Source organism: Odontesthes bonariensis, chromosome 21 (assembly GCF_027942865.1).
Source record: "Odontesthes bonariensis isolate fOdoBon6 chromosome 21, fOdoBon6.hap1, whole genome shotgun sequence".
NCBI classification, from domain to species: domain Eukaryota; kingdom Metazoa; phylum Chordata; class Actinopteri; order Atheriniformes; family Atherinopsidae; genus Odontesthes; species Odontesthes bonariensis.
The window spans coordinates 22,512,824-22,653,413 of NC_134526.1; the positions used below are offsets into that span (position 1 = coordinate 22,512,824).

The following is a 140,590-nucleotide window of genomic DNA, read 5'->3' on the forward strand; positions in this document are numbered from 1 at the left end:
ACATTCCTGATCCAGGTCTGGATATACAGAACATAATCACCTGAGTGACATTTCTCCAGTTATTCATTCCTCTCCTGCATTTTTTTCCCCCTCTCTTCTTTCCACTGCTTTTTCTCAGTGCTTGCAGCTGGGCTAACGGGTTTTTTTTTTGGAGCACTGCAGGAATTCTACAGAGCGGAAGTCTGGACCCTGGAGACAATGGCCAGAAGTTGAACCCAGTTGTGGTCGGTGATGGTTCCAAGACTGAACTGTACAGCCATGCTTGTCAAATCCCACTTTTGCACGAACCGAATCCCTGAAATCACACTCTCCCTGCTTTTAGCTGCTTCGCGAGTGCACAGGTTTGGTGTGCTGTTCATCTGGGGGTCACCGAGCCATCTTTCACAGGCCATCGCTGTCATGATAGATGTGATGTCATAGAGCACTTGTTGCCAGAGATCACATGAAGGAGGGATCGGCAAAAAAAAAAAAAGAAGGAAGGAGGCTCAAGTCATTCTCAAAGACTTGCAAAGAGAGAAACAGAGGGCTGCTGACTCTGAAGCTTCTCCTCCTCCTCAGCGGATCGAAGCGGCAGAAGAGACGTGAACGAGGTGAGAGTTATTCCCATCAAGCTCTCAGTCATCAGCGACAGCTTGCAGAGCTGCGGGTGCATGAGCGCTGAACGGCGGTGAGGCGATGAGGGCTTTGCAATATTTACTTGTCAACTCACTGGGAAGCCCACAGTCTGCAAGAGGCTCCAGTCTACTTGTTTCTTTGCTAAAGTGTGATCTTATAAAAATGCTGTTTTGGCAGCCCACAGCACGTGTGCAACTTTTTTACACAAGCTCCCAGTTCAAATTGGGGTTTTCACCAGAAAAAGAAAGAGAAAAAAAACTTATGTAATGTGCTTTGACAGTGAATGAACCGTGCACTGAATTCTGGTTCAGTCTGTTTGTCTTAACACAAGCTGCATGTTCCCACTGAAAGATGATATCATAGAAAAGCCCAGCAGGGCCAGCGCAGCTGAGAAGGGGCAGCTGGAAACACATCTTTCCTTTGACCTAAAATGATTTTCTAACTTGAGCCCAAAACCTAAACATCACCGGACTCCTTCAACCTAAACTTTGAAGATTTTGCATTATGGGGACATGCTTTTTGTCCGCAAAGAAGGAGGAGTTCTCATGTGGTGGCTGCACAGTGGAGGAGCCAGAGAATGTTTATAGGTGCGGCTCGGCAATTATCCTCACCGGGGTGGGGCAGGAACCAAAGTGTAATTACTGTTATTTTCTACACACTGGTCTTGGATTTATAGTTAATTAGAAGTTTAATGAAAATCTAATGAAAATTGATTTGAATTAAATGTAAAAGAAATACTTTATTGATCCCAAAGGGAAAACAGGATGCTTCAGTACTTTTTCGCCCTTTTTTAAAATCAGAATCAATTAGAAGCAGTTTGTACTGGGCTGAAGAAGCCTCTGACTGAGTGCACCATTGTTTCGTCACTGTGTTGTGTGGAAGGTGCGGCCCGTTATGTTCAGCAGCAGGGGGCTCCAGAGCAGCTCCCAGCACAGAGCCTGCCTTCTTTATCAGTTTGTCCACTTTTGTCCCTTTTTTGGTTGTTTGTTATTACACATGCAGGCATGACCACCTTATTTAAAACTCATTTGATCCAATGAGATCATGAGCAGTTTCAAATGTTAAGTTTTCTGAGTTGCTGATAAAAGCCCTGAGACTTTTCAACTTAAGATCCATAAAACAACTATAGATATTCATTATTCAGCTCAGTGTTATTTATTACCTTGAGTTTTTTTTATCTCTTTTGTGAATTTTAGATCGTTTTGCTTCCTGGTATATGTGTGAGTGTGTGTGCATTGATTTTTTTATTCATCTCTGTTGTATCTCGAATGTTGCCTCAATTCAGTATACTTTTCATTTAATTCTATTTATGTTTTTGTCCATTCCAAGCCGATTAATTGCAATACAATCATAATCAAATCCCAGAAATTAAACTCCCAGTTTGGTGCAATTCATACAAAGCCAATGCCCATTCGACTTTTAGAAGCTCTGGGAACCACAAGTGAACCTGCAGTCTGAGAGCAAAGTGCTCTGTTTGGAAAATATTGCCCGGTGAGATCTTTGAGATATGACGGAGCTTGGTCATACTTTGCTTATTGTTTTTAATGCTTCCTTTTAATTTGCCCTACAACTGACAAATCCAAAAGACTAATTCCTAGATTCTAGATGCAGCTCTTTAAATACTCTGAAGGACTTCAATGTTGGCTGTGTGTGGAACCCCTGAAATTAGCAACATTGTGTCCTCCAACGTGACTGATCCAAATCACTTTCTAGCGAGTGCGCATACCTTTGATGACACAGATTGTGATCTGTCTTCTGAATGTTGATGTCTTTACAGTCATTTTGCATCTCTGTGTAGTCATTTAATCCACTTTACAACAAGGAATGCAGCTTTCTCCAAACCACCAACTCAGCTGCGTCCCCAATATGTCTGTATGCATAGATGGAGTAAACATTAGAAGCATCTCATGTGATGCATTCGAACGCCATCACTGGCGTTCCATCAAATTCTACCGCTCTCGGACGGAGTGTTAAACCTCACAGGAAGGTCAGATATACAGTATGTATAAACAAAGGCCTGGGACAGAAACAGCTGTCGGTATGAATCCAGCTGTGATGTGTAAACACCGCATTACGCCCTTAAAATGGTAAACGGACTGCATTTATATGGCGCTTTTACACGACAAGCCACATTCACCCATCCCACATTCACTGGCCAGGGGAGGCCAGAGATCGAACCACCGACCTTTGTGACTGGCAGACCACCCCTCCTCCTCCCGAGCAACGGCCTCACCAATTGCACCAATTACACTACACACAGCCTGGCAGCCAGCCATCATTTTCCCCTTGAAACACTTTGCAGGGTAATTTTTCAAGTAATTTACTCCTTCTCTCCTTGTTGATAAAAGCCACATTATAGTTTTATCACAGTCTTTAAGCACCATTATAACACATTATTTAAACTGTCAGCGAAAACCTCTCGACTTCTGGTTATATTTCCTTCATTTAGACGCAAACTGGTGATACATAAGGTGGCGGGCATGGCTCCCAGTTCGTGGGTTAAATCTCAAGCTTTGTTTTTTCGTAATCAGTCTAACAACTCAGTAAAGGTAGACTAAAAGGCTCCACCAGGAAAAATAAAGATAACAAAGATAAGATATCCAAAAATCATAAAGTGTGCTCTTCCTTTTTCAGGCACAGATATGTTGGGTTTCCTCCTCCTTTTGTCCCTCTCCTCCTTTGTGGCCACGGTGCCCCCTCCCAGTGCTCCCCCTGACCCCTGCAGAAACTGCTGTGATCACCTGGAGCCAGCAGAGGGAAGTGGAGATCAGCCACCGATGAGAGAGTTCAGCCATGTCCCAGAGATCCGCACCTACATCAACATGACCATACTGAAAGGTAATGCAGCAGCAACCGAACAGCGGTACACATTACATTATCTCCAAGCATGGAACGGTACATGATTCATTGTTCGATTGATGGAAAAACGTCGCCCAGTCCCTGGGCCAGCAAAGTAACATCAGCCAATAATAGTTCCACCGCCGTGCCCCACAGTTTCTATGAGAAAAGGTTTTCTTCTGACATGCCTCCCATGCAGTTCAAATGTGGGTCTTTCTGATCGGCACACTTTGACACCAACAGCTGCCAGAGTTCCCTGCAGATAATGTGACCACATTTTGGGGTCCTTGGGCTGAATCCGCTGGGTCGAGCCATCCGGGACAAACCGGCAGCCATTTCAAACATCTTTCTGCTAATAAAAGATCATTTCAAACCCCGGGTTTAAATGAGACTTCCTGTGAACATTCAAATTATTGGCAGCTAATCTGGAACCACTGATGATTGGAAGATTTTGAGGTGTGGGCGTCATCTGATTACCATTTCCATAAGATTTTTTTTTTTAATGACTGTTGCTTCCAGATAAACCTAAAACATGAAGATGACATGTCTTTTGTAGCTTGTCTGTTGTTGAAAATCCTTTTATGAAATGAAAGGTTTTTCTTTCACTTACTTGCACTGTATGTACACTGAAAGTTCTCCATCTGTGATCATATTGTGCATTATTAATGTCACTCAGGGGACAAAGGAGACCGTGGGATCAGAGGGACACCAGGTAAAGCTGGACAGGAAGGCCCCCCAGGTTCCAGGGGGCCCATGGGCTCCAAAGGCAGTAAGGGTCAGGCAGGCCCTCCAGGAGACCCCTGCAAAATCCAGTACTCTGCCTTCTCTGTCGGCCGTCGCAAATCCCTTCACAGCTTGGATGCCTACCAGACGCTGGTATTTGACACGGTCTTTGTCAACCTGGGCGGCCACTTCGACATGTTCGAGGGGAAATTCCTCTGCCACGTCCCGGGGACCTACTTCTTCAACGTCAACATTCACACGTGGAACTTTAAGGAAACGTACCTACACATCATGCAGAACGACACCGAGCGGGCGATCATATACGCCCAGCCCAGCGACCGCTCCATCATGCAGAGCCAGAGCCTGATGCTGCAGCTGGAGCTGAACGATGAGGTGTGGGTCCGCCTGTACAAGAGGGAGAGGGAGACTGCCATTTACAGCGACGATGTCGACGTCTACATCACTTTTAACGGATACATCATCCAACCCAGTGTGGGGGACAACTGAATAAAAGAAAAAGGATTACAATACTCTGTTACCGCTTGATTTTTTGATGGAAATAACAAAAAAATCCAACATCCCTCTAGCATTCACTAACATATTGCTCACATTTCAAAGTGTCATAGATCTGTAATGTTACATTGTGTTACATTGCCCATTTTTGGTAATTTTATTTTAGCTTCAATCATCTCTGAGATGTCCCCATGGGTTCTTATGGGAAATCACAGAATAAACATTACATCTGAAGAACAAATAGGATGACAGTGGAAAAAAATGTGAAATTTTAAACACTCGTATTCAAAACTGAAAACAGGATTGGGAATGGGGAATTCTTTCTCTGTCTTGTTGGTACCAAACTCATGTCTGCTAGTACATATAGAGCTACTTTCAGCAGGAAATAGGAAGATTTGAAACAAGCAGCCTGGGCGCAGGGCAAAGGTAACAAACTCTGCCTGTCAGTAGCTGAAGGCCACAATAAATGTTGTCATTTCACAGGCGTTTGTGGTGGAGGCTCCAGCAGCTTTTAAATCAACTAGTTTCCAGTTTTTGAGCTACGCTACATGCTAAGTCATTGCAAAATGATTCAACGTGATTCATCATCTGCTAAGTTTTAGTGACAAAAGATAAAAGCAGAACGTGGAATATTAGCAGTTAGCGTTTGGCATTTGCAAACAAGCGATTCAAACTTTCTTCTTCTTCAGAGGGCGTCAGAGCTGGAACCTGAAATCCTACACAAAGTTGAATGCTTTGTTTGTGATTCCGGTCCCGTAGTTTTTCACCGTGAGTGTGAATAAAAATGAGGATGAAGACAAACGCAGCCCACATACATTAGGGGTCTGCAAGCATCGAAAACAGTGATCAGAAAAAGCAGAAGCACACCTGAGCACAGTAATAAACACACTATTCAGGTGTGTGTACTGTCGATAAACTGACTATGTAGCTGATTATCCCAGACAGACAAACCAGTTATGTTATTGATACAGATGTTTTTGACATAATACATAATACTACTTTTTAAATCATAGTTGCGAGTCCGGCCACTTATTGTCTGTCACAGCATTTTGTTTGTCGCCAGCCAAGAGACTTTTGGCTGGGTTGCCAGTGAGCGATTACCTCCTGTGACTCAGGAAACAGTCATCTGATAAACACGAACACAGTGACACCTTGAGGATGCAACAAAGAGGAGTGTCACACCAGCAATCCACATCATACGTATGCCACGTTACTGTTTATACATTTAGACATCACAGCTTGCCTTATTTTTCTGCCATAATCATTTTTTTGTTTTGTTTTAAAGGGCTGCTCTGGTGCGTTTTATTTTCCTCTTGCTCTCCAACAGGCTTTCATGTCAATCGTTCCAGCAGGAGAGACTATTCTCCTGCATGTCCTGATGGTTTGCTTTAAGCAATCGGACGCTGAGGCCTACAAACACATTGGTAATGGAAATACTAAGCACAGCATTATCAGGAGACATTTTCGCTTTAATCCTTCTAAGACAACGGATTTGCAGACACTGATTAAAAATATCCCTTCGTTCCCCGCAACCTTTATTTCTATTGTATGAAATGAAAATACTGATGCAGCTGCATGGATATCTGCAGCTTTTAAAACGGACTAACAAACAAAACCAAAATAAACAGTCTGTTTTGCGTTGCATGGGTTTCTGTGATGAGCAGCTGGAACGAGGTCAAAATGTAGGGCATGGATTGTTCCGTCATGCAGGACCGTTGCTGTGGCGACAGGTTGCTGGACAAAAGTGAGCACATCAGCTTTAATCAAGGCCCATTAAGCCTCTGAGACTGAGCAAAAAGCAGCATTTTACTCATGTTTTTTTTTATTATTTTTTATTTTGCCAATAAATAAACTGTTTGACTTACAAACAATCTGAATTCCATCCTCCTGTTACAGCTTGTTTGTTTGCACTTTCACCAAGAAAAAACCCCATAAAACTCTGAGAACGTAATCGCTGACATAGAGAATTTGGACAGTCACATTAAAAAAAACCACAACAAAGAATCGAACATGAATACAAAAAAATAGATATATATATATATGAAAATACGACTTGTCTTACAATACAAACACTGGTGAGGTGGGACTGCTGACTGACTACATCCACACCCGACAGTATATGGCCATATAACGAGACTTGGGGTTAAAAAAAAGGAAACATGGCTCTAGCTTTTTTTACAAGGACACGATGCTCCACAATGATTCAAAACAAAGAAATGGTAAGGCGTTGAGACAACACCTACACAGTGCGCGTCCATCTCCATGACTTGCAGAATAATGTGGCACGGAGCGCACGGCCTGAACCACGCAAAAAAATCCAGAACACGAGCACACTGAGGGAGAAATCCTACAAATCATCTTTCACAACTCATATCAACCTCCCACACAAACAGTTTAAAATTAGGCTAAAGGGCTTCACTCTTTCCTATTGGTCCCAAATAAAGGTCACATCGGATATAAACACGAATATCAAATATACCTTGCTGTCGCTTTGTGTAGCTCTCACCGTGTTGCGATTTGAGTAAAAATGAAGTCCTACAAAAATACTAATATAATTTTTTGCTTTGTAAACTTTTGCAACCAAAGGCACTGTCTCTTCTTCCCAACCGTCCGACCCAACACACCCTCAATGTTGAAACTCCTCCTTGACACCAACGCTGACTGTAGTCTCATTTTGCACCAGCTACTTTTTTTTAAGCTCTTTCTAACATGCTAACATGCACCAAACCAACCTGGGTTCAAGTAATGCTACAAAAATAACGCACCTCGTGAAAATGCTGCCCTTAAAATCGTATCGATAAAGAAAAGGAGGATTCCTTTAAGAGACCGACTGAAAACACAGAGGCACACCTGTACAGTTGGAACCCATGAGAACCATGCTGAAACTCCAGTTTACTGTCTGAAACAAATCCAGTCAATCAGTGATGGAACCGCTGTGCTTTTATATGCTGAGCGCTTCCAAACTGGCAAAAATAAAACAGGCACGTCTAAATAAACTCTGCAATGTTTTTTTTTGTTAAGCAACATGAACATATCCATCACGTCTGGGTATGAAGGTATCGTGGAACCATTGTCCGGTTGCTGGCAGCTGCTATCGGTACATATTCTCAACATAAAAAGAAAAATAGTTCCCTTTCATGCTAACAAACATTGCGCTTAAAACACAGTAAGACAGGTTCGCTGACAACTACTGACAGTGCAACAACATTTAAAACTAATCTAGTAACACCTTGTTTTATCTACACGCCCACAAACACAAAGCGCGGCTCTGTGGCATCGTTTCTTTCCACGATTGTGCTACCATACGACACGTGATCGCTGCATTTAGTCAACGCGACTGTGGGCACAAATGGCAGGCATGGCATGACATCAATGCAGGGGGGCTTACGGCACTCAACACGGGGTGTGGAGACTATTCCGTTTGCACAGGATGAATCTGTACCACTCTGAAAAGTGCAAGACTCCTCATCTCGTTGACTTAAAGAGAAACGATACTGGCTAATGGATTTGCATTATTCGTGTGCTTCCTTACAAGATTGAGTGCACTCTAAGTGTAGCATAGACAGGAGTGGAAAACACGTGTGCACAGCCCAGAACAAAGGCATGTCTAACTGTTGGTAGGGTGTGGCATTACTACATTTGTCTAAAAAAACAAACAAACAAACAAAAAAAACTTTGTCAGAGTGGCTGTTAGCTCTGTGGCAATCACTCATTGAGGATTGAATCTGGCCTGTCGTAACCAAAAAGCCTGAAGTCAGGCTCATAGAGCTTGTAGAGTTCTCTGCGTGCCTCGACAGGTACTGTGCTGAACCAATCCGACTCCCAGCTGCTTGCTGTAAGGTTCCTGTGTGAGGTGGGGAACTCCACCACGTTGTCCACCCGCAGCTGGCGCAGAAGGAGCTCGGCGTCCTCCTCTGCCGTCTCCAGGTGGCCCACAAAGTCGTACTGAATCTGGCACGGGTGACACAGTCGATACACTTGCCGCCAGTGCTCATTAAAGGGCATGTCCTTCTCCGTCTGAGGGTCCAGGAGGTACTGGATGAAGTGAGAGAAAGAGGGATGGATGCCCAGAGCAAACGCCTCATCCACAGTGGCAGGTGGGGTCGGCTGGTTGGCGTAGCGACGCAGCATGACCTGCGCAAAGCGCCGGTAGAAGTCATCGTTGCGCATCTCAAATTTGTTCCTGTAGGCTGAGATGAGGCGCACGAAAGGGTCCCTCACAAAGAGGAACTTGGTGTACTTCTTCAGCTTCACCTGGAAAAATTTAAGTAAAATTGAATCAACTTGTTAATCTGCAGCTAGTTGTTTAAGCCTGTCGATTGTCAACTGAGCGTCTAAAACAGTTGGGTTAAAACAGTTGGGTTAAAACAGTCGAGTTAAAAAAGTGGGGTTAAAACAGTCGAGTTAAAAAAGTGGGGTTAAAACAGTCGAGTTAAAAAAGTGGGGTTAAAAAAGTGGGGTTAAAACAGTTGGGTTAAAACAGTCGAGTTAAAAAAGTGGGGTTAAAACAGTCGAGTTAAAAAAGTGGGGTTAAAAAAGTGGGGTTAAAACAGTTGGGTTAAAACAGTCGAGTTAAAAAAGTGGGGTTAAAAAAGTGGGGTTAAAACAGTTGGGTTAAAACAGTCGAGTTAAAAAAGTGGGGTTAAAAAAGTCGAGTTAAAAAAGTGGGGTTAAAAAAGTGGGGTTAAAACAGTCGAGTTAAAAAAGTGGGGTTAAAACAGTCGAGTTAAAAAAGTGGGGTTAAAAAAGTCGGGTTAAAACAGTCGAGTTAAAAAAGTGGGGTTAAAACAGTCGAGTTAAAAAAGTCGGGTTAAAACAGTCGGGTTAAAAAAGTCGGGTTAAAAGAGTTTTACACGACCCTCCAAAAGCACCAACGTGTGCGGAGATCATGAAGATTTATTGGTAGAAAGGTCTGAGAGTAAATCAGCTGTGTGAGCTCAGGTTGAAAGTGAAGACCGACACATTTCTATAAATTCTATCATCTAGTCAGTGTGTCTGTGTGTTTGTGTGTGTGTGTGTGTGTGCTCAATTCTCCGGCCTAAGCACCACGACACGTGGAAATCAATAACACATTTGACAAATCCATAAGCCTATAATGTTAAATTAGGTGGAATTTCTGAACAGACCTTCATGAGGTGCCTTGCAAACTTGCCATAACGCTTCCAGAACTTGTTGAAGGTGAAGTGCATGCTGCTGTTGTGGACCAGGTCCCAGGGGATAGCCAGAGGGTCTCTCTGGGGAACGCCCTCCTGCAGCATGCTCTCACTGAGAACTATCATGATGCGCTTCCAGTTGCTGCACGCCACCTGAAGTTTAAAGCAGAGCGCCGAGTTACGGCACGGAAACAGATGGAAGCAGGTGGGCGCTGCTGCCACAGAAACTCAAAGTACTGAAAGTATGAAAGCGGCACACGTGTTGAATACCTTGGGGACATAGCAGTAGATAACACCGTGCCTGTCGTCCACAATGAGATGATCCAACTCCTTGTTGGGAATGTCGTCAAATGAACGGTTTTTCCCGGGAAACGCCACGCTGTCATTGGAGCACATCTCCCGAAGGAGCCTCCGTCTCTGCTCCTGGTTGTTCCAGAGGGTAAAGCAAAAAAAAACTAAAAAATTTAATTCATCAGAGTAGGCTTCACTCATTTACTCATGCACAGCAATGTGAGAGAGAGAGTACAAGTTATTTCACTTGTAAAGTTTGACATATCAGGACGACAACAACAAAAAACTCTGTCTTACTTTACCAGCTCCTAAAATCCGGCTAATACAGCCTCAGATGCAGAACAACAAAACATATAAAACTGTGTAATTACAAAAAAATATGAGCCAAGATGTCAGAAACTAAGCACGCCTCACGAATCAACAGCTAGGAGGAACACATTTAGCTGCAACAACTTGAAGTAATTTCTGTTATGACGTCATAAGTCTCTCTCGCTGCTGTGGAGGAATTTTGGCCACAGCCAGAACGTCCACACCTCGGTCTGCTCAACTGTCTTAAATGTTTTCCACTCGTGAACAATCTTCCTCTCTGTAGAATGACGGACTCCAAATAGTTTGGAAATGGGCTCACAACCCCTTCCCAGATTGATGGGCTGCAACGATTGCTTCTCTGAGATCACTGCTGATGTCTTTCCTCCTTGGCATTGTGCCAACACACACCTGAATGCAGCAGACCAGCAAACTGACAAAACTTCTGCTTTTATAGAGGTGCTCACACTGGCTGATGATCAATTAATGAAGTGCATTTGATTAGCAGCAACTATTCATTCTCTTATTTCCCAAGAAAGCAATAAAGGTGTACTTATTTTTTTTCCACACGCTACTTCTGGATTTTGGCTTAGTTTCAGTTAATAAGTCATGAGACGGCGTCATATGTCATGTGTTGTTGTTCATCGGAGGTTGTATTTTGCTCTTTAAGACCTGGTAGGGACCAAGCCATTTCTTTTATTCTGTCCTACAAACCTTACCATGCCTTAAAGTATTTACACAAATGCATGTTACACGATGTCCTGCGGTCCTCAACTGTATGAATATAGACGTTTGGGCTTGAGGTCGCAGGTAAAGCACAAGTGGAACTAACAACACTATATAACCGCTACTCGGAATGATTGTGTTAACCTGTCTCTCGCGGAGCTCCGCTGCCACTGGGGTCAGGTGAATCTTCCACTCCCTCCGCGGTATGTACCGCTCCTCCGCTTTCTCCGACTGGTTGCTGGTGTCAGCCGGAGCGGTGTCAGTGGGCTCCCCGGTTCCTGGCTCGAGGAACTGGTTGACAAAGGCATCGATATCGGACAGGAAGGAGGGGGTCCGGGAGGTGTGAGGCCTCGGCTGGGGGGGAGGATGAGGGATTTTGGGACCCGGCGACACAGGTGTGTGCAAATAGAGGTGAGAGGCACCGACATCGTCCCAGTAGATGATGATCAGAAGAATCATGAAAGCCGAGCCCAGGACTACAAAAATGCGGAACATCCTTGACGTTCCCATAGTGACCGTTGCTTGCTACAGAATCACCATAGCAACAGACTTCCTTATTTTTCAGGGTGTCTCCACAGCATTTCCATGGCAGCAAATTGAAACGGTTACCGGCGTCTTTTCATGTGACTACCAGGACGACAGAGCGGAATTGTGGGTCTCATGTTACAGGGTTACCACGGCAACACAGTCGAGGTCCAGCAGCACCATGTCACCACGGAGGTGGACACACGGCAGAATCTGTGGTGGGATCGGAGTTATCATGATGCTGTTGCAAAGCAGGAAGGCGCAGTACAGGGGAAGAAGCCCTCAGCCCTGCTCCATACCTGCAGCACACACACAGAGGAAACACCTTTATGTTCAGATTCTCTGCTTGGCTCTGAACAGGACAATAAATCATTTTGTATCTTTGCAACAGGATGAAAACCTAAACACCGTCATCTAAAAAAAATAAATATATATATATATATATATATATATATATATATCAAGGCTGCTCTTGGTTTCTTTTTTTTTTCCGTTGGGTTGAAGAACACAGACACACACAGAGGCACACAGACCGAGGCTAAACTAAACACAATCCATGCTATTTCTTTTACTAAAGAGAACTTGAAAACTAGAGCAAGGGGCGAGCGTGACCCTTTATTGGGCTAAATTTATGACAAGGCATGGGCTGAATTTCTCCTTCAGCCCTTGGAGTTGACCTAACTCCCACTCCCGGCAGTAAAATCACGAGTGGTTGTGAAATAGCTCCACGTCAGGGGGCTCAGCACACCAAAAAAGCAATATGTCCTAACCACACCAGCTTTATTTTGAATTATAGCCCTTCTGTAAGACATGTTTAAAGGAGGGCCAGTATTAAATGCTTAACCACCTAATCATGTGTTCTGCACCAAAGACACGCGCTGAAGCCCAAGTGAGGTTTCCAGACAATCAGCCTTGAATGGTAGAGAGTAAATATGACTTTTCACGGGTCTCAGGGTGCGGTCTATCTTCTCCCTCCAGTTTAGTTAGTTCAAAAGTCCCAGGGCGTCACTTTTCCACTCGAACACTCTGCTAAATTTGGAGCCCTCGTGCAACAGTCTTCATCTTATTTCATTTCCAGAAGCTGAGAGGGAACCATTGACACAGAAAGCCCTCTCAGGAGGCAGCAGACTGCACTATTCTGCGTCTCTGCACGCAATGGACCGATCAGCGGCTGTCCTGTTGTGTACACTGCATCAGATTTATCACCGGGGGGGGGGGGGGGCAAAAAGCATTCCCTTAATCTGCCACTGATCAAATGAAAAACAACGCACTAAATTCCAGCTTTGAGATACACTCACTTTTTCTGACGAGCTCCACTTTACAATGTTATAAACTGCTTCTTCCACAGCAATTTGTGGGCTGAAAGCTGCAACTTTGATTCCCATAGCAAAAATGATAGCAATTCAAACTTTACACCCCAAAAAATACCCCCCCAAAACCCCCCCACATATTACACATATGTAATGCTTGTGTATGAGAGTGTAAGAGTGTTTAACATATTTCAAATTGGCTCACAACTGACTAACCACATCATTTTGATGGATTCAGCACATTAATCCATCTTTCATTTCTAAATGATAAATTGCAGTCAAAAAAGAGAACATTTACAATAAAACACATTTGAACCCTTTTTATATTTAACTTTTAGTTGCTGTTTGTTTCTTTTAATGGCATTAAAGAGTACGGCTGGCTGCATTGCTTTTAGCCTTCTTTAATCGAAATCGAGCTTTGGACTAATTACATCGACAAGAGGCTTGGATCCCTCATTAGTTGCGCGCGACACCGAGGGGGAGACACGTTTTTCACATGCAGCGCTTTCAGTCGCGAGTTTCCCTCCCCAGCGGCTGTTCATTATCCCACCTGAATCCTACAGTTTCCTCTTCGCTCGTCAATATTTGCTTTATCAACCACCGCGTCGACGGTGTGAAGGTGCCAAAGCAGCACACAACAGATAGAGCCGCGGAGGCAAGCGCGAGCGCAACTAACGGCTGATAAAACACACCGTCCTGTCCGCAGCAGCCGCCAGCGGATGCCAGACCGGGCACAATGTCTTCCTTTGACGGGGGAGCAGCGCGGCGGGATAAGGAGGGGGGGTGGGGGCAGTTATTCACACCGCCTGTCCGTTCGGTTCATTAAAACATCGCGTGCGGCAGTTTTACGTGGATATGCCGATTAGTTGCGAGGGAATACAACCGAGTTTCCCCTTCACGCTGGGGGTATAGTTTAGTCACGCTGTCAGCATGCCCTGGGTGTCAAACAAGTCTTCAGAATGAAGGGAAAAGGGGGGCATGCTGAAAAAGGATGAAACGTGACGTGACCTTCAAAATTTCTAAAGGAAATTACAATTGAGTAAAAAAATTAAAAGAAAAAGAAAACGGCGGGTGGGGGTGAAAAAAATCATATCCTCACCTCCTTTTTTTTTGCCTTCCACTTCCCAGCGCCGCGTCAGCTGAGCCTGGCTGCGAGATGTGAGCCGCTTTCTTTCGTGGAGATGGACTGGGATCACGTAAATCACCGCGAGACTCTGGAGCTGAGCTTTCTGCAGAGTGAGCTCATAAAGGGGGGAGAGAGAAAAAAAAATCACTTTTCTGGGTCAGCTCCAACAGTACATGTCTCAGTTTAGGGATGATTTATGTAGACAGTCTCAGTCCCTCCCTCCCGCAGGAGCAGCCTGCTGAAAATAACCTTTTCTTGTTTTGTTTTTTTTGTTTTTTTGCCCTACCTGCAAAACCAAATGTCAACATCTCTCAAAGGCGACCAAAGGAATGCTCGTGAAAGAAATGCAGTTGTGGTGCCTGTGATATTTTCTGTTGCCTCAGGCTAATGCGGTTGGGAATCCTGTTATTTGTGATCTCTTTTTATCCTTTGACATCAAACGTCGCGCGAAGCCCCAGCCGAGCTGCTGATGCACAAATCTCACAAACACAGCATCATCTGTTTTCAATAAGGCCTCAAACGTTTCTCCCCCACTCCTGGTTTTACTCTCATTGCTGAGCTCTCATAAATGTGCTTAATATAACTTTTTTTTTGGTTCTAGCCTTCATTCTGTTTTGCACGCATACACACACTCGAGGCTGCTTTGGCTACGTGGAGCACAAACCAGGGGAGCTGATAAACGCATTAAGTTCACATGCAGCGTGGGGCTCATACAAGCCCTCTTGGACATATTTGCATACTGGTGTCCGCATGTTTTTCCACACAGATGAGAAGATTATTTGGCATCCTTTCGAAAGAGGCTACTCTAAATCCCTTCTGACCTGCCAGTTTTGGCCAAACATCAACATCATGCAGCCACTGTGTCTGAAAGAAAAGCTGCCTACACTGTATTTACTGATTTATAAGCTGCAGAAAAGGCCATAGTTACTGACGACAAGAGATCTTTTCACCTGGTTCTGGTGCACGGGAATGGGTTTCAGGTTTTTAATTAGTAAAAGGTATCGAGTTGAGCGATTGCTCACTGAGCTTTGTCACCGGTACTTTCTAAAAGAAAGCAACAGCTTTGAAGTGTGTTCACGGAATGCATCATCTTGGAAAAGGCCTTTTTGAAGCAAGGCGCTATCAGATATGGTAACTTCTTGTTTGCTCCTTAAAGCAATTAAGAGCAACATCAGCTCACAGCAAAGGTGAACGTCAGTGTTGGAATACATTCCCTGTGACAGTGCTAAAGGTCAGCTTACATCAAGAATTCCCCAAAGTAGGAGTGAGGGAGGGCTCTGCTTCTATATGTCTGTGATCATTTTAGATGTAGCGGATTATTTGGGCTCAACGTTCCTATGAATAAATTGACCAAAAAAAAAAAAGGTTCTTTTTTTCTGATTGGGTTATTTACATTGTGGAGTCCCTGCCGTTAGCCACTAGATGGCAGTAGAATCTCAGTAGAGTTCTGACAGGAATTGAAAGTGCATCTCAAAGAGGTGGGTGCCGGTCCTCCTTCGGTTCCATTCTAAAGCAAGGACGGAATCGTTTGTACACGTTTTCCAAAATCAGTTTAAAAAACAACAGAACAACGTACATTCCATTTATTTAGGTCTTCAAAAACGACAGCGTCCATACATGCATTGTTGTCTGAGCATAAATATAAAAATAATGACAGCTTTAGTACAAGAGTTGTGTTTAACTGTGTTCAGCTACACAAAAGCGTTTTCCTGTGCAGATTATGGTGTAAGAGTCTTTGTCTACAGGAGGTCCTGTTCAACCCAGACAATCTTCTTCTGCTCCTCCAGTATTCGGTCTTTGACAACCCTGATCAGGTCGTCCGTCCCTGCCCAGGCATCGGGCTCCAGGGTGGCATAGAGGCAGGGGATGCCCTCCAGCTCCTTCTCTTTTGCCCGACACAGCTTCACAAACTCTTCCTCCGACTCCACGCGCAGAGGCAACTTCCTGTGTGGACAGGAAACAGGAAGGAAGCAAGGCGGTGATTGTGGTACGGTTTGGAACCCCTCTCTGATAAGATCCTGTGTAGACACTCTGCAACCATGGCCTGTCTACTGTAGCTCTCAGAAACATTACAGGTTTCACATGCTGAATGATAATCTAAAGGCACAGTCTACCTTAAAGTGCATCAAGCATCAGGGTTTGTTGACACTTTAGAGAAAGAGAAGAACCACCAGCAGACCAACCTGGATTGTAACTGACTGTATGTTGAATAAAGTTTGAAACTGTCAGCTTGTGTGGTCGTAGTAACCGGGTAAACGTGTGGAAGTGAGTGAGGTTGTCGGGCCTACCTCAACTTCTTTACATTCTTCTCACAGATCTTGACGTAAATGATGATCGGGTAGATATCTCTCCGCAGGAGGTCCTTGACGCAGCTCAGCTCAGCCTCCAACAGGCAGTGTTTTCCCTGATGACGGGACGGGAGAAACAGCCTTAAAAACAACTGCAGATCCTGGCGCTTATCACAAGAGTTAAATGAGAGCGTCGATGCCCCCCCGTCATGTCAGCACCCGACTACTTTACACTTCATTTTTCTTCCATCTTGCAACTAATCAAACACAACCTTTTAACTTTGCATGTGTCAGTAGGAGCTGGCTCACACTGTTTCACACGTGAGAGTAAAGGACATACTTTACATGCAAAAGGCGTTTCTATTGAACAAAACCCATTAGCGGATTAGAAGTGACCTCAGAGAGCGCCATAGTCCACTCCTTTGGCCAAATGACTCAGGAAACCCTAAACGTGTTTGATTCCATTATGCAAAAGAGTTGCCGAGATATGATCTCCCTCCCTGTTTTCCAGCGACGCTGCCGATTTCAATTGTCTGAGACGGACAAAAGTTTTTATGTACACAATACCAGCCTGGCAACATTTCTGGCGTCTGTTTTTAAAGTCTTCTGTGACCTCACTGGTGACGATGTTTGGCCTGCAAACTAACACTACAGGTTAGATTCAGTTCAGTTTGTTCAGTTCAGCTTTTTTTTTTTTTACAAAGAAAGCAAACAAGTTCAGTGCAAATCCAGTTAAAAACAACCTAATTCAAGGTGAGAGGGCAAAAAATTTTAAAATGTGACGTGTTCTGCAGTTTAGACCCTCCGAGGTCCAAAACCACGCTGTAACGTTGGACTCCTTAGCGATCAAAGCTGCAAAATCACTTGTCCTTCCTTAAAATGGGGTCCTGTGTCAGTGTGTTGATAAATGAAAGTGTGACAGATGTATGATCTCACTTCCTGTTTGGCAAATTTGCTCCTATTGTCATTGGCTGCGATCGACTGATGCTTTCAAAAGTAAAAAAAATCCACACGTAAAACTTTCTTGACTTTAAACACCGTCTGTGAGAATTTTGGGAGAAATAAGTGAGACCTTAAAAAAAACAAAAAAAAGGTGAGGTGATAAATGCAGGTAAACACACACACACACACACACTTGAAAGTGAAAACCTACCTTGGCAGCTACAGCCTCGATGTTTTCTCGGGTGATGCATTCAAACGTGGCCTGTTTCTCTTTGTAGTGAATGAAGGGCTCCACGTTCTGTTTCAGATGAAACTCCTCTTTGGACAGAGTATCTGCACAAATCGAAAACGAAGGGGGGGAGGGGAGTGAATTAAGTCTGGATCCGAAAGGGGAAAAAAATAAAATAAAACCGTAATCATTTGTCACCACAGAACAATTATCACAAGGAAGAGAAACTTGAGGTTTTTGGCCCCAGGGACTCAGATTCTACAGATTCGCACAGAATCCTGCCAGATGTTCCGCTTTTTCTTGCCTTTACACCGGCAACGTGTCTAACCCCACTTCTGTACCCAGAGCAGATGATTTGCCATGGGACTAGGGCGTTAATTCTCCAAGGACTTAACAGGCAGGAGTATTTTGTCACCGACACTGAGTCAAACTTTTTTGTGACATATTGTAGGATCTAACCTGTGTTATTGTCATCGTAATACATTGTCATAGTGTTTATCAAATAGGCCATCTCCCAGAGTGCATGACCAGAATGGCTCCATTTTCTCTCACCCACGCCACCTTAAAGCCCTGTTATCTCTTTTATGTTGGATTCACAATAGGCGAGCGAAACGGGATCCCACCAACAAGGTGGCTGAATTCCTTCTGTAAACACTGAAATGGCTTAAAACCGTGAGCTTGTTTTTTTTCCCCACCATGCACCGACCTGGTTTGCAGATGTTAAAGTCCATGGCTGCCCCCATGTTCAGTATTTTCTGGATAATGGTTTTGGCCAGAGCAGCAGGGGTGAACAGAACCGGCCGGCGTCTCTGGGTCCGCTGAAGGGTGACCGAACTGTAGGGAATCAGGTTCAAGCCTCTGCTCAGGTCATTGTCTGGATCAGCAGCATCTGTTTACGCACGTAGTACAAGCACAATTAGAGCGACTTCATAATACGCCCACTCTCACAAAGAAAGGAGTAGTTCAAATTTCCTTCCTCTTGCAGGACTTGAGGAGAAGGATATTGGCTCTTATGTCCCAGCTCACTTCTGTTACTTTTGCTTCCCGCGTATGCTCCACACCTGTTTGGTGTTCAGCTTATAACCCTCTTGTTCGGCCTCACTCACCCTCTGTGTGTGTACTCCTCGGTTTCTGTGGTTCTCGGTTCTAGATTCATCATAGTCAAATAGCCTCTAGCTTTCCAGCTGTTTGTTCAACCTTCTGGTGTCCTAGTTTTCCTGGAGTATGTGAACTCAGCTTGTTCCTGGTTTTCGTCTTGCTCTGTTTTTTGCCCGCTGCCTGTCTGTGAGTGCCTCGTGGACTGATTAGCCGTACTTTGACCTTCACCTAGCTTTGTCCCGCTTTTGGCTCCTGCATGCAACCATAACAACACCAATGATACTCTTGCTCTATCTCTACCTGCCCATTATTGCTGTAGCTTTGCTTCTGTGCTCACAGGGCCTTCTGTTTTCTTCTTCCTTCTTAGTGAACCTCCTAAATCAGATGGTCCCATGGTCTTGTGTTCACGGTGCAGTTTTTTACTGGGTTTTAAACTTCATCACACCGTTTCTTTGAACAAAACCTTCATTTCTCATTTGGAAACTTCAAGTCATTTTGCAGAAAGTTCAAACTCAGCTTCTCTTCGACCAAATCATTCATGCTTTCACTTTAAGAGTTTAGTGCGGTTTGTCTTACCTCTCACTGGGTTTCTGCTGTCACAGTTTTAGTTTCATGCTCTTTTCGCACCTAGAATTTTTACATTGGTGCTCCACAGACTTCAGAGGTCTCAGCTGCCTTCATTGAGACAGATAATCTGAATGATCCTATCACAATGTCAGGTGCTTAAGTGTACACAATTCAGGGCTTACAGCAAGTAGCTTTATTGCCTGCTTTCATCTTATACTTTAAGCGACTTCCTTCAGCGCTCTTTACCCCACCGACACTCAGATCTTTACTTTTGGACAGCTTTCATTTACCATAAACAATTAACTTTGAGCCCTTTTCGAAGCTCGCTCCATTTCCATTCCTGTGCATCATCTAACATTTCAGCTCCCTTCAGAGAGAACTGTTTCATTAACTGGGAACTTTCAGCCTTGGCTGCATGTGCATTTTGCATGCGGTTTTTTTTCGTGAGGGGGTTTTGTTTCCCCTGCAGCTCTCAGCTCTCACCTTCTGGTCTAAGCGTCTCAAAGCCTTGTCTGGGTAGTGTTGCGCTGCCAGAGTTGATGATCCTCACACGTTCGCTGCTGTTCATCCGCTTGTACTTGACGAACTGGAAACCCAACCGCACCAGGATGAGAGGAGAGAAGGAGCACGTCACTGGAGGCATCTCGCTGCTTTGTTTAATTTAGCAAACGCATTTGCGGGAATACTGGATGAGGCTTAGATTAGAATGTTGCCCTGAACAGATGGAGAGGGCTCCCTCGCACTTTTATTACCTGCAGTATCTGAGTGAAGAAGATGCCGGCTCTGGACAAGCGTGGGCTGGCTTTGGGATCGGGAGAGGAGCTGGCCTCTTCTGGCTGTAAAATGTTCTGCACAGCCAGTATACAACAAGTGAGAACCCAAATGCTGTGACACCAAGTGAGAGAATTTTTTCTCCTGGAAAATGAAGAATTAAGCAGCTCATGTAAATTCTTACCCTGCTGTTGCGTTGTGATTCATTTTCTTCTTTCCCCCCTCGACACAGCAGCTTCTGAATCTTTACCAGGAGCAATTGCTGTGCACTATACTCACAAACATTTACAAAACACACACACACACATATAAGCATACTTCTCTGTGACAACTGCAGATCGTTATGGAGCTCAGGAGCAAAAATGTATCGCTAAAAGTCCTCCAAACGAGAGGCCTCATCGAGCTCGTGTCTGCAGCATCAGAGCATCAGGGGTTTCGGTTTAAAAAAAAAAAGAGATGCTTTGTACCGTGAGTAGCTGGGTAAGGTGCCCCGTTCGGCCAGGTCTTGGCCGGTGTAAGGGTCCACGCGGGCGCACATCCACTCGCAGTAGCCCTGGTGCCTGGTGTCCAGCACGTGCACCACCTCATCACAGCACACGCTCAAAGAGCAGCTGTCTGATTGTCCGGAGATTTTGAGGTTGACTCGTATGTAGAATGAGTCGCCCGATGCCAACTTGCCGTCCAATATGTTGCTCTGGAGACGACGATATACTGCAGGACGATGCATGCAGTTGAATTTGACATACAATATAGCCAAATAACAGAGGCAGTGCAGTATGAGAGCTTTAGTAGAAGGCAGCTGGACTTATCTTTTGGTTTCTTAAAAATGTTTCACCTCTCGCGTACCACCCTCATTCTAGTTGCGCCCTACTTAAGCAAAAACATGACTTACAGTCGAAACTGGCTCGATAGTGCAGCTTGACAGATCCAGAGCAGTGCTGCAATGTCCAGTGTGCTTCTTCCTGAGTACTGGTATCCAATGAAAGGCTTTGGTTTTCCCCTCGTATGCACCCCTCAAGCTGGTTCGCCAATCAGAACAGAAAACAGATGATCAGAAGCTCATTTTTCCGCAATTCTAAGAGAAACTGTCACAGAACGCTAGAACAAGCAAACACGTGAAAATATCAAGAAATAGATTGTCTAGTGGAGTGAAAATGAATCTAGATTCTTCTAGAATTTTTCCCCCCCAGTTTTACGCAAGATTTTTCTCATTCCCGAGCCTGAACCCGTGAGCCCCGTAGTTCAGCACGTGCAGAAAGTTAACACCGTACCAGCAGGAGGTGGTGGCCCTCTCGCAGCCCCGCCCTCTCAGCGTTGGATCCCGGCTGAACAGACGAGATGAAAATCCCGCTCTCATTGCCACCAATCAGGGCGATGTCCTTCAGCAGGTTGTCGCCCAACACCGCAAGCTCCTGCACCGGCTTCACAGATGAGCTGATTCTCGAGAGGGAGGACACAGACAGGCGGAACGGCCTGCACACAAATTCCCACAAGCGCAAGACTCACCCATAAGGACGTGTATCAGTGGAAAGCGTTAGTGAGTGAGGCTGAGTCTTGTGTGTGTGCAAAAGTATGAGAGGCTGTACTGTACCTCTCCAAAGAGAGCTTTCTGAAGATACTGTTAACCTGCTCCAGATCGTACGTGTCCATGCCCTCCGACTGGTGGGAGGATGAAGACGAGACCACAGAGTTGGGGCCGTCTTCTAAGGAAAGAGAAATAAAGAGAGCGATTTTTTGGAGAAGAGAAAAAAAAGCACTGACAGAAGATTTAGATTTCTGAAGATAGATTTGTGTACATTACCACAATCCATTTCCATGTAGTCACTTTCAAAATCTGGAAGGCTGAAATAGAGAAAACATGCGCAATTAAAGACAAAACAGGGGAAATTCATTAAAAAGATTACATTCGTATAACAGACTGTACGACTGGCTGCACGTCATTTGTTTATTACTTGCGGGGATGAAAGTCGTCCTCCTTCTCCTTTTCCCTGCGGTAGAGGGATGCTTTCTCAGGTGGCTCCGGGAGTATGGACTGGATGCTGTCGTTACGGTAACGCAGCTGGAAACGGAAAAAGAACGGAAAAAGGGGAAGCCCTCACTATAGATTAGGCCCAGCCAAAATGATTCGATTTAGTCAATCTAATACTGCAAAAGAGAACGACAGATTTCAAATGAAAAGGGGATTTTCACGGCTAATTAACACAAGCAGCAGCAGCTCAGGCTCACCAAATTCGGCCTGGGCTGCTCCACAGATGGGAACGGGGAGGGCGTCGGGGAAGAGGAGAGTGGAGGGCCTGGAGAGGGAAGATAAACGGGGGACATCGGGAAGCTGGGCGAGGGAGGGAGTGAATTGCTGTGGCCCTGCGAGTTCGGCATCTGAATCTCCAGGAAATCTCCATTGACTGCAGATGAAGGCGGAAGGCGGACACAAATAAAAGATTTAGTTCCACAATGGAAGTGCCTTTGTTATGGTCTGATGCACTTTGAGAGAGAACTACGCGACCAGCTTACCTCCACGTTGACCGGGGTCTGAGTTACCCTGAAGATCTCTAAGCATACAAACCGGAGACTTAGCTCTCTAAATGACAAAATGCAGAAGCCTTTTAGTTACGAACATTTTCTGCTGACGTCCCACATTTATGACCAGTTATTGTCATGAAAAGAAGTGACTTTAGCAGACATTTTAAGTATCATGTAGAGTATAGTAGCTTCAGCTAATCATTTTCTGAAGCCTTTTAACACATTCTAAATTACACACTGCAAATAATTACTGTAGATTAAATTAATCTAAAAAAAAAAAAAGACATCTGCATTTGCTTTGCCTTCATTTTTGAGAAGGCAAAAAGGACTTTTCCTTTTCTTTTTAACTTTGCTGCTGTTGGGTTAATATTTGATTAGCTGCCCCAGCGTGGAGCGTACAATTGGCAGATTATGAGATCACAGTAGAGCTGCGCTTCACTATAAATCCTAAAACATGCAGCAAGTACAGTAGGAGCCAAAAGCTTCACAGAGTGATGTAGCAGGATAGCTGACCACTGCTTTAAGGTTGGGTCTGCGATGTAGTCGGGGCTTCTCCTCATGTGACTCATCACTGGACCATTCTGATTGGACCTGCAAGGGTTTAAAATCCTCCATCTGAGAGATGATGGTTGGAGGAAGGTCCCGCGGTAAGCTCTACAAGGACACAGCAAGCATAGAAAGACGGTAAGTGCAGCTAATGTCGCGTTCAGTCTGAAAGAGCCGCTGTAGTTTTCTTCCTCTGTAAAGAGTATTCTTTGGTGAGACTTCTATTGATCTCAAGTTGTTTAATCCATATTGTTCACTCATACATGCTGCCTCTTTTTCTCTGCTTTCCTTCTCTATAATGAGAATGAAGTGCATTGTGTTATCTTTAGTAAAAAAAAAAGAAGAAGTCCTGGCATTCCATTGCCATAGCGTTCCATTCATGGGAAGTTCTGCTTTTGTGCAAATGAACACAACAACCCACAGGTGCAGAAATGTAATGCAGCCTTTGTTAATACACCTGACGTTAGTGGCATATTTTAAAATATTTGTTTATGTGTCATAAATAGTGTCGTCGTTGCAATATTCAACAATACCACAAATTGCAGGCTTTTCCTTCTATCATGCAGCTCTAATGATGATTCATCCTAAACAGTGACCGTCGTGGGCCCAATGAAAAAGCTCTGCTCTGTCTGACCTGGTCCAGGGGAGTGTCCTTGGACAGCCGTCGAAGCCGGCACTCGAGCGTGACCAGCTTGGCCTCTTTGCGAACGGTCTCAATGTGGAGTTCATCGCTCTTCTCCTCCAGCTCTCTGATCTGCTTGCGATATTTGTCTTTATCCATGAGACACTGAGAGAACTGGTGCTGGGCTTCGTCTCTGGCTCGAAACGCCTGCGGCAGCAGGAGAAAAGAAAAAGTGTTGATGCAAAGTGACAAAAACCTCTGTGAGCGTGAGTGCGTTTGTGTTTGTGTATGTGTGTTTGTGTGTGTGTGTGTGTGTGTGTGTGTGTGTGTGTGTGTGTGTGTGTGTGTGTGTGTGTGTGTGTGTGTGTGTGTGAGTGTGTGTGTGTGCGTGTGTGTGTGTGTGCGTGAGTGTGAGTGTGGGTGTGTGTGTGTGCATGTGCGCGTTCTCACTTGGTCCCTCTCCTTCTCCACCTCCTTCAGCTGTGTAGCGATGGTGTTAATGCGGTTGCGATACATCTCACAGTCCTTCTGAAGCGTGGAGCACTTCAACTCAAGGTCCTCTTTCTCCTCCAAGTACTACACGAACACGAACACAAACACACACAGCCGCAGCAGCAGCAGCACTGGTGTTATTTAAGTTTACTCTCGAAAGACTGGCAGACAGAGGAAGACAAACTCAGAGCAGAAGGAAGACAGACCACGCTTCTGTTGCAAGGGGCCTGAGATGGGGCTTTCATCAAGGGTGTGTTTTATAAAGGTTTCTGGTCTCAGGGGGCTCTCCGGTCGAGGGTTTGCATTTCTAGGGTTTGCATTTCTGAACGTGCACTTGTTGTTGTATGTGTGTGTAAGCGTGTGTGTGTGCAGTTGTGACCTTATCTCGTAGCTCCTCCGCCTGTCTGACTTCTTCGTGTAGGTTGTAGAGGCGGTTGACCAGATCCTGTCTGTCCTCTATAGCTTCCTGTCTGTCGTGCTCCAGAATTTCACGAATAGCCTCGCTTGACGCAGGCAGGGGACCAGGCTGGGTACAAAAACACACACACACACAAACACACACTGCTATTATTACACGAATCGCTGTGAGGTTGGAGTTGTGACGTGGATTTAAACTTTTTCCGTCCTTGAAACTGGATGATTAAGAACGGAAAAAAAAAAACCACGTTTCACCACAGACTCTGCAGTCTTTATTGTTTTGTTTCATTGTTAGCTATTCAGGGGGGAAGTTGATTCATGAGGCCAAACATACAGCCGTGAGGTTGTATGTCATTTTTGATTTAGATATGTTGGAAATCATTAAAGAGGCCATATAATGCTCATTTATGGATTCATTATCTTATTTTGGGGTCTAATACATGAACCACATTATTTCTCTCATAATTTATATGGCTGCGGAGCCTCTTATCACCTTCATGTAGAAAAGCTCAGTTTAAACTCCTGTGTCAGTCTTTTAAAAAAAGAAATGTGAATTAGACACGTTTCTATTGGCTGGTTTAAAGTGTTAAAGGCAGGTAGTTTAGGCTATGTTGCTAATGGTTGTAATTTAGAAGAAGTAGCTGTCCTAACAAACCTCAAGGAGGGAAAAAAAAAGAACAACAACTGTGGTGGACATCCACAAGAGGAAAATGCAGTGAGCTTCTGGAATTACGTTAAACTCTTGGAATATCTGGGATGTTACATTATTTGTGGGAAGACGCCAGTCCGTCCCTTGAGTTTATCGTTTAAGAGTGGGTTCAAAGTTAGAATTGATCCCTCTGTCAGTGTACCGCTGACTGTGTAAGCCACTGCAATAGCATGTGATATATTACAAAAATGAAAAAAAAAAAAAACAGTTGCAACTCAACCCTTATGTGTGCACATATATCTCAGACAGGCCATACCTGTATGATAGACTGTAGCTCCTGTAGTTTAATCTTTAGCATTCCGTTCTCTCTCTCCAGCTCAAAGATATGCTCTCTCTTCGGTCGATTCTCGATGTCGTTCTTCAGTTTGAGACTCTGTCGCCTCTCCATTTTGCACTCCTCCTCCACCTTGTTCAGCTTGTGCTTCAGCTGATCGATCTATAACACAGAGGTGACTCAGAAGCTTCTCAGTGGCCTCAGATGTCCACATTTCCCCTGAACTCACAGTTAATGCTTCTCATTGATTATCGTGTCCAACAGTTCTCATGAGCAAAGAATGAGTTTGGGTGCGCGTGCAATTACCTCGAGCTGCAGGTCTCGGCTCCTAATCACCGCCATGTTTTTCTCCTCACTCAGCGCGGCGTACCGCATGGCCAGCTTGTAGTTTTCATCCTTCACTCTCAGCAGCTCGTCGCTGCAGGAGTTCCTCTCTTCTCTCAACTTATTGAATCCTGGAAAAAAAAAACAAGCGCAGATGCAAATGATGGGAACCGATTGAGGTCGGTAAGTTTTTGAAAGTAAATCGTTATCTACATCTCAAGATGAGCAAACTCACAAAACTTTTAAGAAATTCTTCTTCTTTGCAGTTTTAAGTTATATACAAGTAATATACAAGTTAAACAGAAGAGGTCCAAGAATTGACCCCTGGGGGACTCCACAAGTCATTGCCACTCGCTCAGATTCATAGCTGCCAATTGTAACAAAATAACTCCGGGCTTCTAAGTAGGACCTGAACCAGTTAAGGACCGCTCCAGAAAGTCCAACCAAGTTTTCCAGCCTGTGCAACAGAATTCTGTGATCTACAGTATCAAACGCAGCGCAGAGGTCCAACAGAACCAGGACTGAAACATTACCAGAATCAGTATTCAACCTGATGTCGTTTAACACTTTGACCAGAGCTGTTTCAGTGCTGTGATGACGTCAGAAGCCTGATTGAAAGTTATCAAGACTTCCACTTTCATTCAGAAAGTCGTTGAGCTGGTTAAATACAACTTTCTCAATAATCTTGGATATAAAAGAGAGGTAAATTCATGAAGTGTCTGAACATTAGCTATCATTTAGGTAACAGTAGCTTACTTATGACAACCACGTCATGAAAACCATATCAGTACAGAGCAAATGGCGGGGAGAGAAGAGTGCACTGAGCTGGTCTACACAGCTCCCTAACATTATTTTTACCTTTTCTTTTCATTGAAAAGTGCCTTGTGTATCAGCTGCAGAGGTAAACTGCACAGGACATGAGAACACAGTGTCCTAGTTTCATGAGCTGTCTATGGCAGACAATGTGAATCCTTGTTAAACGCAAATGTGGTGCACCAAGCAAGTGTGGCAAGAGAGCAGTTTCAGTGCATGGTGATATGCTTTTGGTTTTTGTAATAACTGATTAACGTCTAGCCACATTTTATATATATATATGAACACTGATTCTGTCATTTCTAAAAGACCTTCCCTGTTGATTGAATTCAGTGGAGAAACCCAGACGGTCGGAAGCTTTTGAGTCCTGATCAGGGAACACATGCAGAATAATAACGTTTCATTTGTACTTTTCTGGAAGGCCTGAAGCTCCTGGTTGGCTAGCCGCATCTTTTTGTGCTCGTCCTCCAGAGTGCAGTGTTTCCTGCTGAGCTCAGCTTGCTGCAGGGTCTTGGCCTTGGACTGCTGCTGCAGTTTCATTACTTCGTTCATGAGAAACTGGGTCAAGCCCTCGTGACCTTCTTCCACTGAAGCGAGGAAACAAGGGAGAGGAGAAAGAAAGTTGAATCATAGAGCATATTATGTACAGAGTAATGTCAAGATAATGGGCTGTAAGAGGATTTGGATACATCTCAGATACTAACCGAAACCAAGAAAGCAAGCTAACTGTAAGGCGGTGCAGGTTACACCGATAACTTAATATGACTGTTTCTGACTGAACAGAGCTACACACCCAGCTATATAACTGGAGCTTCCTTTGTATCATTGTTTTTATTCACACCAGATTAAAAGATTTGCTGCTTTGTTGCAGAAAAATACTTGGCAGTCAATCAAAACCAGTTAAAACTTGCGTGTCCGTGCCTACGTGCGTGTGACTCTGAATCTAAACGTGTGTGTCTCACCGACGATGGTGGAGAACCGCCGTGTGGGCTCTTTCCCTGTGACCAGCTTGTACAGCTCGGGGTAGTATAACTCCAAACTTTCCAGAAATGCAACGTACCCCCGCTCTTCTTTAGTGCGGAGGATGTCCACGAGACGGCCTGAGGAGGGTTTGATTAACACATTCCAAGTTAAACAACAACAAAAGCACAGAGCTCCTGCTCTCCGTGGACTACGTCGACACATACACGGTTCCACTCACTCGTGCGGTTTGCTTTTGAGGCCAGCACCGGGGAGTTGAGAATCTCGTCCTCGTCCTGTTCATCCAGGACTTTGCACTGGCGGAGGTAGGGGGTGAGCTTTGCCGGGGAGATGTTGCGACACAGCTGGGAGCGTTTGCCCTCCACCTTCTCCCACATGGTATCCACATCTTCAGATGTCCCGTTCTCCATCTCTTACGCCCTGCGAAGCAGCAGAACCATCAGCGGCTATTGGCTGTGCGTGATGCTCTTATGTGTTTTTCTGCCTATGACTATGACAATGCGTCTTTTCTAAATGAACAAGATTAGGTTCCACTTAGAAAAGTTGAAATCTGCACCTGCTCTCTGAATGGTGTCTTCTGTATAATAGTCGATTTCTGGCACATATGACGAATGGAAAGAGGAAAAGGAACAAAGAGGATGACATTGTGATGTTAACGTTATGTTATGTTTAGGGCTGGGCAAGTTGACTCGTTATTGTCGCGTTAACTCATTAATTATTTAACGCGATAAATATTTTAGCGCGCATTAGCGCATATTTTATTATTTATTTTATTATTGTAAAAGTCTGTTGCTCACAGGCTTTTGTTTTGTAAAAGTCTGTTGCTGTCTGCTGCAGAACCGGAAAAGAAAAAAAGTCTCTGGCGGATCCACCAAACATGGAGAAGGGTACGGAACTTTTAATTGGCCATTTTCATTTTAAAGTTCTTCCAGACGGCGGAGTCGACAGAACCAAAGTTATCTGTAAACACTGCCAAGTTGAATTGTCTTCTCACCGTAGTAGTTCCAGTCTAAAATATCACTTAAAGGCAAAACACACAACTGATACCAGCAAGTCATTCAAGGAAACAGACAGTGGAGCGAGGCTTCTACATAAAAATGCTGATGTTAAAAGTGTGTTTGCACAACAAATGTTATGGCACTTTCATTCATATGGCAGCACATTTAAAAATAAAACTAAATGCTAAAAGCTATACACTACTTTTGAATCAATTTTTGGATTTTTAGTACAAATGCGATTAATCGTGATTAATCAGGGAAATCATGTGATTAATTAGATCAAAAAATTTGAATCGTTGCCCAGCCCTAGTTATGTTGTTAATGGAAGTATTTGGGTTATGTACTAGATCATGCACAGTATGTCACCTAATATAATTTCAGCAGTCCTAGCTGAATGACTCTGAGGGTTGGCATCATATTGGTCCATCGATCGACAACATCTCAACAGCTACTCACAGGACTGTCGTGGAATTGTTGCACACATTAGTGGTCCTGAGATTCTGAATCCCCCCCAACCTTTGTAGGCTAGTGAAACATTACAATAACAATTGGATTGAAGGCAAAATGTCACACAATTTGAAACAAACATCTATATCTCCTTCAGGGTGAAATATATTAAACTTGGCCATGTACTCACATACATGTGGCCAGTGCTTTGGTTTATGACCTGGAAAAACTGGCACGTTAACACGCTAACACGCTAGGCTAAGATGCCAAACGTCAGCCATTGGACACTGCTTGGTGGACACGGGGACATCTATTTTGGAAAATTACCATCTGCAAATAACCGTCCGCAGAGAGTAAATGTTGCACATGTGTGTCAGCGTGTGGCCAGGACCCAACGCCATCCTGATGTCAGAAATCTCTGCATACAAAAGACACTCTCAGAGCCAGCGGGAATACAACATGGCATACACACAAACCAACACATGCCATCAAATTCACGTTCTCTATCAGTTGAACATGCAATCTAGTGTTTGGTTTGTGGGAGGAAATGCAGCATCTGGAGAAAAACCCACGCAAATGCACAGAAAGGCCCAGCTGGGTTTGAACCAAAAGAACCTTCTTGGTGAAATACAACAACCAAACCCTCGTTGTTCATTCCACCGGTACGAACCAAGTCCTCTTGTTGCAGAAAGAAGTCAGAGTCCATGAAAAAAGTTTGATTACCTCTCCTTTAATTCATGGCCTATTGATATTTGGTGTGTGCAGAGTTTGTATGGCAGGGATAAACCAGGATAGTAATGAAAAAACATGCTGAACTCAAGACTCTGGTAATTCAACTCTCAGTGGCTGTAGCCGACTCAATCGCCAAATCATCGCTGGTTAAAGAAAAAAAAATAAAAGAAATGAGCACATCAGCGTCTTGTCTCTACTTTGACGACAGCTCATAACCCACAATGCAACTTGGTCAGATTTGGGTGCATTACACAAATTCAGATGAAAAACAAGGCCACAGAGGCCTGGAAAGCTCATATCATAATTACATCTTTGAATTGTGCGCAATTTCCAACCTGTTAAGGCCAGCCCGGCGATGCCTCTGCGTGGGCCTGAACACACCGCGGTCAGACTTTGATGAGTGAAATCCTATTTAAATATCTACCTTTTACAACGGACGTGCCATCTGTAATATGATACTGGAAACAGATAAGGGAGCCAGGTGATGCCTCATGAACTATAGCGGCACAAACCCAGAGTGAGACTTTGCTTATGCTGGGCTTCACACACTCTCCACGTCATGTGGGGACGTATTTTTAGCCACTTGTGTTTTTCTTGTGTTTAGCCTCCCTCTCACTCTTCTTGTTTCTCCAAAGACAAGTTCGTACTCTCTTCGTCTTCCTCTTGCCTCCACTTGATTTCCTCTCCCCGTCATTTCACTCTCTCATACATTAACACACACACACACACACTGCCCATGCATCTCTAGCATTTGCATGCTGTCAGGTTAGTGGGTGTCACTCCACAATCCTGCTTTGTGACTTAAACCAACAGTTAGGCAAATTAATGCTATCTGATGCCATTCCTCATGTAAACACACACTTTCTTTTCACTGTGCTGTGCATCCCAGAGCTCCCACTAGCATTTGCACGCTGCACAGAAATGACACACATGGGTTACACTGCAGGCACGTCACAACAGGGCAGCACCTGATTTGCAGCCGGTGAGAGAAAAATCTGAAATCCTGCTCAGCAAACACTCTCTCGAACATCTGAGGGCATTATTTGTCGCTGCAGCGTGCACACACACATACTGCCACAGTCACTGCACATGACAAAAAAAAAACACATTGAGACCAACTCCCAGCCAAAAAGGCGTTCGTGCACATGCAGAAGTATGCCGTGCATGCCGACACCAACTACACAAACTACACACAGCGTATCACAGCCAGACCCCTTAAGTAACCACACACATGTTTCCTCTTCTCTGTTCTCCTATTTTGGAGTTCATTACCGAGAAGGTTCATCCCTGCTTCCTCCTTTTCAACCAGATGTGTTAGTAGCAGCTCTCTTCCTCTATTCTCATTTTGTCTTTTCAGTCAGCCACTTTTGTTTATCGCACTGTGGTCGCAGTTGTCTTTTTTAGAGCAGTATATGCATGCGTGTCTTCGGCTATAGATAGTATTGTTTTACAGGATGCACTGAACAGACTCATTCTTTGCTTTGTACTCGTTGCCACCACTCAGTTACCGAGGTAACCCTGGTGCGGAATGAACATGTTGCTGCTCTGCCTTCTGCGAGTGAAGAATCGTACTTCAAGCGCAACACTTTTTTTTTGGGAAGTCGCACCAAATGTGTCAAGTTCACCATTTAGAATGAAAGGAAATTATTCATCGATTTCATGTTTTCACTTGGGACAAAAAGGGAAAGGAAACATGTTTTGATGTAGCCTTTTTCATTTCGGTGTGGCAAAAAATAGTCAGAATCAATGTTTCCCCCCCCACCAGATGTTTGGGGTGATGCTTTACTTTCTTTTAGCGTTGCACATCCAAACTGAATTACAGAGAGGGCTCGAGCAGGTTTACTTCCACAAGTTTTGAATAATATACAGTATGGTCACCGAAAAATGGGCTCTACCAGCAGGTAGAGTTGCGCGTGCAAATCAATAGTTTCCGAAAAGGACACGAACATAGCCGAGGCATCATTTCATATATTAATTACGCGTATATAATGGACGATTACATTAAAAAATTCCCCGATTCTGTCTAAAATGACATCATCATCACCATCATAGCACACCTACAATGAAAATGACAGAAACCCCTAATTTGAGCAATATTATAGATTGCTAATTTGAATGTTTGTATGGAATCACTCTCATGTTCAACACCGAAATGAGAGCGAGGTTCTGACTTTTTTCATTCAAAATTTGTCCCACCGAATCATCAGGAAAATGTCATTTCATGTGCTTGCGAGTGTCAACATTTTACCCCAAATATCTGTCAAACTGTGTATAAATAATCCATTAGCAGGACCTCTGCTGGACAACGGTAAAGTGTGCAGAAAGTGGTGCTTAATCCTCTCTAAATGTGCTACCACATCGCCGGGCTAAACCACTCAGAGCAAACCACTTTGGAAACAAAATACAAACTGAAGAACTAACTAATTCCAACAGCCTTGGCCCTGTCACTGGTTCTGATCCCTCTGTTCTGCCAGGGCAAGGCGCCCTTTTCTCTGGGGAAGTCATCTTGCCTCCCATCGCCCCAGTTTAGGGGATGACCACTACTCCTCGATCCTCAAGGGTAAAAGGGGGGTTTATCTCTGGGATTAGGATCAGGACAAGAAGTGTATCTATAGATGGCATCTTGTGGCCGAAGCCACTTTTGAAGCCACACCGAACTGCTCAACTTTTCTGCGACTTTTGTGAACTTTGGTTGTTGGTTTTTTGTTGTCTCACTTGCAAACAGACAGCCAAACCCACAGTAACGACCACGGCGTCCGAGCTCCAACCCCACTGCTTGAATTAATGCGGCACATGTTCAAGTCCATATCAAATCTGAGCACATTAGTCCCTCGTGTTTGAGCGTCGATCAACAGTGGCGGTGACAGGATGGGCTGTAATTGACGATTTCATATCATATAAAGGAAGAAAACACAACGGCGGTTTGCATTAGACAACACAGAAAATGTATTTGTCACAGATGGCAGTTGTAAGGTCCCCTGGATCTCTTGGTTATGGCTGCCTATTCACTGTCCAATGAGAGTAATTGTTCTTTTTCTACTATTTCGTCCAGTCACAGTTCCCGACAGCCTCTCCACCTCAGTACACTCTCATTCTCAGAGGGGTTCATTTGTCAGAAGTGACCCAACTAGACAAAGTAAAAGATCAACTCGATTGATGCCATTCTTGCCGTTTCATTTTATTTCCTGTGCTGCCAAAAAGGTATCACGAGTTCTCCTAATGGTTCAGTGAAAACTTGCATTTCTGTTCACAAAGAGAAGTGAATACAAATGTGGGTGTTTTACACCGTCCTCCCTCTCCACTTTCCATTCATCGGTACTGTCTAGTTGTGGTTCTCAAAATAGCTTAGTTTTACTCTAGCACAGAGTGACAAGCACAGTTTTTGAAAGATGCATCAGATGCATGCAGCACATGTGCAGACACGCCTGTGCTTAAATAAGTATTGCCCTGCAGCTTGCCATTAATCACTGAAGCATCACTATCCTTGCACACAACTTCTGTAATTAAAACAACCAACACTGGCTGTGGCGTGCTCATAACTTCTTCCACTGTTTAACCTGCTTTGATTGTAAAATTGCAAAATTCTTGCCACGATTCTGTTTTTCTTTCCACTTTGAGCCACTTTTACACAGTCTTACTCCCGTGTGCTGCCGCAGAAACTCACAATAAAGTTAGCAATTCGGAGTTTGTGCCGCCGTGCTGTACCCAAAAGGGACACTCAGGATTCTAAAAGCTCAGAACTTTTTTCTGCCAGCGATGAACCTGCATTGCTTTCATTTCCTCAGTCTCTGTAAAAGAAATCAAGCTTTCCGTCCCAAAGTTAATCTAATCTATGAGTCCCACCGACTTGCATGTACGTGTGTGCGGTTCGAGGATGTTTTTGCTTTACTTTTGTACCTGTACATGAACTTTGCGCAGTGTGGGGTGATAATTATAATCCTTTTGGGGGTCAAAAATAATCACCACATCCCATCTTATAGGACTGTGACACAGCTTAATGTGAGTGCGCATGGCCTGGGGTTGACTGGCAGCCTAGCTGATTGTCAGCTGTGATTGGTTCAGGTGCAAAAACTGTCATAAAGGCTTCATTGTCTACCTGAGTAGCTGAGGCATATAGGAATTTGATATTTGGGTTCCGTTTGTGGACACTGAGGGCTGAGAGACGCAGCATAGAGAGGCCGAGGATCAGCCTCAATGAAGGTTGTCACAGAGATCATAATTTACATTTTCATTTGTACAGTAAAGCACAGTAGAGCAAATCCTGCTTAAGACTGCTCCCACGACAGCTTTCAGACGTTGAATTTGCCTCTGAGCTGTGACCTGTGAGGTGGTCTTCTTGTGCATCCTCTCCACAAGATCTCTCCCTTTCTTTGAAGAATTCATTACTCGTCATCCAACCCCTTCGAGCAAAACAAAAGACCATGGACAAGAAAGGATCGATGCGTTTCAATGGAAAAGCAGCATACACAGCATACGTGGAATGCCATGTGTATCTGTTTCTCCCTGAGTCTGCCTCTCACTGGATCCCATTGTCCTCCTGCACCTGCTGGAATCCCAAACATTCTGATAACGGCAGATAAGGCTCTCGGTGATGACAGCCATTGTGCTACCAAACTAATAACTTTCCCCTCATTTTGAGCCAAAGCGGTGTCAGTTGTGGCAAAGGCAGACAGACCGATGACAACCAGATTCACTGGTGTTCAAGGCCGCCGCACTTGTTGCTGCTTTGGACCAGTGTGGCTTAACCAGGCTGCGCGAGGATCCTCTGAAGGCAACGTTCTGTCAGAATGTGCGTGTTACCCCTCTGTAGTTTGTCACAGCTCGACTCTTGATGACACATAACACGGCTTTGACAGACTCTTGTGGTGCGACAGCCCTGTGCGAGTTGTTTTTCCACTTGAACTGCCGCACGTTCGCGAACCTGTCGCGTAACTGCGTAAAACACGATCGACACTAAGTTTACAGGTGTTACGGAGAGAATTGTTCTTACCAGAGACGCGCCAGATGTGAAGTCCGCTTGAAATCAGAGTCGACCAATAGTTGTTGACTTTCGCTGTTTTGAAAAAAATAATATATATACATATATTTATTTATTTTTCCTTTGAGAAACAGGACCGGTTATTCCGCAAGAAATCCTAAAGGCTCAGGTTGTCTCCATTTATCCGAAAAAGAAGGGAAAAGTTGTAGAAGAGAGTGGGGAGCGCATGGGAGCTGTGGCCCCAACTCACCGCCCGTGTTTAAGCCTGGCAGACAGTAACAGAGACAAAAAAAAAAAAAATCTTGCGCTGACAGGCAGACTGGGGTCGGAGGCGGGCAGTGTGACTACACATGGAAATAACAATGCATACTGCAGAGAGTGAGGAAGAGCGCGTGTCACTGATACGAGGCTACCTCCGCTCTCTGTCCGCTAACTCAAATTATGAATTACGAACTTACTTAACCCGGCGTGAACTACGACGCTGAAGTTGGCATCCGATTCGCCAGCCTCCGATTCGCGCATTAAAGGGGTGGGCATAAAGGGCCATTTCACTGCTTTTTTGCATTTTGATCGACCAAAACAAGGTCCTATATGGAAACTACAAAAGTTACACTGCTCAAATCTGGATGGAATTATTCTAAAGAGGCTATAGATTCATTAAAATCTTGTTTGGGATTTGTGAAACCTTTTTCTGATTTGTGAAAATACAGAACAGGGCCATTTCACTTCTTTTTTGTTATTCTGATCACCCTGAACTGGGTCCTGTATGGAAACTACATTACTTAGACAGCTCAAATCTTGATATAATTATTCTAAAGAGGCTATAGATTCATTAAAACCTTGTTTGGGATTTGTGAAACCTTTTTCTGATTTGTAAAAATACAGAACAGGGCCATTTCACTGCTTTTTTGGTATTCTGATCACCCTGAACTGGGTCCTGTATGGAAACTACATTACTTAGACAGCTCAAATCTGGATGGAATTATTCTAAAGAGGCTATAGATTCATCAAAACCTCGTTTGGGATTCGTGAAACCTTTTTCTGATTTGTGAAAATACAGAACAGGGCCATTTCACTGCTTTTTTGGAATTCTGATCACCCTGAACTTGGTCCTGTATGGAAACTACATTACTTAGACTGCTCAAATCTGGATGGAATTATTCTAAAGAGTCTATAGATTCATTAAAACCTTGTTTGGGATTTGTGAAACCTTTTTCTGATTTGTGAAAATACAGAACAGGGCCATTTCACTGCTTTTTTGGTATTCTGATCACCCTGAACTGGGTCCTGTATGGAAACTACATTACTTAGACAGCTCAAATCTTGATATAATTATTCTAAAGAGGCTATAGATTCATCAAAACCTTGTTTGGGATTTGTGAAACCTTTTTCTGATTTGTGAAAATAAAGAACAGGGCCATTTCACTGCTTTTTTGGTATTCTGATCACCCTGAACTGGGTCCTGTATGGAAACTATATTACTTAGACTGCTCAAATCTGGATAGAATTATTCTAAAGAGGCTATAGATTCATTAAAACCTTGTTTGGGATTTGTGAAACCTTTTTCTGATTTGTGAAAATACAGAACAGGGCCATTTCACTGCTTTTTTGGTATTCTGATCACCCTGAACTGGGTCCTGTATGGAAACTATATTACTTAGACTGCTCAAATCTGGATAGAATTATTCTAAAGAGGGTACAGAGTCTTTAAAACACATTTTATTATTTGTGAAAACTTTATTTGGTCATTGAAAATTCAAAAAGTTCCTCTGAGCTTTCTTTCTTCTTTTCATTTGGACCATCCAAAACCAGAACCTGTATGAAAAATGATTAAATATGGGTTTAATCATTGATCACATGATATAAATGATATCAAACACACTTTAGAATTTGTGAAACCTTTCTTTGTCCCAAAATTCACAGGAGTCCTCGCCTCTCCATGTTCATTTTAATTTCCATGAGGATCTCCTGTCTTTCACTACATAGGAAAAAGAAAAAGTTCATGCATTTTACGTCACTAACTACTTACAAGAGTCTTCTTCACTTGTTGACTTTATTATCATGTTCTTTTATCTAGAAACAATGACTTCTCTCACCTTTCTTCCATCTGCCCGTGGTCAACCTCTGCCACCGATTCAATCCGTTTCATTTTTCTGACTACTTCCAGAGCCTTTATTGTTGCCTGCATCAGACATCCCATAGTCCAACCATTAATATGCCCTATTCTGTATTGGATGCTTTGATGAAATCTGCATCACACATTTATTGCTGTCATCTCATGAATCTTTCCACTAACATGTGCTATCATTTCAGACCCTGCTTGTCTTCTCCTGCTCCCATCATAGTCATCTTACCTCCCATCTGAGTGCAGACAGGACCTTCTTCATCCCATTATTAACACTATCTTAGATACTGTACCACAACTTCCTGATTATATCGTCTATCAAACCCGTAGTATTTTGCCATTATGTGTTATGTGCACTGATGAATTGGATATTAAACATTACATTTTGCTGTTAGAGTTCACCCTATACCAGACAAGACAATTTGTGAATGTAAGGTTGAAATACATTTACTTAATCAAGATTTGTCTTTCTGGAATGTTGAAGATGTCTTTTGGGTTAAACTATTTCTTCATATCTTCAAGTGGTTGCCAGTGAGAAATAAACTTCTTGTTAAGTTGTTGTAATATAGATAGAACAGTGTGTAGTTTGGTCAGTTAAAAATGTGTAGTGTTGTTGTGGCTCCAGAGTAGAGTAAAATAAATTACAACGGGAAAATGGGCTACTGTAATGAAGGTAATCTTCATTACTGACTTTTGGTCTTTGAGGTCACATGAGTAGTATTTTTAATAATGTGGCATAAATAAATTGTCAAATGTTTTATTGAATGTGTATATTAACAACAGGTGGGTGTGCAGGTCCTGTGTTGCCCTCAGCGGGGAGTGAGGGGGGACCAGGCCTGTAAAGGGAAACATCCAGTCAGTTAGTAGCCTGAAATGCTCTGTGATAAGGATACGTGTAGCTAAAGGATGTGATAAACTGTGAGGTGACTATGCTGTTTGGAATTGTGAATTCTGAAATTTGTGTGTAAAGTCATTCACCAATGTCTCCTCTCCAGGGTGCTCAGTCAAAAGAGTCCCTACATTCAGTCTGCAGCGTTTGAAGGTTCCGGGTCGTACCATGTGCTGATTAGTGTAGGGGGGAGTGCACCAGAATCAGTTAGGGGAAGTCTTTGGTAGATTTGGTACTTTTGTTTAGACATGCTAGGAATTGATTGATTTTATAATAGAGGGTAAATGTATTTTAAGGTTTTTGTGTGTTGTTGTTATGGGGATGTGTAATGGGAGGAGCAGAATCCCCTAGGGGTTTGGTTGGTGGAGCCAGAGTAGGATATAAGGCTGCCAGTTGTACCATGTGAGAGAGTTGGTCCTGTTACTACGAATGCTGCTAGGACCACAGTGCTCCTGGTCCGCAGTATGTGTCCATGTTAAAGTGTATGATTGATGTAAATGTTGGTGAATAAAACACCCGGTTGGTTCATCACTACCTCTGCCTCAAGCCTCCTACCTTGCGTATCCAGCTGCTACATGGCCATCCTAACAGATACATATGTCCATGTACAGTATTCTAAATCATGTAAGCACAACCTAATGATTACTTTTGGTCTTAACCACCCATTATTTTACATTAAATATGTCAAATAAAATAAATTTTTATTTTCTTGACGTGTCTTGTAAAATGGCAACTGGAAACAAACTTTAGCCAAATAGACAGTTTTTAATTTCATTATTACAATGGCAGGTTATCACATTCACAAATAGGCTAAAGGGCTGCAAGGCAAAGACAATGTTGAACAGTTGTTTTACAGACATCTAAGATAGTGTTAATAATGGGATGAAGAAGGTTCTGTCTGCACTCAGATGGGAGGTAAGATGACTATGATGGGAGCAGGAGAAGACAAGCAGGGTCTGAAATGATAGCACATGTTAGTGGAAAGATTCATGAGATGACAGCAATAAATGTGTGATGCAGATTTCATCAAAGCATCCAATACAGAATAGGGCATATTAATGGTTGGACTATGGGATGTCTGATGCAGGCAACAATAAAGGCTCTGGAAGTAGTCAGAAAAATGAAACGGATTGAATCGGTGGCAGAGGTTGACCACGGGCAGATGGAAGAAAGGTGAGAGAAGTCATTGTTTCTAGATAAAAGAACATGATAATAAAGTCAACAAGTAAAGAAGACTCTTGTAAATAGTTAGACGTAAAATGCATGAACTTTTTCTTTTTCCTATGTAGTGAAAGACAGGAGATCCTCATGGAAATTAAAATGAACATGGAGAGGCGAGGACTCCTGTGAATTTTGGGACAAAGAAAGGTTTCACAAATTCTAAAGTGTGTTTGATATCATTTATATCATGTGATCAATGATTAAACCCATATTTAATCATTTTTCATACAGGTTCTGGTTTTGGATGGTCCAAATGAAAAGAAGAAAGAAAGCTCAGAGGAACTTTTTGAATTTTCAATGACCAAATAAAGTTTTCACAAATAATAAAATGTGTTTTAAAGACTCTGTACCCTCTTTAGAATAATTCCATCCAGATTTGAGCAGTCTAAGTAATGTAGTTTCCATACAGGACCCAGTTCAGGGTGATCAGAATACCAAAAAAGCAGTGAAATGGCCCTGTTCTGTATTTTCACAAATCAGAAAAAGGTTTCACAAATCCCAAACAAGGTTTTAATGAATCTATAGCCTCTTTAGAATAATTCCATCCAGATTTGAGCAGTCTAAGTAATGTAGTTTCCATACAGGACCCAGTTCAGGGTGATCAGAATACCAAAAAAGCAGTGAAATGGCCCTGTTCTGTATTTTCACAAATCAGAAAAAGGTTTCACAAATCCCAAACAAGATTTTAATGAATCTACAACCTCTTTAGAATAATTCCATCCAGATTTGATCAGTGTAACTTTTGTAGTTTCCATACAGGACCTTGTTTTGGTCGATCAAAATGCAAAAAAAGCAGTGAAATGGCCCTGTTCTGTATTTTCACAAATCAGAAAAAGGTTTCACAAATCCCAAACAAGGTTTTAATGAATCTATAGCCTCTTTAGAATAATTCCATCCAGATTTGAGCAGTCTAAGTAATGTAGTTTCCATACAGGACCCAGTTCAGGGTGATCAGAATTCCAAAAAAGCAGTGAATGGCCCTGTTCTGTATTTTCACAAATCAGAAAAAGGTTTCACAAATCCCAAACAAGGTTTTAATGAATCTATAGCCTCTTTAGAATAATTCCATCCAGATTTGAGCAGTCTAAGTAATGTAGTTTCCATACAGGACCCAGTTCTGGGTGATCAGAATACCAAAAAAGCAGTGAAATGGCCCTGTTCTGTATTTTTACAAATCAGAAAAAGGTTTCACAAATCCCAAACAAGGTTTTAATGAATCTATAGCCTCTTTAGAATAATTATATCAAGATTTGAGCTGTCTAAGTAATATAGTTTCCATACAGGACCCAGTTCAGGGTGATCAGAATACCAAAAAAGCAGTGAAATGGCCCTGTTCTGTATTTTCACAAATCAGAAAAAGGTTTCACAAATCCCAAACAAGGTTTTAATGAATCTATAGACTCTTTAGAATAATTCCATCCAGATTTGAGCAGTCTAAGTAATGTAGTTTCCATACAGGACCCAGTTCAGGGTGATCAGAATTCCAAAAAAGCAGTGAAATGGCCCTGTTCTGTATTTTCACAAATCAGAAAAAGGTTTCACAAATCCCAAACAAGGTTTTAATGAATCTATAGCCTCTTTAGAATAATTCTATCCAGATTTGAGCAGTCTAAGTAATGTAGTTTCCATACAGGACCCAGTTCAGGGTGATCAGAATTCCAAAAAAGCAGTGAAATGGCCCTGTTCTGTATTTTCACAAATCAGAAAAAGGTTTCACAAATCCCAAACAAGGTTTTAATGAATCTATAGCCTCTTTAGAATAATTCCATCCAGATTTGAGCTGTCTAAGTAATGTAGTTTCTATACAGGACCCAGTTCAGGGTGATCAGAATACCAAAAAAGCAGTGAATGGCTCTGTTCTGTATTTTCACAAATCAGAAAAAGGTTTCACAAATCCCAAACAAGATTTTAATGAATCTACAACCTCTTTAGAATAATTCCATCCAGATTTGATCAGTGTAACTTTTGTAGTTTCCATACAGGACCTTGTTTTGGTCGATCAAAATGCAAAAAAAGCAGTGAAATGGCCCTTTATACCCACCCCTTTAATGCGCGAATCGGAGGCTGGCGAATCGGATGCCAACTTCAGCGTCGTGCGTGAACTCGTGTGTTTTTTACGCATTCCGTCGCGTGATCAACCAAAGGCTAATCGAGTCCCTGAAGGGCACTTCTATTTCCATCTGGCCGATTTAGTTCCATGGCAACAAAAGATAGAAAAACCTCAAAGTTGCAAACATGTCGTTTACTCTGAATGAGCAATGATCCAAGTAACGGAGGTCTTATTCAATATCCATTCTTCATTCATCCGGAATATATTCAGAAAACTGAACTGAATCGTCCTCTTTTTTTTTTTTTTTTAATTCGTGTCCACTTTTAATTCGAATTTAGCCCACTCGCAAAATTCCACAATCGTACTTTTAAATTTTAAACTCAAATTTGAACATCCTGTTGCCACTTTATTTTAACTTTAATTTTAATTTTTTTTTTTTATCTTTCTTTTCGTAAGTGTATTTTGTTGCCAAGCACCAGACGGACAGCTTTTTCCATGTATCCTAGGCCATGCCTATTGCAGCTGTGCATTGATCTAAATACTTTTATGGTATCTCCAGAAACAAGTGGTTATCTGCAAAGTAGTGAAGATGTAGATAAGTCCAATGTAAATTGTGGGTAGAAATGTTAATGAACTGTTTCTGTGATAGTGAAAATAGAAACAGTGAAGTAGGTAACTCCAAAATTACATAAGAAGCTGAAGAAACTTGCTAAAAAACCTTAGGCCTTTATGTAATCTGTGTCACAGGCTTTTTCCTCACAGTTGTCATTTTGACATAAAACAACAGATGCAGCAATCGCAACACATCACTTTAAGCTCTAACGCTAATACTGGAGAATCTGGCCAAGTTGTTGCTTTTGGTTCCCTTCCAGGTTTGGGATGTAACATCAGTATCATAAAAATAAATCTCCATGTGAGTCCTGCAGATGTACAGTCATACATGTGAATTTGTTGGGGCACACATAGGGCAGTTTCAGGACCATGAACGGGCATTACAAAAGTAAATGTACTTCAAAGAGAGTCAGAAGTGCTTCGCTTTAAGGTTCACAAACTTTGTTAATGTCTTCACAGGCTAACACCTGGGATTTCTGGTTATTTCATGCCAAAATAGTCTAAACAGCCATATACATTTTTCACTGTTGGAATTTTGACTTATCAAACCACCTCAGCAAGCAGAAATCATTGGGGGACCTTCAGACCCCCCCTAAATGTTAGAGGCTTTGTCAATTTACTATCTGGGACTATCTGTGAATATTCACTGAATATTCTCTGATGGTGACAGCGTGAAGGAACCAGGGAACTCAGGGAGCCATTCTTGAACATTGTGAAATAGTGAACCCCTGTGCACGACAGCAGGATGTGTCCAAAATTAAAAGCATGCGTCACTGAATTCCCCTGCATATACCCTGCTGCGACGGGCCAAAATGTCAGCTATAAAGAGGGTCTATTGGGTGTACAAGAGAAACTTTGAAATGTTGTTAATGTCGGAGAAGAAAGGAAGCTGATTTTGTTTCTAAATAAATGTAATAGGCTCTGATTTGCGAAAGATCAAATGCAAATGTTGCAAGCACTGTCTTTTTATAGTCTTTTCAGAGTCTTGAATTAGAAGAAGTTGACAGTGTTGTACAAACTGAAAAGTTTTCTTTCCAGCAAAACGTGCGACATTGCACTGAAGCAGTAAAACCGACTTGTGTTGAGTGAGTTACTATCTGTAACTTGTCCCTCCTCGCCGCACCGAAAGCGGAACCAAAGCCATGTCATGTGATTGCACTCAGGACTTGAATAGCGACTGCACTGTTTACCTTCCGCTGCAGGCAGATGTAGCACAGAACTGCCTGGTCTTTCTGTCAAAATGTATTCTCACGGTTCAGAAAGTTTAATTAAACAAGCGAGGTAAGGAAGCCTAAATAAAGGACTTTCTTTTCTACGCTAATGTCTTATTTTATTTGGCGTCATTAAATCTGTTGAGCTTACCAAGCTAAAGCTAGCTTGCCTGTCAGATGCTTTTTCTTTTTTTTCGCTAAACGGAAACGTTTAGGTTAATTTCCTTATATGTTTAGTTATTGAGGCTTATGTACATTATCAAAGATGATGCACGATTATTAATTTGCTTTTTCAAAACGAGACTGTGCAGGCAAAAGCTTCGTTGTTTTTTTTTTTTTCTGCCACTGGTCAACTTTTTGAGTCTACACCTTCCGGTGTCCACTCCTTCTTGAACTGACTGTTAGGTTGCCAAAGCAGAGAAAGTACAGGTGTTATTCAAGAGGTTAAACTCTACTGCAGTCCATTCAGGTAAACTAACTCAGTCAACAGGGGAACTTTGTGATGACGTCTGTTGATCCAACATCTCATCTTGTTTTCTTGTGTCGCCCTTTAAACTTAAAAAGGCAACTTTGTGTGATAGTGCAGCGCTTTGCCTCGTGCGGCGATTGCTTTTATTTCTTTTAAATGAGAAATGTTTGAGAGTTTTAATGAATTATCTGCAGGTGTAGGTGGGAAATTATTTTAGCAAAAAAAAAAAAACTCAATTTGTGTATGTGATTTCCAGAGAAATCCAAGAGCCCGAGCTGCAGAAGTTTTACAGCAGACTTTGTAAGCTCCTCCAGGTGAAGGAGCTCAGCCATGAGGCCGTGGACTCCCTGGGGAGGCTGCACCTCATTCTTGCTGCCAACAAGTACACCAGAATGTAAGATATCCACTCACTCCATATAGGGCAGAGTAATATGTCAGTATTTTTAGATAAAATACACTAGATAGAGATACACTGTGTATATCTGGGTATGTTATGCTACTGTCAGTGGTTTGGAGAGAATCGCCGTCCGCAGACTTTCAGTCCACAGTCTTTCAGTCCACAGTCTTTCGGTCTGGGCTGTTTTTTTTACACTACACAGGGCACTTTCCTCTCGGTGTCATGTTTATAATGGTATTTCTCCTTTGTTGTCATTAACCAAAGGCTGCCTTCAGAGCTTGAGCAGAGACTGGTGTCACTCCTCTCATCACCTGCAGAGCAGTTTCAGGTGCTGAGCTCTGCTGTACTCAGAGAGACACTGCCCCTCTCTGGTCAGGAGTTGAACTACAGCCCAGAGAACGCTTGTCTGCTCAACAGCCACTATGCCTCTCTGCTGCTCTCGCAGGTGTGTAGAAGGGAAATAAACACACAGTTTGGTAACATATTGATTGCCGAAGAAGTTTGATTTTGGATTCTGTTTCTCTTTTATCCTTTGACCCCAAAAAGGCTGGAACCAGGGCTGATTTGTCCAGTCTCTGTGCTCAGCTCATTCGTAGTCTGGAGAGCCGTCCATGTGAGGGGCTCACGCACACCCTGCCGGTCCTCAACACCATCCTCTCACACAGTCCAGAGTGCCTCACCGAGGGTAACGGACACCTAATTGGAAAAAGCTCCTGGCAAACCAAAACCAAAGCTTAAAATCAAATAGGGATTCTGCGTTTCGTGCATTCTAATGAGTTTTCACGCAGATTTTTCTCAACATCAACAGATCACATGACCCTGCTGAGTAAAAAGCTTGTTGACTGGCTGCGTTACGCTAGCATCATACAGGGAGGCGGCGCCGCCTCATCTGGGGGATTCTTCACAGTGTCCAGATCCCGTCAGGTCAGCGCTCTCTTCATAGATACAGACATTAGTTTTTGTTTAGCTTTTGTTTCGCTGCATTGTTGTGTTTGTTTGTGCCGAATCAGCCGGTGCCTACAGCAGAGCTGGATGGGACGGTGTCGGGGGATTTCTTCACAGTGCTCTGTGTGGGGCAGGGCTTCACCGAGGACCAGTGGATGAACGTTTATTCGTTTTCTATGCTGCGCCACTGGCTTCTCACCTACCACTCTGTTTCCAGTGGCAACGCTGCCACGGACACTGGTATGAACACACAACTGAAATAGCCCACAGCCATTCGCCTTCCCATACTGAAGGAGCTGTCGTGTCCTTTTTTGGGCAGATGACAACGCCGATTGTTGATCTTATGCTGCTCACATACTCACCCTGCAGAAATAAATGAATAAATGAACACCAAATAAGTATTATTGGAACCACAAAGGCTGTTACCCTGTCGTGTCAGCCAGCTTAGATGACCTGCTCTTTGTTTTCATCATCTCCAGCAAACAGGCTACAGCTCAGCCTCTCCCTCTCCCACTCATTTTCCAATGGTAAGACACCAGAGTTTGTGGACCTCCCATGCATTGCATGCACCTGCGGCTAAGAATCACAAAGAAGCTGAACTCCCGCATCTTCTGTTTAACTCGAGGGCAGCGCAATTGAACTCACAACCCTTTTCCGTGATTATGACTCACAGCTACAGTTGATCTAACAAACAGCCCCTCAGCAGAAATCCCAATCTGTGACTTCTAACCTCCACCTTTTCTCTTGAATCTCTTCACATGTTTATAAGTATGACATAATCCGTGTCGTTAGTGCTGCTCTGGCAGCAACCGCTCTCAGAATGAGACGCTAATCGTGCTGTATGTCCCGCAGGTCTGTATTTTAACATGTAGTGTGTAAATCATTTATCAGTCTTGAATGTAGAGGTGACTAAAACGCTTCTTCACTGACCGGCAGTTGTACTACAAAGCAAACAGCCTAGTTTTAGCCACGCGGTTACTCATGAAGAGTATTTCTTATGATGAACACTGCCTCTCACTTTTCTCATCTCTTCATCTAACCTTCTTTTACGAGCTGATTTCAGGTTCTAGCGTAACGTTGGTGTTGTATTAACATGCTTTTCTCACCTAATGACGTGGGCCTTCTAGAGAAAACAGATAAATGTACATTTTACGTGTGGTTCACAAATCAGAATACATTTTTTCAGTCTGTTACCTAAAAAAAAAAAAGCTAAATTTGATATGGTGAATTTAATAATCTAATTGGTAAATTATTAAGTTGAAAGAGATGTGTTGGGTTTTTCTTTTCTTTTGCCTAACCAGGTCACCTGTGTGATGCAAACTGCAGATTGGTAGAACATGTGAAGGCATCCTGACCGGTTGTGCGAGTCGTTGAGTGGGAACGTTCCCGCACACAAGCAGTTTGTAATGCAGTCTATGCGAAATGTTCCGTGTTACAGATGACCGGTCAGAGGTGGATGGGTCGGTGGTCTCCATAGTTTCGGCGACTTCCTCCTCCAGCCGCCTGCTGCCTCCGAAAGAGCGTCTGAGAGAGAAAGCTTTCCAGTATTGCCAACGGCTCATAGAACAGTGTGATCGCAGTGAGTGTGTGAGGGCAAAGGTCGGCCATGAGACAGACAGAAAGACTCCCTTATATTGCATGTATTTTAGCCTCCATAAGTGTCCACTTTAATGTGTGTTCATCTCTCTTCCTCAGAGGCACACAAGAAGATGGACACAGAACTGCAAAGAGCGGTGAGTCTGCGTGTTCTTTGTCATCATCATCGAAGCATGAAGTGAACTCAAGACGCACAAAGTGGTTTGTTTCTGGTACAAAAAAAAAAAAGTCTTATTACCAGAAAGATGAACTTAAAGTTTAAGAAACCGCTCGAATGATTGTTGGCAATTTCGCCCGATTTAGCCCTCAATGTGTCTGTTTTATTCCTTCTGCTAGTGTCTGGTGGAGGCGGTGTGCGTCCTGGACTGCGTGTGCGTTGAGGATCCCTCGCTGGTCTACCGGGCGTTCCCGTGCATAAAGGCTCTGTTTGGTCGGCTCAACTCAGAGCTGTCGTTTGCCAGAATCCTGCTGCCCATAGCGCAGTTCTACCTCAACCACGGTGCGTGTGTAAACATCAGCATGTGCTCACAGCCGCCATATGTGCTGCGAATAACTCGGCAAGACCCGATGACACATTCCTTCAACATTTTATGTACGCTTTATTATTTCCTTCGCTGCCAGATGTTGGAGCCCCCTGCGTGGTCAGTACTTTGTTACACCCCTTTGGCAAGCCTTCCAGTTGCTCTTTTAGGGACTTTTTTCATTCTTTCTGCAAAAAGCCTCCACTTCTATGAAGTTCTTAAGACTTTCTTGAAATCCCGCCCTTTCAGTGCCACAGATTTTGGGTGGTTTTTAGGTCCGGGAGCTGTAAAGGCTCAATTTGCACCTCGTGAAGTGGATAGTTGAGCATTCTAAAATGTGTTTAAGATCATAGAAGCCACTCTCCTTTTATCTTTATCATTTTTACAGAGGGTGTGATGTTTGAGAGGTGTTCTTTTCATGATATTCTGCTTTGTTTTGGTCCCCTCCTTAATGCCATCATAGCTGTTTTAACAGTTTCATTTTTAAGATTGCATAAAACAAAAACAAAACACAAGAGGCTGAATGTGCGCTGAAATCTGCTCTCAGGCGAGTTGGCCGCAGTGGACTGTGATAGCGTGTGGAAGTTGGTGTTTGGCCGGTTTCCTGCCGAGCTGTTTAACGACCCCTTCCTGGCACACGAGCTCCTCCGCTTCCTCCGACTGAACCTGGAGAGCGTGCAGCTTCGGGCCCCACAGTACACACGCTTCTTCCCGAACCTCCTGAAGGTGAAAACCCCAGCAAACAAGAGCGCATTTCTGACAGTAAACTATACCCACTCATTCTGCAGACTGCGTAGGAAACATGCCTCACTGTTTGTGTAGTTTTTAGCGTGGGACAGTCCTGCAGTGGTGGATGACTTTGTGGATCTGCTGCCCTCCCTGGTCACTGCGGGTACTGCAGTGGAGCTGCTCCACACTCTGCTGGACCTCCCCTGTCTCTCTGCCACGCTGGTCTTGCAGCTCAGGTTTGTGGGGAAAAACAAAACTGTCAAAACCACCCACCGTACTGAATTTTACCCTAATCTCACTGCGCGTCTCTGTGTGTGTTGCAGGTCAACGTGTTTGCCCATCTCTGAGCCAGGCGGTCGAGGCCTCCTGTCTCTGGATGCGTTTCGAAACCCCTCTTACAGAGGACTTTTCTTATTTTTGCTTCGAGCTGAAGCAGGCTCAGGTAGCGACAGAAACATGGCACCTTTCTTGCCATTTCAAAACCAGTTCCTGGGGAACGTATCTGGTGAAAGTTGACTTGAAGTTTTGTCTCTTTCTTTCTGCAGGTGACACAATTGAACGGCTGGGCAGGCTCCACAAGCTGTTAGCCGAGGCCGCCGACTGGCCGAGAGTCGTTCGGTGTGCCCAGACGGTCCCCGTGCTGCTGCACATTTATTTCAACTCGGTTGTTGCGGTAAAATTTGCACATTTGTTCCAACCAAAGGGTGCACGTTGAGAAAAACGCATTGGCTGAAGATGATAGCGAAGAGTTTAGCTTTATTTAAGAAAACTACACCGTATGTATGTGTTTGTGTTCAAGGTGGCCGACGAGAAACTTTTAGCCCACTTGATTCTGGTGATGTTGGAGAGAAGCAGCCTCCTCCTAAACATACCCACATACAGCAAAGAGATACACAGGTATGCCCGAACACATCCGTGGCTGTTGTCTGTCTGCAAGGGGGGTCGTGTGTATTTTGAGAAAAGCAGCCTGTTCGGCATGTTTCCAGTATAAACAGGGATCCACTTAGGGCAGGCATCTTTATTTATATAGCGCATTTCATACCACAGGCAACTCAATGTGCTTTACATAAAGACAAGGCATTTAAAAGAACAGCATAAAGCAGCATAAAAACAAGCAATTTAAAGAGAAAAAAAAAATAGAATAAAAATTTAAACACAGTTAAAAGCAATCAAAGAAGAGGGGGAAAAGAAAAATATAAACTCAACCATAAGCACACCGAAAGAGAAATGTTTTTAACCTGGATTTAAAAGTGCTTACAGTTGGGGCTGATTTCAGTTCTGCTTGTAGTTTGTTCCAGTTGTATGCAGCATAACAGCTAAAAGCTGCTTCAACGTGTCTAGTTCAAACTCTGGGCTCCACTATCTGACCGGAGTCAGTAGATCTCAGAGCTCTACTGGGTTTATACTCTGCTAGCATGTCATTCATGTATTCTGGACCTAAACCGTTCCGTGATTTGTAGACGAGCAGCAGAACTTTAAAATCTATTCTGTATCTGACCGGGAGCCAGTGTAAAGACTTGAGAACTGGGGTGATGTGATCTGATCTCTTTGTTCTGGTTAAAACTCGAGCTGCAGCGTTCCGAATGAGCTGCAGCTGTTTGAGACTCTTTTGGGGGAGTCCAGTCAGAAGACCGTTACAGTAGTCAAGTCTGCTGGAAACGAAAGCATGAAGCACATGTAGATGATGTGTGGAGACTTCAGTTACTCCTCCTTTGAATTCCTCCCCCATCTCGTCCCTTCTTGCTGTGGGCCTGCAGGGTGTTCAGCTGCCACCTGCTGAGGCTGTGCAAGCTCCACCCCTCGCTGGTGGTGGACCAGTCTCACGAGCTGCTGGAGATCGCTGGGACCACAGCCAACGTCTACAGCAAAGAAGAAATCTACACCCACGTGGTAATTAAACAAATGTCAGGCTGTGTATTCAGTGACACTTGACGGGGAAATAGAATGTTCCGTCTTCTCTGGCCCTCAGGTGTGGGTGCTGGGAGAGTACCTTTCGGCGTCGTCCGACTCCCGCTGCTCCGTGAGGCTCATCACTTCCTGTTTCGAAGCGCTGGAGGCGGTGCTGTTTGAGATCACCTCGTCTGCACCGCCCCCTGGCGCAGTGTGCCCCGCCCCTAAAGTCATCACCTCTTTAATGAGCGCTCTCGCCAAGCTGGCATCGCGATCACATGACCTCATACCTCGGTAACTTAGCTTTGTTTTCCATTACCTTTAGTTCACTCTACAGTGCTCGATAAACAGCTGGAATGTAAGAGCGTGTTTCTGTCTGTTTTTAGGGTTTCTCTGTTCCTTTCCAAGCTGAGGACGGTAACGAGAGGCGGATCGGTCGTCTGGTGCTCCGACGAAGAGGACCTCGCCGCCATCGTAACACGGGGGGAGGAGCTGTGGTCGCTGCTGAAAGCCCCCGGCGTGGCTCAGAGCGCCCTGACCCCGCCTCCCCACGTCACCACAGCGCGGTGGCACAGGGACACCAACGTGGCCATGCCGCTGCAACTACGACTCCTCACCAGCCTCACGCACTCACGGTGACGCACGCCACACGCCTCCATCAGCTGAACGCTGCATCCCAACGAGCCCCGTTTGATTTTTTGCACATCATTCTTGTAAATAAATGAGGAAAGCCGATGTTTACGAAGCATGCACGACTTTCAGTGAACACACAGAAGCCTTACAGTGATTTTTTTATGTCTCTTCTTTAATATGGTGGTGTCACACAAATATAGAATTTTACAAAAAATAGCTTCTGATTTAAAGAAAAAAATGCAAAAATATCAATTTCCTGAGTAAGTGCTCTGTTTTCTAAAAGCTTCAACTGAGACAGTTTACTGTAGAAAATGATTGCGGTCAGTACAGTGCTTGATTAAGAATAAAAGTAAAAAAATGGAAACTAACATCTATAATCTGCATGTATTTCATGTTCATTCATCATCTCTGTCTTAATTTGGAGGATTTTGAGGAAATTCTACGTTCTAAATCACTGCTGCTGATCGAGAGGTGGATTAGAGTGCAATAATCAGACAAAACAACAGGCTTTCAGGAGTCCAGAGTACGCCAAAAGCCTAAATGCATTAGGTCTTCGGGACATTGGATCCACACGTAGTCAGAGTTCTGTAATGGTCTCAGGTTGAACTTTTCATCTTTCAAGTCGCACGAACCGAATCCGAGGCCGGAACGCAACAAAGACAAAATCCCAACAGGGTCACGGCGATGTCACTTTTACCTCAGCTAGGCAGACGACGTTTATCTCCATGAACCACATTCCTCAGAGTGACATGTGACCAGCCAGAATATTGTGACCTTGAGCATCCAGGCTGCTTCAGGCCGTCTCCGTCAACCTAATGAGCGCATTTCCTTCTAAAGCCTACAATATACTATCAAAAAACAGCTCTATGAACTTTTCTCTTGAGTGAAGACTGTCGCATGATTTCACTTTCAGATGTCTCAGCACCGATATAAAGGAGTAAGTTCTGGCACGTGGTTACAGACAAGTAGGAATGCTCTGTCGGTTTGGTCCGGTAAATATGAGGCAGTTGCTTTGCTGGTTTAACATAAAAGAGGTGACATGCTGGTGTCACCATTAGCTGCATCTCTGAGTACAGCCGTACTGGCTGTTTTTACACTTGTTTCTTGTCGCTGTGCCAAACTAAGCTAGTGTTCTCCTGGCTTTTCCTCCAAATAATGCCGTGCAAAAGTTGTAACCGTTAAATGGAATAGGGGGTGCTTTAAAAAAATAATGCCATTGATCCTTTTTATTAGTGGTATGAGTTGCAATTTTAGTCCCGAGACTATACTACAGACTATACTTATTAGGTTTTTGGGTTGTTGTTTTTTTTCCCCAGCTGGGGAGAATTTCATCTCATCTTTAGCTATCAGACTCCTCTCGAGGGGCAAATCACCAGCACCAGCCCAGCATGTGAAGTTTTAGGTTAGTTGAAGTCAAAACAGTGATGTCATGGCTAAAAATGCCCTTTTGTCCGTCAGCCATTCAAAGCGGCCAGTCACCTCGACGTCTGCAGCAGTGGGCCGGGAAGGTACAGGTACTTCCAAATGGCGTAATAATGAACGCTCGCCCCGACGGCAACGAAAAGATGCCAGATGGCGTGGGCGAACGGGACGAGGCCGTCGCTCTTAAAAAAGGCTACGCCCACCACGTAGAAGACGCCTCCCGCGGCCAGTTCGCACACACCTGCACGCTCCACCTGTGACGTGTCAGCAGAAACGTGGAAGTTAGGAGTTGGTGGCTTTTTCGGGGGGGCTTCATCAACAGCAATTCATCTCTCATCTTAAAGGGATAGTTCGCCTCTTTTGACATGAAGCTGTATGACATCCCATATTAGCAATATCATTTATTAAATTTGACTTACCCCCCCACTGCGTCCTGTGAGCTGAGTTCCAGCCGAGTTTTGGCGTTGACCAAGGTAGTCCGGCTAGTTGGCTGGGGCCTAAAAAATAAAGCGTTTTGCTTCTCAAAACAATATGTGTTCAAAAGAGTAATGCATTTGCATCACAAAATCTTTCATCTAGAAATAGTCAGACCTCACAATTGCTTGGCGCTATTTTCTCTACCTTCGTATCACTGCGTGCTGTGTAGACCGTGGAGTCCCCTGCTTCCGAGCAGTAAACACTGTAACGCATTGATATGAAGGTAAAGAAAATAGCGCCAAGCGATTGTGAGGTCTGACGTTTTCTGGATGAACGATTTTATGATGCAAATGTATTATTCTTTTGAACACATATTATTTTGAGAAACAAAACGCTTTATTTTTGTGGCCCCAGCCAACTAGGACTACCTTCATCAACGCCAAAACTCGGCTGGAACTCGGCTCACAGGACGCAGCGGGGGGGTAAGTCAAATTTAATAAATTATATTGCTAATATGGGATGTCATACAGCTTCATGTCAAAAGAGGCGAACTATCCCTTTAAGCAAAACATGGTCAGTTTTAAAGATTAACCACAGCTCACAGGTTAAGACCCCGACGATACTGTTATGTTTCTAAAGTTGTCATGCTTACCATGGACAAAATGACCAAAGCAGGAACGGCACCCATCGCCACATATCCCAGCAACTCTATCAACTTGTACCTGCGGGAAGAGAACAAGAGATAAAACCTCTGTGTTTTTTTTTTGTTTGTTTTCTGTGTATCTGTTGCTGCTTCAAACAGCGCTCCAGTGTTTAGTGTAAGCACGTGATGGGGCTGGAGTTGAGCTTTCAGGTTGAGCGTGTCGAACAGCACACAAAGAGACTCGGCTGTTACCTCTCGTGGAAGAAGAAGACGTATGCGGATCCTAAACCGGCCATGACCCAGATCAGCCAGCGCATGTGGCACGCCCAGGGTCCCAGCTCCTGCAGCATCAGCCTGAGGACCGCATCAGCCACCATCACTGCACGTTCACTCGGATTTTTTTTTTTTTCATTTATTTTTTATTTTGGCTGTCGTCACATGACTCACCAGGGAGAGTAGGAGGCGGCGATGAAGAAGTAGATGGCCATTCTGTCACACATGTGAAAACGCTGCTCCACCTTCCTGCACAGAGAGAAGAAGAGAGCACGACATGCTTATGACAGATAAAAAGGTGTTTAATTAAAGTTCCACGTGGCTTCATCATTTCCTGATGAATGCTAACCTTTGTGTTACTCCTGAAGTAAAGTGTTGAAAGTAAAGCTGAGTCATTACTTCATCACGACCTATCAACCCAACTTACTGACAAACAGCTTAGTTATCAGTATAAATTAACCAGTACTTGCTCAGCTGACCAATGATATTCTTCCTTCTAAAATAATTCTTACAGTCTGAAATCTGGCAGCAGCTATAACCCCCACTGAGCCTTGTTTCTCTCAGACAATTCAACTGAGTGAACCGGGATTGATCGGTGCACGGAATGCACAGACATTAGAACACTGCTTTGGGATTTGCTTTGATTGTGACGGTTCCAAAACTTCCATGAGTCCACCTCCACCATGTGTGTGTGCTTTCAGCTGTGCACAAACTCTAGTTCCACAAATAGCTTCTTTTTTTTTTTAACCGTTTTCAAGCAACTTATTTGATAGTTTGCATATATTTTTGTTGTCTCAATCTTTAACATATATATATACACATATATATGTATATAAAGACTGCCAGTACAACTCATCAACGGAATCCATCATTCGGTCATAGATGACAGAATACCAAATGAACCAAAAACGAGCTACACATATACCCTCATGCAGGTGAGGAATGAACTCTCCATCTGTCTTTACTGAGTCAAAATGATTACAGTGTGGATTTTCACGGTCGCCCACGCAAAGCTATTTTGACCGTAACTCCGTTCTTCGAACACAGCAAAGTGAGTTTGCTCAATTTAATTGAATTTAACCTGATTTAATTTGAGTCCAAACTTGCACGATTACATCTGTTCCGTGTCAATTAAACAAGTTTATGTAACTTTCCCCAAATTGAACAAACTCTTATGTTTACCTGAGGTCTTATTGGAGTTATTTTATTTATTTCTTTGATTGAGGATGTGTTTAGAGAAAAAAAAAAAGCATTTTAAAAAACAGTATAAGACGTCCCGCTGTTTTTTTCCTCTAACCTTAATAGCAAACCTTTGTGAGTATCTGTGCTGTTTCAAGCCAACAACTGCTTTAACCTGTCGGAAACTGGCCAGACAAATAGTAACAAATGAAATGAAATTAAAGCAAAGCAATTTACAATCAATTAAAGAGTAAATGACCTACCTGCTCATTAAAGTATGACTTCCACATAATACATTCTAATAGTTATTCACATAGACAACAATAACTGACAGTAACACATTCAATATAAATGTGTTAAGAGATCTTTAAATCTTTAAACGTGCAAAGCAGACATTCGGTCACTCTTCCAATAAGTTTGACAAATTTCAAGAGCCTTGCAGATCAAAAGCACATCGTTTCCATATGGAAAACAATGGAAGGTGATATAGGTACGCAACAGTTTCAAAGCGACCCTTCCTGAACCCTACACGTGATTAATAATTCAACTGAAAGTTGTAAATCTGATCCACTCTCTGCCAAAGTGGTTATAACCTGATGAAGAAGTCTCCCGTGGTCCTACGCTGTTATTTTTTCTGACATATAAGCAGTCATGTGAAAAAGAAAAGCACGCTTTCTGTCAGTGCAAAATCATCTGATCCTCATCGGATCTTATAATTTAGTAAATGCAACCTCTGATTAGCAATAACATGTGATATGTTACACCGTGTCATTTATTTAATAAGGACTCAGCCTCAGGGCAGAGGCAGTATGTGAAAAACAAAGTCCACTCTTACTGATTCCATAGAAATTAGGAGTAAGTCTAAATGGGCTCGACCGGAGCAGCACAGACGCACACAAACACACACCTGAGGTGGCTGATTTTCCAGGCGGCAGTGTGGAAGAGCGTTGAGGTGACAAACAGGCCAGTGAGACCGCTCCCGTAGAGCAAGGCGGTGACTCGATGCCATTTGTCCGCTGATGAAAAGTAGAGCACAGACCCGCCCACCAGACTGGGGATGATCCACAGCTACAAAATGTCAAAAAAAAGTTACAAGTTATTGTCGTTTTTCAGTACTCTAAAAATGGTTTACAGGAGATTTTTTAACATTCCTGTTTCACTCAAAGAAGAATAAACATCAATATCTGTTTAAAGGGAAATGTTGTTACTTGGCTATGTGCTTATGATTTCATACCAAACTTTAGCCTTTTAGTCTGGAAACTCAGTTTATCAACACTCTCCAAGAGGCGTTATAAAAGGGCATATATTGAAATGTATCTGGATACAATCGGATAGACCTGGAAAACAATCAAATAAAAAAATCAAAATATGTTGACCTGAACTGAATTCAACTCCATTGAATAAAACTTTATTAATCCCACAATGAGAAATGCTTTAGCAGCATAAAGAATTAATGCAGTTATTCGTCATTAGTCCTTGTTGAGCAGCTTTGGCAACATTCTTCTTTGCATAATCAGATTCAGGGGCTCCAGTGGGGTCTCCAGCACAGAACCAGCTTTCGTTGTAGGTTTGTTCAGTTTCTCTGAGTCACTGGCTCTGATGCTGCTGCCCCAACAGATGGCTGCCAACTAAACTGTACCGTCTACCTCAGCCTTATAGAGAGACTTGTAGAAGATATTTTGCGGGAAAACATTGAATTCCAAACAAGTCTGTTGTCCAGCTGAACACCCAGGTTTTCTCTAGTCCACCAGCAGCTCCATCTCTTCTCCCAGGATTTGACTTATTCCTGGTCCTAGTCAAATCCACAATTATCTCTTTCGTTTTGTTTACCTTCAAGACGAGGCAACTGTTCCCACACCGTGCCACAAAGCAGTTGAACAGTTCCCTGTACTCGGCCTCTCGCTCATCACTTTTATACCCAAAAGACTCTGAGTTTTGCTGGAAGTCTGAGGTGTACAGAGTGAAGAGAAGCGGTGAGAGTACAGTCCCCTGTGGTGCTCCTGTGGTGCTGAGCACCCTCTCAGAAACACAACCCTTCAGTTTGAATAATCCAGGCAGTTACCTGAATTCTTCTGAAAACTTCTCATATAACAGTGCCGACTTAAATGTATTAAAAAGCACGGAAGAAATCGAAGAACGTGATCCTCTCAGCGCTGCCCCAAAATAAGCAAACTGTTGCAAGGTGTTCACTTTCCTGCTGTGGCGATCCAAGAACAGTCTGTACTGTACAGACTAAGGCAACTGGTCTGTTTTTGTTGAGGACAGTACCAGAACATTGTATCAAATAAATCTAGTGTTAGATAAACTGTTCTGACTGGACATGATGAGGGTAAAGTTTCTTTGAGTTGAAGGAGGGCTGGACACATGTATCTTGAAACAGGAGCTCTTGTCTGGTTTCCAAACTAACCAGTCTTATGTCTGTTCAGTAAATACTCTCAGCAGCAGTATTAGCTAACCACTAAGCATAAATAAACAGCGAGCCTGGCTCTGCGCATATGAGAGAAAAACTTATAAATTACAACTTGTGTATTAAAAAAATGGATTGGAAAAAAAAACAAGCAAACATACAATGTTTTTTGTGGACGTATTGTTCCAGACTTTCTTGGTCAGGAACTAGCACATAGCTTTGTGATTCCCAGACACCTCTTGTATTTAGATAAATAATATCCCCATAAATAACTCCATAAAATCATGAGGATTTTCAAAGATTTGAGAAGAAACCTGTTTCCCGTTTCAAGTACCTGTGCTAAGCTAGGCTAACCAGGCGTAGGATGTCGCTTTATACTTACCACACAGATTAAGTATAAATTTCATTTTTGTCACCAAACAAGAAAGAAAGAAAGTTTATTTCCCAAAATGTTAAATTAGTTATTTTGTGACACTGTGTCAAACAGAAGGTGTGGTGAAGTGCAACAAAATGCCACCTTAGTGGGCAATGTAGCCGGAGTAAATCTATGGAAGAGCACATGTGTTGATTCGAGCTAACAACTGAGAACTCTGCACCATTTGAGGCTCAATGGTCAGTAAGCTACTGCCATGTTACCGCTGCTTCTCTTTCTGTCTCTATCTGTCTTTTTGATTCAGTCGAAACCAGTCTGTGGCAGCAGCACGCAGGGATTACAGCAGATTAAAGAAAACTACAGGCTGACTCACAGATTACGGCCCACTGCTTCTACCACACGGACCAAAAAAATCCTACTCATTCTGCCTCATTCCTCGCAATCTTCTGCATCTCTTCAGAGGTCTCTCTCTCTGAACTGACAAACTTACAACACAGGGCCACAGGATAGAGAAGGCTACACACGCCACAATCTACTATCTCTCATTCGGACTGTGTAGCAGGGTTTCTCTCTGGTTGTGTGTGTTTGGCTCACCCCATGCGTGGCACAGTTTGCAGCATGTTCATATTCTGTGGGCTGGTATCTCTTACTGGCCGGCACCCTGCAGTTCATGTACCTGAGAGAGGGGAGACAGACGGGGGAGAAAGTATGTGATCAGGCACTGAGGGTACATCCGGAGGCCAAACTGCTCATTGCTTTACAAGTTAATAAGTAAACTTTTAGCTTAAACCATGAAAGCCAATGGCGTGCTTATACTTGTGTGTGTTTACGTGTGTGTGTGTGTGTGTGTGTGTGTGTGTGTGTGTGTGTGTGTGTAATATGGTCATTCCAGGAGGATTTGCAGCTCTCTAATCCACATCACGCTGTCTGAATTTTGGTTTGCAACATCGTTACTGGGGCAACTGTCTGCGTTGCTATGGACACCTGTGATGTCACCGTCTACACTACCACAACAGGATACCACTGGCCATTAATCATCAACTACATTTGCATTATTTGTCATGACAAAGTTACTACTTGTCCGTCTGCTTCTATCTTTGTGTCTGTGTTGTGTACTCTCTTTAATGAGCAGTAAATCCCTCAGTTCTGGCTTAAAGGGGGAAGCACATCTGGAGATGTTACGAAACCACATTTTATACGTCAAGATGAACACACTCACAAACAAGCGCACACTTATTTGAGTGTAGCTTCTCACGCAGGGCCACAGGTGTGTCTGCATTGGTCAGCTGTGTTATTTGATTACACATGTAGGTCATGTGCTCATCATCACGCACCCATACCTTGCTGTTTGCTGTAATGGTTCGGGGAAAGGAGCAATCAGGAGGAGGTGAAGCAGAAGAAGAAGCAGACAAAGAAAGGGAAAAACGATTGGCTCTTAAGCTATGGCGGCATGAATTCCAACGCTATCTTTCTATCCATCCGACACCTGCCTACCTAAAACTTCCCTAAATACAACTTGAACTGTTTACCTCACAACTAAATTTAGCAAGGAAGAAAAAAACTTTCTAGCACAATTTGCGGTAAAAGCCTTCCTTTAAACGTTCAGCATGTGTAGTGTTGAGGAAAAAACTTTCATTTTCAAAATACTGCTGCATGTTCTCCCCGTGCACGTGTGGATTTTCTTTGGGTTCTCCGGCTTCCTCCCGCTGTCAACAAACATGCAGTTTAGGTTAATTGCTGATTCTAAATTCAGGGTGAGTGTGAGAGTACGTGGTTGTTTGTCTTGTTTGTCTCTCTGTGACCCTGTCACCACTGGCAACCTGTCCAGGGTGTACCCCGCCTTTCAACAATGAGGTTTTCCGGTCTGGACCAGAGCAGAAGTTTTGTCCTGGTTTGCTTTGTCATACACACAAGCATTTTTTGTATCGAATCATCAGACCCCTAATACCCAGCAATTGATAAGAACCATACTGCCGAGGAAAATACACTGTAGCGGTGACACTGGTAACACTGGTAACACTGGTCCATGCTGCTTTCATATCCAAATCAAACTGCATCAGAGTTTGTTCATTCGGTGCGCACCACGGTTTCAATTATATCCACACAAACTGGACAATCATACTACAACCAAACTGAGACGCCATCAAAGCAAGCATAAGAGGTTTTGATTGTGTAAGGAAAGTTAAAGCGTATATGTTTTTATGAAAGGTATTTCTCAGCATGATCTGTTTCTAAAATCTGCAGTTATATGGTTAATGGATCAAAGCATGTTCATTTCACAGAACAGGTTGAAAAAGTGTTGGTTTTTTATTAGTTTGTAGTCATGCTCCATTACTTTCTCTTTACAGATTAACCTGCAGGATGAGGTAGGAGAGGGAGTGGTGGTATAAGTAGCAGGACTTTCAGCCAGGAGATGTTGGGGTTTTTCCCTGGTGCCTTTGTGTTTTGGACTGCTTTCATTTTAGTTAAAAAAAAAATAATTTCATTCTACAATTGTCTATCTATCCATCCATCCATCCACTCGTTACCTTCCGCTTATCTGAGTTTGGGACGCGGAGACAACGGATCCTATTTCCCCAGCAACACTCTCAAGCTCCTCCTGGGGGATACTGAGGCATTCTCAGGCCAGGAGGGATATATAATCCTTCATGTAAGGATTTATTAGTCTTAATGTTAAGCTTACTGTTGTTTGCCATTGCTAATTGTCTTTTTTTTGCTCTCTGTTTGGTTAAAATGAGGTACCAAAACTACCTTGTAAGGTTTCAGAAAATAAAATAGTTTGGACCCCAAGATGTTCAAGTTCATGTAACAAGGTTCCTTCTTCAATTTTCCAGTGTTACCATGGTGACAAATCCCACTATCAGTAACCCTCAATGCTCAGATGCATATCTCCCTTTACATCAGTGAACAAATATTGTTATACCGTTTTTATGTTGCATTTTGCATTGAACTAATTAATGTGTCACTCGTGTTTATGCGACACAAGGCACTAGCAAAATGTTTGCCCGTCCTTCAGTGTGCGCTGGTGAAAGACCCACCTGACAGTGACAAGTACGGAGGTGTGCAGCTGTTCTCCAGAAAAAGGCGAGAAATTGAACTGCTATTTTTTTTCATTCAGAGATTCATTTAAATTGATACAAAGTTATCTCCGTGATTATACACCAATAACGATGCATTGTCTGTCCTTTAACCCCAACGTCCCCACCACAACCCTCATAACAGTGATGTTTGTGTGTATACGTGTGTGTTTTTCTGTTATTGGTATGGTTAACAGATGGGGGCATCAGGGTGCCATCTCCCAGACACACATAGGCACCCACATTTTCTCTGGAAATCATCCCTCACTTGTTTTTCTTTTGTGTTATATGTCATCTCAAGTCACTGGTCCAGCTTTTTTGGCTTTTAATAGACTTCCTATCTCCTTTTTATATAGCATCAAGTGAAAACCAGCATGACTCCCAACACAAAATTCGATAAACAACAGATGAGCTTTCACTGTCAAGCTTTTGCTGCAATTCTGAGTCTACTGGGGGGGAAAAAAATTTATAAGAAAGCATCGGATTTTTGAGTAGCTGCCATTTATTCTTTTCTATGTCCTGCATCTCTTCAGGCTATGCCAAGCACATAACAAGAGCGCAGTATTTTTCTAAGCACTGTTGTGGTATTGTGGGCTCTCTGTGGTACTCTGTGAGGTCCTCTAATCAGTTATGACAGAACTCTGTGTGTGTGCGTGTGTGTAATCAACTGAGAGGGAGGGATGGGGATTCACGGGCCGATCAGAGAGAATGGTATTGTTATCATCAGCACACTATACTCTCCTCTCTCGGCCTTCAATTGAAATAGTCATTTTCTTCTTCTTTGCACAGATGTGCGTCTGAATTTAAATCTGTGTTCCCCCTCCATATGTGTGTGCGTACATTCAGCATGTGGAGTCCCAAATTTCACCTCATAAAGCAAGTGTTTAGGTTATGAAAGCCCCTTTTTCAGCACATGCCACATATTAATAGGATTAGTTGCATTGAAGGATAAGGATCAGAACCTCTGGATCCTGGTGTATGCCACAGGAATCTGTGTGTGTTTATATACGATCCCTGTAACTCCACGGTTATTCATTTTACAGCAAAGATCAAGTTAATCTCCTCTGGGACTTAAACTCTGTTTCTCACGATTATAGCCAGCTCCCATTTTCACACACACACACACACACACACACACACACACACACACGCACACACACACACACACACACACACACACACACACGCACACGCACAGTGAATGTCCTGAAGCAGATCTCTACATGATACACTGTAAACTCTTGTCACAGGCTCTGTACTACTGAACTATGACCAAGAGGAAAAGGCTGGCTGTTTGGAAAGTTGATGAAGTGACCTCGTGCATGAAGTACAAAAATAACCAAAGATTGATAATCAAACTAATAAAAATAAATAAATAAATAACTGTCCTCCAATCACGCTGCCTCTATTTCTCTTACTCTCATACGCAAAGTGATCTATAACATCCCTCTGCTTGTCCCTGTGCCAGCGCGTCAGTGCGCATGGATGCACAGCATCTGTCACATATGACAAATACGGCGTGGGACTCTGAGCGCTCACACTTTCCTCGAGAAGTGCAATTACCTTCCAAATTTTGTCTTCTTGAAGTCCATCACGCGCGTGGGGTGTACGGGGATGGGGTGGCGCTTGCGCTTTATCTGCCGAAACCAACGAGCGTCGCCTCGTCCTACGGATTTCCCATTCCGGATGTCCCACCGCGGCGCGTCCTCAGATAAACTCATAAAGTCCAACAGGGGCAACGACCTGCACACGGGGTCAACGGCACCTACACGGCTTCAGCCAAAGCTCTGAGACTCCCCCGCCCCCCCAAAAAAACGAGCCATCCCGGCACGAGCTCTGGAGGCGATGTGCAGTGATGGGAAACTGTGCAGAGTTTTGATCCGAGTCTCGGATGTGTTTGCAGGATGTTCCGCGGGACTGGGCTTGTAACCCCTCCCCTCCTCCCTTTCCCCTCCCTTTTCTCCCCTCTCCTGGGTGATGATAACACATTAGCAAACAGCAACCCCTCTCCACAAGGCATCAACGTCATGTGGACAAGTGCTGGAGCACAACGCAAAACCTCACCAAATGATTAAGGAAAGTTTTGCATGTTCCCATGACTTAATATGTGGAGGAGAGTGCAAAGAATCAGAATAATAAACAACAATAGAGACAGCACTTTCAATGAGAGGTGCTTGACAGTCTGGCACTGACTGTGGGATTGTAGTTTAAGTTCTCCTACTTTACTTTGGTATTTACTTTTTAACTATATTCTCTGGGCATATTAATCAGTTTGGAAATGCATAGTCCAGTTCAGTGGAACTTGTTATTTTCTTTTTTTTGACATTGTCTTTGTGGTTTAGAGCTTTCTCATTGGACTACATTTAACCGACAGCTTAGCTGGTTGCATGAAGCCCTCGAAGGAAGACTGTATTTTGTTGTTGCTCTAACTTTAGGGTGGAAAAAAAGGGAAATGAGCAGGTCTTGGGAAAGCCTCAAACTTGAACTCTCGGATTACTTGCCCCTTTATCAGTTTATCATAGTTATAGCTTGTCCGCATTAATTGGAAAGCCAGGTTATGCAAATGTCCTTTATATAACCTACTATGACTCTGCGAAACTCTCCCACATTGTGAGCTTAGCAGCTGCCCAGCACTGAAAGTCTAAGTTATAAATACCCGCAAAGCATGAGAAAACTATAAGAGTGCTCACATGGCTGTTCCCCAGTTTGCAATATAGTAAAGAAATTTGGCTTAACAGAAACAGTGGATGTAACTCAGGTCTGGAATGTTTAGAAAAGTTTTTTCGAGAACTGTTCATAAATTTCCAGAAGGGGTCAATTAAGACCTCTATTTGAGTGTAATTCAGGAAGATTGAGCAGACTCCGAAGTGGTGGTGTTGTTTTCTACTTCCACAGATGGTCATGGTTGAGTTATCAGGAAAAAAAACTTACCTACGTCCTCAAGGACTGCAAAATTTCACAAGAAGAACTCACATCTAACTGTTAAGCACGGGGGCGGATGTATCATGCTTTGGGCTGGTGCTCCAGCCAGACCTTATTTCAGGTAGAGGGAAAAATGGATTCGGATGAATACAACCAGGTCTTGGAAGAAAACATCATATGTTGAAAGAAAAGAAAAAAAACAGCTCGGGACAAAGAGATTACTTTTATGACAGTATCATAATCCAAACATTCCTCAAAATCTTTACAGGCTCAAGCTGAATGTTCCACCGTGGCCTCCAAGCAGTAAGTCTGCGCACAGATTTCAGTGCATGCAACATGACCTGTGAATCTCACATTAAGAAAAACCTTTCTCTGTAAGAACGGGTGAAAATCCCCCGAAACAAGAAGTGCAGTAAACTAAAATTCTGTTCCCTGTACTTTTTAGCTGTATGAAACTGAAATAGAAATAGATTAGGTGAAAGCGTTATCTTTCACACTCTGCCCCGTGGTGCCCTGAAAGTGCTCTTTCACTCTCCCCAGTTAATCACAGAAACTTTATCCAAACTTTAGCGTGTCCTTGTACCTTTCAGATTAATGTTTCACACTGAATGCATGATGAACCTATAAAAATCCAGCTCACTGTTAAAGATTAAAAGTGACTTTCAAAAGGCTTGCCACGCTTTTCGACAATGCAACAATGAGATGTGTTTCAGGCTCTCACGTGTTGTCTTACAGGGATTTCTCCTCTAAATTTCTCACGATGGTCTTTTTCATCGGTCCACTCAGGGTAAACATTTAAATAACTTCACAAAAACACCAAAGACTGCACAACAGTTTGAAAAAAAAAGAAGAAGAAGAGGCTTACTCTACTTCCAACAGGTAGCTACAACAAGAAAATGTGTACGCTGCAAAGTTGCATAAATCATTCTTTACTTTTACTTTCAACGCAGAACTACACTTCAGTAGAGTTTTTACATTCATTTATTGGTTCCACTAAGATGAACACAAATTTTCGTGTCTGCTTATGTACAGAAACATTCTCCAGGACTGGCAATCTAAATTTTGTCCGACGAGATTTCAAAGCAACGGGATTAAGTATCAGGTCCTCAAAGGGCTGACAGGTAAAAGAAGTGATGCATCAGTATAAAAAAAAAAGACTCATGCAAATCTTTGTAATTCCCTTAAACATAAAAATACGTTGAATTTAAATAGAAATGGACAGTTTTTGCAGCTCTGGAGTCAGTTCACATCCTCAATATAAAAAGAGAAGGTTACTATTTTTTGTATGTGTGTCTCACGGACTCACACATGCTAAAAGTGAATGGAAAATTAAACATTGGCCAACAATAACAGTGGGCAGCAGAAGCTGGCTTTGGCACAGTGCGGCAGCTGGGAGACAGAACAGATACAATATGCAAACACACAGACTCCCCAATAAGTTTCGATGCTGCAAGCAAAACATGTTTACACTTGCTGTGTTTAAAGATAAGATTCGGTATCAATGACTGTAGTCAAACGCCCAAATTTTACAGGTAAATAACACTCCGAAGAATCGGGTTACATTTGTGTGTGTGTCTGTGTGTGGAAATGCTCAGGAATATGTAAATAGGTGAACAAATATAAATTACAGTCATCTGCAGTAGACATGTCAGCTCAGGTACAACGGTTCGTAAAGCCAGCCTGAGATCTGTTGTTATCATCATCATTTTCATCAGTTGGGTTATGCCATACACGTAGCATTATGATCAACAAAAAAATCAAGTCTTTTTTTCCCCCTAAAAGCAACTTTCAAACCGTGGATGTGGCTTTGCTTTCTGTTTCAAAAACTTCCCGACTGTCCCTCATGTTTGTTTGGAATCTCTGGTTTGGACCTCTGCCTGTGCTGACAGACCTCTGGAGGACAAAAGGCCACTCAGTCCCTAGAAAACAGTAAACTGGACCAAAGGACACGGCTGACTCGGAACACTGACAATGGAGCAAACAGAGCGCCGGATGGAGTCGCTGTGGTCATTTTACAGATGAAGTTTAAAGACAACTGGATGCAGAATGCTCTGTAATGTTTTTTTTTTTATTTCCAGCAGGAATCATCATCATTTTATTCAAGGCGCTAAATTCTGGAGGCCTGTTTCCCCCAATGCGAACAAGAAACTTTCATACTGTTAAGGGAGAGTATTTTGCTACAAACTCTGTATTTTTACGTGGTATTTCAGATTTTGGAGTTAATAAGTCAGATGCTAAGTGAGACTTTGTGGCTACAAAATCAAGAATTAAAAAAAAAAGGTTTCCAAGACTTTTGTGATACTAAGTCAGAACTTTTAGATATTAAAACAGAAGTTTGACTCAGATCTTTTTTCATCAGTTTTCTCCACCATGGTGGCAAAAATGTTCACTGGTATTAGCCACTGCAACAGCCAATAATCGCAATTGCTTGTTTTCTTGTAAAACTTCTGGTTTCCCCCAGCTTTGTAGCGTTTTTTTCTGGCTTTCTCTCCCCTCCTATATTCAAGCCAACAAGCTGATTGTGTCTCAACTCTATATCCTCCCTTTGTTCTGTGAGATCCTCACACCGGATGAGCAGCAGCCTGCACTGTTTGGCTCCGTTTGCCAGACTTTCCATTTATCAGTTTCTGGAGAATGATTTCGGTTACGATTACGGTCCAACGTGCTCAGACTAATACCTGACACTCCAGGTAAACCGTTTACCTACAAATACTGTTGAGTTGAGTTGTTTGATCGAATCGTGCACTGTAGAGGGACAGAAAGGTCATACAATCTTTCTTTGAGGAGCTTTGTTGTTGAGCACGTCCTTGATTTTATCCACCATTCATTGACAACTGGGGGTCCCCTGCCATCCTCTCCTCCAAAAGGACTAAGTGTTTGTTGGATACTGATTTTGCACCAAATCATGGTTACAATACTTTGCTGACATCACCTGTCTGAAATTACATTCTGCTACCCTCTGCTGGAATCAGCTCTTATTGAAACCTTGGCTCCATTTGTAGCTAATCCTTAAGATAAGTTAAAGACTTTCCTTTGAATTAATATGCCACCTTCACCTACCCCCTACATTTCTGTTTCACGCTTGCCTCGCAGTATGAAACTATTTAAATCTATAGTAACAATTATTTGCAGCTATTTGTTTGATTTACATTCTAATGCTGCTTTCATAAAAACCACGTGATACAATATGTGATTGATTTGATCTTTCCTTATCTTTCCTCACTCATTTGAATGTTTTTTTTCCCCCAAGCTTAATGCAAACCCATCCTTTCCCAGACAAATGTCTTTCCACTATGTTCATATCATGAAGTGTTACGATATTGCAGCTTTTCATTGCTTCATGCATGTTTGCACAAAAATTATATCGATACTCCACAATGATATTGAGGCACCTTGTGCAATATTCAAGTTTTTCGTCACTTAACATGATCAGATGATATACATAATTGCGTTACAGTTTATCATCGACTGTTTGATTGAACATGATCCATTTTAAAGGAAGACTTCAAGTTGACATGTTTAATGAATGTAATTTCCAACAACAGATGTACACTATGTATATCACAGTCCAGATAAACAGTAGTGTTCCGTACACAGTTAAGAGGACCTGTTTTTTGCAATGTGAATAAACAGGAAGAGGTGTCTTTAAAACATCTGGAATGGCACCTCATTCATTTTATATGTCGTTTGCACCTTCCGACGGTGGGGGGGCGCTAGTACATTAAATCAAGAACTGTTGTTGTACAAAAGTGTCTTTTCGAGAGAACTTTCTCGATTTGTTCTTTCTCTCCCATGTCTGACCGAAACAGAAAGAGAGATTCGGTTCGGGCTTGTGGCTGGTTTCAGTCTTTTTGCTGGCCGCTGTGATGGCGTTGCGCCTGAGGAAACGGTCCCTTTAAAAGCGCTGCACGCTGTGTGCTCTGAGCATGCGCAGTGAGACTCAGCGACATCCCCTATGAAAAACAACAACAATCACTACAGCAGGGCTGGGGAAAGAGATGGCCCCGTGAAGCTCAATACTTTTGGCCTTTTCGTTGAACTATTTCCTGTCCAACTGCTGCTATTTCAACCGGAGCTTTATATCTCGATGGTGCCAAGCCCATGAACTTGGCCAGTCAAAGCGAGGATGCTGGCGGAAGCCAGCTCCTCTTCGCCAACTTCAACCAGGACAACACGTAAGGCAGGGCCGGGAAGAGTGTCTGGGGATCCGATGGCCTGTGTGTGTTGTGAAGCTAGCGGACGTTAGCTAGCTAGTTAGCTCAGTCTGTACTTGTCTGGGCACCTAACGGGTGTCCAGAAAATATCTGCGAGCAGGTTTCTAACTGTAGAATTCACCAAAATCAGGCGCTACTTTAAACCGTTTGACCAAACAACCCAGACACATTTTATAACATCAGACATTAGCATAGCTTTGTAGCTAGCATGATCCTGTGAGGTCGGGGGGGCTAACTTTAGCCACAATACAACTAGGGTTGACTATAGCTTAGGAGGGGGGTTGCGTGGAAGTTGTCGTGAATAATATGCACCAACTGTAGCAGAAGCAAAGATTATTTAGCTCCGTTGAGTCGCTGTAATGAGAAATGGCTGTTGTTTTCTAGCACAGGCGCTACAGCTGGAGCACTGTTGCATATTGTGAAACCCTGTAACTGGGCCACTGTATTTATTTTCTTGCTACTGTTGAACAAGACTGCCCAGGCCGTTTTAATTCTCAGCGGGGTGTTCCGCTGGTTTCACTGGGGACTGCCCTGGACCGCGGGGCCTGGTGTTATTGCAACACCGCTTCAGTCGTGTGACCAACGTCGCCATCTGACAGTTATGACAACTATACTCCACATAACTACTGACATGGAGGCGGCGGAGCTCACTGTTGACACGCGCGGCCGTTTATGGGCAGCAGCTGTGACCGTGAAGCTCACCTGTATTTGACTGTTATGTCTTGCTGATGCAACGCTCGTTCACAGCTGGCTGTCGTCTCTGTTTCATGTGTCCATGTAGGTCCCTGGCTGTTGGTACCAAAACAGGATACAAGTTTTTCTCCCTGTCTACTGTGGATAAATTGGAGCAGATATATGAATGTAGTAAGTATTGTGCAAAGCTGTCCTCTTCTTCTGTCTAATTTGGTCTCCCCCGCAGGTGCATCCTCCTCCTGCAGGCTCTACACTAAACAGATGTGACCGCTTTAGACCTCGAAACAATTCAAGCCGACAAGCCGCCATATCTGCTCGCTTGTATTTCTGCTCAGTCATATATTTTTTTAACTTTTTCCCTGTGTCTGGACAGGAAGCGACCACTTTACCGCTGGAGTATTGCTCATACGTTGAATATTAATAACATCCGTCAGCACTTTTCTCACGTCCATTTACTTCAGCACCAAGCATCTTCCTTTGATTAGCATGCATTATATGTTCTCTGCAGCATCCATTTTATTCACTTATGTATAGCAACGCGTACCTTTTTTGATCTTTTTGTTATATTTGAAAAGTAAGAGCAGGATATATACACATACACATATATATATATATATATATATATATATACACACTTAAAAACATGTTAAAGTGGCATACATTTTGGCATCTGAAAGCTGGAGAAACCTGCTTCGTGTTCCATTTCGCTTTTGTTTTTACCTCGCCTCAAATCAACATATAAGAGAATGACACTGTGCAAACACCCCCCGCAGTGACACTTAGTGTTTGCTTGCGTCCCTGCAGCTGACACGGAGGACGTGTGTATCGTGGAGCGTCTGTTCTCCAGCAGCCTCGTGGCCATCGTGAGCCTGAAGGCCCCCAGGAAGCTCAAAGTCTGCCACTTCAAGAAGGGAACTGAAATCTGCAACTACTCATATTCAAACACCATACTGGCTGTCAAACTCAACAGACAGGTAGGACAAGGAGGGGTGAAGAGTCTCTGCCTGGGTCAAAAAAATGTGTGTATTCGTAAAGCGGTCTTCGTGTCTCGGGAGAAAATAGTTTTGTTGACTCGGGAAGCGGTTGGTTTGTTTCAGTTGTGTTTGGCAGCAGTGCTGATGTTTCGTTTGCTCCCCTGCAGAGGCTGATAGTGTGCCTGGAGGAGTCACTTTACATCCACAACATCAGAGACATGAAAGTGCTGCACACTATCAGAGAGACTCCCCCCAACCCCTCAGGTGAGTTGTAAGAATGCCGTGCCACCCACACCTAACAAAAACGAAAGCCAGGAATTAAATGTTCAGAATGACAGAATGTTGCGCGTCTCAGCTCTGTGTCAGTCGTTGTTTGGCTTTCGGGCTGGACTTAAGTTTTAGATCATTTGGATTTCCTTAGGTTTTATTTTTGTCCGTCTCTGTGCTTCTCTCTTCGCAGGACTCTGTGCCCTCTCCATCAGCAATGACAACTGTTACCTGGCCTACCCAGGCAGTGCCACAATAGGAGAAGTCCAGGTGTTCGACACAGTCAACCTGGTAGGTGACCTGACACAGAGAGGCGTTCTGCCCTACCTTTTATTTGACATATGCTGAAACCTTTGCAGCAGCTTCTTCTCTGCCTTTCATACACCTTTTAATGTCCGTTAACAATAAGTCTGCGGTACAGCATCTCTGACTAGAGGATCTTTTTGTCTTCTAGAGGGCAGCAAACATGATTCCAGCCCATGACAGCCCCTTAGCGGCTTTGGCCTTCGACGCAAGTGGAACCAAACTGGCCACAGCATCGGAGAAGGTATTGTCTCATACTCTGGCCTGTTGTTCACGTAGTAGATAAAGGTCCCCGTGTTTGTCTCCTTCTTTAAAGTTGTCTCGTGTCTTTCGCTTCCTCCCAGGGCACAGTCATTCGCGTCTTCTCCATCCCAGAGGGACAGAAACTCTTTGAGTTTCGGCGGGGAGTTAAGAGGTGAAGGATTTAGCCATCGGATCGTTGGAAGTTTGGGTTTTACAGAAATGAAAGGGCTCTCACTGTGTGTGTGTGTCCCTGCATGTGTTTGGATGTGCTGCACAGTTGCGTTCACCAGCTCACTCTGTACTCGTGTGCTTCTCGTCTCAGGTGTGTGAGCATCTGTTCGTTGGCGTTCAGCATGGAGGGTCTTTACCTCTCCGCCTCCAGCAACACGGAGACGGTTCACATCTTCAAATTAGAGACGCAGAAGGAGAAGTATGTGTAAGTGCTGTTTGTTGTTGAAAATGAGCTCTGTCAAGCACATGGACCTACAGAGGACTTTGTATCCCCACATACACACACACCAAGTGCAGCGACTCACGGTCTGTTTGCGCGTTCAGGCCGGCGGAGGAGCCGACCACATGGGGAGGATACCTGGGGAAGGTCCTGATGGCGTCCACCACCTATCTGCCTTCGCAGGTCACGGAAATGTTCACACAGGGTAGAGCCTTCGCCACCGTGCGTCTGCCCTTCTGTGGGCATAAGAACATCTGCGCCTTAGCTGTGTAAGTATACACACACTCTCACACTCAGACAGGCAGAATAAAATTCATCAGACTACAGACGTGGGCTCCTGTCGAACGTTTAAAGCGAGATTGGCATTTAATCTTTGTTTTGTACACTTTTCGTTTGGAAAATCGAAAAGGACGCCCGTGCAAAGCGGTTATCAATGTCTTAAAAACTTTATTAGCATTTTAGGCGAATGCTCGTTCCAGTCATCCCCCGTGAAGGACATTTTTCTTGAAAGCAGCTTTTAAGGATTGATAGAAAGACAAATTCAAAGCTCATTTTGACTGCAAAAGACCTTCAGGAAGCTGCACGATTATGGCCTTCATCAGAGGAAAACCCTTCCCATTAACTCACCACAGAACAACAGAAGTGTGAAAATAAACATGGAAAGAATTTCCCACCCGGGATATTTGCCAAAGCAAACGTCAAATATAATACATCCAGAGCTTTCAGGGTGCTCCCACAGCTTTGCTTTTTAAACTACGACAAAGATAAGAAAAGGAAAATGGCTTTAACTTTATAACTCATTGACAGAAGGGTAACTTTGAACATGTACTCCATATTCTAATTTCTAGAATTGTCGGCTTAACTGTTTACCAGATTTAGTTAGTAATAAATCTGGCTTTCAAGAGCACTTGAGTCATTTTGTCTGCTGGTGTACCTTTGTCACTGTTAATCACGCCTGCGACCAGCTCTCGTTATTTATAACAAAAAAAATAAGAAATACGCTGCTTCTGCCGCTGTAAACTATGAATCAGTTCCTGCAGCCGGGTGCCTCTTCAGCCGAGCTGTGGTGGCGTAAGTTGGCCGGAAAAGTCTCGACAGCCGCTGCCCTTCCGTCAGTTTTGTGGCATCACTGTGCGAGTTTCAGTGGCTTAAACGACTCCATCTTTAAAAAAAAACGCACCGAGATGTTTGTACATCTCAAAACTTTGTTGTTTTTTTTAAATAGGATTCAGAAGATTCCCCGGCTTCTGGTGGCGGCGGCCGACGGGTACCTGTATCTGTACAACTTGGATCCACAGGAGGGAGGGGAGTGCACGCTCATGAAGCAGCACAGGTATAACACACACGTGGTAGATACAGTGCGTCACGTCAAAGTTAATGAAACAAACTAGGAACTGAGGCTGTGTTCGAAAACGCATACTACATACTAGCAAACTGCATACTTCCATTCTGCATATGGCATACTGATCGATCAGACAGTATGCAGAGCGTTTACCCACAATGCATTTCGCTCCTGCCCGAGCCGAAATCAGCCGGCCTGAAGCTGATTTCACTTAGGCTCTAAACTCTGTAAACTTTAGCAACATTTGAAACATTTTCAGACGAGAAAGTAGTCGTTTAGATCCCTAACGTGTTGAAAATTTGACAAAATACCGGCTATTTACAATTTTGTTCCGACGAATTCGGCGCTACTAAAGCTAGCCGCAGTGAGCAACACACTTCCGGTATTTTCACAAAATAAAATACCCGTTGCCTTTTATCATAGGGAAAGCCATTACGATACAATTGGTGCTTTTGTTTTGAAAACAGGAAGTGAACCTACCCTCGTTGTAGCTAGCTTGAAACTGCCGTTTTGACAGGAAATTACGATCGGCGACGTCACGTTACGTTGCATCTTGGGTAGTTTGAGTATGAGAAGTAACCTCATGATGCATACCCAACATTTCGGCGAATCTAGTATGCATCTGGGAACTTCTCGCTTACTAAAACTCACATACTAACTCAAAAAGTTTGTATGAGTAGTAGGAGAAGTATGCGGTTTCGAACACAGCCTGAGAGTTTCTGTTGCTGACCTCAGGTTAGACAGCACCGCTGACCCCCCCAGTGAAATCCTGGAGCAGGGGTCCCATGATCGCCCCCTTGTGGCTCAAACCTACAGTGCCGCTGTCACTAAAGGTAGGAGACCCGTTTACAAGTTTGGTAAAAAATGGTTTTTAGAAGTGAATGCGAGTGCTTTGACTCCAAATCCAACGTTTGACACGGATGCATACAGACTGTCAAGTTTTTTTTGGTTTGACTGCTGAACTTGTTTCCTAGGTTACTGCGAAGAACAGGGTGCCGTGGGAGGGGCGGGGTTAGAGGAGGACCTCAATGATTTGCGCCTGGAGGACGAGAACGAGCAGCCGCCACTCATCCTCGAAACTGACTGACTCAACTGATGGCTGTACTGACCAATCAGGGGGCTCCTCTGGTGCTGCTATAAACATGTGACACAAGGGGGGGGTGCCGGGACCGGATCAAAGATGGGAGGGGGTGGGGGGGGGCGTTGTCCAAGAACCTGCCTGTCAGTCAATCTGTGCGTTTTTCTGTCTACATATACGTCTATCTTCTTCTTCCCTCCTCCGCTCCCTTTTCCCTCAGTTTGGCCTGCGCAGGCCAATCTGGAGCTTTGCATGTACATGTGCCAACCGCTAAAAAAAAAATATGACTACATATGAGTGTGAGTGTGGTCAAAGAAAATGTAGCTGTGCCTCCCGTTTTTGGACACACGAAACGCACTGTGTAAAATGAAAGCGACTGTGTAAGTGCCTCTCTGCTCCACCGTCTTGGCTTGTCCTGTCTGAAAGTGGGGAGGATCTCTTTTCATTGGCGAAATAAAAAATCAGCTGTCAGTTTGTCGGATCTCATTCGAACGCGTGCCCTCTTTCCCGAACCTCCATGTGCGTCCCACGCTGTCCCGCCAAGAGTCGAGTTGGAAATGAATTCGGAGGCTTTAGGCGTGAGAGCAGATGCGAATAAGACTGTGTGTTTGTGCTGAAGCTTAATTTGTGTGTGTGTGTGTGTGTGAGTGTGCTGGGCATGTACATCAGCAAAACACCTAGTAATTAGCCACCACTTGTCCCCGCTCACTTTTACCTCATTCAAACAGAGGCTCAGTGGACCTTCCCGGCACCCCTCCCCCCTCCTCGGGGCCTGCACTCGTTGATTGATTTTCCGTCTCGGACATTATTTGATCGTTTTTAAAATAACTAATCATAACCAATGATGTGTCATGCGTATGAAAACATGCATGGTGTTGTTGACGTGGTACTGTGCCCATACATCACAGAGACATGTGGCTGGTGATGATGAGTTGAGGAAGGCGGTAAAATGTCTCTTGTTACTCCTCATCCTACTGTATCGCTACTCTGTATATTGCTAGTTGTGGCAAAATGTACCTTGCGCCCTGTTCTTAGGTTATCATTTCAAGTCGGCACTCTGGGAAAGTGGATGTTTGACCACGGAGTGAACCGTGGATTGTAATTTCATTGCTCCGGAGTTGAGGCGGAGCCTCGTCAACTGGTCCAGGATGCTGCATGATTCCCTATTAATCCTTAGGCGCCTGAGGGGGGCTGAAAAGGATTAGCTGTGGGATTTTTGGAGCGTCAGGCGTTTTCTAATAATTTTGTATAAAATGTGAAACATTCATCTGAAACTAAAATGAAAATAAATTCTGTATTGATGTACGCGACCTGTGCCTTTTCCCTGTCACATTTGCACCAGCGTTCTACTACCCCCTGTCACAGGACATACACTTTTGGGAACTTGAAAGTAAATCTATCAGTATTGATGTATCAGGACATCACTCGCCTGCAGCCACACCGCTGCTCACACATGGTTCTGTCACTCTTCTGGCTCCACTGAGCTGCCAGTTTGTGACAAACTAGTGTACTCTTATCTAGAACTGCTGCTGCAGTTTTTGGGACGAATCATAAAGAAAAGAAATAGGACATGGGTTCACTTTTTCACACCAATGTTTTTATGCATTCAGCACATATGCAGAGCTTCTGTAGATCTGTGGCGAGGTCCTCCGCCTTTTCCCTGCAGCCTCCGCTGGACCTCCTTCAGGCTGGCGGCTCCTCAGCGCAACCAATTTGTGCCAGGGGAAGAGTGGGAGGAGAGACGGAAGAGGAGAGGAGAGGAGATCGTGGGAATAGATTAAAAAGTTTCAGGACTGACTCATTTGTATTTATTTTTATATGACTCACAAATATAAATCTGATTAACTTCCATTCCAGCAGTTATTAAGACTCGTGTTCTACATTTTTCAAGCTGAGGGCTGTAAGATGGCTCGGGAATGACTCCAACCTTGTTCTGTGCATGAGTATCAGTACAACACTTATATTCACAGTCCTGTCTCTTTCCTTCAGCCTCCATTATCTTTATTTCAGCACATACACACACACACACTCGGTTCTAATTTACCAACCCGCAATCCTCTCCTCACTCTGTCTTATGCAATGTTCATCACATTTGCCACGTTGCAGTGAAAATCACAATTGTGACCCAATCAAAGGTCAGAGGTTTATTAGAGATTTTTTTTTTACTGTTCATCCTCCATCAGCCTACAGTTGTTGAGACATTTCATATATGATTAAAATGCGGGTTAAGCGACACTGGCAGAAGAGTCGGGACAACTCTGAGGGATTCGGCCTGTATGGAACACGATTGCCTGAGTGAAATTTAACATCCAAAGCCATCAGATTTTTCAGATATTCCAGCCTGCCGCCACGGTGAAATAAAAAATTCAAAGTTTAGTTCCGTCTTAGCATGACAAACATCTGCAATGACCGTTTGTGCCTGCTTCTTATCTGGTTGCCCTAATAAGAATAAGTGAAATCGTCTGTTAGATTTTAATGCAGAACTTTTGGTCCCGTAACTCAGACCTGGTGCTCTTTGAGATCGCAGCTGAGCATTCAGCATCAAGTTTGGAGTTGAACACACGCACACTACAGGGGATCAGGCTCTGTTTGGACGGTAAAACCAGAGGATCACACACGGTGTGTTTTCTCATTTTGTCATCGTGTTAAATGAGAAATTCAGATGGAGACACTGATGTAGCTGAATTTATTTAATCCCCACTCTTGATGTTAATCTGCTTACCCTGTTTCCAGAACCATCGGGCAGTTTTCTACACAAACCTTTTTATTTTTTTTTCCCAGAACAGACACAAGTTGGAAAGAAATGATCTTTTAGTCAACCAGATTCCAACTGTCTTATATAGCGGTGGACAGATGAAATCCTGACTGTTAGCCCGTCGTGTCATTTAGGTGAAATGTCTTTGCTGGAGGAAGGTTTACACACTCTTTGCTCTGTGGCCAAATGCATTGTCATCCAAAAAAAAATGAAAAGTCTTGTGGTTTGTTCAGGCATAACTTTACAAACCCAGGCTGTGCTGCCATGTTCTTTTCAGAGAGAAGGGGCTTTCTCGTGCAACCTTTCCAAATAAGCCACACATGTTGATTCTTTTTCTAATTTGTACCGCCGTGAACTTTTAACATTTAACATGCTGACTGAGGCCTGTAGAGTCTGAGATGTAGCTCTTGGGTTATTTTGGGTTACTGGGACACTTGCAAATGCAAATAATCCGTCCGGCTAGTTGGCTGGGGCCACAAAAATAAAGCGTTTTGCTTCTCAAAATAATATGCGTTCAAAAGAGTAAAACATTTCAGGGCAGTCTGTGGCGCAGTGGGTACAGCAGACGCCCCATGTACAGAGGCTATAGTCCTCGCTGCAGCTGGCCCCGGTTCAAATCCTGCATCGGACAGCCCTTTGCTGCGTGTTATTCCCCCTGTCTCTCTCCACTGTATACAATAAAGACATAAAAAGCCCCCCCCCAAAAAAAGAGTAATACATTTGCATCAAAAAATCATTGTCCAGGAAAAAGTCAGACCTCACAATCGCTTGGTGCTATTTTCTCTCCCTTCGTATCACTGCGTGCTGCCGCCTGCCGTGAAACAGGCGCGGTTGTTTGCAGGCGGCAGCGTGCCAGCCAACAATCAAATCAAATCAAATTTATTTGTATAGCACATTTCATGTACAAAACAATTCAAAGTGCTTTTAGATAAAATAAAAGCATTAAAAATACATAAAAGAATATAAAGAGAAACAAATAAAATAATTTCAATTAATTTAAAAACAAACAACAGTCAAGATAAATTAAAAGATATCGTGCAGATTTCATGCATAGACCTGGATTTAAAAATGTCTACATTTGGTGACAGTTTAATCTCCTCTGGCAGTTTGTTCCACTTGTTTGCAGCATAACAGCTAAATGCTGCTTCTCCATGTTTAGTCGGGACTCTGGACTGGACCAACTAGCCGGACTACTTTCGTCAACACCAAAACGAGGCTGGAACTCGGCTCACTTCATGCAAACTTCATGCAAACTCATCTCTTTGAACCGATGGAAAACACCAACCTTTTAGCACACAAACACACTGACATTGATCCACCATCTCCTTAAATTTGATCCTTAGAGTTCCTCTAAATTTAGCCTTGATGATGAAGAGTTTGCTTTAAATTTCCTTGACAGAGCAGATCCTACTGGCTGTGATATCATTTCCAGCGTCATGTTAAATGGAGCATTTCTTGTTGAGTGTTTCAGCATTTTCTACAGCATAGCACTGTAATATCGTTCTCTCTTTCTGTGGGAAATGTGTGTGTGTGTGTGTGTGTATGTGTAAGCATCCCTATGTGGTTACCCTGTAGAAGTAGAAAACAGTTTGGAAGGAAGGGCCTTTCCTCTTTGAGGAGCAGGACCAGCAGGGGCCTGGGGGGACTTCTGGACTTCTTTTCCACCCAGCTGTAGCCCACCTATGAGAAGTACAAACAGCTGAGCTGCACCTTTTTGTCACAAAGTCATAGAAAAACGTTCCACTACGCTTTCCTACTCAACCTTGCGCTCACATAAGCAGCCGTCTGAGTTGTTGGCGGAGTTCTTCACATATTTTGCTCGTGTAAAATGCCTGTTGCTGGGAGATTCCACCAGGGGGCACGCTAGCAAACTCTGACAATAAAGAACCTCAGGATTAGTTGAGATTGGTTGTAAATCCAGGATGTAAATAATGCACATAATTTAAAGCAGGTATATTCCCCGCCTAAAGGAGTTAATCTGGTTGAGTTTTGCTGGCAGAAGCCTTGTTTGAATGATGCGTCTCTCTGCTCATACCATGACTGCACAAACAAAGATGCAACACAGAGGGAAATAGAGGAGGAATCATGACATTTAGGTAAGTGGCAAACCAGTGCAGATATTAATGCAAAGAGCAGTAAAGAGGGAAGTGATTTTCAGGCCTTCAGCTCATAAAACCACGTCATTACATCAATGTGACAGTTCAAATCTCTGCTGCTCTTCTCAGTCACAACACACTTCAGTTCAGCTGGTATTACCGGCACAGATCAGACATGATGTCACAACTAAGGTCATCGGAGGTCTGTTGCACAGCATGGCTCGAAGTGAACTCGTATAACGGCTACAATCGCACAGAGTGTAAGCTCCCTTTAGCTTCTTACAGAAGCCAGAGCGGGGAACTGCACCTGAAGGCATCCCTGAAGGGTTCAAACTTCTCAAGATCAAGTTCTTTTGGAATGTTATGAGAAAAAGGAGGAAGCCACAGAAGCTTGACCTTCACAGATACTCCCTTTTTTTCCCCTTTTAAATCTAGAAACATTATCTTTGCAAATAAAACACATTTTATGTATGTATACAGAATACTTTTTGATCTACTCCATTCACCCTCCACCGGCTAACACACATGCACATTCATGCATGCCTGCACACACACTCACACACACACACACACACACACACACACACACACACACACACACAGAACACCAACTCAAAGCCCTTCTTCCTCCATGTACCCCACGAAAACCATAGTTTTCTAACTTGGTCATCCTTGGACATCGCTTTAGCTCCACATTCAATCCATCCCACGGCTTCACTCCACATACAGAAATACAAAAACCTTTGAACGTCGTGTGGGCGCCAAGAGATTCAAAATTCAAACCCCCTCTTTAAATCACAACCCCCATTTCTACTTGAAAACTCATTTGGAATATTACCAGAAAGCGGGTTGTTTTTGTGCCGTGAATGGACCAGATCCATACATTTTAATGCCTTAGATTTGTCAGTTTACAGTTGTTTGACTCAAATCACTACGTGTGCATTCTACAACATGGGAACCTTGTTTTGTGGGATTTTGAGTAATGCTTTTTTTTTAATCAATGGCTACAAGGAGGACTTATCTTCCAATGAAAACACTATCTGTAAATTGCCATGATAAAAAGAAAGGAGCATTGAGTTGAGTCACTTTGACAAACAAGAGGAAAATGATCATATTTAGAATATGGTCAAATGAAATCAAATCAAAAATCAAATAAAAGCTGCTGGTATATGTATACAGTTGAACTATGTTGTGTCTTTAAGTTGTTGTTGCCATATTTCAAAACAACTAGAAATCTAATTAGACTTTTTTCCCCCACGTGTAATCATGGCTGATCGCTGTTATTTGTTCTTCGTAGTTTAATTAGTCCTGGTTATGTAATGTGCAGAACTTTCATCAGATCTTATAGACTATAACATGCGTTCAGCTTGCAGCAGAGTTTCATGGCATCGCAGGTCTCCTGCAAAGTCTTCCCTCTCATTTCTGCTTGACTCGCTGAAATCAATGACTCTTCATCTCAACCTGTCTCACTCGAGTCCCGGCTTCCCTCCAGAGTTCTATTGGCTGGTAGAGTTGGTAGAACATGTGACATCCACTCAGCAGCCTCCTGGGAAATGACTCTTGATTTGTCAAGCAGATCTAACGCCACAGAGATAAAAACACAGTCTGTAGGGCTCTATTCGTCTTAATTATTTTTCATTTTTGTTTCATTTTGTCTGGGCGTGTCTTCGCATCTCCTTGAAGGACTGATCCAAACTTATAGTAGAATAAATCAACACAAGTCTCAGTGTCAGCACCAGCATGATTAGTTGTCAGCCTAAAATGAATGCAGATCAGCTCCCCCTGAATTGAAGGGTAATTCTCACCGATCTTTGTGTAGCTGTCGGTTTTTGACTATTTTCAAATGATTACCTACAAAGACTGGAGGAGTTATTTTTGCCAAAAGCCTCCAGCACTGAGTTAGCCTGAATCATCCGGTCCTCCAGAAATCCCAGAGTAAAGAAGAAGAAGAATAGCTAAAGTGTTTACAACAAGACGACAACAGATTAAATCAGGTCCGTGCTTCCAAACACACACTTGCCCTGGAGTCTGGACAAGCTTTTTTTTAGTGTTTTCAGTCTTGCTCGCACCAGATTCTCCACTATCTGAGAAGTACCGGAAACAACGAAGATGTTTATACAAGTGAGACATGAATCTCACATGGTTAGCCTGGTTGGAAGTAAACTAACAGATGTTGCGTCGTCTGGTCCTCGTGCTCTCTGATGACAGGAGATCAAAAGGGCAGAAAGAGAATAGAAACAGAGAGAGTGTGAGAGAGAAGGGAATAATTTCTGCTGATTTCCCTGCGAGCAGATCACAGGGCTGCTGATGTTCTCTGTCAGCGCTCTGAACAACACAGACAGCTGCCAGCTCTCCCCTGACGCTCCATAATGACTTCAAAGTATTTTGCTACTCCCCGAGCAAGTCATCACACACCGCAGTCATCACACAGCTGCCCTCTGTCCACATGCAACCGTGCAACGACTTTCAAGCAACTTTTTCTCAATTCCCACCCCTCACTGACGTATGACTTATAATCATTTCTTTGCTCCCTCTGATCTTCAAAGCCCCCTGTATCGTTTTTTTTTTTCTCCTAATCATTCAGTAGCTCTGTTATCTGCAACCCTGCCATCGCTCTTTCCTCACCCATCATCGTGTCGTTGTAGGCATTGTCAGCGATGGCGAAGAGGTGCAGGGGAACCTCGCTGCATTTTTCCTCCCTGTACATCTGGGCCACTTTATAGATAGAAAGCCATTTGTATTGACTGACATGGTCCTTGACTAGAAATGGATTGTAATTGGCCATTTTTATACTTAAGTCAAGTCCTGTTTTTGTTGTTACTGTAAGTAAGTCACGTCCTCCCTGCCCCAGAATCTTTTCAAAGGCTTTGCATTTCACTTTCTTTGATTCGGGGGATGTGTAAGGAATAGGTTTGGCAATAATGGTCAAAACACAATCATTACTGTGTTTTGTAAGAACCTCTTTGCCTGTGAAATGCCTACGTCCGTACTTGTGCCACACTTTTATAAAGCAATCATGTTTCCTAAGTGGACGAAACTCCCCTTATCACTCAATCTTCCCTGTACCAAAAGCCCAACTGGAACACTTGATTTGGTTTATTCATAGCACCCAAGCGCTCCTCCTCTGAGGGAACCAGAAACATAAAACACTTAGAAAACAAAGTCACTTACCAGCTCACCCACTGGCTTCTACAGATATAGGCTGAGCAATGGCCAATCAATCAGAAATGAGGGTGTTTAACTGGTAAGAAGATAAGTGGCTATCAGCTCAACAAGATGCTTGTCTCAGATACTCATTGATGTAGGCAGAGTTATGTGTGGGTACAGCTCTAAAAGCAGAGATTATCACGAGGTCTCGTCCCTCTGATGTGTCTGGCACTGGGGATTTGGGGATCCTTCAGTCCATTTTAGCTGTTCTGTGAACAGCTATCCCTCAGGCTAAATCCTATCTTTTTTTCATCACTCCTCATTTCCCCTCTTCCAATTTACTGTGTCCACTATTAAGCAGGTGTCTATTGATCTAAGTGCACCCTATGGAAGTTAGGACGAGTGAGGCAACTTAAACTGAGACCACTGATACAGTATGTGAGTGGGTCATTTCAGTTTCATAGAAATCTTATGAAACTGAAATATGTTCTTATACTTTTAGGCACAAATTTGAAAATTGATCTCAATGTAAAGTGTCCTTAAAGTCCCCCCTCCATTAAAAAATAGATGCAATACAAGCTAAGAGAAGTTTGTGTGGGGTTAGCGAGCAGGCGTTAGCCGCTAGCTGCAGCTGGTGCGTGGAGATGTGGACAGATCCAGATTAGCATATTCACAGATCCCAATTTACCTAATGCCAATGTCAACTGCTTCAAAATGTGTCATTTTGAGGAACAAAGATGAGGTTTGAGGCGATTAATAACTGCTGGAGTGTTGCTTTAATGCTTATTTGGTGAATAAATCAATACTTATTACTGTTACCATCTATTTGTGGACATATCAGGGTAAGCATGTGATTTCCAACCCCCATGTAGAGTGGAAAGATGAGTAGACTGCTGACAGAGCTGACATCTGCAGTCCACATGGCCACATATAAATGGGCCAAGTGGATTTGTCCCAAGTCACTTATATGATAAGAAGTAAGAATATTTATGTCCACTGAAAGTTATTGTGGTACTTTCACATAAACTTCCCTGTTGCAAACATCAACATCAGTTCAGTTCAGAAAACTTTATTTATCTCAAATGTGCAATTCAGTTTATGTGCAATACAGGCTGCCCAGTTTTCCTGAAAAGATAGCTAAAAAAATCTGAGTAAACAAAGCAACACTTCAGTGGCAACAGATCAACATCTGTCAATCACAAATGGCCAGTGTGGATGCTGTAATCCAGAGATGACAACATCAAAAAGTTGAGATACAAACCTTAAGGTTACCGTCGGCAACGAGCAGCCAAACAGCAGACCTACAATATACTTTATGTCTGATAGAAATGATGCGAAATATCTGTAGACACACTGAAAAAGTTCAGCTTCTACATCAACTGAAGTATTTTGCTTTTCTCACTTGGCGACTGACTCCGTGTTTGCTTGGAAGTTAAGTTGAGAGTCGAACACCGTTCCCAGATACTTTGAGGTTATCATCGCCCCGTCCAACAGCGTTTGTGTCATGGAGAAGAGACGTCGAGGCGGTGTTATCAGAAGACTTTACGAGATGTCTGCTCTTATTTAGTATGCGGTCTCAATCTCAACCTGAATCCTCAGAACTGAAACAGCTGTTGCACTTGGCACAGATGCATGTGTGAGGGCCTGTGTGTGTGTCTGGCATCGCTACAGCTGCTTTTTGAGTGTTGACGTAATCAAAAAGAAAGGGAAAAGAAAATCAGAAAGATGTGGATGCTATTATTTAGGATGACGACGGGATGATGACAAAGTCACCCGTGATTTTAGTGGTATGTGCCAATACATGTGCGAATTCAGAGGTTGAGTGAGTGTGTTGGGGAGTAGGATATTTGACTCAGACAGCTCAACGGATGAAAAACATTAAGAAAAATTAAATCTGCACGTGTGTGCTTTCATGACTAAGTGTGTGTGTTCGGGGTCCTGCCTCTGGGAGTGTGTGAGCAGCTTCAGTGCTTACCGTGGATTTACTGTGCCCTGTAAACAGCTTGAAGAGAGAGAGGGTCCATTGTTCCCTCTGTTAATACTGCAGTCGTGCGGCTAACTCCCGCGCTGGTAAAGAACCAAATCCCACCAGCCATGATCCCTGATACCCCGCTTTCTCTCAGTCTTTCACAAAAGTTTCACACATCACATTCCTGATAAACATTTCTTAAAGCACACCAGATAATGAGCGGCATATGTGATTTTCAGGGGTTGTGCCGACCAGTTCTTCTTCCTCCCACGGTCAGTATCCTGTGGGAGCATCAGTTGTTGTCTGTCTTTTTGGGTTTGCCCTGGGACGGATCTCCAAGCTGTCCAGAGCGGACACCACTTCTCATCCAGTGTATGTTGGGACAGATTTTATTCCCCTTGACGTCCTCCACAATATAAAACTGTAAAAGCTAATAAAAGGATACTTGGTTGTCCTAGATAATGTTATGCATTCCTTCAAACTTGATTTGTCGCATCGGACTGCCCTTTGCTGCATGTTGTTCCACCTCTCTCTGCCCCCTGCTTCCTGTTTCTCTACACTATCCTATCTAATAAAGGCATAAAAAAAACCCAAAAAAATATTTTTTAAAAAGTGGCTATGACAGTGACTGTATGTATTGCAAGGTAAGCTGGCAGGGACTGAATCTAAAAGATGAATCCTATTGAGCTGCAGCCTTATACAGGCATTGTCTCATCAACAACTGGAAGGATTGCCTCAAACGTGGAATCAGACAACACAGTCCTCCTTTAGGAAGTAAATTGTAATAAAGTGAATCTTGAAACTTCCCAACTTTTCATCTTTTATGACCAAAATATCCACACAATTACATCAAGAGATATCATCAATGTATTTATAGTTAGTTACAAAGAACTGGCTACATTAAGTCACTGCATGTTTGAGTCTGGTTCCATTATTTCTATCTATTGACTTCAGTTTGACTTTTGTTTCTTTAGATTACAAGTTATTTATTCATAATTTGTTAAATATTAACTGAAAATATTCAAACTAATCAGAGATGAGATGACTTATGAGCATGGCATCCTTTGTTTTCTTATGGATGAACAATGAAGCAGTGTAAAGTTTTGCAATGATGATAGCAAGTCACAAAGCTGACATCATAGGCAAACATGGGGATGACTCAAAAAATACATTCACTCAACATTTCAAAATGATTCTCAAATGATATTAGTCCTCCTTTCAGTCCACGTGGCCAGTGGAAGCACATTATTTACTCTATTTTCTTCAGCAATTATTTCTCCGCCTTGATCACCAACATTTAGACGAAACTCACTGCTGGTGAGTTCTTTGCTTCTTGAAGACCATTTACAAAGCTTTGGACCTTTCTGGTGCATTAAAGTGAGAAATTTGAAAATGTCCTCCCCTGCGTTTAGACAGTGAGCCTTTTTTTGTATATATATATATATATATATATATATATATATATATATATATATATATATATATATATATATATATATATATTGAAACTTGCATTTATTTTTGCTTAGCTACTAACACTCAAATAAGTCTTACAGTATGATAGAAAACTGAATGTAAATTAGATATGGAAAGCAGTGTTGTGGGAAGTGGGGTGTAGGCGACAAAGAAAGGCAATTATGCACAAGAACCTACACAAGTGAAATTTGGATTGTTAAACATCATGTTGGAGAATAGAATTGCCATATAAAATATGCATTCACGTCCTACATGTTTTGTTACTCACAGAAATATGTATTAATATGTAGTGATGTCGGAAGACATAGGATAAATCTATGTCTATGTAACGTTTTAAATTAACATACTTTGTGTGACTTTCGTTGTTTTGATTTGTAGAAGATATTAATAAATACATTAGAACCAGTAATATTGAATCGGCTGTCTTATCCCCACCTAAAATTAAAGTAATTGGCAAGAGTATGATTTTCACGGGCACGCAAACGCTTTCCGGGGCGAGCACGTAACGTTAAGAACATGACGTCAGTCAGCTACGTGCTTGAGCCTGCCCGAAAATGTTCTCCCGTGTTGTTGGATTTCGAAGGAGCGCAGGACTTTGCAGTGAAATAATACATTTTTATCGGTGAAGAAAACAAAAACAGTCCGCATGTTTTTCAACTGAGGTCATTCGCAGTACCATTTTTTGGTTAAGCTGTGATTTTAAACGACTCCAACGGGAAGTTTACGTGATCCTTTTTCCCGGAGTGATGTCGAATCCTGGGAGTCGGAGGAACGGGTCCAGCATCAAAATCCGACTGACAGGTAAAAAGCGAGACCGAACGAAATCGCTTACAGTGCATGTTTTAACTTGAGCTAAAATGCGTTCTCTACAAACCACTGGTGCAATGTGGTGATATTATTAAACTTAAAAGGCTATCATCAAGTTTCTTTGAGGGTCTTGTGTCTCTTGTATGTCCAAACATCCGGTTTTTGTGTGGCAAACAGCAGCAGAAGTGTTAGCTTGTTAGCTTAAATGCTAGCAGAATTATCATTAGGACAGTGAAGAGGCTTCCCATTTTTTTGTGTTTTACAGCCGGGACAGGTGGCGAGTTCACGGTTTTGAGGTCATTGGGAAACAACGAGATTCGAAAGCCGTTCAGAAACTTTATTGACTGCCAGTACTTATCTGTGAGCCTGTTAGCGTTAGCCTATAGTAACGTTGTACTTAATGCTGACCGCTAATGCTTTGCTAGCTACACCCATTTTTGGGGGGTAACCACCAACCGAACCTAACGCTTCTACTGAATGCGACGGACTGTGCTACGAGAATGAAAGCAAAAATGAGCTGGAGCCTCTCTCAAATGGATTTATCTGTAGATATGGCATGTTAGCCTAGTTAAGCGAGGGGTATCGATTGACATTTCGCTGCTGTGTGAGCTGCGGCTAAACTCGTTGAACTTATCCCTACCCAGAGAAGTTTAACACATTTGCTCTTTAGGCATCACATACTCGACTCATCTGAGGTATTTATTCAGTTTCTGGGTCAGAGTGTCCTCGTAGGGCATAGAAGCGTCTCACACTCTCATCCCCTTTCTAACACGCAGACACAACTGCAACAATGGGTTTTACTGTAGCTAATGTAACGCCACAAGGCATCGAGGGGCCTCTATTCAAATGGAAATGACCTCTCTTTGCCGCTGGGCAGACGCCTCCTTCAGATTCAAAACTGAACAAGCACACCCCAACAGACTCGGTTTGTCTTTATGTGACTAGTATCAACCAGTGTTGTAGGAATCAGCAAGTCTGACTGTGGTGGATGTTGTTAGAAGCAGAAGTGACGTCCCAAACACTGATGAGGTTAACTGGTGTCTGGAAATGCCCGCCGTATACCCTTTAGTTTGCTACAGACAGAAGAACAACACACCCCTGCCTTAAGAATCAGCAACTAATTAGTACTGTTAGAATCATGATATTTCACTGGATGATTAGTTGCCATGGAAAGAATAGTGGGTTATGATGAACAAGTCATTTTATGCTACTGTTATAGCATAAGCCTAATTATGGTGTAATTGTGCTCTAATAAAGAAAAAGAGGCGTTTAGGTCTCAGCAGCTGGAACTAATCATTGAAAATTGGCTTTGAAATGAAAGCTCTGACATTAATGTCAACTGATGCTCATAGAAAATATGTCATCAAATATCAAAGTTGAGTCCCTCCAGGTGATTCTTTGTTGACTTTGATTCTCTGCTCAAACGAAGCTGTCGCACAATTTATAGAAAACTTTTGAAGACCAAATTGTTAAAAGGACCTGGTTCAGAGACTTGGTGCTAAAGGCAAGAATGTAGGGCATGTAAAATTAACCCCAAAAGCTTTTAAGTTGTGCAGTTTTATCATTTAGAATTTGGTTGTTTTTAAGTTAAAGTGGGGAAAAATAAACATGGGAATGCTTCACTTCCACTGGCAACTGATTACTGACATATTGTTAATTTGCAGACCTGTTTGGAAGGATAGAGGGAACCAGTAGTACCAGGATTGTAATAGGCTCATTATGAACGTTCTACATGCAGAAAAGGGACTGCAGGCTAAAGGCTGATTTATGCTTCAGACGCAAAGCCTCTGACGCTCGGACGCATAGCCTCTGCGAGTGTCAAAATCTTGACCACTCCCCCACGCAGAGGCTCTGCGCGCGTTCTCGTGCACCTCAGAAAAATCCTGACTACGCGACAGACGCACGCAGACCACCAACGGAAGTGCGCAGACAAAAGCGGCTGTGATTGGTCCTCGGTGTGCCTTTCCGGTTGTCTGTGTGGCTTCCTCCTTTGCATTTTCACCAACTCCAATAAAAGAAGCTGTTCTTCTTCGATGTCGAGCAACTCCAAATCCATATCTTGCATACACTTTTTTTTTTTTTTTGAAAAATAAACACTTCCGCCGCCGCCGCCGAAGTTCTCGTCACCGCCCACCGAAATACTCGCGAGTTGCACTGCTGTGCGTCCCTAGAAATTCCAGACCGATAACAACCATAACATGAAAAGTGGTTCGCGACCAGAGCAAAGCAACACGTCAAGACGATAGACGCAGAACTATAATCTGCCCTTAATGACAAGACAAGAGTTGTCACAAACTAGTACTTTAGATTAAGTTTGGTTAACCAAAAAACTGAAGGAAAAAAAAACTGGGAAAGTGGGTGTGTCTAAGGCAGTCCCTTATTATTTCAACTTCTTATTGCCCCTGAGTGTGCCCCGCCCCCACAGGTATGATAGGAATTCTAATTGGGTGAGGAATGTGCATTGAGCCAATGGGAGTGCTATGCTGCTAGTCTGGTCAGCTCTGTTTAGTCTGTCAGACGGAGCAGTTGTTTGGCCTGCATCAGCCGGGCCTGTGTGTCTCTGGACACAGGCGAGGTTGATGCTGGGTCAGAGGCAGAGGATTATTTAAAAAAAAATTTAACCGGACGATGGCAATACATGTCTATTGGTCTACTGTTATTATTATTACTGCTATGTTTTTACGGTTGCTCAACTCAAATTTAGCCTCCAGAGAAGCGCTCTGGGTATGAGAAAAGTGTCCCAGCAGAATTGGCTGCTTTTTGACGTGACTCGGGTCGACCGCTGACTACCCAGAAAAAAAAAAAAAAACAGAATTTGTGCGAGCCAAACTGATGCAGAGCCAGTTCAGGCTTTCTTGAGCCTGTTGGATGTGCTAAATTTGCTTTCAGGTTGGGCGAGAGCCTCTTTCACGTATGCCTTTCCAAGCCGGTAGTGCTGTGCCTTTGCTGCTCGTAACGTCAGGTGTGAACATACAGGTGGAGGTGGAACGTCTCCAAATTGATCCGCAACGGAGACACCTCTGAGCTGGCAAGGAGGTAGTAATGGAGGCGAAATGGTCCCGCCTCATGTGTACGTACTCACATCAAGCAGAACTCACCACCAATGGTGCCGTCATCACTCAGCTGAATCCGGGACACCAGCTTGATGTGTGTAAGGACATAGTGATGCAGGGCTGAGCCGCTTCTTTGTTTTCGCCTACATGGCGCCCCTGATGTTTGAAAGAAGCTAGTGACAGAAATCACTGTTCAGCTTAGTGAATGAACTCTGGCGCAAGTCAGTGCAACTTCAACTGTGTTGTTTTTTCAAGCATTTGCAATTTGTCCCTCTGCCTGTATGCTCAACTCTGAGCCTGTTTACAACTGCAGAAAATGGGCATTCACTGGCTTCAAAACAAACCATCTACCATGCTGACGAGAAATGTTGGCCTCCTCGTGGTGTTGGCTGTGATTAAAAATAAATTAATTAATTAGTTAAATCAAACACGCGGCCGTCCACAAAGTGCAACACTGAAAAGGGAGGCAGCCTCTGGTAGGACTGATAGGATATCAGCACTGAAACTGCAACGTGCATCTGTGCAGCAGTTACACTGCAAGACGAGTAACCTTAAGGAGAGAAAAGATAACTCAAACACGCTGTGGTCAAACAAAGTGTTTGAGTAATAATTCACTCAGTCAAAATTCTGAGCTGGAGATACAAAAGATGTGGAGTGATCTAATGCGAGCAAAGCCTCTCGTTAGGCTGGACTCGTGTCTGTGAGAGGAATAAAACGACGAGTCCTCGTAACAGTTCCTGCCATGCTGTACCTGTACCTCGTTGCGGTAGGAGATGCACCTCCTCGCTCTCCTTGGAAAGATTGCTACACAGAGTGGGAGCTTCTCTGCAGCCTTTTTTCTCTCTGGTTAAACGGGATGCAGAGAGTTGCTACAGATGTGCTGTTAGCAGCCTCCTGTCAGCAGTGTTCTGCACTCTGCTTTCACCCAACAGATCTGAGAGCGCATCAGGGGGTACCGAGCCTCACTCACAGGACCCGTTCTCTGCTTTTTGGTGCATTGAAACCAGTGGTATGTTGTAAGGTTGTGTTCCTACCAAAAATTGAAGTTGGACAGTCTCAGAATAATATTTTATTGTGTGAAAGGTAATAATTGAATGCAGGGACGTGGTACAAGACAGAATCCTGGAAAGTATTAGGTCAAAAGGTAGAAAAGAGGCGTTTTTGTTTATTGTGGAAAAGCGGCATCGACTGAATGCGTCAGTTGTTCAGCGGGATCATGTTAATTTGCCCATGGAAGCAACACGTGCTGCTCAGAGTTTGGTGCCAGCTAGTCGGATTGAACACCGACTTGCCCAAACACAATGCAGAGCAGCGGCCGAACAATGGCCGAGTTTGAGGTTTTCACAAGAGAGAGAACGAGACGGAAAGAGGGCAGAGGAGTGAAGGAATGTGAAATAATTTAAAGTTTTGGAAGAGGAAGAAGAAAAAAAAAAGGAGGAGAAGAGGCAGATTGAAGAGGGAGAACAAAAGGAAACAAGTGAAAACATAAAAAGAAACCGACACACTTGTGATCGAGTGAAGATGCTTACTAAAGAAGCGGTAACAATTTCTAATCCTGTCGTTTACACAGCTTCACAGTTAAGAAGACCTTCACACTATTCCATTACTATTAAAAAGGCAGCCAATGAGACATTTACAAATAATTCTTTATCGAACACCTGATTTGGGATTTGCTTAAACCTACTTTATGCATTTGTGTGTCGGTGAGCTTAGAAGCTCATTCGTCATCCCGTGTGTGTGTGCTGTCAGGGTGTGTTATTAAGTGGGTGAGATATTTGCCCACATGTCCACAGAGGGCTGCTTTGTTTTTGGAGTTAAGAGGAGAAGGTGACAAAGGAAATGACACCGGCGTCATTCTGCTTCACGTCGAAGTCAGTGAATGTTCAGACAGATGTTTTTTTTAATTTTTTGTTATTATTGTCACTTACATTTTTCCACCATTGAATTGTTTATGTATCATATCAATGGAAGGAATATAAGCAAAAATCATTGGGGTCATTATTAAAGCACTTTACCATTATCTGTGACTTGAAACGTTTCAAGAAAGTCTATGCCCGTCTTTGCCGAATAAATGTGTGTCTGTGTAAGTATAACAAACTTGCAGGTCTGATTTAAGGCTAAAAAGACATGATGTGACTGTAAATTCTTCTTGGAGCTGATTGCCTGGTACTAAAGAAGCTCAGTTTTTCATCCCCCCCAATTTTTTTCTCAGTTTTTTTTTTTTTTTTTCAGAAAGAGAAAAGGGGAGGCTATGAAGACCAAAAAATAGCACGGCAGTAGGGGGCTTGAGAACCAGCTGAGCTGTTGCTGTGTGTCTTTACCAGGCATGACCTTGGCAGAATGAGTAATTTCCTGAGACGCTGTGAAAGGGCCTGTCACACATTCAGACCTACCGAAGAGCCGGCCAGGAGGGGGAAAGAAAGAGTGAATGGGTGAAATTAGAGGTTCCTTCTGTCTCTGGCAAGAGATTGGAGGATTAGAGGTGTGGATAGCACAGCAGGGACAGCGACAAGGAGAGTCTTGTACTGCTTTTCTGAAAGAAGAGACAGAGATCAGACACTTCATTCTCTTCTTCTCTGACTGTGCTTCTTTCATTTTGTCTGAAGTAAAGATGAGGTCTCTGTGTGGAATGTGTGAGTCAGATTAAGGAGTACTGGAAGGGGATGACGGGGAAGAGGGACGGATATCCTGCAGCCATTCTCCATGGGTTAATCACAGGAAATAGGCCCGACTACACCAGACACATCTTGCCACCACCGTCACCACATCCTAAACCGCTGGATTCCTGACTAACTTCTGGCTATTTAGGCCAAAAAAAAAAAGACTAGATTTTGATTGGACCTTTTTTTATAGGTGGTTTAGGTGATGTATCAAATCAGTCGGCATCAGTGAAGACAGTAGCAGCAGTTTCAGATGCTGACCATTAGCATGGGTTGTCTTTGAGACTGCATTTTGCAGTTATTCTCATTATTAATTCATCTGCAGATTTCTTTTGTAATTACTCCAGTTATGGCAGTGTAAAACTGTTAATTAGAATGATCCAGAGCCCGGGGTAACATTTCAGTAATTTGCAAAGAATCAAAGAAAAAAAAAAAAGTAAATATTAGGAGCGTAAACTGGGATGAGAGGCAAATGAATTAATTGGGATTTTAAAGAGACATCGTGGCATAGTTGGCTTAAATTAAAGATGATTTAACAAATGATTGACCGGCGGTATCAGCAGTGGTGATGCCGCACCGAAAGGCTTCGTGAAAAGGTCACTTCCTGTTAAAGTTGATCTCGGCTTCATTCCTGCCGTTAAAGCGACGGGGGAGCGTGCCAATTATCTACACGTTGCACAAGTTTGGACAGTATTTCATGTGGGGTGTTATAACAACAGTCCCAGTTTTCTCGCATCGTGTCATTTTGCCATAACGATTCATGATGTTGATGTTTTATCAACATCAACTTGGATTTCTTATTCCCGATGGTTTCATTTAACTACTGTAGCAGCGGTGGTCCAAACTTGAGAAAACCCTTATCTAAAATTCAAATGAGGGCAGCGTGCGTCTCCACCACTAATTGTCAGTTATTCCTCGTGGTATATGTATACATTTTTTCTCAAAACATGTTGTTTTATTATTTAAAAAAAAAGAAAGAAAGAAATGATGTCAAGCCAACAAGCGTGTTGCATACAGCTGCGGATGGGATCGGTCAAAAACCAACGTTTCAGCTGCAGCTCGACCGCTCTGGACCAGTTTTCTCTAGTTCATTTGGCTCAGACGCTTTGAATAAATGACAGGGTGCAGCAGCTTTTATTTTAAGGAAAGACACGGAGGAGGAAATCATTCTTCATAGTGTTTTATCATATGTAGCCGACTTGACCCACACCGATGTGCGCGTCTGTCCCTTAACGTGACTGCTGCGCTTCAGACTTGTGTCACGTTGAAAGTGAAACGTACATGTTACTAAGTCCAACCTTGTCAGGCCGCTGCAGCTAAATGTTTCTGAAAAGCTTCAGAGTGCTCGTTCTTTCCAGTGGAAAAGAATGTACTAAAACAACAGGTTCACCATACTCCAGAATTATGACAAAACGTATGAGCCGATGCTGAAAGCTCTGATATCTCTCATGAGCTGAAGGCAAAAACGGGGCTAATTTGTTGTGGTGCGATGTGATTTGTGAGGTCAATGTTTTCAATAATGTTTCCTTAGTTTACAATAGAGTCAAACATGAGATAAATTTTTCAGACCCGTTCTTGTTTTTGTTTTTTTAAAGCTGTTTAATGAGCATTTGTGTACACTCTCTGGCCACATAAACTTGAGCAAAACAACAAGGGGATGCGGACACGAAGTAATCAGACTGGACCTCAGGACCTGGACAGCAAATATTATCCATGTCGATTAGATCTTACGACATCTTTGTGGCTGGCTGTGTGCATTACATCAGCCACAGACCCAAACATGCAGCTTGTTATCCTTCAAATATGCCCTGTAATGAACAGGCGAGTGTTTTTCTAGAATCGCGTGGGCCGTAAACAAAATACTTTGGCACAAACTTGCAACGCCACAAAGTCTTGGGTCAGTTTGAGCTGTCCTCGCGACATCCATGAAGATGGTGTGGCAGTCAGTCAGGGCTTTTTGCCATTGTCGCTGTGGGCGGCGTGTGTGTGTGTGTGTGTGTGTGTGTGTGTGTGTGTGTGTGTGTGTGTGTGTGTGTGTGTATGTGTGTCCTCCCGTTCATCACCACTCCCCCGGTGTTCATATATTATATATTTTAGATACACTTTTGTGTGTGTGTGGCTTTTTTTTTTTTTTTTTTCATACTTTTTCTGTCTATTGCAGTATTATGTGCCAAGAACCTCGCAAAGAAAGACTTCTTTCGTAAGTACTTTCCTTGCACTCATAATTGTTGGTGTACACAATAAGATGATTAGTTTTAAAAGGCTTCTGCGTGCATCGTTGTGACATTGGAGCGTAAATTTGTGTCCACGCAGGCCTCCCCGATCCATTTGCCAAGGTCGTGGTGGACGGATCGGGTCAATGCCACTCGACGGACACGGTCAAGAGCACACTGGACCCCAAATGGAATCAGCACTATGACCTGTGAGTCTGCCCGACAACAAGTTCTTGTTCTCGTTTCATGGAAATGTTACAGTAAATTTAAACCGATCAAACTGTGGGATAGTAGTTTAATTATTTATTCATTTATTTATTTATTTGTTTAAGCTACATTGGAAAGACAGACTCCATCACCATCAGCATATGGAACCACAAGAAGATCCATAAACGACAGGGAGCAGGTTTTCTGGGCTGCATACGACTGCTTTCCAATGCCATCAGCAGGCTAAAAGACACAGGATGTAAGCTTTGTTTAGCCCCTGATTTAAGATGCACCATTTATTCTACACATGTATATAAAACATGTATATTTACCTTCTATTCCAGACCAGCGTCTAGATCTATGTAAGCTGAACCCCTCCGACAGCGATGCAGTTAGGGGGCAGATTGTGGGTAAGTCTGGACCCGCTGAAAAGTTATCCGTGAATATGATCCACATTGTTTCGCCCCACACTGCTTTGTTTTTCCGCCTGTGTGCATATTCTGCCACTATGTCAGCTCTCTGACCTCCACGTCCTGCTTGTTTACAGTGAGCCTACAGACGCGAGACCGTATTGGCAGCGGCGGCCCCGTCGTGGACTGTAGAGGACTGTTAGAAAACGATGGGTGAGTGTGTCTGCAAATGTTTTGCAGATGGTATCATACACCAGCTTTTAAGTACAGTCTTAAACCAGTGTTTAGGCTGTGGTAGCTGAGACCAGTCCCGCGTTGCATCATTTATTTGGTCCTCCCCCTTTTTCTGTTAGTCTGAGTCATAAATAAAAAAGTAGTCGAGAGCCGTGTGTGTGTTTGTTTGTTTTTTTTAACACATTGACTACCAGCGGTTTTTACAGAATTATGTCGAAGAATCCCAGCGTTCTAAACCATTTTTTGACGTTTTTTGTACAGTCACAGCATATTATGTGATAGGGCCACTAAAACATGTTATGGCTCGTTTGAAAGCTGAGACTTTAAACTCTTTGTGGGTCAAAACTGCGTGTCTCTAGGTGCCGCCATTAGCGAGCTATCCTTTGCTAAACCAAGGCGGGTATCCACCAAAATCAACAACAAACTGAGATATCGGCTTCCCTTTCCCTCCGAGCGTGATCGCAGCACGTTGCAAAGCTAAGCTAAGCTAACCTGTTCATAAGACCTCCTCCTGACTTGTTGTGTGTCTTCTTCTCCTTCTTGTTGTTTGTTTATGTTACTTTACCGCCACCCTCTGGAAACTGACACGTGCGATTGGACAAAATGCGGAAATGCACAACAATCAATGCAGCGTTATCAAAATTGTTTATGAGTTGACGCAAAGCCATTGGCGTAATGATCAAAATGTCCAGATGATGACACCAGTTTTTGACTGCCATCTATGTCAGTTCTGTTCATCACATAATTACAAAAATCACACAGAATGTGCATTAGAATGCATAGATTCAGAATCCATAAAAAAAACGTAAAAACGTATTTTTACGGTTTGGGAGCCAACGCACGGGCAGTAAAAACGTAGTTTTACGTGACTTGGGAGTCAATGTGTTAAGTTTGTCTGTATTTGTGCACAGGCCTGTTTTTGAGGGATGCTTCAGCGAAGAGCCGCTGCCCTACTCTGACCCCACTGGTGCTGCCGGGGGTGGGAACTGCCGGCTCGACTCTCCGGGTCAAGAGAGCCGCCTTCAGACGCAGCGAATAAGAGGGCAGGACTCCCGAAGCCATGGCCACACCCCTCAGAACAGACCCCATGGGCATCAGCCACCTGACCTGCCAGAGGGCTACGGTTAGTCAGAAACTTTGAATTCATCTGATCTAAACCCGCCTACAAGGTCATTTTTTTTTCAGTCAATGTCATTCTTTTCTTTTTAAAACAGAGCAGCGAACGACAGTGCAGGGCCAGGTGTACTTTCTTCACACACAGACGGGTGTCAGCACCTGGCACGACCCTCGGATACCCCGGTATGATTGCACTCCGCATCACTGAAGTAGTCCAAGCACAAACTGAAAATAGGAAGAAGCTCGGTTGTTGCAGCAGCTGATGGAGGTGACACTGGGAACAATGTGACACGAAAACAGAGCAGAACAAATGACCCGTTATTGGGAGCAGCATCATACTCAGCCTTTTACTGCAAATAAGATTAATCTTAATGGTATTGTGTTCTGTTTTTGAACAATGGGTGGTTACGAAGCAGAAAAAGGAACTGAAAAAAAAGTGTAAGAATCTAGTCCCTCACCTCTGTGTTGGCATCAGAACAAGCTGTAGCAAGCAGAAAACCCAACAACACTAAACTACCCTCTGCTTCCGGTGCAGCGACCTGGCCAGCGTGAGCTGCGAGGAGCTCGGTCCGTTGCCGGTGGGCTGGGAGGTCCGAAGCACCGTCTCTGGCCGCATCTACTTTGTGGATCACAACAATCGAACCACACAGTTCACAGACCCACGTCTACACACCCTTATCAGGTGTGCACCGTTGAAGTACTATTGTTTGTCTCCAGCGTTTCACTCAGTCAACATCTCGATATGAGACGTGTACAAAACATATGAAATAAGTGGTTTTAAGTGTCATTTTTTTGTAAATCTAATCTGCCACTTCTACACAGCTGAACTGATTGTAGCGTAATCCTGTCTGCTCTCCTCACATTCTTCCATCTCATCGATGTTTTCTCCCTTTGTTTTTCTTTCCACCTTCCAGCCAGCAATCCCAAGTAAAGGAATCTTCCCAGGCCCCCCAGATGGACTTAGGTGTCGAGGAGGGGGGAGGTGGAGGTGTGAGCGGTGGTGGAGTAGGAGGAGGAGAGGGAGATGTGGCGGCGCGCTATGAGAGGGACCTGGTGCATAAGTTGAAGCTCCTCCGCCATGAGCTGTCGCTGCAGCAGCCTCAAGCGGGACACTGTCGCATCGAGGTGTCCCGAGAGGAGATCTTCGAGGTTGGTTCCCGCTGCTTCTGGTTCTCTGCAAATCTAAACGGATCCAGATGTTTGCATTAATGCTGTATGTGTTAATAGGAGTCGTATCGACAGATAATGAAGATGAGGCCAAAAGATCTGAAGAAGCGTCTGATGGTGAAGTTCAGAGGAGAGGAGGGCCTGGATTATGGTGGGGTAGCCAGGTACATATCTGGGAAGTTGTGCCTCTGTGTCTTGTGTTTGTCGTAGGTTTGTCCACTTCTGACATTAAAACCTTGCTATGAATTTGACTCGTGCTAATCTCATTTTATCAGATGCATCTTGGTGTCCAGTTTTAAAGCAAAAAGCATTAGTTAGCATTTAGTTTTAAGCTACTGTCGCCTAGGTATGCACTGAGCTCACTGTGGGCATAGAGCAGGCGATTGAAAAGATGTCCAGGAATCAGGTCGTTTTTCCACTTGCGGATTGCATCTGTCAAGCCGATCGTGGAAAGACCTGGTATTAGTTTTACTATTGCTGACTGAGAGACGAGCAGCCGTGAAGAGAGTGTGGGCTCATGATGAAAACCGACCTCACCATCCCCACAGCTCACAGCGAGTGGCTACTCAGACAAGACAGGAGGTCGGAGGGCTTCGTCACCCGTTCAGCAGCAACACCTGCACAGTGACCCCCTTCCAGGTTTAGATCCGACTGAGTAGGCAGCCATTTAACAGCCAGTTGAGGGGAGTCGCAAGACGCACAAAAGTGAGACCTAACTATAGGCAGCAGGTCATTCTGTGGCCTCAGTCACATCTGCATTTAGCCTCGATCGTGGAAATAAGACGTCTCCGTTAACCCACCACTTTTTCACACTTTGTAATTCACACATAGGCTGACCAGTCCCGCAGCGCTGTGTGCTCACACACACACCAAGCCGGCGTTGCAGAATCAGCTGGGTGATGACAACAGTGTTGCTTAGAGTGGAGGGTTCCACGATGCTGACTTGATGTGTGTAAGCACACACGAGGCATGCGTAAAAGAGGCATTTATAACATAGAACTATATGTGCAAGAACATTTTATGCTAACTTTGTAAGCTTCAGTTGGCCTTGAAATGCTTTTACCGAGATTGTAAATGTGCGAATAATACCCACTGTAGCTTTCTTTAGGTTTTCTTTAAGTTATATGCCTTATTTATCCCGTTGTTTGTCATTTTGATTTTGCTATTTTAATCGCTGGAAAACTGTACCCTCCTTCAAACACAGTACTTTAAATCCTGAGGTCCTTTTTCTGAATATTCTAACAATGCTGTGGTTGTTTTTAGGGAGTGGCTGTATCTGCTATGTCATGAGATGTTGAACCCCTACTACGGCCTGTTCCAGTACTCCACAGACAATATATATACACTACAGATCAACCCTGATTCCTCCATCAATCCTGTGAGTTCTTGCAAAAAAAAAACACACACAGATATACTGATTAAATCCAGACTGCGTCTGACTTTGTGTTTCTCGTCTTTAAGGATCACCTGTCGTATTTTCACTTCGTCGGTCGTGTTATGGGCCTCGCAGTCTTCCACGGTCACTATATCAACGGCAGCTTCACGCTGCCCTTTTACAAACAGCTGCTAGGCAAACCCATCCAGCTCAATGACCTGGAGACCACTGACCCCGAGTTGCACAAGAGTCTTGTGTGGATATTGTGAGTAAATCCAGTCTTACAGCAGAGAGCTTTTCTTTTTCATTCTAACCTACTCCTCACTTTGTGTCCTGCACTTTTCCCCAATGTGCACGGATTTGTCAGTTCGGTGTTACTTACTTTAGTGTCCTTGTGTAGAGAGAATGACATCACCTCGGTCCTCGATCACACATTCTGCGTGGAGCACAACGCCTTTGGGAAGTTCTTACAGCATGAGCTCAAGCCTAATGGCCGAAATATCCCCGTCACGGAGGAGAACAAGAAGGAATATGTCAGGTGGGAATACACAGTCTGTCTAACAGCAACCTAAACAATGGCAGACGGCGATGTCCCAGAAAAAGAGTCCTCACAAACTTTACTGGTGTGTTTCAGACTGTATGTGAACTGGAGGTTCATGCGTGGAATCGAGGCCCAGTTCTTGGCTCTGCAGAAGGGATTCAGTGAGCTGATCCCACAGCACCTCCTTAAACCATTCGACCATAAAGAACTTGAGGTGCACGTCTCGCCTCTGCACAATAAATCAGTATTTGTAAGAAAGACGGCTAAGATAAATATGTCCCTCTTCTCCCTTCTCACCTCTTTCAATCTGTCCAGTTGATTATTGGTGGACTGGGAAAGATCGACCTTTCAGACTGGAAGACAAACACGCGCCTGAAACACTGCACAAGCGAAAGCAACGTGGTGCGGTGGTTCTGGCAGGCGGTGGAGGCCTTCAGCGAGGAGAGGAGAGGACGACTCCTGCAGTTTGTTACAGGCTCCACCCGGGTCCCGCTGCAGGGGTTCAAAGCGCTGCAGGGTGGGTCATGCACTGTTATAGAGACATCACTCATGCATAATGAACACAAGTCACTCACTATGCTCATTCGCTGCCAACATTTGCTTAATTTGATCAGAGTAAAGCCTAGAAGCACAGTAGCAAATGCAAAATGACAGTAGTGGCAGAACTATTTTTTATTTTTTTTGGTTGTTTTTGCATCCTATTCTTATGAACGGAATGTCTCACGCTGGCCTGGAAGGAAATTCTCCAAACGTCGAGAAACAATTGAGCAGATTTTTGGTTGTCGAAGGTCTCCGTGATCTTTTTCTGCAGAAGCACACAACCTCCAGGAGCTAGTTGTATTTTCTTAGATGTATTAACCATTCGTTTTCTGCTGGTTGACTACCAGAAAAATCAGTCGCAGCTGTAGATTAGTCTATTGACATGTTTTTTTTTTTTGGGTGGGGCGGGTTCAGAAGAAAAGTTTTTTTTTGTTTGTTTTTTTTTGGTTTGATAAGTAACCTGTTTCCCAAAGTAGGGCAGTGATAACTAGAATGTATGTGTGTAAGGCTCTACAGGTTCTGCAGGACCAAGGCTCTTCACCATCCATTTGATAGACGCCAACACAGACAATTTGCCCAAGGCCCATACGTGGTAAGGACATACAGACGTTTGTCTCCCGTAACCGCACTTTGTCGACTGTCTTTTTCTAATATTCATTTCCTGTCTCCAGTTTTAACAGAATAGACATCCCTCCCTACGAGTCTTATGAGAAACTTTACGAGAAGCTGCTGACGGCCGTGGAAGAGACCTGCGGCTTTGCTGTGGAGTGACGAGTCCAACACCAAATCAAAGAACAGTCCCACTTGCTTGCACTTCCACACGACCGTCTGACATTTGACATTTATTTACACACAAAACAGAATATCAACTACACACAGCAGCCGAGCGTCACAAGAAAACACCCAGTCTCTTGCCACCTCTGCAACGCCGAACTGTTGGGGGTTAAAGGAGGAAGCACAGCAAGAGGAGGGTTTTGGGGGGGGGGGGGGGTATTTTAAAATTTTTCAAAGTTTTGGAGAGCATTTTTATTCTTCAGTTTTAACAAGCTATGATGTCATTCTTCAGAATGTCCAACCACAGCAAATTTGACTCCAGTCGCGCTCGAGTCTCTTTGGACAGAATCAGCCAATCACATGCGAGCCTGCGAACAGAGACCTCAGATTTGTGAAGAACAAGACAAAGAACGGTCGTCTCTCTCTCTGAGAAGCTGATTGATCGACTAGTACTCATGCTTTATGTTTAACCACTGTCGTGTGTGTGTGTGTGTGTGTGTGTGTGTGTGTGTGTGTGTGTGTGTGTGTGTGTGTGTCTGCATGCGAGAGAGTGAGAATTTGTTGAGTTTCTATGTAAGTTGGTGTGTGTGAGTGAGGGTGCGAGTGTGTGTGTGTGTCTAGCATGGCACTCAGTTATGCTGTAAAAATGATCAAATGAGCCCGGTCCTCTGTTTGGTAACTTTTTGTCTCTTAAATTTGTATCTGCGACCACTCTGATCCACTCTGATATTTTATTATTTATTACTAAGTGATTACTGACCAAGCTGCTATGTGCTCTACAACGAGCCCTCACTAATCTCTTAATTCAGCCCTCTTACCAGAGTTGAAGGGTCAATTCTCATGCAATTCAAGTAATCCACAAAGTGGGTTTTATTGAATTTTGTTACTCTTTTTTTTTTCTATTCTTTTTTTTTTTCTTTAACATTCATATTACTGTGGAGGAATGCTCTTGTCAGTGTATGATGACTGCAGATGTCTTGGTGTTTTAAGACACTAGGTTACATTTATTGAAGTGAAAGGGACATGACTTCTCCCAGCCATAGTTTTAAAATCGAACTCATCTGGCGCTATGAAGATATCCGAGGGCATGTTCAGGATTTTTGTTGTTGTTATTATTTTATTTTTTATTTTTATTTAGTTTTAAATCAAAATGAGCCTCAAGGAAGGAAAGGAGTCATTTTCAGGAGATCTTCATTTGTGACGTAAAATAAAATCACATAAGCCTTTCATACATGTTGCGTTACCCATATTGCTATATTTTTAATTCATGTTTGTCTGCCCATTTTTTAAATTTTTTTTCCATTTTATTTTATTTATTTTTTTCCCACCATTGCCCGAACGTTTGGTAAAGTAGTCCTCACGCTTCAGACCACCATGAATGAGACTATTTTCAGTCATTAAAGCTCCACGGAAGAGAATGAAATCAAACTTCAATGTTGAGCAAGTAACCCGAAGAAGAAAAAAAAAGAAAAAGGTTGGATCTGTTGTAGATTGAGGACTGTTCTGCAGTATTATTTCAATCTGCATTTTCTAGGGTCTGAGTTCACTGTGTAATGGATGCAAAAGTATTGTAACTTACAATGTACTAAACATTTATGAAAAAATACAGTGTAAATAAGATTATATCTAAAGAGATTAAATTGAAAATACATTCCTTGTGTTATGTGTGTCGTCACTTTCAGAAGAACAATTTCAATTTCGTTTTGTGTTTAATGGAGTTATTTGCACAATATTTTTAGATACACATTTTTGTTTAGTTTTCATCTTGGAGCTAAAAAAAAGGTACTGAATCTCACATGCGTTTAATGATAAAATGCTGTAAGTGTAATTAATTTTAGAATATTTATTTATAATTTTCGTATGAGAAATGGTTAGCATTTTGTCTTGCATCGTACTTTTTAAAGCACATTTTTTTTGAGAATCCGTTTTACCTTTTTTTTTTTTTTTTAAATATGTATTTTAAACATAATTTACCTTCATTACCTTAATAATTTAATAGTGATACACAGCTCTTAAAAACGGTAACTGTCTACTTCGCCCTTGCATTTTACCGTCCGTGGTGTTTGTCTTCGTTTCAGTGCTGATATCTTTTATCTCGAAGACTACATTTCCCAAAAGCCCACCGACCGACGTCGCGAAAGGCATTTTACGTCTGACGATGCCAATGTTCTTGTTTTGGCAGTTTGTTTCGATATATTACGAATTGTCAGTCTTATCAAGGAGGCGGACTAGCAAGAATTGTATTGGTTATTCACGACGAAGCTACGGTATTGTACGCTTCTATCTGTGTATTTTCATGCCAAGAGTTTGTGCTGTATGTTGAAGGATTTAAAACATTGTCATGGTCTAAAATCCTCACTGAACCTAGCTAACTAGTTACCATTTTAGCTAGCTAGCCAGCTAAGCTAATGAACATTAATTAGCATTAGCATGGTTCAGGGTTTTGCTCTGTTTGTGTGAGCGGAAATGATTGATTAGTGCTCTGACGTGTTTACTTTTAAACTTTATTCTTATATCGTCGTGGTGAACCTAATGTCAATGCGATCAATCCAACGCAAGAGTTTAAGCTGATATAGCAACACTGTCAGCCTCTCGCTGTGTGTTACCGCTTACTGTTTAATAACATGTGAGGTTTACATTTATTTAAACCGTTGAGCCGATGTGGGACCAGCAAAACTGCTAGCACGTGAAGCTAACAGAGATATATTTGCAGAATATTCTCACGGTCAGTGTTATTGCTAGTGGGTTATTCAAACTCATCTGCTGCTCTGTGGGTTTTTGCTTCCTCAAGTTTCCCCATTGGTAACATAGCTATTAAGCACTGCCATGTATCGTGTCCATCTCCTTTTTTCTTTATGAACAATGTGTGATCAGGTTATTTCTGGTAATAGGGCGGAGCCTAGCCACGTTGGATTTCCGTAAATGTAATGACAATAACTGGTGAACTGAAAAATGAAACTATTTGTTGGATTCTAGGGGAACACCGGCGTTGATATTTTTTTCTGTGTATACCTGCATGTCTCATGATACGTGGTAGGAACCTATGTCCCCACTGGCACAGAAAGAGAGTTCCCACACTATCGGTATATGTAAAAACTGGCTGTCAAGTTGGGGTTTGGATAACTCTCCAGGTGAACAACCTAAACGGATTTTATGTCTGTGGAATAGATGCAACTGACTTGGCAGTGATCCTCCGTGTGGGCTGATTCAGAGAACTGGTAAGAGTAGATTCACGATGGCAGATGGAGGCAACGATGATGATGTCATTCACCTGGCAAGTTTCAACATCCATCGTAGTCAAGGTGAGGAACTGTAATATATTCACACTCATGCATACAGGCACCTCATACTGCAAACAGTTAGTTGATTGTTACTGTCCACCTTTTATGTAAGTGATCGGTCTGTACAGCCTCAGCTCATTCACACAGCAATGGAGTTAACGTACATTGTTTTCTTTTCCTAATTTTTCCAAACAAAAACGTCTCTGTGTTTTCATTGTAAAACAACGACTAAGAGATAACTCTTCAACTAAAGAGTAAAGTCCAACTGTAAATAAAAACTGCAGTTGGCAATTTATGCTTTCAGTTGTAGATCCTCAAGGTTTTTCCACTTTTTTTAAACACGTCGAAATACAAGATTGCAGGACACACACATATTTTTTTCCACAAATGCTGAATTTAGAATAAAGTGAAGCAGTGTCCAACAATATATTTTGGTAAATGAGCAAACTAAGAAGAAACAAGGGTGAGAAAAATAAAAAAATAACAGTTTCCCTTCAATAAGATATGAAGTAACAGCCTGTAAGCAGAAAGACTTTGGCTTTGCAGCCCAAATTTCTATTTCAATGCCGCTATTCCAGCATATAGACCGATCCCGTGCTTTTAATGATTCTAGTACTTCTTTATATGACGTTTGTAAAACTTTGGGCAGCTGATGTCAGATTGCTTGGCTGGTCAATAGCAAAAAATAAAAGTGAACAGTTCAAGGACATTATAAACAGTCAAATTTCAGCGTTGCTGAACTACAGCTACATTAGATTGCTACTACCGTGACATGACCTGTTTTAGTGTGTTTGTAGCACATTTTAGAGAAGGCTCAGCTTTAAAAGGTGCAGCGTGAATAAAGGGAATTCATCAGTTCATTTTCGGAGGTTGTATGTTTGCGTGCCGTGTGTAGAAAAAAATTCCGATCGATGCCATTTCATTGACAGAAAGTGTGGTGTAAATCTTTTTGTTGTACACAAAGTAAATTTGTTGCAATAGTGTAAATGTATTAAAATTCCCTATTCAGTTAGATTCATGCTAGAAGAAAACATATGAAATAAAGTAAGATAGCCTACCCTACGTTATAGAGTATGTTTCTGTATGAGAAAAATTTGCCCATGCAGTTAGTCTACCCTAAGAGGCGCTGGCACTATCTCGTAGTTGGCTTGTTACACATCCACACATCTGTTCCAAACACTCACAAAGAAATTGTCGTCATTATTCAGCCCATTTCAGTTTAGTTGGCTCTTTGATTTTCGGTCAAGCTAACACTATGAATTGAAAAAAATTAATTTGGTCTTTTTCACACACTTAAATGTTAAATAAATGTCTTCAGTATATCATAATGTTCTCTCTGTGTACTGTAGATAGCACTGCTAACCCACATCCGTGTGATTTGGTCTGTGCAGGCTCTCGTGCTAGACAGAGGGAGCTGATCACCATTTCAGATGACTCCGATGAGGAGCCGGTGACTTTGGTACCAGGAAGTCCTGTTTTGGTCCCAGACGATGCAGATGATGACGACGTCAGCATACTGGAGGTGACTGATAAATGAAGCTCTTAAACATTTACGTTAAGTCTTCTTTCTTACTTTGCTGGCAAAACGTGAAAGTGTTAGTGCTGTGTAAGCATATGGTCTTTCTCATTTTGTCCTAATATTAAAAGAGGCTGGATTATTTTGTTGATTGATTTTGTCTATATAATTTGTCTATGATTTCTTCTGTTCCCCCTACAGCTGCCAACTCCTGCACGCAGGCCTTTGATTCGCCAGGCGGCCATATGGAGCGGGGCCTCGCACATCCCGGTTCAAGTTGCCGGTCAAAGTGGCAAAATCTCTGCTGCTCCCGCAGGGAATCCTGACTCTTCTCCCTCTACCTCCAGAGATGCCAAGACCAACCCACCAGCCATAAATACACAAACTGCAGCACGGTCGGGCTCCCCTGGACACATACTGCCACAACCTGGCCCATCATCACACTCACATTCTCAGCCAAAGCATTACACACACTCAAAGCGTCAGGACGGTACGTCAACACTTACAAACGTGGAGCTCTGTGCAGTTCCTTCTGCCTACACCCCATCTACCTCCACAAATATCAAGGCGAACACCACCTCATCCAGAACACCTGTACTTCTGGAGCCCCAACCAAGCACATCCGGACTGTCCCAGCCTCAAGCTGGCTCTTCAGCACATTTACCGGTGGAGCGCCAGGCGATTTCCTCTGCCAGCACCTCACGATACACTTGTGCAGCTGCCGGGAACGCATTAAGTTCTTCAGCTAGCACTCAAGAAAAAGCTGGTACAAGTAAATTAACACCGGACAGTACTCAGGCCAGTACTTCATCTGCACGTCCTCAGTCTCACACATCGACACAGATTCAGCCTGGAACGTCGACACAGCTCCAGGCCCATGGAACCACATCTGTGCAGCCTCACGTCATCCATGTGAAGGCTGTGAAGCTACTTGTTCTACCACAGCAGCCGAGCACACAGGCCTCAACTCTAATTACACAAGCCCTGCTGCAGCGCAGGCCCCAGAACCCCCCACAGCCTGTGTCACTCAATCAAATGCACGGCAATCTCATTCAGATTGAGCCACAACCCCTGGCCCAGGCTCCTGCCCAGCCTGCTGTACAACCCACTCGCACCTCTCAGGTTATACCAGTGGCCCCCCCTGCAGTTCTAATAGCTGCAGCCCCAGAGAGACTAGGTCCTCCAGAGGCGGGTCACCGGATCGTCTTGGGGAGGCAGGCACCCGGGGAGGAGGTTCCCAATCCGCAGCCACAGGCTGGTGCCTCTGGTGTGGCCCCACCAGCCCGCAGCTTCAATATCAGGGTCCATAATGTGAACTCCAACCCTCCAGTTCCTCCAGCTCCCACAGCATTAGTGCCTCACAACAGAGAAGAGGCTGGTCTCATTCTGGCCCCGAACCCTGAGCGGCTTCATCAGGCCCCTGTTCTGGTTGCAGTTCCTCCTGCAGCTGAGGACATTCCCAGAATAGAAGATGCGAGACCTGGACCCTCTGCACCACAGGAGAGACCAGAGCAGCAGCCTTTTGTTAGAGCCCTTATCAATGGTGTTGTGAGTATTACATATAGTGAAATTATTAACAAGTTAGTTAACTTTGGGTTGGTTAAAGTTATGTCTCTAACCTCACGCTGCACTTATTTCTTTTTGTGCATCCTCCACAGTTGGATCTTTTCCCAGATGTCCAAGAAGCCTATGTAGCAGAAATGATCCTTAAGAATAATGTGAAAGACTTGAATGTGTAAGAAAATACTTATTCAGTACTTTATGTGGAGCCTCAGTAAGTTTTCAAGCAACATTGTGACTTATCTATTCTATATTGATATTTTAATGTATGTTTTACAGTCATGAACCGTGAATCTCAAACTTTAACCTTTAACTTTAAACTTTAACTTTAACAGAAGAGTTTATGTGCTTTACTCTCAATATAATCCAACTGCAAAAGTCGCTTTAAACCACTCCAACCCAGTATTTATAATTACCAAAAATGAAAAGTAGCTCATGTTTCGCGAAAAATGACAATCCCCCTGATGAATAATCGCGCAATCACACAAGCTGTACGTACCGCTGTCGCTTAATGGCACACGCTGCATAACAGCTGAGTGCAGAAAAACCAACTGTCACATCCGAGATCACACCTTATGGAAGCGCACACAAGCCGAGCACCAGTGATCTCATCCAAGTAAATCCGACTCTTAACTGTTACCTGAACACCAGCTCATTAAATGCATGTTTTGTTTTATTTTTTATGATAACAGTTATTATGTAGATTTATGGTAAAGGGGCACGATGAACTTGGTATTAACATGACTGAGAACGACTGTTTGCCCAAGTAAACTAAAAAACAGGCTACAGAAGTAGCTAACACGACAGCCCACAAAGTCTTTGCTAATCTACCATTTGATAATGAAAACTGATGGCGATGAGCTGACTTGGGACTTTTTAAATTGGAAAAACTAATATTTCTGCCCTTTCGATGATCCTATAATACTGGGGTACCCTGCAAAGCTGGCGGAGTCAAAATGCGTCTGAAAAGCCACAGTTTTCTGCAATAAATTCAGCTCGGTGTACGTCTTCTTTTGCCTATTAACTCCAGCTTTTCATTAGAAGTTCATCTTGAGAACTATGTGGCTAATAAACAGGCGACAATGTCCTCCTTGCGGCCATCGTCAGCAACAGGCTACGTGGGTCTCAAGTTAAAACGCGCACTGAAAAGCCGTCGGGTAGCTTCTTATTCCTGGTCGTACATTTTTGTGACGACACAGCTCACCCGTTCAAGGGAAAAGACACAATTAATTTATTTAACTGTAATATTTCAGATTATATTTAAAAATATAAGCCAGTTTGACGGTTCATCTCTGAGGTTTGGACACTGGAATCATTCTGCGCCGTAGCCTCCAGCTTCTGAATTAGTGCAAGTCCAGTCATGCTTGCTTTTTATGTGGCTTCCTGTGCTTTTTTTCCCCCTAGTATCTGTAACCTGCTTTTGGAGAATCTAGAGTATCCAAGGAGGGAGGCGGCAGCAGCCACAGCAGCTCCCACCAGCATCTTACTGGAGTCTGGGGACACCCAGGCAGAGGTGGGTGTTTATGTCCGATAGAGCTAAAACGATTGGTTAGATCAAAACATTGAGATTTTTTTTTTATTGGAAGTTTCACTAAACTGAAAAGTAGCAGTCTAAGTTCAGGTTAAACTGAGCAAAAAGCCTGTGTAAGCTGTGTGGATGCAGATTAATTATGGGGAGATGGTTCCTCATTACATCAGGGTTGATTTGGTTTAAAAAAAATCATGGAACTATTTTTGTTTGTTCCTCATCAGATTATGGCTTTTTACTGTGGTTGAATACAGTGTGTAGAGGAATGAGCTTTAACTGCATCAACTTACCTAGAAAACTACCACATTATGGAAGTGTTCCCCATGTAAAGGTGATGAGCAGCATTGCTTTGGGTTTGAGAGCCTCATACTTGTTTATGGACCAGATACCTGAGAGTAAAAGAACTGTGTTGCTGCGTTCAGGTGACTGAGGACCTGTTTGACTATTCCAAGCTGAGCTCTGTGGGACCTGACGTGATGATGCAGGCTGCCGACTTGCTCATGGCAGATTTCAGGATGCTCAGCTGCCAGGACATCAAATGGGCCCTGCATACTCTGAAGGGACACTATGCAATCACACGCAAGGTACCTGTTGTCCCGTCGTGCACAGTGGTGCTCAGAAATACTGTTTTGATTCCCCTCTTTTCTCTACTTTCATCTGCGCCTTCCGCACTTCACCCTCTTTTGTTTTATTGTTCTCTGCCAGGCCTTATGTGAAGCTCTAAAGAAGTGGCAAGAATCAGGTGATCCATCAGGAAAGAGACGGCGGAGCAGGACGTCCTCGGAGCGTTGCTTCATTGATTTTCATTTTGAGCACGGTGGGCAAACCTCCTCACTTTTCTCTGCTCGCATTGCCCAAGATGATCTCCGCAACCACCTGCCTTTACATTCTGCGGCGCACATTCTCGTCTTAGTTTCTGTTTCTGTCTCTTTTACGAGCCAGATTGTTAATACGACCTCGCTGCTATTCATTCATTCATTCATTCACACACACAGGATTTAGCAAATGAGTTTGACAACATAATGGCAGGCACATCATCGGATTACATTTTGATCCCTTTTGTGTTCAAAAAGATGTCAAAGAAGAAGTTTCTTGTGCTTACTAAAGGCCTTCTTCAATCACCAGGTTCAGCGAAGTTGGACAGGAGGATGTTTTTTTTGGAGAATGACCGCCGTTACTGCCGGACGTATAACAGTCTGGAAGCCTCTGTGCAGAAGGAGCTGTTGTTCTATCAGCAGAAGGCCAAGGAATGGGCAGAGGTACACACACACACACACACACTGATAGATTTTTATTTTTTCTGTGATAGTCGTTCATAATCCTAGTGTCAACACACTCAATCCATCCATTTTTTTTTTGGTTTCATTTACTGCAGTAACTACATATTAGTAATAACATTACGAGGAGTATCCGTGGCGTACACGTATGCTTGAGTCATACTTTAACTCAGATTACAACACAGACCAGTGAACAGTACATTGCTGCGCATATGTATAACGTTTAATAGCAACCGAAGCACAACTTTTCTAAAAATTAGCATTTGGATGGTGTTTTAGTGTTTTAACTTTACCGAGCTCCCGTCTCTCTTTTCAGCACGAGGACTTCCTGCTCGCTCTGCAGGTCAATGAAGACGAATATAAGAAGGTAGGAGCTCCAAATACTTCAGCCAGTCTGATGTGGCCCACCGCAGTGCTTTTACATGTGGTCCTCGCGTGGAGAAAAACTGGCCTCGTGGCGCTAACATTTGACTAAACCGCTTCTGTTGACTTCGGTGTGGTCGTTCAGTATTGTGTTTATACTTGGCAACAAGGTCGCCGCCTAACACGGTGCATGCTCAGTATAGGTGGGGTGTAAATGTTCAGGCTTACCATCTCAACGTTTCTGATACTGTAAATAGCAAAAAAGTTAAAGTTAAAGATGGCCTGATTTCTAAAAGGCACGAAGTTTTGACATTGCCCTTTATGTCCATCTTTTTCAAAGTATCAAAACAGGGCCACAAGCACAGGTTTTTTGATAAAGATCCCAGATTGTAATTTTTTTTTAAGCAGCCCAAGAGACCTAATTCTGATTCTATCATATGCTGCAGTTTTGAGGTTCAGCCATAGATTTTGGATTGTGTTTTGGTCAGGAAACTATGAGCGCCATTGTGAAAAAAAAAAAACCTCCAGCTTGTGCTACTTGAAGTTGTCCGTTGTGGATTTTGAGGCATGTTTAGGATCATTATCTTGCTCCAGAAGCACAGAAGTCGATTAGACTCTGTTACAACCAGCTCAACGATGACGCATCGGCCACAACGTTGTCATGCTTTAAGCATGACATTCACAGTGAAAGTATTTCTAAACCAACAAAGCTACACAAAGAGTGATACGGGGATCTATAATCATATAATCAAGTTTTATTCAATGTGTTCAACCAGTTGACTCATGTAATATATGATTGTGTACATTTTTTTTTTGCCCAGGACGGTCAGCTGATTGAGTGTGGCTGTTGCTATGGGGAGTTTGCGTTTGAGAAGATGACGCAGTGCTCGGATGGTCACCTGTTCTGTAAAGAGTGCCTGGTCAAGTACGCTCAGGAGGCAGTGTTTGGCTCCGGGAAGGTACGGACAGACACCCACTGTTTTCCTCACATCTGAATAGGACTTAACCGCCGATGTTGCCAGGAAACTGTAAGGGAGTATTCCTGCTGAAAAATCCATGTCCTTCCGAGCCGGAGAACTGCTGTGATGTGCAATCAAATAAATGTGAAAACGGCTGATTAAAATTCTGATGTCGGCTGAAGGGCAGCTTTCAGTCGAATAACCAAAGATGACTGGAGTCTTTTGTTGTTGCAAATTGTCTGCATCTTAAGTATGCATTCACTCAGTTGGATTTAATGTCTGCGAACATACATTATCTCTGGGTTTGGAATTACTTGTGTGAATCACAGCGTGTGCGTTTGTGTTGCAGTCGGAGCTGAGCTGCATGGAGGGGGGCTGCCCGTGCTCTTACCCCATGTGTGAGCTGGAGAAGGTCCTACCGGAGAATATACTGTGTAAATACAACGAGAGGCAGGCGGAGGAGGCGGTCGCTGCCACCTGCGCTGATGAACTAGTGAGGTGAGTGATGGACTGCTAAAGCTTTATCCGTGTGCGTATGTAGGTATTGAAGCTGGACCTAGAACTCCTATTCCAAAAAACAGAATGCAATGTTTTTTACATCTCATAAACCAATATTTTACCCGTAATTGAGCATAGAAAACATAACAAATGTTGAAAGCAGAGGTTCAGCAGTCTGCAAAAACTGCCTCTACAAACGGTGGAGCAATTTCAGAATGGTGTTCCTCTGTGGGAGATTGTTAAGACTGAGTGTTCTATCAGACATGATTCTGAGTCACATGAGGGCTCAGGAACGCTTCCAGAAATCAGTGTCAGCTCTACCATGCAAAGAACAATCCATATGTGAACATGATCCTGACACTTCACCATCTACAAATGGACCGAGGCAAAGTGGGAAACTGTTCTGTGGTCCTACTAATTAGAATTTGAAACTGATTTGAAGCTGATAAGATGCTTTTTGAAACGCGTGCCAGCAGCACTCAAAGCCTGCATCTCTGATGTTTACGGGGGTGCATTAGCGCCGATGGAACTGGCTACTTGGACATTTGGGAAAGCTCCATCAGCGCTTAAGGGTGTATGCCTCCATCGAATCCAAAATGAGCTGAGATTTTCCATAAAGTGCTACGACGTCTCACTTTCAACATTTGACATGTTGTCTGCTCTATTGTGAGTGAAATGCTGGTTTATGAGAGTTGCATGTTCCTCATGTCTTCCCTTTTTAACCCGTCTTCCTGTCCTACTTTTGCAGGTGTCCATTTTGCAACTTTCCAGCCTTGTTGGACAAAGACATGTCTTTGTTTAGCTGTCCCAACCCTCGCTGTCGCAAGGTCAGTTCTGCTCTCTGTATCTATTCCGCCATGTTTTTGTTGTTCCTGCTGTCTCTCCTCAACAGGCTGTATATGCAAAGGAACTTGTTCGCAGCTGAATCTTGATGTACAAAAAGACAGATTGGCTCTAAATTTAAACGTACGAGTAGCCGACGTTAATAATTCAGCTCATCGTGGCAGAAGAACGACCCCGTGTTTAGCGTCCACTTCAGCATAAATCACCTCACTGCCTCCGAGACATGAGTGATGGATGGAGGACTGATGAGCAGTGATTTGGAGACGATGAACCGTCCCATCTGGCGAGGTCGCCACCTCTCTCTTTCTCTCTTGTTTATCTCAGGGTGTCCTCCCTCTGTCTGAGGAATGCAGGGGGGAGGCGTTGCGCTCTGTCCGCCAAATATGTCACACGAATTCCACTCAAAAAGCGCTCAAACGCCAAACACACAAATCTACAGTCTATTCTCACTCTCACCGCATAAACACAACCTTGGTGTTTTTCTCTTGATGCGTCCTTGTATTTTTGCTCGTGGGAACATCTCGCAGCCTCTCCCGCTCTCAGCTGTTATCTCTACCGGACTCGACACAAACAGAGATGGGGTTGTGTCTGTACCCCAACCTGACAAATGTGTGGGTTTTTTTGCCTCCTGGCGCCACGGTGCACGGTTAAATCCTCGTTGCGCTTTAGGCCATCTGTCTTGTCTTTTGTGTTTGTGGTCGATTTGTAACAAGAAGTTTCTGTCTGTACACATAAAGCCCAGATTTGGAAATCTCGTCTGACAAGTCAGCTGATGACATTGGGACGTGGAGGGCGAAAGGAAACAAAGAAAGTTGCGCAATGTTGAAATGAAAATGATAATAGCTCACAACTTATTGAGGTTAACTGACGACAGGTCAGTCACATGATTGTCAGAAAGTCTCAGAGCGAAATATGGGGAGTCAAATAGCTAGCCAAGCTTCCTACACAAACTGGGAAAAATATAGAGATTTCATCATCTACTGTTGATTACATATATACAGCACTGCATTAAAACCACAGGTTGAACACCGATTGTCACTGCATCGACAAACATAAGGTCAAAAACTGCACAGCAAAGAAAATCCAGAGAAGAAGCTGCCTTCTCTGGGCCTGAGCTCATCTAAAATGGACAGAAGCAATATGGAGAACTGTTGTGTGGTCTGAAGAAAGGAAGTTTTATTAGTAAAAACTGCTGAGATAAAGAGGAGATTAATTCAACAACTTCAAATCGTGGTGCAATTCTTCGTGTGAACCTGTAGGTGGAGCCAGAGGTTCACAGTAGCTGCCCTGTGGTGTCGCTGCACAGCTGCAGTGTAACATGCTCATGCCCAGACACACAAAGGCAGACATGCTCCTTTGGGTCTGGTGCATTTCTTAATCTTATTCATTTGTACACCAGTATTAAACAGCCGGTGTCAATATATAGATAGAGCCCGCCGTGACTAAAATGGAGTAACCAACACAAGAGGAAACTGTGGTTACTCTGGGAGGTAGATGGATAGACTTTTTCCAGCCAGTTGTTGTACAGTTGCCCTGCAGCCCGACCAGTCCACCAGCAGGGAGGGGCTTCATTATGTAACTAACACACTTCCATAAACCCAGCCGCCTTCCTCCACGCAGCTCCCTCATTGGCTTGCCGCACTATCCCCGCCCCTCGTACTGGTTTCTTACTGGTTGGACACGCTTCCACCTTGATTTCAAATGTGGTTCAGATCAAGTCTGACCCAGATTATCTTCCCTTCCCCTCCTGGCTCTGTCTGACCTATAGGCTACAGACTCTCTTACACACACTCGCAGATATGCATGCACACCAGTGGATGTTAATGTGTTCCACATGTGGCTCTGAGGACTGTTGGACAGGTTTGTCTCTGGCCTGTATTTGGTTACTGAACTATTAAAGCAGGGAGACTTTATACGGAGGCCAGCAGAAAGCCATCGCAGAGCTGCTCTACAGTGGCTCGAGTCCACCTCTCTTTCCGCTGCATATTTGACATGAATCCCCCCCCAACATTCAGCTCATTTTACAGAACATCAGGCTGTGGATTGTCATGTTAGGTCTACATCACTTGTTCACTTCTCCAGGGTGTGCACTCAGATTTGATTGCAAGAAAAGCCACCTCTTCATAAAATGTACCAACCCGGTGGAAACATGAATGAAAATGGAAGAGATACATGATGGGAGGGGAGGGCCTCGCAGATGAGTGTACTGAGGGCAAGTCAGAACAAGGCGAGGCAAAGACAGACGGGAGGAGTGAGAGAACAAGAGGTGCACACCTAGCAGCCTTTGTGCGTCGTAAAGTGTTGCTTGACCTTTGTCAAACTTCTGCCACACTCAGGTTGACTTAGAGCAAACATCCGCAGGCGTGGAAGACACGCCCCGCTCGAGGTCTGACTCTGACGTCACCGGCTGTATTTTTAGCCACGCTATAAGAGCTCAGGTGTTTTCCTGCTTTTCAAAGTCTTGTCAAGCAAGCAGACGGTCACACACACACGCTCTCGTGTTGTCCCTCTTCCTGGTCCCTGTTACCAGTAGGGGGCGATCTCTCACCGCTCTGCCTCCGTCTTCCTCCCCTTCTCACTCTGTTCTTCTCCGTCTTTGTGTGATATGCCCCCCCCCCCCCGCACTCTCTGCACGCCGGCTCTTCTCTTCCCATAAAAACCCTAATCATGAATCTTAAACTGCAAAACAGAAAGCAGTCTCGACTACTTTTGGTGCGTTTTATCTTTTTCATTCGTTTTTTTTTTTTTTTTTGCATTTTCAGTCCTTTGACATCCGAGCTGCCCCAAAATGCCAACTGAATCTCAGACTTCTCCTGCCCAGCTCCCCACCCTCTGGCTGACCTTGCACACACACAGCTGCCTCAGCCTATTGTGCGAGGAGCTGTGTGGAAATGATTTAAGGAGGTCGTAGGATGAAGACTGTTGAGAGCAGCTCTCCATCTAAGGGTCAGATCTGCATCGTGCCGCATCAGCTGTCATACGCCACGCGCTTTAATATTAGATGAGCGACTCTAAAATTGATGGTGACGCCACTTAGCTAAGGATTGGCAAGGGAGGAGGGAGGCTGTCCCGAGCTAATGTGAGCATATGCAGGGATGCCGTCTGCCCCGGATGTCCCTGATGTGCACCTTTTGGGCTGACTCGACGAAGGGGGTCGGAGGATAGAGTCGTTGTTTCTAGGCAACCAAAGACTCTGGCTGCAGTCGCACATTTGCAGCAAAAAGCCGCACCTAGCTGCGTCTGTGCAAGTCCGAGTCCCTGCAGTGGCAACAGCAGCAGCATACAGAGCAGACACTGAGTGTGTGTGTGTGTGTGTGTGTGTGTGTGTGTGTGTGTGTGTGTGTGTGTGTGTGTGTGTGTGTGTGTGTGTGTGAGTGTGTGTATTCTGGCTGCAGCACTCTTCTTATTCAGCATTAACTGGAAACATGTCAGAGGGGTTTGATGGATAATGGCTCATACGCTCCCTTAGCTTCCTCATTTCCTATGTTTTCTGTCCTTGTCTCATGGCTGTGGTGTGTCTTCCTTCAGGAGAGCTGCAGAAAGTGCCACGTCCAGTGGAAGCAGCATGTGGGGAAGACCTGCGAGCAGGTCCTGGAACGGGACGAGATCCGCATGAGGGTGCTCTTGTAAGTGGCTCACAAAATCCCCTCATTAGTTTTAACACTAATGGTCACACACAGGTATTTGCAGGATTTGATGGTATTTTATGAGGCATTCTGGTTATTTTTTCTTTGCATAGAATCCTATAAAGGTACGCAAAAAGTGCCAGATAAAGGAAAGTAACTTGCAGAATGGGGGGTTTATATTTCCCACCCTATGGGAAAAGTGAGTACTTTACTGAATGGTTTATCTCTACTCACTGTGTCACATCCAAGAGAATGTTTTCAGCAGTTCCATAGCTGACAGAGACTGCGCCTCTAAGTTATCTGGAGCATTTTGATTCTTTGTGCACATTTGACCCGAGACCCTGTTCATTTCTCATCTCACTCCACTCTAATCAGAGAGGATTCTGGGTAAACGTCTCAGTATCCCCGGCAACACTCTAGGATGTGCAGAGGCCAGCTGCTTCCTGTGGCCCAGCAGGTCGAGAGGCAGTACTTCCTGTTTTCAGATCGGCCTACTTCCTGGTGCTGAGGGGGACGGGAAGTGGCCTGGTAGACAGATCAGTGTTCAGTCTGATGATTTTAACAGGCCAAAACTTAAAGGAACAAAGGACAGAACCAAAGATTCATTCATGGTTTGGTCCATTTGTCCACCAATAATGAGTTATTAACATCAAACAGCACGTTGGTGGGCTCAGACTCTACTAAACAGATGTTTAAACCGGCAGCATCACAGAGAGGGAGAAGTCCTTCAAATGAATATAAACTGGATGATGTGTTTTCCTGTGCGTTTAATTAGAGTTTGCATCCCTCCAGTTTCATACACGTTGAACCTCGGTATTCTTCAGAGTTCATTTGTTTCATCACACCAGATTTTTTAAATATAAACTCTTTCTTTTCCTTTGCGCCACAGCGAGGAGCGCATGACGGCAGCCCGGGTGAGGAAGTGCGTCAAGTGCGGGACGGGCCTGGTCAAATCGGAGGGCTGCAACCGGATGTCGTGCCGCTGCGGCAGCTTCATGTGCTACCTCTGCCGAGAGCCCATCACCGGCTACAACCACTTCTGCCAGCACGCCCGCTCCCCCGGCGCCCCCTGCCGGCACTGCCGGAAGTGTTCCCTGTGGACTGACCCCACGGTGCGCTGCAACTCAAAACATTGGGCTGTTTTATGTGTTAATTTTTCTGTGCGTGGGGGTTAGTGCTCGCCTTGTGAACGATTGGAACGACTTTGTGTTAGTCGCAGCATGTGGTAGTGTGACAGTAATGGTACAGTATCCTTGTTGCAAAGGGGAACTAACTCCCTCAGACATTTGACCCTCGCCATCCGACTCCATGGCGGCCCACAGCGACCTGGCCGCTGAATCACTGGCAACCGTAAGCATCAATTAGTTCCCGAGCGGTTTATGAGCTGGAGCTGCTCCAGCAGCTCTGCAGAAGCTCCCCGAGCTGGCAAAGAGCTCGCGATGAGAGCAAAGCCAGAGGAAGGATTAATGCTGAGGCCAGTGGGTGAGGGAGTCATCTGCCCCTAAACTGTGTTTAACAGCTCAAAACCTGACCGGCGCTGCTTGTATGTTCGTGTTCAGCTTAATGTTGCTTTCCTTCACTGGGAACCGGATTTTTTTTATTTTTCTCCACTTTTGTGGAGCAGTTCTGGTCTTAAGTTTGCATCAATGTTTTTTTTTTGTGTGTGTGTGTGTGTGTGTGTCTGTTTCTGCAGCAAGACGACGAGCGAATCATTCAGGAGATCCAGAAGGAAGGTGAAGCCGAGCTCAACAAGAAGTGCGCAGGTCGGTGATCAGAATGTTTTATGTTTCTGTCCCGTCTGTCACCTCCTTCTGCTTTTTGCTCATTTTGGAGAAAAAAATCAATCATAACCTGGCAGGAAAAACATTTCTCTTCCTCCCCGCCGCTTCCTCTCCGTCTGTTTAACCTTTACTTATTCAGCAGCGGCGGCGGCAGGTGCAGCAGAGTTTCCCGTGTTTCATTTTTATGAGCTTGTTTGTGTAAAGACGACAAACGGAAGACGATAACTTCTTCTCTTTCCCCCCCCCCGCCCATAATCTCTCAGATAATCTAGGGAAGAGGGTCGGCCCACCACCGGAGGCCATCACAGAAACCAAGCGGCCACGTGTGGGTCCTCCCCCAGAAAACCTACCCAATCCCAACCCGCCGGCCCCTCCGCACCCCCAGGCGGTACAAGCCCCCCTGTTTGTCCCTCCACGCGCCCGCTACCCGCCGGCTCCTGCGCAGGGCCGGATGTACCACCAGATAATCATACCCCGGCTTCCCCCGGCGCCCTACGTGCCCCCACTGCATCCCCTGCCCCCTCTGAACAACAACAACAACCAGAACAATCACAACCCTCCCTTCAACCCTCACCAACACAACATGGACCTGCCCATGCACTACGGACCCCCCCCACACTACTACAGACGCTTCTAACACTCGCTGGCTTCCCGTTTCAGCGCTGTTAGCCTCTTTTCTTTTTCCTTTCGATCACTCCATCCGTTTTCCAACCATGGCCTTTCACATCCAGCTGAAAAAGACACTGAAACTACGAGAGCCGCCATAGGACTTCATGACTGAAGCGGATGCTGTAACTCTTTTCACCCGTTTTCTCTTTAAATACCAGAGTTGAACTGGTGGACGGTTCGGAAATGTTCAGACAATTTATTTCCAGTTTATACAAATATTTTTGAGTAATAAAAATATATAAGAATAAAAAATTGTTAGCATTCCCTTCTGTATTTTTTTGTCTTAACATGTGTGAGACCCCAGTTTTCTAATAAAGTTTTTCCGTTTACAAGTATTGCCGGGAGAAGGAGATGTTTCTCTGTTCCCCTCCGTCTCCATCTCATGCAGAGAAATGGGCTGAGTCATGATAACTGAGCCCAGGGGCTGTGCGCCAGTCACATGACACAGAGGAGGAAAGCGGGGGGGGGGGGGTTCTCTCCACCAATCAGAGCGTCGGCGGGGCTTCGTGATGTTACTCAGAGAGGGGACTTCTTTGTTCAGCCAAGTGTGCTGCGAGGTTGACAAATCGCTTTGCTGCGTGCTGTCTGCTGTTTTTTTTGGATGCAAACTTCTTAAAAAGAAGCACAGCACATCTCCTCTTTGGCCCGGGGGTCCTGATGGGTTTTAGTCATGCATGCTGTGAATCGGAATGTTTTTGTTTTATTTATGTCTCCTTTTCTGTGAAGGCCAGAATTAGAGTTTTTCGAACACGAGCCAAGCATTAATCACTTAAGTGGTGTTTGTTGTATTGATGACGTAAGGGGCCTCTGCCTTTAGAGATCCATTCTTTGCTTTCACAGTCCCGCATTAACCGCATGACTGCCGCGTTCGCCCTCATTAAACCCTGACCTCTGACCTCTGTGACCGTCTAATATCATGTCCCTGAATCCGTGAAAACAATCCCTCCTTTGCTAGTTTTAAAATCCTCTTCCGCTCCTGTGTTCCTTTTTACTCCTTCAGGACACCCCAGGGCTCGCCAGACGAGCGCATGGGCCGTGGATTACAGTTAGATAGAATTAAAGGGAATTATCAGCCGATGACTCATTTAATTCAAGCAACAAAGGCCTGGCTTAACTGACATGATTAGGCTTAATAAAGGCTTAATAAAGAGGAATTCCATGGATACGCTCACACAGCTGCAGCAATGAGGAAAAAGAAAGTCCTCACTCCTTCAACTCCAAAGTTGGATATATCAGGGCACGATACAGAAAAAGACTGCTCGTTAAAATAATTATTTAGTCATTTTTCAGTAGGCTAGTAGTTATGTTTTTTAAATGTGAAGGTTTTGCTGTTTCCTTAAGTATTCAATGAAGATTTTATCTTCTTAGCCATTTTTGAGTATCCTTAAAATTTACTATAGTAAATACGACCTCAGATGGACAAAAGCAGACAACTCGCAGTGTCATTATCCATCTAACGAAAGCAAAGCAAATGACAAAAGCGGTGTCTGAGAAACTGAGGCACCCTTTTTGCTTTTTTGGGGGGAATTCGGAGGGTAATGAGCCGCCAGATGCTGCTAACCACTGGACTTAATCCATCGATGACTGGGAAAGCAGAAGTTTGGTCAGTTTGCTGGTCTGCAGCATCCTGGTGTGTGTTGACACAGCGCCAAGGAGGAAAGACATCAGCGGTGATCTTATGGGAGCAACTGCTGCTGCCCGTCAAACTGAGAAGGGTTATGAGACCATTTCTAAACTATTTGGATTCCCATCGTTCTACAGAGAGGAAGATTATCCACAAGTGGAAAACATTCAAGACAGCTGACGATCTTCCCAGGGATTAATGTCCCAACAGGTTTCCTTCGATGCCCGATTCGCGCCCAGAGAAGTTGTGAGAAATCCAAGAGCTCCATCTCAGACTCTGCAGGCATCAGTGTCCAAGTTTTTTAGAAGTGTTGGCAGGGGAAAGCCTGAAAAAGAAGACGGTGGCACGGCTTATGTCGAGACGTTTGGTCGTAATGCACAGCTCCGTGTTTGGAGAAAACCAAACACAGCATATCGGCACAAACACCTCATGCCAACTGTCAGGCACGGTGGTGGAGGGCTGATGGTTTGGGTTTGTTCTGCAGCCACAGGACCTGGGCACACTGCAGTCACTGAGTCCACCATCAACTCCTCTGTGCACCAAAGCATTCTTGAATGATATGGCTGACTGATAACATCATACAGAAAAAGATTAGTTCACGTTGTTGCAGTTAAAGGCGGCTCTACAAGCTGTTGAATGGCGGAGTGTTTGGCTTTACAAACTGCTTCTGCATCTTGTCTCGGTTAACTAAAGATTTTAAATGTCACTGAGGTATTTAGTCACACGAGACATCATCGCTTCATTGCGTTGCACAGAATCAAACATTGCTGCTTTGTGGTTGAATTGTTTTTTAAACTACACTGAAATAGCCATGCACTTCTGATTAAAGTGCATTGATTATAATGCCATGAAAATGCTGTAGATTTGCAGGATTGCACAAAAAGCCATTCTGTGTCTTCTGTGTGAAAGACAAAAATAGTTTGAGCCGTTGTCTCCGCAGGGAAGCGAAGCATCACATGAATATGTAGGTGGAAATATGATAAACCGGGAATTCCCTTTATTGTCCTTGTTTAGTAAGACAAACGGCCTTTTAACCGAACCGTCTCTGTGGACCTGCGGCTCTGAATGGGTTTTGATGAAACGAGATTTGAGCTGTTGTTCACTTTGCAGGCCTGGAAACATGAACCAGATCTGACCCGCATATCTTCTCACACACCTGAGGTAGACAAAGACCACCTCTGCTGCAGCTTCCTGTTGTTCTGGATTCATGTTCCTGTGAGACAAAATGTGATGTTAATGCATGTTTATTCACACACACACAAGTAAGCTGTGTATTCTTTGCAGCTTTGCAGTGACTGAGAAAACCCTCACATGTCACACACTGGTTAAAGTCAGGGTAGAGACTCTGTGCATGATGGAGAGGTACAAACGTGTGTGAGCGTGCATATTAAAGCCCTCAGCTGCGTCCTCCTCAGGGACTGCTGGTGTCTGCCAGCACTCGCTCCCCTGACGCTTCTGGCTCCTCCACCTCCGCTGGCGTTGTGTCTGTTATTGTTTGTTTGTACCTTTAAAGCGTGTTTCTATTTTTAATGAGCTTTTGCTTTTACAGCCGTGCTCGTCCATATTGTGACCCGAGTGCAGCTGCTCACACCTGCCCTGCTTACAACCGTCGTAATACCGTCAACACCTTTTCTCATAAGTCTGTGTTTCTCACAGCAGTAGGTTAAGGACGGTAGCTGTGATTTTAAATCAGTTAAATCATCAAAAATGCGTTCTAATCATGCATCATTAAACCATCTTCTGTCTTAGTTTCCCTGTTCAGGTTCCAAATTCTTTAAGGGCCCTTTCTGTACCGTGCAAATGTTTTGAGGAACCTGTACATTTTGCTTCCAAGGAGCCAGGCTCTTTTATAGTATTTTAAGGTGGTCTTGAGCAGTGGTTCTCCAGGCTTTCTGAAGCTCTTTCAAGGTTTTTCAGTCCAGTCCTCGTAGCCAACCATTTTCACAACAATTTTCGCAGTTTATTTTCACACTAGATAGTATTTTCATCTTTTGCAGCTGCCCCTAATGGCAGCTTCCCCGACACTTTTGAGAACGCACAGATGTGTTCATCCTGGTTGTGTTGTGTTGACTTCAACCCTGAAAACGACTCTTTCTATTTACGTGTTGCACCGTGTGAGCATTTAAGAAAAATTATTGAGTTGGTTACGTTTTAAGAGCTTCTTTTTTTCCCACAAATGTAGAAAATGTTTTCATACATTTAGATGAAATAGTTGAAGGGCATACTTCATCACTGGGACATACCTGAAAGTCATGAATTGCTCAGTTATTGCATGATGCCTATTTAATGGTTTCACTTGTATTCAAGGGAAAATAAAAGGCGAAAACAATTTGAATCGGCCAAACTGTTATCTTCAACATTGCATTGTATGACGGGCCAATCACAAGACGACCTGAACAAGAGGACCTCCACATTCATCTATACCCGTGGTCCCAAACTGATCCGTGAAAGGGCCGGTGTGGCTGCAGGTTTTTGTTCCAACCCTGCAGCATCACAGCTGACTTGTTTCATTCAATCAACTGACCTGGTTGAGACCTTCAGTGCAGACAGTTCAGTTGATTGAATGAAACAGGTCAGCTGTGCTGCTGCAGGGTTGGAACAAAAACCTGCAGCCACACCGGCCCTGTCACGGATCAGTTTGAGATCCCTGATCTATACCCTTACCTTCTTAAACCAGAGAACCTACTTGTTGCGCTGTGGTCCTTGTTGGTGAAACCCTAACATCAGAATCATCACCCAAATGAGAAAGTGAGACCATGATAAAAGTGACGCTCTAAGGATGGTCATCAGCTTTTAATCATCATTCCATCCATGGTTGCAGGGGGCTGAACTTTGAACTTTGGTGAAAACTTGTCCCCTTGTGCCACCATGAGCTTGGCATGACTCATATCTTTGGGATACTTAAACCGTGAAGTGGTTGCACCTTCATGTTCATGTAAGCATACAAGCATAAATCCCCACCACTGCGAAGACAGAAAATGTTTTGTCTGCTCATGTAGATGTGAAAGCATGCAGAATGTGCCCTCTCCCTCTTTGATTTGGATTAGGATATCATCCCGCTATTCATCCCGCACAGACCCATGTTGCTGTTTCACAACCCCTAAAGGGATTAGTGCCTGACCCACTGACCCAGTGCCTGGCTGCCTGGACACGTGAGTAATGGAGAAAGATGGGGAGGAAGATTTGATTAGAGCAAAGAGAGCTGACAGACAGGCAGTCAGATGAATGAGGTGAGGGGCAGGTTTGCAGAGCCTTGTGTTGGCTTCTCGGTGATGAAAGGCAGACCCCCTTCCTCCTCCTCATCATCATCATCAACCTCTGGTTAGCCACACCCCTTTGTGCCACACAGGCCTCAGAAGCCTCCCGAGCATTTTAAAAGTAATAAAGATTTTTGACACTTCTCACCCTGACGAAGCCCCGTACCGACTACTGCCACGCTGGTTCAGACCTCTCTGCTTCCAGCGGCTGGTGTTTCCATGGTGACAGCAAGTCTCGCTGGGGTGTGGGGTGACTCAAGTGTGGGAGGAGAAGGCGGCCATTTCGCACACTGCCTCTCCTCCCTCCCTTAACCGACCGCCCAGCCCCGTCTCTTTCTCTGTCTCTCCTCCCTCGTTCATTTGTTCCGAGAGCGCCAGAGCCGGCCAACGTTTTACCCACAAACCACTGCAGCCATTCCTGGGATCTGGGTCATATTTTCAACGATTCATCTTTTGGGATTGAAGGGGAGGGAAAAAAGGGGGGCGAAAGAAGTGGGAGAGGGGGAGGTGGAGAGAATGAGGGATAGAGGGATTGATGGGAGGCGAGGGTTAAAGCAGGCGTGGAGGAGGGGGAGCAGGAGATGAGATGGGGTGGTGCGTGTTTGTTTTGCCCTGTTGGGTGTTCCTCTGGGATCTGCAAACCTGACGGGGGGGGGGGGGGGGGGACAGATTAGCGATCTGCCCCAGAGGCTCCGTTGCTACATTACCACCCTGAATGTTGGTGGTACGTGTGGATCTCCAGAGAGGTTGCCCTTTTCTGAGCTAGAATAAATGTTTCAAAACAAAGGCTCTATTCAGGAGACAGGGGGGGGGGAGTGTGTGCGTCTCCACATAATTGTGTGTAAGTGGGACAACACACGGAGCTCCTGCGGTCAGAAAACTGGAGGGAAGCCAGACATGAAGCTATGATTTCGTGAGAAACGAGCACAGCCAGAGCAGGCCATGATTTACAGCACAATGCAGGTTGAGCCACGACCTCAGAACTGCTCTGAGAATGGAGGAGAACAGAACAAACGAATCTGAGAATTCTAACTGAGCGAAAATATCTTCCATCCCATGATGTGTCAAAATGCCAAATTGAGTTCAAGTGAAATGTGACAATTTCCCAAATGCCAGTTTCCAGTTAACCCATCCCCCCAATCATTGCTTAGCAACAGTAACCAAGCGCAGTACGCCCGTCAAGCTTGGCTTACATATAGTGTGCATGTAAGAGTGAGATACTGTATGTGGAAAATTGGGGCATTATTTTCCCAAACATGTTCTGTTTAGCAAGAGTCTTTCAGCATGATTACAGAGCGCTGCAACTAAAGTTTGGGTCCACCTTCATTTCTTTATCACCAGAAGAACAGGAAACAGGTGCAGCAGTTTAACCGTGGGTGAAAACAGAGTTTATACAGTTGGTCAGAGGTATGAACTCCTTTATTCTTCAACGCAGCCTGAACCCTCCAAGACAGGCTTTCTGTCATTTCTTTAAGCAGTCTTCAGGAATAGTTCTCCAGGCTTCTAGAAGGACGTCCCAAAGCTCTGCTTTTTGTTCCGTTCTGTCAAGATGATCCCACACTGCTTCAACATTGACTTCTGGGCTCTGGCTAATCTTCGAGTCTTTCACACATTTTCTTTTTAGTCAATATATGCATATTTTACTGCATCAGTAATGCGTTTTGGATCATTCTAATGCTGATAAATGTAGTCAGTGTTAACAGATGCTTTCCAGATGGCATTTCATTGTGATTGTGTGACTTTTCTGAGATATGTACTGTTTAACCCATCTCCTTTGTATGCATTGTTGAATTGAACACGTTGCCATTGATTTTCAGTCCACTTCCTTCCGGTTTCCTCAAAAATCTTTGAAAATGGCGAACAGCTCTTTGGGAAGGATCTTTGTGCAAAAATACAACAGAATTTGGAACAAGTGATGCGTCTTTGTGACACGCTGCTAGTACTAGTTGCCAAAAGACATCTTAAAATAGGTTATTGGCCAAGTTATGTCATATGTAGCCAGCACTGGTTCATCCCTAGAGTTGGGTACATTTTTTTTTTTTTTTAATGCTTGAATAATTCATAGGTCAGTGTTAAGAGGCTTTAGAAACAAACAAAATAATAATTATTAGGTACAGTACAAGGACTGGACTGAAAAGCAGCCAATATCAAACGAAACACTTTGAAAGGCCATCATAAAAAGCCTGTTGCTCAAGACCATTTAAAAGATTACAAAATGCATGTTTCTCTGAAAGATTAATTTAACAAACAAGGTATATAACCTGGTAGTTTCATAAAGGGACCAAGGATGAAAAGAAAAGTAACCAGTCGTGTAGCATTCCAAATCCCAGTTTTATTGGTCGCTGGATATTAGGTGAACCAATGGCACAAGAGAGATTAATCCACAATATCAAAACGAAATAATTGTACAAAATAATACAAAAGGAAGTTCCAGTTTGACAAAGCAAAGATGTGGACTTTAACTTTTTTTTTTTTATTCATTTACCTTATTTTCCTACGGCCCAAAATCTTGAGTAAGGCACAGTCATTACCACATGTTTACCCTTCTACATCTGCTTGCCTAAGCCTTTGTCAGCTTCGAGATGCAGGTTTCTCAGAGGATACCTGCTCCTTTTATTAAACCCTTCATACAAAACAGTCAAAACTGCAGAAAAAGGGTTGGACAGACCTTATGGGGCACCAACTACAATTGTAAATCACTTAATGGGACAGCAGCGATTGGTTGCTTGACGATGGATGAAGGAGATCACCAATTCAGTGGCGAGATAAAGAGGACAAGTAGATCACTGCCAATTCTGCTTACGTTTAGAAACGCAGACTAGTGAAGGGTAGTAAATCTAAGGGGGGAGAACTCGTGGATGCAGCGTGCTACATGACTACATTACAAAACTATTCAATAAACAAAAACTTACTTTTCTTCCAACCAAAGAAAGAAACCACAAGAAAAGTTTGGTGATGTCGTGAATGCGTTCACGCCACTGCTGACAGTTCAGACCAGAATGAGAGCCGAAGAAGCAGCAGATTTAGGTGAGAGGGGCAGCAAAGGCTGGTGTAGCGGGGAGAAAAACAAACAAAAAAAAAAAAAGTCAAATCACCGTTTGTTAGGACGGTGTGTGAGATGAGTTTGTTAGTAGCACCATTTTTAGTTTTATCTATTCGGTGTGAGATGACGGTTTGTTAATCCAGTATCAAAGGTTTTGGTCTGCGTAAAGGCTGAGGTGCATGTTTGGTCAAGGGAATCAAAAAAACAAAAAAAAAAACAAAGCAGCTTTCAAAGCATCTATAAATCCTTTCACTTCAGTTGCTATGGCTACCCACTGTACACTTATCCATGATAATGTCTGTGCCTTGGACATAGAAAAGAAATTAATCCAACTGTGCAAGTGTTTTATTTTCCTCCAACAAGACATCTGAGTGCATTAAACATGTGGCCACACCTTTTCTTAATTTTAGTCATTTCCTCTGTGCAGTTGCCCTGACAACAGCTTAAGCTTGTGGAGGGTGAAAGGACATGCGTTTCAACTTCCTCCATCCCGTTTGATCCAGGAAGTCTGACTCCTGACCAGCCAATGAGAACACAGCTAGAGCGACACAGGAAACTGGCTTACATCTTAATATTTTACACTTGAGATGAAAGGGAAGAGGTTTATCCAGTTGGTTACATCACCATCAGATCCACTCTAGTTATATTAGTCATCACGGGCGACACGGCCTGCTCATGAACACTCAGCCTGGCCTGACAGAAGCACAAACATCTACATGATCCATCCGCACAAATACAGACCCAGCTTTTATTATATTTTTTTAACTGCCCGCCGACAGGAAGCAGAGTCTGTTTTGGGAGATTTGATCAAGTCGACAAAAAGATCTACCAGACCAGCTCCAACGCCATAAATACTGCCACCAGTGCTGCTCACACAGACAATAGAAACCAATAGAAACATGAGGGGGCCAACTTCAACAGGGGGTGGAGGAGGGGCTCTTTAAATGTGGCTCTGCTCTGGGAGGGCGGGGACGGAGTGAGTGGTGAGTGACGGGTCGAGCAGCAACACCAGATCGAAGCAGAGAAAGTGCACTGCCCCCTGGTAACTATGGCAACAGAAAGGTCAGTGCTGCTGAGCAGAGCTGGGAAACGGAGGAAGGAAGGATAAAAGGAAGGAAAGGGTGAGACGGGAGTGTCTCCTTTCTTCTATCCTTGCTGTTCTCTCTGTGCAGTTCATCAACACATAAAGTCAGAAGTACAGGATATAATATAAGGTCGGGGGGAGGGGGGGTGGGGGGGGGGGTGGACAGGTAGATCAGAAGGACGGGCAGTGGGGGACTGCGTCCCTGTTGCCGGGGGGATTCCCTCAGTACTCCCAGAGCGTGGCGGTCTCCAGGTCGTCGGCGTTGGCCTTCAGCACGCCGGCGTGGTCCCCGCGGAGGTACTTGCCATCAGGGGCGTGGCGAATGGCCAGCTTGTTGTAGTCGCAGAACTCGAAGAGGAAGTCGACGGGAGTGTCGCTGCTGCTCACCACCGACTGCTCATTTCCCACCATCCAGTATTTTCCTGTGGAGTCTGCAGGAAGAGAAGGAAAAGACAAAAAGGTGAGGGAAGGTCGTAAAGATGGAGAAAACAAATTCAGCCTCAAATTGCTTGAACACATTACAGAACATGAAGGCAGGGAAACCATCCAAATCTAATCCCTCTTTTTGGCACCACCACCTCCAAAGTACATAATGAAAACAAAGTAGATGAGTGATTTAATCCCCATCGTGCTTGCAGGCGGTCCCTCCTCTTGTTCTGACACACAACACCTCGCTGTATGATGCTGCTACTAAGGGGTTTTCCCTCTGTAAAGTGGCATCAGGAGACGTCCTGCATCAACACCAACCTTGCAGGCTGTACGCTCCGTCTCTGAACTCCAGAGTGAAGTAGTCATAGGAGGAGCGGTTTGAGTCCAGCGTGCCCGTCACCTTCCTGCAGCCGATGAAGCCGTGTTCTCCTCGCAGGACGATGATCGGGCGGTTAATCAGTTTCATGATGAACTCCTCCGTCTCACCTGAAGGAAAACAAGCTCTGTGTGAGGATGTAGCAGCTTCATCTCTAAACACAACCATTGCTCTGAAAAAAACTAAACCTGTACACTCCATCTACCTCATTCAAAGAAAAAGTGGTGCCGTTCATGTTAAATATCAGTGAACGGGAGCCCTGCATCTGCCTCCATCTATAGCGCATCGAACTCTGCAACATGAGGCTAAAAGCCTCAGCTTTGATCCACTAATGGTGGAACCCAACGCACGATCCATAACTGGAGCCTTTTGTCTGATCCGCCTGCTGACTTTGCTGCAACCAAAGCAGTTGCTCTGACGGACTAAATCTGTGTTGCATTATCATAACGTCACTGTGCTTAAGAACAGGCTGACTGAGCTACCACAACAGCGACGGTTGGAAATGCTCTTGCCAAGAAATTAAGCCCTTTTCACACATGCTGGAATTTTTCCAGATCGTCCACAGGAGCAACGACAACGCAAATGTTCTCCAGGGACATGTTTGTAGCTTTAAATGAAAAAAAACGGGGATTAAGGCCTTTAAGAAGGAGAGATAAATAATATTAAATGGATAAAGCCCTAGTGTGAACAGTCAGCGTATGCAGGACAACACTGCTGATGTGTCCAAATACACGATGTACTGATGAACACAAAAACAGTCATCAGGTTGGATTCCAATGTCTTACGCTGCCCAATTGAATTCTGGGTCCATCGCTTTGCTTTGCTAGCGTAGCTTCTGGTGGAAAGTTAAGAATGGTGCCACTTTTTTTTCCAGCGGCAGCAGAGGTGCAACCCATTCAAATCGTCCCACTAACCATGTGTCTGATGTCATGACCGACCGTTGCCATGGTTCTGAACGCTGGACCCGCCCACCACCGAGAGATTTCCCCGTGAATCCTGTCTTATTGATACATCAGCAGCCGGCTCGACACCAACAACCGCCACAATTTCTGGATCCAATTCCTCCTCATTTGAACTTTGTTCAGGTTTAGCCGAGTATGAAAATATGTGCAATCTCTGCAGAATGTCTGGACCCAACTCTGCGGAGAGTGTCTGGAGTTCATGTTTGAAATTAACCAAGATCAACATCTGTGCCTTCAGTGTTGGGTTGCAGCTGCACAGAGAGGAAATAACCAGCCCGGATCTACGTCAAAGCGATCGGTAAAGCTCCAATTAGTCGAGACAACAGGGGTTCTGTTTAAATGTTATCCTCCTAGCAACTCATCAGAACCAACAATTATGTGCAAGCATTTCCTGAAAGGTCAAAATGTTAGAATGTTTTTTGGGAATGTTGTGCACGGCAACACATTCGTGGCCCTTACAGATGAAACGAGTCCAGGAGCTCTACAGAGTCTGCACACTCAGGAGTTTTCTCATCATGTTTCCAATCAACATGACTAACTTGAGACGCACTGCAAGAACTTGGCAACAGTAAACAAACAAAAAAAAACATTCCTACAGAGCAAACTGCAACATTCAGCCGTTACGAAACAGAAAAAGAAAAAAAAAAGAACTGAAGCCTTTGACGTGAGGAAAACAACTGGAACATCCAGCCCTGATCCAATTACTTATGTCGTTTCGGAGCTCCACGTGTCACTACTCAGCAGTAAATAAGCTGGCTGCGTGTTTTCGACGGCACGGCTGGATCAACACCTCACACTGACCTGCAGAGTCGATCGTGGCGGCTAACTGGCCGTTTTTCTTGGCGGCCACATATTTCCCATTAGCGGCCCGGAGAGTCAGCCTTTTCCCACGCCACTCGATGTCAAAGTAGCAATTAGTTGACCTAAAGAGGGGGGAGAGGCACGAGAGGTAAGGATAACTCAATGTACATGGCAGTTTGATATCTTGTTGCACAGTGATCGGTTCACATGTAGCTCAGCACCACTGAGCAGGTTTAAGTAACTGTTGGGTAATTGGATAGGTAGGCTCCGAGTAGAGGGATTAAACTTAATCAAGGAGCTTCCTAAATCCTCTCACTTTTTTCTTAAAGTTTATACCTTTTCTAAAAAAAAAAAAAAAATTTTAAAAATAAAAAGAAGCCCTCACACATTTTCCTGTTAAATGCTACTGGGCTTTGTGAATGATCAGATTTTTGTGGTCTGCTCTGAGAGAAGTGAGCAAAGAGTCGAATCTGAAGAATGCGACAGAGGAATGTGGTGAATGTCCTGCGGAGCGCTCTGCAGCCTGACCCTCAGTCTCCAGGATCGTCCCCGCTTTGTCTTATCTGAGGGAAGGTTGCCTGCTCGAGTTGACTCCAAACATGTGTGCGTTGACTCTGGATAAGATTGTTCCATTTTATGGATCCACACTCACTTTTTGAATAAAGAGTCATTTTTAAACAAAATACTGGATGCAAGCGTCCCCCCCCCTCCCCCCTCTCTCTCTCTCCTTAGTGCTCTGGGATGAACAGAAGAATCCAAAAATCAGTCTGGAGCCTCACAGGGAAACTCATCCAGGAGCACTGGGTCAGGGGTTAAAGGTCAGGGGGTAAGTGCCACCTCTCTCGTTGGACGGGACTACTGCACATAAGAAAAACACTCGCCACAGGTTAAGCTTGCACACAAGCGCACTTCATCTCCCACAACATGCCACTGCCATGACATGAGGTCACTCACTCTTAACCCCACACACACACACACCACCCATCATCCTCCCCCCCGTGTGTGTGTCCACACACACCCGTCATGTCGCAGCTCAGATTACCAGAACTAATACCAAATGCTGTGACCAACCAGTTTCAAGCTTTCCAGGAGCTCACACACACGATGCGATGCAGGGAGTTTCTTACTTGGTGGAGGCGGTGCACTGCAGGCCGCCGTTAGCAGTGAGGGTCCAGTATTTTCCGGCGGCAGTCCGAAACGCGCACTTCCTGTTCTCGCGGCAGATCTCCACCTGGAACACCTCCTGGTCGCCTTCCTCGTCCTGATTGGCCGAAAGATCCATGCCTGGGTGGGGGACATGTAGTTGGGGGAGAACGGATGAGCAAGAACACAAGCAAGTGGGTCACTTCTGAGTGTAATGTCTGTGGGGGAGCTGCAGAGGTTGACCGGTAACACACACACACCCTGTGGTCAGGATCAGACGGACTAAATGAGCAACATCAGACGGCGCAGATTAGAGAAGGATTTCGCACAGCTGCGCGCACACACCCACATCTGTCACAATCAAGACCGACCTCACTGCACTTCAGAGGATTAGGCGTCATGGTGGACGCTCACTGAACGCACAAAAAGGCCACAAGAGCCGAGAAGTGAACAACAGGAAAGCCACGTCAACACTCAAGGCTGGTAATCAAACAGATTACCAGCCATGCTGTTCACCATGTTTACCACGTTATTTTCTATCAGATAACGCTCGACGTGAAGAGTAGCTGGAGCCGAAGTGGGAGCCAGCTTTGTCAAAGTCTTTAATAAGAAAGTAATCACTGTAAAGGGAAGATTTGGGGATTTTGGGAAAAAGGTCACCTTAAGTTTGATGGACTAAATTAGATGCACAATATCATCGGCCGGTAAAGGCTTTACAAATAAGAGTCCGCATCAGCCACCACATGTTGATGACATGACGAGGTCACATTTGGCTGGCTTGTGACCAGTTTCAGGAGAGCCATTGGGAGCAGGTTAAAGTTTAAGGTTGTGCTTAATGTTGTATGAAATCTATGTATTTTAAATTGTAAAGTTCTCCTTCAATTTTCACACCAAATGCACAACTAACCATCACCATAAGAAAACAAATAAATGTCAATACCACTGCAAAAGAAACCTTGTGATCATGGCCAAAACTGCGGTGGGGGAAAAAAAATAACTAAACCCATCACATCAGATATCTGCAAGAATGCAATAGTGGGCATCCTTAGACTAAACACTCGCCTGATTCATAAAATACCTTAAACACCTCAAAGTTTTGACCCATTACAGCGCTAATCAGAATTCAAATGCTTTGTTTTATCACGCAAGCATTACCACAAAAATCCCAAACAAACCATGGCATAATGATCTCAGATTAATCACACAAACTATGTCTCGTATTCACAGAAAGGACATCAAATGTTAGTACATCCGTTTTAAAATCATCCGACAGGAAGAAAGTGGATGCGAAAATACTCGCCAGGTGTCACAACTGCATAACAAGTTGCCGTCTCAAAAGCCAGCAAACATTTAGGTTACCGACACCGGTTGAGCAGCCAAAGAGTCGGTGCATCCATTTTAACTGTCACTGAGCCCTGCAACAATTAGTTGCCATTAGTCCTTTAAATCCGTAGTTTAAAAGGCTTCAGAGTGCGTTTGCGTGCGAGTGCGTGTCCATCAATACATCCCACTCCATGTGTACACAACGCCAGACCCCCATTAAAAGTCACATCAACCTCACTCAGGCTCTTAAGAGCAACAAAGCAGTGGGCAAATGCGAGCCAACCACCGGATTAACACACAACTGCACTCACTTCATGCAACACAAAGCTTCCTTTTGTATATGATGAGGTCATGGCATGGCTGGACCTATAGCCAGAGGGCTCATGGAGAGAGAGATGAACCGCGTGCTGTCTAAATGTGTGCGAAGGCAGGACCAGACGAAAAAAAACAAAAACATCTCCCTTTTCATGCGAAACACCCTCCCCCTCATGTTTTATCACCCTTCTCTACAGTCTATAAACTTGCTCCACTGGTGGCAGGGAATATACTAAAAGGCCGACTTCACGCGTTATTACACGCATTCTTCTTTGTCAGAACCCAACACCTCACTACCTGCAATGAAACTCTAGTGCGGGTTAATGTGGCCTCGGGCAGGGATGAGGACATTTTCAGGCTTTTAGTCCTCAAACCCCAACTGGCGGCTCAAGTTACATCACAACACTCTCACTGGAGCCACAAAAGTTTGACACGTCTTATTTCATTTCTCCGGACAGGCAAGTTTAAAAGTTCAAATACAAAAGGTTCAACCTCATCCTCTAAACCAATCATTTTCAAACTGCCGTCAGGGATTATTCTCAGCTTCACACAACACACGCTTCGTCTCAAACCGATACCAGAAACATACCCCGTGTTAAAAGTCAGGGCCGTTACCGTAGACTAAGTATTACATCAGGTGGTAGTTACCGTACTGTGCTGCCTATCATCAGCTAGGGATAGAGTTTCTGCAGAAATATGTGGCAACACCCACATGTGCACAGAGGCACATGGAACACAAACAGATGGCTGAGAAGAAAAATATAATCAAACCTAATGGAAACCACATGTTGGGGAAGGGGTGGCCCACAAAGACGATGAAATGTAACTCCACCTGCATCAGATGAATGTGAAAAAGCATCACAGGAGGTTAAGATGAAAAAAAAAAAAAAATGTACAGAAAAGAAAAAGATCAGACGCCTCCATCAGTCACAGTGAACTCCTAATCCTCACCGCTTCCTGCTCAGCCAATGCAGACGCTCTGAACAGGAGCACGGGAGAGCCCACTGGTAATGGTGGTGTGGAGACCAAACCATCTGCTGGATGGATCGTTCCTGTAGGTGCTTACGATGGGATTATGGAGAGTCCACTTATACAAATTGGATTCCTATTGAAACTATGATAAAATTCCTTTAAAAAAAGGTCCAACATGACCTTTGGATAGCAGTGCGCATTATTTCAGTCCAAAGAGCAAAAACTGAAACTTTCTCCAGTGCAATGTTGTCTCTGATCCCCATCCGTCCCTTTATAGGAAGCTTTTCAAACTGTTTATTTGGTGCGTGGAAATCTGGATACACACCCACTGTGGACTGCACTTCAGGGATTCACATGCTGGTGAAGCTGCAGCCACAACACAGGACAGACAAACTGTCAAAGAGGAAGGATAACTTCTTTATCTGGTAGTCCACTATATTCTTTAACAGCAAATTGTTTGCTGCTGTTTCAGGGTTCTAACTATCATACGTTGCTGCCAGGAAAAGATGCAACATAGCGGATGCTGTGGTCTTGCTGCAGCGAAACAGCTGCCGCAAAACTGAAAGCACGTCACACGTCTGTCCATTTCAGGAGCGCCGGGTAACAGCCACTCTGGCCTTCTTATTGCAGGGCGCCTTTTTCGTTGCAACAACGCAGAGGAAAATCTGAAAGGTCGCCTCCATCTCCATTAGCTTTGGGCCACATGGCCATACCAGCTGCATAAACAAAGAACAGACGGGCTCAGATTTCAGCACCCTGAAGGAAAGGGACTGCTCTCTATGGCGGGACGTCATTGCATCACGATGGTTTGCGTACGCGTTTGCTGCGATTTTAGCCCGGGACCCTCATAGGACACAGTTTGTCCCGCAAAAACAACGTCTTGTTCAAAGACCGTCTTTATGCGTTACTCTTCTCCAGGTCCAATTCATCTCAGATAGCCAAGAGAAATCAGAAACGCACTCAAGGAAGAGTCGTGCAAAAAAATATGGGCAAAAAATGTTTGGCCTAAAAGAAATCTTGATCTGTTCCTTTAAGGCAGCTCCCCGGGTTGCCATTTGATCCTGGCCTGAGCCTGGATTGTGGAGGCAATAAGTGTACTCTGCACTTAGAGGTAGTCTGGAAATTCTAATGGAAAATTTTAGAAGTTACAGGTCCAACAAAGGAGTGATGATGAGGAGTGAGTAGCTTCGCTTTAGAGATCCTGGCAGGTAGGATTTTGCTACCTCCGAACAGGTCAAGGCTCACGGTTTACACTCGTTTGTTTTTATGGCGATCGTGCATACAATATCCGTCTGTGTGACCGAAAGCTCGAGTCTCAAACGGTGCATGAAAAAAAAAATTCCTCTACACAGACCTACAACAGTTAAAACTTGCTGTCCTTCTGGTACCGTTAGTTTCCCTCGCAGGAGACGAGGGGGAAAAAGCAACATGAATTTCACTATATGAAAATTAACCGGGAAACTAAACGGGAACATTTTGCATGCTTTCACTGAGAGAGACACATAAAAAATTTTATTTATAAAACTCTCCCACTGAGCTTATTTGAATACATTATATCCTGTTACCACCCCCCAGTATAATCTAGTTTGGATAATAACAGCAAACCTTTTTAGACTTTTTCCCCCACTCTGACAGACTGCAGGAGGACCTTTTTCCTCCCTAAATATTTGTCCCTCACACATAAAACTAATCACAAGTTGCTGTTAAGGACAGAAAAATATTAGCAAGAGCAGACAGAGGACAAAAATACAAGACTGACGGAGACAAAACACTCATGAGCCATGACCTGGCTGAGGGAGCGTGTGTGCTTTACAGCCAGATTTGTCTACACTGATCACATTGTAAAGCTCATGGGGGTTAAAGGGTCTGCAGTCACACACACGCATAACATCCGTCTTCACCAAACCAATCAAAAAAAAGTAGTGACCACACACGCAGAATCCTCCCAGACCACACCAAACTCACATGCACACAGAAACTACCCCTCCATCTTTCTGTCCACTCCACCCACTGCACTCAGCCTGATGGCAGCAGGCACAGAGTGTTGCCCTCAGTTCCTGTGAGCCAGCACCAGAGGCCTGCTGCGAACGCACGCGATTGCATCCTCTGCAATCGTGCGTTTGTGTGTCTTCCATTGTTCAGCTGGCCTGACTGAGGAGGCGACCAGCTGTGGCACAAACAGGGAGCCAGATCATCAGCCTTTGTTGTGATCCAAAAGGACAAGAGGCCGCTCGGCCAACGCACTCAGCACAGTGTACACTAAAGCGCTGCTGCAAAAAGAAAAAAAAAAAGGAGGTCAGACACGCGAGAGATACAGTATTGTGCCCGAGAATATCCCAAATCCTTTTGATAAATTGATTTGAATTCCACTGTGTGTTCACTGGGTTTGCAAAAACTGAAGTGTAGTTGGACTGTGAGCTCGAGCGCATCAATTTGGAGACACACCCTTAGCCGGGCAGGAGGACAAGCTGGAGACCAGCTGAAGCCTAACCTATAATAAAGCAGTCGACACGGAGGAGGAGAGGCTTCACTGTGGGTAATGCGGCCAACGTGATCTGGCAGTCTCCCAGCAAACACATAAAGCCTGACAACGCACAAACATCCAGAGGGTCCATGAACACATCAGAGCGCACACTCTGCGACAGCCACCGAGTATCACCAAGGATGAACAAACAGACAAACCTTTCCCTTTTTCTATTGAGTGCGATGCGTTACAGACTGAGGACGCAAATCATCACCCTTCACCCTGCAGGGATTATCACACACTAGACAAGGTCGGAGATGCGTGTCTCGTGTCTCATTTCCTGTCAGCGGGGGGGTGAAGGATACAGAAAGGGTGTCAGGGTTGACTCACGGCCAGATACAACATGGAGCCAGTTTCAGTCTGCTGCCTGTACCACACACTGACATGTTGCTGAAATACACATGCCTGCACCTCTAACTCACCGAGAGCCAATAAAACAAATTAGTATCCTGTGTATCTGAGGTAATGTTTGCAGAGGGCCTCGGGTCTTAAGGGATTAAAGCTCACCAGCTAGCTTAAATATGCTAAGCTAGCTCTGTTGCCACCAAAGAAGTGAGCTCATTTCCAAAAATATTGCACTACGCCTTTGAATGGGAGAGAGTTTCTTTCAGAGGTGCTCTGTATTTTAGATATTTTGTGGCTTCGGTTAGGTTTTATAGAACTTGAGAGGGCGTCATTTTCATACCAAATCTTGTAAATCAAATTCACAGTTAGCAGACCGGAGCTTAGTCACAGGATACAGCTAACAAAACATCCCCTGCTTCAGTGCCACATCATCCAATGCCACCAGAAGAATATCCATTCAACTTTAAAAAGGAAATAAAAAAAATAAAATAAAAAAACAGCCCAGTCTCAGTGGGGATCAAATATACAGAGAGAGATGGGATGGTTCCAAAGAGCAGACAGTGGTCACACCAGCAGCCGACAGGATGCGATTCGATCCAGTTACAAGCCAGCAGGCCTACGACTCCTTCACTCACACTTATGCTACAGTCTAAAAACAGAAAAGCCCACTTGGAAAGACACTAAGCTCCAGGCCAACTGACTGATAATTGTGCCTCGGACCACATGAGGGTCGTTAAACCGTCTCTGGGAGAATTTGCGACCCCCCCGAATGAGGAGAGTGGATGTTATGAACCGGAAACAGCAGCTCAAATTGGATGAAGGCGGAAACAATGGCATTGATGCATTTTGTCTAAATGATATGACAGGATTACCCTTCAATGAGTCCGAGTAGAATAGATAACAAGAACTTGTTGGCTCACTGTCTTTAGTTGCACTTCCAGAAAACTGTCAAGCGAAATCAAGACGATCATTTGAAGTCTCAAATGCAAAAAAGGAAAAAAAATTTAAAAAGTACATCAGGCACATATCCATTAACCTGTCTCATGTAAACAAACTGACAGTATAGTCATGAGGAGGTGGTGATGCAGGTGCTACTACGCTTTGCTTTTATAAACAGAACAGGTTGGCAACAAAACTTTGAAGAAGAAAACCAACTGTACAACAAGTACAACACTCAACATTTTTTATTCTTTTATGTTATTGTTGAGTGTTGTACTTTGCGAGTGAAGTTGTACTGGAGTCAAATTCCTTGTTTGTTTAGTCAAACCTGGCCAATAAAGCTGATTCTGATAAAACTGAAGAAAACACAAAGTAAACCAACTGCATCCATATCTGAGAAAAATGGACAGACGTCTTATGGAATTAGTTTCACTTGGTTAAGTTTCGACTATTCTTTCATCCCAGTGGAAACTGGCTAGGTTTCATTTTATTAAATGTTTGCCATATCAGAACTTATTCACAAAAGCCTTTTCCATCTCCTGTGTCAGTCAACTCTTTCGAAAAAAGGCGAAAACCACTAAAACTGAGGAAAAGAAATTAGGTTGTTTCTTCAAACAACCAGTTATTAATAATCCTTCTACTTGCAATCTTTTGCATTCATACAACCAAACTGATATCAGTTCAGAATATAAGTATTATTTTCAATAGTTATAATCTTTAATCACGAACAAAGCAATTCAAACCCGATTTTAAGAGTCGCGTATGGGGTGTTGTGTGAGGAGATACAACGATTCAATACAAACAAAGCAAAGTTTAGAGTGTATGAAGCTGATAAACAACGATTAAGTCAAAGTAAGCAGATGTGATTAGACTGAAGCGGCTTTTGGATTGACCCACTTGAGCTTGCACGAGTCCAAAACCTCCAGCTGCTAATGAAAGCTAGTAGACTTCAACCGCCATCTTGGCTCAGGTCTGCCAGCCGCGCAGAGTGGGACCGCGAGCAGCTGCCCGCTTGCAAGACATCTGGACCCGGTTTAATTCCACTCAACATTTAATCTTCATCACAACAATCCAGTCGTGGGCAGATAAATATGAGCTTCCTGTAAAGATTCAGGTGTCCGGCTAATTATGTGCAGATCGTAGCAGAGCAGGAAGGGCATGCGGGTCCACAGCTAACGAGCAAGGCATCACACCTACTGATAGCGGACATCCTTTCTTGCATTTCAAACTATGTTTTTGGCTTCTAACACAAATATTACCTCTGTGGCAAGTGGGTCAACAGCCTGGTAAGACTGTTGATTTGGCAATTGCTGGTGATTGGAATTAGTCAGTTTCCAGCGTGATGGTTTGTGACCTGTGACCAATAACTCACTCACTGGGGTTACATGGCACTGAAAGGATCGGATTATTGGCTAAATTACAATAAGAATGAGTTGCTCCTTATGTGAGCAATTATCCTTGGATATATGGCGGTGAAGGAATCGAATCAGAGGCATAAAGCATGACATACTCCCATACGATAGGTGGCGCTGTACCCATTTCAACTATTGCTAATAGAGCCACTTCCGGTTGACCGCTTCAACAACAACAGCAAACTCAGGTATTCGAGAAAATGGCGAATGAAGAGCAAGATGAAGGTACGTCCCTCTACATTTCGTTTGTGATGAGCTGCTAATTGCACAAACGCGATGCACAACGGCGCATTCTGCATCGCGTTGTTTGTTTCTTTCCGACGGCAACAGTAATCGTCTCTTCCGACTTCAGGTTCACGATCCTGGAAAAAATCTCGAGCATGCGCAGAACATAAAGTCTAATTCATCACGTGCTTCACCCGTCTGCAAACATGTTTAATTTGACTTTCAACCGAGTCTATCCGAACGCGAGTAATCCGATCCAATCAAATTTCTTGTCAGATTAAGGCATCTACATGCACTTAATAACTCAGTCTTATTGTAATTTAGCCAATTATCCGATCCTTTCAGTGCCGCCATGTAACCCCACTGACTCTTAGACATGGCCAACTCAAAATCTAAAAAAAATAAAATTTAAAAAAATTTTTAAAAAATTGGCATGTCAGAGGAAAACAAAAAAAAAGGAAACAAAACAACAGATGGGTTCCAGCAGACAGTTTTCAGGATATTGTGATTGTTAGCTGGTTGCAAGGACACGCGCACAAGCTTTATGTCATTAGACCTTGTGAAAAAGAACACCGAGATTGTCCCTTTAAAATGATGTCATACATGCCAACTTTCAATCATTCCACATGTGTTTTAAGGAAAGAAACGCTGGTTATTTCCATGTTTGAGAAATACTGACAACTTATTTTGGTTGGTTTGTATGAAAACTCCAGCTTCAGTGCGACATGGTGCCCAATACTCTTGGTGCTTCACTAGCGTCACATCAACAAAGCGAGCGCATATCTGTAGAAGATAGATGCATCAGAATATTGCGTATTCTCCACATACGTTATAATTAGAGCCCTATTTTTTGATGACAGAGATTGTCACCTTATTCCAACAAAGCCTCTCAAAAGTTAGCAGCTCATAGTTTTTCAATGTGCCAGCGTTTTTCGTTCACTCTCCTCGACCGAATAGAGGACCTCCATTTTGTGTCCAAGTGAGTGCCACTTAAAAAAAGACTTGCTTCCGATGGAGGAAATAAAAAGAATTAAATAAATAAATAAATAAAAGGATGGTGAACAATCCTTATGTCAAGTAAACAAAGCAGGGACAGGAAGCAAGCGAGCCCTGGGTGTGACAGACACTGCAAAAGGAAACTGTAGTGATAGATGGATCATACTTTCCAAAAAAAATAAGCAAACCCACCAAACCACATGGCATTCTCAGTGTGCCCCTCATACCACACACCAAATATAGATTCAGGGAGCATCAGTTATGCATTCCGGTCACTCAATACAATCAACTGCACAGTCTTCTCTGCTTTCAGGCACTTCATCTCCCTGCAAATCCCACTGAAGGGTTCACTGTGCCGACTCAAAGCGATATTCACACCTAAAATGATGCTGATTCACTTACATTTTCTAGTAAAATTCAAAAGGATTAAGTGTGGACAAAGAGTATTCAGATAAAACGTAAAAAACAGTGGCTGCTATTCACCGTGAGGGGATGCCACTGACACGCAGCAGCCAGGCAGGCCTGAAGGCTGGGGGAGGAGAAGTGAAGAATGCGCAGAGGAATAATGGAACAGATGTCAAAAAAAAAAAGAAAAGGAGGTACAAATGTCAAGATGGAAAATGTTAGGAGGGGTGAGGAGGAAAAGAAAAGGAAGGAAGAAGGTGGGGGGGACAAACTTGTATCTCTGCCCAGCTGAACAGCTAAAAAACACAAATCTGATCCAAACAGAAGAAGAAGCAAAACATACAAGTAACACTGCTTTACCCACGAGTGTCAAATATCATTACATGATGAGCCAAGAGTGTCTGAAGATGAGCCGCTTTCACAGAGGCAACGGCTGTAATTTCAGCATTTTCCTCCATGTTTTGTCCATCTATCAAAAGATGGCGTTGACCTTTTTTTTTTTTTTTCCTAACCGAAAGGCTTTGAAGCCATTTTGCTTTGTGTCAGTTCATCCCCTCAGTCTGAGGATACTTTATCATGACTGATGCCACACTTGCACATGGCACTGCACTTTTTTTTTTTTTTGTTTTACACTCTTGTCATGTCATCCAGCTGCAGAAATCACTGCCATGAGACATGACGGCTGACTGATCTTTGGCAGGTCTTTCTTTAAAGTGACCTCACATTTATGCTGCATGTTAGAAGTAGAAAAAAAAAAAAAAACTGCCTCTTGTGTTTCATGTAAGAGGTGGATTCAGGCCAAACGGGCCATTGTTTAACAAATGTAAACAGATACGGGCCACTGCTGTGTGTGTTTGAATTGGCCATGTCCTGCATCTATCATTTAGGATGTATACGTGTGTGTGTGTGTGTGTGTGTGTGTGTGTGTGTGTGTGCTGCTGTCTCACATTCCGTCAGTTAACCCCCTGCTCTGCCACAGGAGGTACCAACTCATTCATTAGCTCACACGCGCACAGACACACACGCGCGCGCACTGACACCCAGAAGACCCGGGATGGACCACCACACCCACCTTGCCGGGTGGAGACGTTCCTCTCGTTGCCGGCGGTGAGCACGACCTGCGGGTGGCTCTGCTCCAGCACGAACAGCTCGTCCTTGCCCACCCGCGCGCTCTTGCCGGACTTCATGGTTCCAGAGGGCCCGGAGGGCGCGAGGTACCTGCCGCTGCAGTCCCTGAAGGCCACCTTTCCGGAGCGGAACTCCAGCGTGTACCCCGTGCTCTTGTCAGTGGTGGCGACCAGCGCGCCGTCGTTCCTCAGAAAGCGGTTGTCGGACGTCTGCAGGTGGTAGCGCTGCTCGCGGAACACCAGCGTGATCATGGAGTCCACCCCCCACGGGACGTCCCGGTCGATGGCAATCTCGTCCACCTTGTCGCTCAGGTGCGCGTACCTCTTGCGCGTCAGGCTGAAGAGGTTCACCTGCGGGTGCATGGCGATGTGCACGCTCCATTTCTCCGCCACTGAGGCGGTCTGAG

General features: G+C 43.9%; 9 protein-coding genes across 12 annotated transcripts in view; 5 read left to right on the forward strand and 4 right to left on the reverse strand.

The window, feature by feature from the left end:
- Positions 1–251: 251 nt before the first annotated feature.
- c1qtnf6a (C1q and TNF related 6a) lies at positions 252–4,704 on the forward strand. Its single transcript, XM_075454829.1, has 3 exons — positions 252–590; positions 3,250–3,453; positions 4,130–4,704. The coding sequence occupies exons 1-3, from the start codon at positions 443–445 to the stop codon at positions 4,681–4,683; spliced, it is 906 nt and encodes a 301-aa protein (XP_075310944.1). The 5' UTR covers positions 252–442; the 3' UTR covers positions 4,684–4,704.
- A 1,795-nt stretch (positions 4,705–6,499) lies between these two features.
- chst12a (carbohydrate (chondroitin 4) sulfotransferase 12a) lies at positions 6,500–14,197 on the reverse strand. The gene is made up of 5 exons (XM_075454828.1): positions 14,100–14,197; positions 11,310–11,989; positions 10,113–10,265; positions 9,816–9,995; positions 6,500–8,943 (listed from the first exon to the last, which is right to left on the reverse strand). The coding sequence occupies exons 2-5, from the start codon at positions 11,673–11,675 to the stop codon at positions 8,395–8,397; spliced, it is 1,248 nt and encodes a 415-aa protein (XP_075310943.1). The 5' UTR covers positions 11,676–11,989; positions 14,100–14,197; the 3' UTR covers positions 6,500–8,394.
- Positions 14,198–15,694: 1,497 nt separating this feature from the next.
- On the reverse strand, positions 15,695–35,298 carry card11 (caspase recruitment domain family, member 11). The gene is made up of 25 exons (XM_075454827.1): positions 34,887–35,298; positions 27,940–28,139; positions 27,701–27,838; positions 27,149–27,325; positions 25,908–26,056; positions 25,584–25,763; positions 24,581–24,727; positions 24,160–24,285; positions 23,722–23,916; positions 23,055–23,195; positions 22,533–22,599; positions 22,248–22,423; positions 21,974–22,080; positions 21,823–21,863; positions 21,613–21,724; positions 21,293–21,494; positions 20,914–21,040; positions 20,489–20,732; positions 20,206–20,290; positions 20,003–20,098; positions 19,734–19,836; positions 18,292–18,474; positions 17,568–17,689; positions 16,415–16,530; positions 15,695–16,070 (listed from the first exon to the last, which is right to left on the reverse strand). Exons 2-25 carry the CDS (start codon positions 28,127–28,129, stop codon positions 15,866–15,868), a joined length of 3,429 nt encoding a protein of 1,142 aa, XP_075310942.1. The 5' UTR covers positions 28,130–28,139; positions 34,887–35,298; the 3' UTR covers positions 15,695–15,865.
- Positions 35,299–42,940: 7,642 nt separating this feature from the next.
- Positions 42,941–50,523, forward strand: ap5z1 (adaptor related protein complex 5 subunit zeta 1). Of its 2 annotated transcripts, XM_075454995.1 has the most exons (18): positions 42,941–43,052; positions 43,708–43,845; positions 44,113–44,293; positions 44,395–44,533; positions 44,657–44,772; positions 44,859–45,033; positions 45,273–45,320; positions 46,232–46,372; positions 46,489–46,526; positions 46,726–46,888; positions 47,458–47,636; positions 47,733–47,875; positions 47,963–48,081; positions 48,185–48,312; positions 48,439–48,536; positions 49,397–49,529; positions 49,609–49,823; positions 49,916–50,523. In XM_075454995.1, exons 1-18 carry the CDS (start codon positions 43,012–43,014, stop codon positions 50,166–50,168), a joined length of 2,448 nt encoding a protein of 815 aa, XP_075311110.1. In that variant the 5' UTR covers positions 42,941–43,011; the 3' UTR covers positions 50,169–50,523. The 2 variants fall into 2 exon arrangements, with proteins under 2 accessions (XP_075311110.1, XP_075311111.1); XM_075454996.1 differs by lacking the exon at positions 45,273–45,320.
- LOC142372160 (monocyte to macrophage differentiation factor 2-like) lies at positions 50,314–61,847 on the reverse strand. The gene is made up of 7 exons (XM_075454999.1): positions 61,517–61,847; positions 57,471–57,552; positions 55,004–55,164; positions 53,092–53,166; positions 52,897–52,998; positions 52,654–52,723; positions 50,314–51,838 (listed from the first exon to the last, which is right to left on the reverse strand). Exons 1-7 carry the CDS (start codon positions 61,672–61,674, stop codon positions 51,638–51,640), a joined length of 849 nt encoding a protein of 282 aa, XP_075311114.1. The 5' UTR covers positions 61,675–61,847; the 3' UTR covers positions 50,314–51,637.
- A 4,979-nt stretch (positions 61,848–66,826) lies between these two features.
- Positions 66,827–73,745, forward strand: wipi2 (WD repeat domain, phosphoinositide interacting 2). Of its 2 annotated transcripts, none has more exons than XM_075454997.1 (12): positions 66,827–67,050; positions 67,871–67,953; positions 68,587–68,756; positions 68,924–69,020; positions 69,217–69,314; positions 69,478–69,570; positions 69,671–69,741; positions 69,892–70,005; positions 70,125–70,289; positions 71,246–71,353; positions 72,098–72,195; positions 72,337–73,745. In XM_075454997.1, the coding sequence occupies exons 1-12, from the start codon at positions 66,977–66,979 to the stop codon at positions 72,447–72,449; spliced, it is 1,284 nt and encodes a 427-aa protein (XP_075311112.1). In that variant the 5' UTR covers positions 66,827–66,976; the 3' UTR covers positions 72,450–73,745. The 2 variants fall into 2 exon arrangements, with proteins under 2 accessions (XP_075311112.1, XP_075311113.1); XM_075454998.1 differs by having other exon boundaries at positions 69,892–69,999.
- Positions 73,746–84,429: 10,684 nt separating this feature from the next.
- Positions 84,430–99,193, forward strand: smurf1 (SMAD specific E3 ubiquitin protein ligase 1). Of its 2 annotated transcripts, none has more exons than XM_075453554.1 (18): positions 84,430–84,684; positions 92,565–92,603; positions 92,717–92,825; positions 92,949–93,082; positions 93,168–93,233; positions 93,371–93,446; positions 94,379–94,590; positions 94,682–94,766; positions 95,119–95,265; positions 95,498–95,732; positions 95,811–95,914; positions 97,014–97,128; positions 97,212–97,390; positions 97,526–97,663; positions 97,760–97,880; positions 97,982–98,183; positions 98,714–98,798; positions 98,878–99,193. In XM_075453554.1, exons 1-18 carry the CDS (start codon positions 84,630–84,632, stop codon positions 98,975–98,977), a joined length of 2,202 nt encoding a protein of 733 aa, XP_075309669.1. In that variant the 5' UTR covers positions 84,430–84,629; the 3' UTR covers positions 98,978–99,193. The 2 variants fall into 2 exon arrangements, with proteins under 2 accessions (XP_075309669.1, XP_075309670.1); XM_075453555.1 differs by having other exon boundaries at positions 98,723–98,798.
- Positions 99,194–101,120: 1,927 nt separating this feature from the next.
- Positions 101,121–117,216, forward strand: rnf216 (ring finger protein 216). Its single transcript, XM_075453997.1, has 17 exons — positions 101,121–101,247; positions 102,149–102,282; positions 103,653–103,783; positions 103,979–105,325; positions 105,436–105,512; positions 106,742–106,850; positions 107,288–107,449; positions 107,571–107,682; positions 107,991–108,124; positions 108,459–108,509; positions 109,327–109,464; positions 109,814–109,962; positions 110,711–110,789; positions 114,334–114,431; positions 115,321–115,543; positions 116,125–116,194; positions 116,476–117,216. Exons 2-17 carry the CDS (start codon positions 102,216–102,218, stop codon positions 116,847–116,849), a joined length of 3,321 nt encoding a protein of 1,106 aa, XP_075310112.1. The 5' UTR covers positions 101,121–101,247; positions 102,149–102,215; the 3' UTR covers positions 116,850–117,216.
- Positions 117,217–124,074: 6,858 nt separating this feature from the next.
- fscn1a (fascin actin-bundling protein 1a) overlaps positions 124,075–140,590 on the reverse strand; it is a 17,113-nt gene continuing 597 nt past the window's right edge. Inside the window, exons 1-5 of the mRNA XM_075454187.1 lie at positions 140,129–140,590; positions 129,585–129,741; positions 128,458–128,579; positions 126,637–126,804; positions 124,075–126,320 (exon numbers count right to left, since the gene is read on the reverse strand). The exon at positions 140,129–140,590 is cut by the window's right edge and continues 597 nt beyond it. Of these exons, the coding sequence (XP_075310302.1) occupies positions 126,112–126,320; positions 126,637–126,804; positions 128,458–128,579; positions 129,585–129,741; positions 140,129–140,590 (1,118 nt within the window). The 3' untranslated portion in view covers positions 124,075–126,111. The remainder of the gene's footprint in view (positions 126,321–126,636; positions 126,805–128,457; positions 128,580–129,584; positions 129,742–140,128) is intronic.

Coding starts and splice junctions, on each gene's coding strand:
- ap5z1 (XM_075454995.1), top strand. CDS start 43,012: ATGTATTCTCACGGTTCAGAAAGTTTAATTAAACAAGCGAG. Junction 44,773..44,858: donor CAGTGTCCAGATCCCGTCAG/GTCAGCGCTCTC, acceptor GTGCCGAATCAG/CCGGTGCCTACAGCAGAGCT. Junction 46,373..46,488: donor CATAGAACAGTGTGATCGCA/GTGAGTGTGTGA, acceptor TCTCTTCCTCAG/AGGCACACAAGAAGATGGAC.
- rnf216 (XM_075453997.1), top strand. CDS start 102,216: ATGGCAGATGGAGGCAACGATGATGATGTCATTCACCTGGCAAGTTTC. Junction 107,450..107,570: donor ACTATGCAATCACACGCAAG/GTACCTGTTGTC, acceptor GTTCTCTGCCAG/GCCTTATGTGAAGCTCTAAA. Junction 107,683..107,990: donor TGATTTTCATTTTGAGCACG/GTGGGCAAACCT, acceptor TTCAATCACCAG/GTTCAGCGAAGTTGGACAGG.
- card11 (XM_075454827.1), bottom strand. CDS start 28,129: ATGGAGAACGGGACATCTGAAGATGTGGATACCATGTGGGAGAAGGTG. Junction 27,326..27,700: donor GCGGTTCTCCACCATCGTCG/GTGAGACACACA, acceptor TCCTCGCTTCAG/TGGAAGAAGGTCACGAGGGC. Junction 21,725..21,822: donor CTACATGGAAATGGATTGTG/GTAATGTACACA, acceptor CTCTTTCCTTAG/AAGACGGCCCCAACTCTGTG.
- smurf1 (XM_075453554.1), top strand. CDS start 84,630: ATGTCGAATCCTGGGAGTCGGAGGAACGGGTCCAGCATCAAAATCCGA. Junction 92,604..92,716: donor CGCAAAGAAAGACTTCTTTC/GTAAGTACTTTC, acceptor GTGTCCACGCAG/GCCTCCCCGATCCATTTGCC. Junction 98,184..98,713: donor GGGGTTCAAAGCGCTGCAGG/GTGGGTCATGCA, acceptor TATGTGTGTAAG/GCTCTACAGGTTCTGCAGGA.
- c1qtnf6a (XM_075454829.1), top strand. CDS start 443: ATGAAGGAGGGATCGGCAAAAAAAAAAAAAGAAGGAAGGAGGCTCAAG. Junction 591..3,249: donor GCAGAAGAGACGTGAACGAG/GTGAGAGTTATT, acceptor TTCCTTTTTCAG/GCACAGATATGTTGGGTTTC. Junction 3,454..4,129: donor CAACATGACCATACTGAAAG/GTAATGCAGCAG, acceptor AATGTCACTCAG/GGGACAAAGGAGACCGTGGG.
- chst12a (XM_075454828.1), bottom strand. CDS start 11,675: ATGGGAACGTCAAGGATGTTCCGCATTTTTGTAGTCCTGGGCTCGGCT. Junction 10,266..11,309: donor CGGAGCTCCGCGAGAGACAG/GTTAACACAATC, acceptor TGGAACAACCAG/GAGCAGAGACGGAGGCTCCT. Junction 9,996..10,112: donor TCTACTGCTATGTCCCCAAG/GTATTCAACACG, acceptor TTTAAACTTCAG/GTGGCGTGCAGCAACTGGAA.
- LOC142372160 (XM_075454999.1), bottom strand. CDS start 61,674: ATGAGTTTATCTGAGGACGCGCCGCGGTGGGACATCCGGAATGGGAAA. Junction 53,167..55,003: donor TGGAAAATCAGCCACCTCAG/GTGTGTGTTTGT, acceptor CTCTCTGTGCAG/GAAGGTGGAGCAGCGTTTTC. Junction 52,724..52,896: donor GTCTTCTTCTTCCACGAGAG/GTAACAGCCGAG, acceptor CTCTTCCCGCAG/GTACAAGTTGATAGAGTTGC.
- wipi2 (XM_075454997.1), top strand. CDS start 66,977: ATGAACTTGGCCAGTCAAAGCGAGGATGCTGGCGGAAGCCAGCTCCTC. Junction 69,021..69,216: donor GACTCCCCCCAACCCCTCAG/GTGAGTTGTAAG, acceptor CTCTCTTCGCAG/GACTCTGTGCCCTCTCCATC. Junction 69,571..69,670: donor TGGCCACAGCATCGGAGAAG/GTATTGTCTCAT, acceptor GCTTCCTCCCAG/GGCACAGTCATTCGCGTCTT.